Here is a 144179-nt window from a genome sequence, read left to right on the forward strand (position 1 = left end):
TTTTTAACAAATCATAATATTTACTAAGGATTGGGAATTAACTGGACTTATTGGACTTACTGACTTGGCTGTTGAAAAAGTGCAATTTGAAAACTAGAAAATGGCCTCAAAGCAAATAAAAATTGGTGTTTCTAAAAGTGCTGGGGGATCACCAGCTCAACAATTTGAAGGAGATGTACCCCCATCTTGGAGAACAGCCTTTATTTCTTTGATCCCAAAGGAGGACCAAGACCATAGTCAGCCAAAAAACTATAGGCCTATATCGCTACTTAACACAGACTATAAGATTTTTGCTAAAATATTAGCAAATAGGTTAATGTTAGTTATGCAACAAATGATTCACAATGATCAATCTGGATTTATAAATGGGAGACAAATGAAAAGCAATGTAAGGCAAATTGTTAATATATTGGAGTATTTGGAGAAGAATAACCAAGTCCCTGCAGTGCTTATATTTTTGGATGCGGAGAAAGCATTTGATTGATTGAATTGGCATTTTTTACTGAAAATAATACAAAAGATGCAGTTTGGAGAGTATTTAACACAATCTATTAAGGCAATATACCAGAAACAAACAGCACAAATAATAATTAATAGCAGCTTGACAGAAACCTTTAAAATTGAAAAAGGAAGACAGGGGTGTCCCCTGTCCCCATTACTGTTTATTTTGACTTTGGAATTTTTGCTGAATAAAATACGTGAGTCAGATAAAATAAAGGGAATTAAAATCAGGCATTATGATTACAGACTACGAGCATTTGCAGATGACTTGGTTGTAACTTTAACCCAACCAGTGCAATCAGCTATAGGTTTAATGGATATAATTAATCAATATGGACAAGAATCTGGATTCAAAATAAATACATGGAAAACAAAGATAATAACTAAAAATATGACTATAAATCAAAAAGAAGAACTAGAAAGAGTAACAGGATTTGAAATAGTAAAAAAGGTTAAATACTTAGGGGTTTATATTACAACTTCAAATGTGAAATTATATAAGTATAATTATGAACCGTTATGGCAAAAAATACAGAAAGAGATGGACAACTGGAAAAAATTACAATTGTCTTTGTTGGGAAGAATAGCAGTAGTAAAAATGAATGTTTTGCCTAAGTTTTTATTTCTTTTTCAAATGATACCAATACTCAAAAAGGATGCAAATTTGGGGGAATGGCAGAAGGGTATTAATAACTTTGTTTGGGCAGGAAAAAGACCGAGAATAAAACTAAAAATAGTGCAAGATATAGGTGAAAGAGGAGATCTCAAAATGCCCAATTTAAGACTATATTACGAAGCAGCTGCCCTATCATCAATCAGTGATTGGATCAATTTAACAGAAGAAAGAATTTTGAATATTGAGGGATATGACTTGATATATGGTTGGCATGCCTACTTATTATATGACAAGAAGGTGGACAAGACTTTTAAAAGTCATATATTAAGGAATGCTTTATTGCATGTCTGGAAAAAGTATCAATATAAATTAAACGATAAGATACCTATATGGGCAGTACCCAGACATGCGATAGAGAATATAAGTGTAGAACAAAAACAAGATGTGATTACATATAAAGAGCTTCTTAATATGGAAAGAGGCACATTACAGTTAAAGTCTTTGAATGTATTAAAAGAAGAAAGGATAATTCAAACTTGGTTTCAGTACGGACAGCTACAAGCTAGATGGAAAGAGGATCAGAAAATTGGTATCACACAAAATGAGGAAAACTTGGTAAAACAAATCAGAGACCAGAGTCAAATGCATATAAAAAGGTTGTATAATACATTGATAGAAATAGATTCAGAAACGGAGTTAGTTAAAGACTGTATGATAAAATGGGCACAAAATATTGAGGAACCAATAATGATGGAAATGTGGGAAAAAATATGGGTTAGAAATGTAAAATTTACGCAAGCGCAAAATTTGAGAGAAATTTTTTATAAAATGTTTTATAGATGGCATCTAGATCCTAAAAAGTTAGCTGGTATGTAACCAACTTTGCAACCCAAGTGTTGGAGATGTGAGAGTGATGATGCCATGTATTATCATATATGGTGGACATGCAAAAAAATCAAAGCATTTTGGATAAAAATATGGTGGATCATGCAAAATATTCTTAAAAAGAAGATAAAGTTTACTCCACAGCTGTTCTTGCTGGGTATAATTACAGATTGTATGGTTATAGAGACTAATCTGATTTTAAATTTAATAACCGCAGCAAGACTTTTGGTGGCGCAGTATTGGAAAAAGGAAGACTTGCCTACTATTGAAGAATGGACACTAAAAGTAGCAAATTTAGCAGAGATGGCCAAAATTTCAGCATATTTGAAGGACCACTCAAATGAAAGATATATTTTGGAATGGAGAAGATGGATTGACTATATTCAAAGCAAATATCGGATTAAAAAATTCCAAATAGTTTATGAATGAATAAAGAGATTTTAGAAAAATATTTAAATTTAGTCATGTAAAAGAGAAGTTAAAGTACAAGAGGGAGATAGGAGTCTATAGATAGTTAGCATATGTTAGTATATGATTGTTAAATGCTATACCCTGTATTTTGCTTTCGGAAGTGGTGGGGGGAGGGTTGGGGAGGGAGATGGGAGGTGGGATGGGAAAACATTTGTAAAACTTTCTAAAACTTTTTAATAAAAAATAAATAAATAAAAAAGAATCCCTTCATTTAAGGAGGGGACAGTTTTGGATAAGTTGGTAATAGAATGAAAAGAGATAAACAGAAATAAACTGAGATCAGTTAAGAGGAAAATGAATATGCATATATCAAACAAGGTGTTTATTTTATTAAACAAATTTATATAGCCTCCCAACTCACAAAACATGACTCTTGGTGCCATACAATATATAAATACAATAAACATAATAAAACATTGGATAAAAACAGAAAAACAGAACAAAAAGATAAGAACTCAGGATAGCAGGAGAGACAATTATTACTTTATGTCAATTAACCATGTAATGCTGCACTAGTCAAAAGTCTGACTACAATTGCTTGAACAGAAGTCATACATAGAATATGGAGACCCTTCAAAATTCAACAAATATCAGACAAGATATTTCAAATTTAGCAGAGAATCCTTAAGAATGTCTTGATCTGCTCATTTTGTTCTAGTTAAAAAAAAACCCAAATCTTGGAAACCCAGATTATGCTCAGGGATGCCTTGTCTGTTTGACTGGTGCACGTGCTATAACGTAATAGTTCCTGCCACAGTAACCATTTTAAGTTTTTTAATAATACTAAAGTTTAAGTTTTTTTAATATTAAAGATATTAAAATAGAATATTCTGCACTGGCCATTTTTGAAATGTTTGGAAACTCGTCCAGTACAAAAATTCCAAAAACTCTTTCCTGATTTGTGTTTAAGGACAATCACTAAGAATGAACCATATATATTTGTGTGTTCCAAGTTCAAGATATTATTTTTGTTCTATAGGCCTAAATTTAAATCTGATCATTTCTATGACTTGATGGTACATAATCAATCGCCCAGAATGATGGATAATAAGAAAGTGTCATTCCCTAATGACACTGATGGTGAACTCAATTAATATGAAGAACCAGAGTGTCTTCATATGTGATGGCTTTCAATATTTTGGCTTGTTAGTCCTATATTGTTGTGATTTTATTTCTTTTTTTTCCTAGCAGCGTGGATCACTTTAAAAAAATGAAAGGCTCAAGGTTTCAAATATCTTCTCCCAGAAGTCTACTGGTTTTGCAGCAGGGGTGGTTTCTACTTACCTTTACTACTGGTTCGCAACAGGGCTGCGTGCTTGCTTCGTTCGCGCACGCTCTTCTGCACAAGCACAGAAACTTCTGTGCATGCGCAGAAGCGTTTTCATGATGTCAGGGTCAGTGGGTGGAGCCTCCCGCCGGTTTTACTACCGGTTCTATAGAACCAGTGCGAACCAGGGGCAACCCATCACTGTTTTGCAGATCTGGCCTCTAATATAATTGTTGGATAATTCCTGCCACCGAATATCTTTCTGGAGATGCTTGACATGACATCATACAATGGACCCTAGTCTATGAGAAATAGAGCTCTTACAATCAATGCTTCCTTTCTGGAGTATAACTTTTTTAAAAAATCTATAATATAATCTCCAGGTCCTCTAGAATGCAGTACATAGCATGGCATGGCATGGCATGGCATAGCATAGCATTTTAGGTTTATATACCACCCCATAGCACTTTACAGCACTTTCTGGGAGGTTTACAATGTAAAGCATTGCTTGCATATTGAGCCTAATAATTTGGCTCCTCATTTTATCACCCTCGGAAGGATGGAAGGCTGAGTCAACCTTGAGTCAGTTCAGGATCAAACTCCTGGCTGCGGGCAGTTTACCTGCAACACTGCATTTTAACCACTGCGCCACTACGGCTCTACGATACAAGTTTTCAGCCTTTTGTTGTTGTTAGTTGCAAAGTTGTGTCCGACCCAATGTGATCCCATGGACAACGTTCCTCCAGGCCTTCCTGTCCTCTACCATCCTCTGGAGTCCATTTAAGCTCACGCCGACTGCTTCAGTGACTCCAGTCAGCCACCCAGGGGTGGGTTTTACTTACCTTTGCTACTGGTTTGCTCAAGCATGCATGCTTGCTTCGCTCACGCATGCGCCCCATTTGTACATACACAGAAGCTTCTGCGCATGCATAGATCATATTTGATGATGTCCGGGTGAGTGGGCAGACCCTCCTGCCGCCACCAGTTCACCTGAATCGGGGTGAACCGGTAGCAACCCACCACTCAGCTACCTTGTTCTCCGTCATCCCTTTCTTCTTTTGCCCTCAATCTTTCCCAGCATTAGGCTCCAGTGAGTCCTTCCTTCTCATTTGGTGACCAAAGTATTTGAGTTTCATCTTCAGGATCTGGCCTTCTAAAGAGCAGTCAGGGTTGATTTCCTCTAGGATTGACCAGTTTGATCGCCTTGCAGTCCAAGGAACTCGCAGGAGTCTTCTCCAGCACAATAGTTCAAAGACCTCAATTCTTTCAGCCCTACTGTTCCTTTTTGGGGAGATATATCAATGTCACAAGAAATACATAAAATCAATTTTTAATAATAATAATATATATTGTTTGAAATCCAATTTACAAAAATCCAGTGTTCTCAGTAGACTACAGGATGACCCAATGAATACATTAGGGCAGGAAATTTATATACAAAACTAAGAAAGTCAGATATTGTACGTAATACCTTACTTGTGCAGAGAAATAAAAATTGTGTATGTGAGTGTGATAAATAAGAGAGAGCTCAAAATTTGAATGCATTCTAGCTAATGGCTGAAAATTCTCATAATAAAAAAGCCTTTCCTTCTTTTCTCTGAACTTCCCTTGGATCTCCCTTTATATATCTATATCTTTATTAAGTTTTTAAAAATAAAGGGTTAAAAAAAATAACAAGAAAGTAATAGTCAAGAGAGAGAATAGCTAGAATAAAAAAATAACAGACTGAGGTTCAATAAAATAAAAAATATAAAAATAATGACTTTCAATTTCTGTTATACATAAAACTCAAACTTAACTCTTGTTCTGCAATTATAGCACAGTGTTTATTTTTTATAATCTATAAATATTACTTATATACTTTCATATGTGAAACTATGAAATATGTATGTGGTATTTCATTTTTTGGTTCATGCAAAAAGTCTCAAAAGGGGCTTCCAATTGGTATTAAATAAAGCTCCATTAGCTTTAACAACCACTCTTCCATTGTAGGTATCAATATATCTTTCTAGTGTTGAACATATAGAAGTCTTGAAGGTATTATCCTATGAGAACAAAGTACTATGATATTTTCCCAAGCTTTTGTTAATAAACCCTAACAAAAATGTCTCCAGTCTAAACTGTCTATTGACTTTCACATTTTTTTGACTTAACATTATATATTTTAGGCCAATAATTGTTACCTTTTTATAATCCACCAAGTGTGGCAATAAGATCTTTCTGGTGTTTACATTTCTGACTTTATACATTTTTGACAATATTTCTAGTGATAAATACATCATTTTACATTCTCTTTAAGACTGTAACAGCTAGTATATCAAATTCTTTTAATTTTCTCAGTAATAATTCTATCCTTTTTCAACAAGTCTTCTAACACCAACACATCATCTTCAGATGCTCTCAATTTATGAGTTTTTAAATGTTAACCCCCATTATCCACTCATTTTGCCCTAACTTCCAAAACCAATCTAAATACTTGTGGGAATAATGGGCACTCGTCACGTTCCTATTTGAATTTCACAGGATGATGCTAGATCTCCATTTACACTTATTGATTTAATTCCAGCTGTTCACCGGAGCTATTGACACACCCCACTTCCAATTCAGGAAGATTCTTGCTTTGGTGTCCTGTAGTTCTAAAGAACAAAACATTTTTTTATTCCAAAGGCGTAGGCTGTTGGGGATATATATTCTTTCTAGACTAGCAAAATCTTTCCCATTGAAGATGTGTATTGAAACTCAGATACTGGTAGTATGCACACTCGTTAGTCTCAAAATCTATTATTGTGATAGGAAGAAACCAATTTTAATAAATTAGAATGAGCAGGGAGAAAATATTGAGAGTTCACTTTATTAGGCTTTTTTATTGAAAACATGGGTGAAGAGGTTTTTACGAAAAATATTTTCTGTAAAGGAAACTTAACTAGAGAACTAAAGATAGAACTGTCTAAATGAAAAAGAAACAAAAAGGCTAAATCAAATTTATTGATAGGTGACAATAACCTAGAAATAGAATAACAGGGTTGGAAGGAACTTCGGAGGTCTTCTAGTGACTAGAATCTAATCTAACCTCCTGCTCGAGAGGCGACCCTGTTTCACACAAATGATTGTCCAACTTCTTCTTGAAAATCTCCAGTGATGAGCACATACAACTTCTGGAAGCTAAACTAAATTTTAGCTAAACTAAGGAAATAAAGAATGGAATTGCAAGCCAACCTTGATGTGCAAGCTGACAGACAAGGACAAATTTGAAGGGTATGTCGTTCTGAAGATATGATGTGGAAATGGAACATATATATAGTTAGTTAAAAACTAAAATAACTGGCATTACTGTTTTATATAAACTTGAAATTTAATATCCCCAGCAATGCTGTATTGTTGATTGTAGCTTTGGTCTACTATTAGCTTATAGAAAAGCAATAGTCTGCTTTGATCCTTAGAAATAGGACATAGTTCACTTTGCAACATCACTTCAAAGAGGCACTTTAAGAAAGCTTTGATAGAAATAAAGCACCCGTCCAAGAATTCCAATTTTAATGTATGTTGCTACTAATATTTCTAAGCCCTGTGCTGCTGTAGTCATTTGATATTCTATTCAAATGCAAAGAAACTTCCTTTATTATTGGTAGACAACTTGTACTTTAATATGCTAGAGCTGTGATGGTGAACCTATGGCACGTGTTCCAGAAGTGGCATACAGAGCCATCTCTCCAGGCATGTGAGCCATCGCCAGTTGGTTTTCCGGGTTCTAGTGCGCCGGCCAGCTGGTCTTCACGCACGCGAGAGCACCAGAAATTGGAAGAGCAGCCGCCCGGTGTGTATGCACGCACTGGGAAGATGATCTTCTGGTTTCTGGTACGCTCATGCACACTGCCCAGCTGGTCTTCACGCATGCAAGCACACCAGAAACCGGAAGCCCAGGTGGCCAGCGCTCATGCGCACACTGGAAGCCAAATCATCTTCCTGGCGTGCACATGCACAAGGGGGCTGCTCTTCCGGTTTCCTGCACATGTGTGCGCATGCACCCCCGTTTCAGCACTCGGTGCTGAAAAGGTTCGCCAACACTGTGCTAGGGTATTCTCTGATTTGTGAATTTTCTCAATTTCTTATAATGTGTGGAGTCTTTACCATATATGACCCAAAGTTCCTAACATCTGCTGTACCATTTTCACTGTCATATAAACTTTGTGTTGCACAAAATGAAACCATCGGAATTCTAAAAAATAATGCTGCATTTTATGTGTTCTAATTCTCCAATTCTTGATTTAAACTTCTAGTCCTCCCAGAATTTGAAAGGACTAATAATACATATAACTGATCTTCCCATCTGGAAACAGAAGCATTAAGGAGAAAAAGACTCATGCTTCAGAATGTTAGTATAGTATGATATACAGGTAGTCCTCAACTTACAATGGTTCATTTAGTGACCATTCAAAGTTATAATGGCACTGAAAAAAGTGACTTATGACCGTTTTTTGCACTTAAGACCGTTGCAGCATCCCCAGGATCATTGGTTCAAAATTTAGATGCTTGGTAACATTTATGACAGTTGCAGTGTCCCAGGGTCATGTGATCACCATTTACAATCCTCTGACAAGCAGTCAATGGGGAAGCCAGATTTACTTAACAACCGGATTATTAATTTAACAGCTGCAGTAATTTGCTTAATAAATGGGTAAAATGCACTTAATAACTGTCTCATTTAACAACAGAAATGTTAAGTTCAATTGTAGATGTAAGTTGAGGACTACCTGTATAAACTAAAGGAAGAAAACAGTCTGAAATGTAATTGAAATTACACTGCTTTTAAATGTTAAAGTATGCAGGGGTTTCAGCTGTTTCTTTTCTTTGCCTCTTATCTGTAGTTACACATAACAAAGGTAGCCATAACAGGAAGTGTACTTGATGTTCCTGTTCTTTATCTATACATTTGGCAAGAATTCTATTTAATGTTTAAATCTATGGTACAGAACCCAACAGATCCCTTTTTTGGGATCTCCATTTATACAGGTAGTCCTTGATTTATGGCCACAATTGAGCCCAAAAGTTATGTTGCTAAATTGAGAAATTTGTTACATGAATTTTGCCCCATTTCGCAACTTTTCTTGTCACCTTAGTTAACTGAATCACTGCAATTGTTAAGTTACTGACACGGTATTCATACTGAATCTGATTTCCCCATTGACTTTGTCAGGTCGCAAAAGGAGATCATGTGACTCCAGGACACTGCAACCGTCATAAATGTGAGTCAGTTGTCAAGCATCCGAATGTTAATTATCTAACCATGTGGATGCTGCAATAGTCGTAATTAAGAAAAATGGTTGTAAGTCACTTTTTTCTGTGCCGTTGTAACTCAGAACAGTCACTAAATGAACTGTTGTAAGTCAAGGACTATCTGTAGTACCACTGATGATAGATTCCTGTCTCTGGATCTCACACTTTTCTGCGACTTTGAGGCAAGAGATCTCAAATATAATACAAGCCTTGAGATAGGATTAATATGATTTTTTTGAAACAGAAATCCAAACTCCCTTAAATTTGCTATTCAAGTTTTTTTAAACATCTAAATCCAAAAATAGTTTTTGTTGATAATTTATGAACACTTATTCTTAAACTGTGACACGACATTGCATATTGAAGATTTTCCATTTTCCCTCCCGAGGCCCATTCTTCCAATATGCAGAGAAATCAAATGATGGTAATTATTTTATTATACATTTACTTGATAAATTATCTCTCTGGGAATAGGTCATACACAGTAATATTGCCACAATTTATAATTACAGGATTACAATGGATTCTTATAATAAAACTTGGGCTTTCTGGCTTTTATACAAACTATGTTATATTTGCCAGTCTAATTCGAGCCTTTGTTGTCATTATTCAGTTATGACTAAAATAATATTCCACATACAACTGACATCTGATAGTTGGCACATATTTTTGTCTGTGAGATACAGTACAATATTTAAAAACGAAGATTTCATTAAAAGAAATAAGCATTACAGATACATAATTTTCTTTGTCCATCTATGAAAGTCCCAGAAGTTGACAAAGTACAACTCAAATGTATATATTTTAATATATGTGGTGTTTCATATCATATTTGCATCAAAATCATTTTGTAAAAACAAAACTATATGAAAATACATTCAAAGATTTAAAAATATAGGAAAATATTCATAAAGTTCAAAAGATTAACTACAAGACTCTTTAATCTGCTTCAGTTAAGAGGCTGGAAAAATTAATACACCTTGTTATAGCAATATGGTTTAATTATCCACTCATTTCCTTACTGCACAGTAAATTCTTTACAACCAAAGAACAAATACACCTAGGATCAGTTCCGTACATCTGTACAATCCTCTTTGATTTGATAAAGGGCATCCCTTTATAATCTAATCCACAATTTAAATGCAGGTCTAGGGTATCTGCTGTTCTAAAATGCTACTATGGCTAGAAGGCATTTGTTTATTCATTTTAATTCCAGAAAACCAGAACCATAAATCCTTTTGTCTCACTCAAAGCATGACTGCATTTTCCTTGTGGACAGAACACTTAACTATCCTATATGAATAGCAAAGTTCTGGATTGGATTAATTTTTTTAAAAAATCAATGAATATATTATATTTTCCTGTACATTGGTATACTTCCTGTATTAATTTTATCTAACTGTGAAATATGTCTAGCTTGGGTGGGAGGTGGGAACTCAGAAAACTAAACGTATATCTCTTAAAATTGATTTGATTCTGTTTTTAATTGCTTCCTTTGGCAATGAGGGGACAGTGATAAAATAATCTCCCTTTACATGAGGCAAGTTGTTTTAGTTAAGAAAAATCCAGACCATCCCCTCTAGCATAAGCACCAACAAAAGGAAACAAAAAAGGGAGTGTGGATTTATTCCAGGAAACAGATTGGCTAATACTACAAAGATCTGGCCTTCAATCCTCTTATATTAGTTCTAATGTCATATCACCTTTCGTTTTAAATATTTCAATAAAATATAGACCTCAGGAGGTAGGGAGATAAAGCAGACATCAGACATTTGAAAAATGTAATATACACAGGCTCTATGTGCTTAGATATTTTAAAATTAGAATTCAGCATGCTTAATTTTTCTCTGGATTACATAGTTCGAGAGACTATAAAGCAACTTCCACCCAAATGGACACCATTATTCTTCCACAATCCACAATATATATAAAAGTATATGCTTTGTATCCAGAGCACTTTGAGCTCATATTGGCTATATTAAATATGGAAAAGGATCTAGAATTTTTATCACGAAATATACATACAATGAAATTGTTATGCTTACAAAGAACACCTATTTTCTCCAAGCTTTATATGAACCTCAGAAAGAATTTGGTTATGAGTTTTAGGTAATAAGTGTTAACACAAATATATACTTTATAGTCAGCATGGGTACACGAGGCTTATTTTTTCCACAAAAAACTGATGGATGATACCATCTTAAAACATAGGTTGAGAGATACATAACAGCCTTTCCTTCACACAGGAAAAAAAGTTCTACATTTCAGGAAGGAAAGATACATGCCTAATTCTCTCTCCTGTATTTTCTGTGGAGTGTTTTCACACGGAGAAATATTATGACACGTAAAACTGTACTAGGGGACAAGGAGAAAAAGCTGCAAGTACAGCTGAATGTGAGACTTTCCACTCTCAAAATGTTACTCTGTACATAAAATCTTTCTGCAGGTATAATTCTTTTTTCAACTATAAATATGGATATTGCCAATTTTAAATTAAGGCTGTAGCAAAACCATGTCAATGCAATCTAAGGCTTAAAATATGTAGCAATGAGAACATCTATTTTTCATCTGTTCAGTACAAAATAATTTAATTTTTTAAAAATCCTTGTGTTGAATCCAACAAACAAAAAACAGAATTAAAACCCCACACACAAATGCAAAATCTATGTGAATTTTAATAACTAGCCCAACATCTTGTGCTACAGGAATAAGGTTAATTCCTACCTTCTGATTTGCCAACTACAGCTTAGAAATTACTTCTTTTATTTTACTGATTATGTGGACGAAAGCAAAAAGCCATGCATCGTTAAGTAGCAGGCATCCAGGGACAAATTAATTCCAATGCTAAGTTAAAAATTAAATTGCTCAAATAAAACAAATGCCAATTGTTTTAAAAGCCAGAAGCATTTATTGTTTTCAAACTGGGTTGACTGCAGTTTATCTGCTTTAGCAAAACCCCAAGGTGAAATAACCCACCATGTTCCTTTTAAATAAGCCACAGTAGTTTGCTCCTTCATGTACCAAGAATGTCTCAAGGCAAATGTGTCCTCGTAATTTCAGAGTCAGAGAGTCCATCTTCTTGAAGACAAGGCTCATAGTCTCCAGCATTATTTGCCAAATCAATATCTGGCTCATCATTGCTCTCAGCGCTATAGTCCACTTCTTCAAGGAAGCGAGGTTCATCTTCTTCTAGAACATAAGTAGTGGGGCTACAGCAAACATATTAAACGCTCTGGTTAATTAAAATGGAATGTAATTCACAGAAAATGCAACCATTTAATATAGATATCATTTGCTATTTACACATTATTCCTATCGTTAATTTCTTTCTCAGGTAGGAATGTCAAGTTTGGGAAAATAACATTTATATACTTGTATACTCACAACTGTATGTTTTATGCTGAATTGCACCAATTAATTAAAAAAAACCCCAAATACTAGGGATGACTAAGCACAACTGAATTTTAGAAAGCTAATCAAAATATTTTTTCAGTAGCACCAATTTCTTTCACAGTATTAGGCTTTCTTCATGCTACAAGAGACAATTTTCTTCGAAAATAAATTTTTATAGAAGAGGAATAATTGTAAAAGCTTATTTAGTTTATTACAAAGTCAATCCTACCCACCTTACCCCACCTCCCAAAGTTTATTCATTGGGAGAAAATGAAAATAATGCAGGTAGGCAGAGATCGAGTTTGGTGGAGTGGTTAAGGCACCAGGCTAGAGATATGGAGACCTAATATTATAACATGATCTTGGACATGAAGACAGCAGGGTGACCTTGGGCCAGTCACTGTCTCTCAGTCCTAGGAAGAAAGCAATCGCAAATCATTTCTGAAAATCTTGTCAAGAAATCTGGAGGGACTGGTTTAGACAATTACCAGGAGTCAACCCTGAGTTGAAGGCGCACGTGCACGTGCACGCGCGCACACACACACACACACATACACATTTCATATTGCTGTGCCTCCAAAACAAAAAGCATTAAAATATTTCAAATGAATAAATGAACCCACTATTCTCCAAAGCTCATAGTAAGATACTCCAAAATGAGATTCCATTTCAAAGCATTTTTGGCACCATTGACCTAACATTACATTTCACCAAAATTTATCTCAGGATTTCATTGTAATGTAAAGCTTAACCTGTAACCAGTGGTGGGTTCCTCCCGGTTTGGCCGAGCCGGTAGCGGTGACGATATGATGTCACTGAACTGGTTCTCTTTGTTCGGGTGCTGGGCCCTCCCGCCTCCCCTCGCGTTATTCTTACCTTTTATTTGGCCCCACCCCCAATCTATTGCTGCCTCCCGAGTCCCAGCTGATCGGCTAGAAGGAAAAAAACTGTTTAAACTCTTGCCACGAGGCTTCAAAGGGCTGCCCTACAGCTGATCAGTGTTAAAAGGCAGTGTGGTGGTAGACGGGTGCTTCCAAAAACGAATGAGTAGACCGGGGCCTCCAAAAACAAATGAGTAGACCGGTACAGCTCTGCAAGCAGTTAAAAGTCTGGTAGACCAGTACCTCTGCTAAATCCTAAAGAATTGTCACATAATCATCAAGCCACACCCACAGAACCAATAGTAAAAAAATTTTAGAACCCACCCCTGCCTGTAATGTTAGGTATTAAAAGAGATTCAAGATTAGAAAACAATTATATCGTATCTCACGAAGTTTATATTTTAGAATTTAAGTAGTTGACCACACTCATCTATCTAGATCAAAACAGTGTGTGTTTACTGCAGTACAGGCGCTGGCCATTCTTCACGTGCATGCATAAACACAACAATGTAATCCCTTGGCTACAGTTTGCAAGCAATACTTTGATTTCTGGATCCAGATTCCTATTTCATTAATTTGTTTGGAGTTAATTTACAATAAAAGCTACCTGCCACTATAGTCTTTTTTTAAAAAAATCCAAATAAGTCTCTGGTAAAAAATTTATAAATGATTTTTTTCTACCTTGTCACTTTGCAACTAGATTCAATCAATTCATTTTCAATGTCCAAAAGAGTAGATGGCAGATTATATTCCAGTGGTGATGTCAACTTTTTCAAACGCAATAAACCAGTACAGAATTTGGCTCCCATCTCTTCCAGTTCACGTGTCCCGATTTGTAAGCCCTAATGAGAAAACATACAGCATTAAACAGTTCAGTGCAATTTGGTTTCTGCATGTATACAGTTCACTATTTACTCATAACGCGTAACTGAAAGAAAATAAGAGGTAGAAAATGCTGCCAATACTTTTAATATGTTCAACTTCCTGCACAAAATGGGGGGATTCTTTATAAATTTAACTGGATGTGTTTAAAATCCTCTCCAACATAAAAAGATTGTGGGCAGAAATGGAGGAATGGCATATGAATCCCCAATTCTCTGCCATGTACACTTCAAATGAGCAACACTGCATAATACTTTTCAGTTCCTTCCCCATCCCTCCCCTGGCTTCCCATGACTCATGTGCTGCTTGCACTGGTCCTCCCAGGTTTCCTGTGACTCACACATAGTCTGCACCAGCCCTTCCCTAGCCTCCCATGAATCCTGCACCAGCCTTCCCCATCTCTCCCCTAGCCTTCCGTGACTTATGTAGAGCCTGGACCGGCCCTCTTGAGCTCTCGCCCCCTCTGCCCGCTCCTGCAGCAATTCCTGGTGATGCCCCTGTGTTCTTTATCTAGGACCCCCTCTTCCTGCTTAATAATGCATACATTTTGAGATTGCCGCAGCAACCAGGACAGCCCAAAATTGCCATCATTAAGTGATATAGTCACGTAATGTCACACTTTGCCACTGCATCACTTAGATGCAGATGCACTTAGATACCCGTTCTTATTACCATTATAACCTGAGGACTACCTGTACCACAAAGAATGCTTTTTAAGGAAAACAGAAACCATGGTTGAATAACTTTTATGGCCAAATGAACACAAGGGCATCTTCCATATTCTAGACTATATATGAATGATATGTGAATGCACATTCTAGATTATATGTGAATGGTTTTCTTCATTAGAAAAATGCTAACTATTTAGGATTCTGTTCATTAAATTACATGATGTGCAAGAGCTGACATAGTTCCGAGCTCCTTTGAAATGAATTCAAGTACTAGACAGTACCAATTTAATTCTTCAGATGCATTAATATAAAATGCTACTTTACCTTGTATTTCCCTTGATCACATCCACACAATGTGCTTTCCATGGTGTAACTTCTCTGAACACCTATCTCTCTCCACACTACAACTCGTGCTGTAGATTCCTTCGATTTTTCCACGACAAAACTGCAGCTGCTCATACTGAATGCTGGGGCTGCCTGGCTCAGAATCTTAGGGAGAGTCTACCAGAAATAAGCAACAACAAACATTATAGAAAAATTCTGTGTGGTTTATATATCCTTAAAATATAAATTTGGGTGCCACAGATCTGAAGAATACTACAGATATCTCCCTCTGAATGATAAGGGAATATATTGTATGTCAAGAGGAAGTGCAAGTTACAAAGCAGTTCTGCATGGTGAGTGCAGAACCAAAGATGGAATAGCTCTGATATCAGAAAGCGTACCGTCTGTCTAGATACTGGAAAATCTATGGACTTTGTTATGGCATGGTATTTTTTGAAGATTTCTGAAAATGCTTTTTCTTCACACAGTGGTGACCACTAACATGGATTGCTTTAAAAGGAGATTAGAGGACAGGCATATCAAGGATTATTAACCTTGAAGACTTAAAGTTACTTCTGAGTAGGAGAAGGATAGTCATCCAAATGCCATATGTAGAGAAACAAATAAGAATCCGTTTCCAATTTATAAGCATATGACTAACCAAAGTGAGGCCAAAATGCCAGACTAGAATGAGTCTTGGTTGAATATAGCTCTTAAGTTCCTTTCCTTTAAACTCCATGCTAGATGAACTCTATCCAATTAATGACTTACACAATGTTGATTTTTAAAAAAAAAAAAAAAATTTAAAAACATTTTAGACTGATTATTATTCCTCTATACAGCATTCTTCTTTTGCTTCCATGTGAAATTGATGTATACTGAATCAGATATTAGTTCATCTATCCCAGTGATTTCCTGACTATTTAAGCTCTCCCAGCAATTAGATACTGATTTTATCGTGCGATTATAAATTCATTAGCCTTTGGGGTGTCTTTGCTTGGTTATTGTAATCTGATTGTTCATGGTACTGAAGATACTGGCAGTTTTAAATGAAAACTCTGGAATATAAAATAAATACTCTGAGCTGAGTTTTAGTCATGTTCCCAAATTTTTTTGTTTAAATATTAGTCAGAATTTAACCTCTGTTTACAATACTGCTAGCAAACTATTATTCAGTGAAAATAGTACTGATAAAAGAAACACAAACCATAAACCCTAGGCATGTATCTGCCTGCATACACATACAAACATCTACTTACCCTATAACCAAGGTCTTCAATCAGATCACAAGAGGCAGCACTAACATTAGTATGCCATATTGTTTCCTTGATGCTACAGCCATACATAAATACATTTTTCTTGCGAGAATGACCATGATAGTCACAAAAAACCTATAAAAAGTATTTTTTCAAAAATTAAAGGTGCACATAAAACATAAAATGCAATTCAGATATAACAATCCATATCTGATATATAACCATTTATCTAGAAACAAGCAATAAGATCCTTTAGAAAATGAATGCATTCAGTGACACGAACCCTTGAGTAAAATCTTCCAGTGGATGTATTAATTTAAATTATTTGTATTAACATTTTAAAAAGAATTTTTAATAAACAATTTAGATCAAGCTTGTCAGTTATAATTCTTCACAAATTTCTTGAAGAATATAATTTCAGGGGGTTAAATGTGAATTTACAACTCAATATAGTGTTCTACACCATTAATGAAGGCATATTTTGTTTAATTTTAAATAAAATTTAAAAATCAAGTTAGTACATAGTACTGATTGTTCATATATCTACTTCTTTCATATTTTTAAAATGATAAATATATGAATATTTATATTCTTAGATGAATGGTCCTATAATAGGAGCTGAATTATTCCTGCCATATTTCATGGTTACTGTAACTAATTTCATTGTTATTAATTTTTCTCCAGCACAGTTCTAAAACCACCAGTAACATGGGCAAGAAAGCAATTCCTTAAGCAATACTTTTACAAAGAATTAAAGTTGAGGGAGTTTTTAACTGCCATTACCTGCACATCTTTTAAATGTAAAGATCACATTTTAAATGATTTTTCTCTTAACTAAGGAAACACATACTTACCAATGGCAAACGTTTTATAGCTGCCAAATATTGAAGCAAACCTTTGGCATGATAAATTGTGGGGTGCAGATCCGGGTTTGGGTTTTGCCATTGCCTATTCAAATCCTCCCCACTTAAGGAACAACGATGACTATAAAACAAAAATTTAAAAATCTTCTGTTATAACTATTTCATTCTCCAAGAAAATGAATGTTAAAATTTGTATGGATGTTAACAACTTCACTGCAAGTGTATCAAGGTAAAGGAATTCTTCTAAAGCAGGGATGTTCAACATTGGCAACTTTAAGACCTGTGGATTTCAACTCCCAGAATTCCCCAGCCAGCATGACTATAGGTCTTAAAGGTAACAAGGTTGGACCTCTTGATCTAAAGTGTTGTTTCAAGCATTTAATATTTTAAGTTAGATAAACTGAATTAAATTGGTGGAAAGCTAACACCCCTGTATTCCGTATTCTTTTGTCAAATCATCTTGACAAATGGTCCCAACAGCAGACACTGTTTTAAACTGTAAATAGGAGAAAATAGTTTTTCATTGATTTACTTTCTGGTTTCTACCAATTTTATGTTTTTTCCTTTTGTTTTTGTATTATAGCTGAAGTGGCATTTCAGAAAGTGCTCATTTGCAGAAAAAGTTATCCTTTATCTCATCAGCCTTACATTCAGACTTACTGAAGTTTAGAATAGAAACAGTGAAATCGCAGGACCTTTATAATGTTTACTGATCTCACAGCATACACACTAAGCATTACTAAATCTGGATTTACCCAATCATTTATAAAATTACAAACTGCATTGTTTTGCAGGTGTCTGATAGATTTTGAAAGGTCAACTGAAACTCTCAATTATGTAATATTGAAAATAGGAATCAACTCTTTAATTCTCAGAGTGATTCAGATTCTGAATAAATGAATAAAAGCAAGTGAATTGTGTCATTTAGCTTTCCATGAAATTTAAATCAGAGAGATAGATGCTCTTTGATTGTGTGAACTTCAAAGCATGACACTACCGTGTTTCTCCAAAAAGAAGTCTGGGTCTTATTTTCTTTTGACCCCTCCCCCAAAAAATGACTAGGCCTTCTTTTTGGAGGGTTCTAATTATTGACTCACCTCGCGGCGGTGGCACCAATAGCCCCGCCCAGCAGGAGCCTGCTGCTGGCCCACTTCTTCTGCGGCCGCTTGCCGCCACTTGCACGCATCTCCCAGGCCTCCGTTTTGCTTTTAGATGCCTACCAGAAGACATGCAGCCGATAACAGAGCTCTGGATTGATCCAGAGCTCTATTATCGGCTGCAGATGCCTTCCGGCAGGTGAAGATGAAACGGAGGCTGGGGCAATGCATGCGAGTGGCGGCAAGCAGCCGCAGAAGGCAAGGCAGGTGTCGGGGTATGCGAGGCCTGGTAAATAGGGCAGCTCCATGCCCCCATCCTCACCTGAGCTTATTTTTTACCTGTGTGCTCCAACCCCTGCACCCTGGGATGGGCGTGGTCTTAATTAGGGCTAATTTTGTGGGTCGGGCTTAATTTGATTGCATGCGCTCAAAAACATGTTAGGCTTTTCAAGGTGGGTCCTCTTTTTGGAGAAACACGGTAGATACTACAAAAGATATTTATACCATGGAAATGAAAGAAACACAAGCCCTCTGATTCTGTAGAAAACAAACAAGAAGGCGGTTTTCCTCAGCATTATAAATAAAGTTAGGCCATTTCAGGATAAGAGAAACTCTGCTGGACCTTGTCAAAGCTCAGCAGATGAGGCTTCTGCCTTAGAACTGAACAGTTCATTATTACTTTTAAACAAAAGACAGCTGTGTTAAGTGTAGCAGACTTGGCTAAAATCAGTCTAATAACATGAGGGTTAGAATACTTGGCTTCAGTCAGCCCAGGGGAGAAATTATGCAGAGAATAAATCCCACTGAATTGAGCAGAATATACAAAGGATTATACTTAAATCTTAGTTATATTAATACAATAAAGAGCAAGATCCATGAAAGGAAATTCTATAGATTCAAGAGTAAAAATGTGCTTTATATTAATAGCTATTTGCCTAGACGGATATTATCTCCTACTGAAATTCCCAGATTTAGCTGAAATAGTTTTTAATGTTGTAACAAGCCTCACGCAAAAGCAGAAAAATTGACTTTTCTGATTTACCTGTCATTGACAAAGAAAACAGATTGTACTAAGAACTTCCCTGAGGAATTGTTAGTACATTTTGCCCATTGAAGTCAGCCTTTACTGCAAATGTGATTGGAACATTCTATGGGTTCTTGGGATTTAATAGAAAACTCAGTAAAAAAAACATGATTTCAACAATTTTTTAAATTAAAAAAATAGGCTGCATCCTGTTTTGCTTTTCCAGACAAGATTTGTAAGCATATAATAATTTATAACCAGAATGCTCATTCCACTGCTCCCTCCTCCCTTTGTCCATTCAAAGATAAGCAAGGTGGCTTGAGATTTTTCTGCAATGGAACTGAACTTTTGTCTATTCAATTGTGTAGCCCAAACTTCTCTATGCATATTTATGCTTTATATTTAATACTCTTAATGTGTATGATCCCTCTGTAGTTCTAAAAAATACTGCTATTTAGAATTAAAGAAAGGGTTTAAAGATGCTGCCAGCAATTTCTGTCTTGTCAGTTTAACAGCTTATTTTCTGTCATCTTCAATCCTCACCAGAGATCATCTGCAAAAGGTAGACCAAGTCCTATGATGGGTTTTGGTATACTTTTCTGGAACATATCAACATCTGCTTCAGATGTTTTCCACCATCCTGTAAGCAGTGTAACACTACCCTATCCATTATAGGATTACCAGCTGTTTATAAGCATTCTGTCAGAATAACTATGCAAACAAATCAAAAAATAAACTCCGTAGGAAAGCTGAAATGTGTTAATACTGTATTGGCAATACTAATATAATATTATGAGTCTAGCTGTGCTTTATTTTCCCACCTACCCACCTCCATACTCATATGAATTAGGGTGATTCTGTTTGAGCCGTTTGCTCAAACCTTTTACTTGTTTGGAGCTTAAACCACATTTTCCCTCTTATCACTTTGGTAACAGATCTGGCCTATCAATATTGAGATTTTCTTTCTAACTTTTTCGAGACCAGGCCAATTTTCAACAGCCACCACTATCTAGAGCATCTTGGTAACTTTAAGATATGTGGACTTCAACTACCAGAATTCCATGAATGAATGAATGAATGACTCAGCTTACATTTGTCTCTTTAGGATATCACTTTACAGGGTCCTTTGGTAATTTTAAGACTCACTTCTGATGCCAACCTCATAGCACTTATTCCTCTTCTAATCTTAGCATTCCTTATTGGCTAAGTAGTAAAAAGCACTCTTTCATTTTCCTCGGATTGCTACATAAAAAAACAGCAGGAAGCCATCCCTGAATGCAGGTTGTCAGAAGGAGGAACAGTAACAACACTGCGCTTAATAATAGGTGTATCTTCATTTGGGATGAGTTAACATTATATTTGATTTAATTACACCATAAAGTGCCGTACAGTACGATTACCTTTGGTTCAATAATTGAAAATGGGAAACTATTATGGAAAGTAGATTCTGAACATGTACTTAAAATGCTATTTTAAAACAAAATTGGACTTACTAAAAAGTATAAATCCACATATGTGAGTGAAGAAAAGTAACTGTTCAGTTAAAATAACAGCTGTATTAGCCAGTGAAGATTCTAGAAGATAACATTTTGCAGAAAAGTTCTGATCTAGAAAAACTACATTTCAAGTACAGCTACCTCAGGATAACTACAGCAGAATGAACTCTGTTGCTAAATGCAATCAAAAACTTACTTTCCATTGATGACCCCATCAGGATTAAGCATTGGTACAATTTTAAAAATATAGGACTCTCGTAAACTCTGGGCACCAGGAGTATTACTCGTAAGATACTCCAAAGTTCCCTTCATAACCCAACTTGAATTTGTCTCTCCAGGATGTACACGCGCAGATAAGAAAATATAAGGACGATTTCCTAAAAACAGCACAAATAAAATAGCATGATATACCATCACTGAGTTGGAAAGATCTTAAAAATATACTAGAACATCCCTGACAGATTTATCATATTACATCTGCTTGTTATAAATTCATAAAGATAAAATATTTTAGTCTTCCAGTCAGCATAATAGTTTATGAAAGCACAAGGTATAATCAGCATATTATTATATCACAATATTATAATCGGTATAATGTTCCTTGAACCAATTCAGTGGAAGAGGGAAGAATCTGTTTGCACTCACATTAATTTAAAATTCCACTGAATTTTAAATTTTGTGGCAAGGTTACAGCTAATTTTGATACTACTTGCTATAATACTTTTGCTCCAAGTCTATAGCGTTTAGAGTGGACCTCTCTCTCTCTATCGTGAAAGAGGCTTATCCACACAGAGTGAAGTGTGTAATTGGTTTTCGTATTCTTTCACAAATATCACAAAATTGCCACCTAATCCGACTGTTGCTGAAGCATATCTCAAACTTTCATTCCTCAAATTAACAGAACGGTTGTGACCAATGTTTTCTGTTGTGTGCCAATGAATTATTATAACAAAACAGTAGAAAATCAAAGGAAACACAGGTTTTATTTGATTTGAAATTTTCTGAATATAATCAAAAGGAAAAGGCCATACTTACTGAACTGACAAATATGTTCATAGTAATTTGATTCTGGCATGGCTGTAATAGTTACTACAGGACAGTTATTCCCAGAGAGTGTCTCACATAAAAGATGTTGCCGAAAATATATCTGCTGAGGATTGTTTGTGGATTCTAATTTTTGGAGATGCATCTTCATCATGAAAAATAAGTACATAAATTCAGAGCCAATTTTATCTTTTAATAAAACATTTTAAAATCCTAGCTAAAATATTTATCAGAATTTCTAAATTCACCCCTTATAATATTGCATCTAATATTTTAAGTATTGTTTAAGTATTGTCCTAGTGCACAGATGCAATGAAGGAATAAAAATAATTATAGAAGCAAAAACTTACTTAAAATAATGAAGCTTGAATTTATCAAACTGCATTGTTAGTAAGAAAGAGTTTATGAATTGTATAAGATGTAAACCTTATACTTATATTAAGGTATAAGGAATAGGTAACTCATAATATTGGAACTTGTAGTATCATCATTAGCAATAGTGTATAAAAATACTAAACTATTGCAAGTAAATATTTTTTTCACAATGGAAAGCCATCAATGAAATTCTCTATGCATTTAATCTAAGCTAGCATAACTACTATTATTATATATGCAAACTAAAAAAAGTATGATCTGTCACCTGAAGGAACCTTTAAAATAATCTTATTTATTTTCAAAGCTTGCCATTCATTGTTTCCTGTTTCAATACAAACGTCCTTTATCAGCATAAAAAGATCAAATGCTGGTAAATCCTCCCTTTCTGCAATTTAAATTTTCACTCTGCGCTGTAAAAGCCATTTTGTTGGATATTAAGGGGAAGAGTTAAATACAGGTTTTCTATTCTATGAATGGATAGGAACTTCTCATTTAAAGAAAGGGAGTAAGATCAAGTAGATGTTCCCCTATTCCAGAAGATTCCCTAAAAATCAAGTTCTCCTAACTAGTGGAAAATAACAGTCCTCGGTATGCATACCGGTATTTCTTAATAAAAATCAAGTTACACTGGAAATAGCTTACATGATCAGTATTTGGGTATTTCAATACTCATATAGAAGTCTACTTACTACGTTATCAGCAATTTTACATTTATTATTTCTATGCTGATACCACTTGATCATATTTGTCTTTATTATATACTGCACACTGTTTTAACCATACCTGAAGCAAACTAGAACAAAACAAACAAAAAGCAAACAAACTTCTTGCTCTGAAATTCTTAAAATCATTGCAAAATACTAAACTTTTTACCGTATTTGTAAAATATTGTAAAAGACATTGCTTCCATAGGATTATTTAAACTCAACTTTTATTTATTTCATAATACAGAACTTTACTTTTTGAATGTTGTGATAAATATTGAGCAGTATAATTATTTAAAGGTATCATCATCAAATAATGAAATTATAAATTGTTATTATGAATGTATTCATATTAAAATAATTTACCATTAAAGCTGAGTAAGTATAAGGATAATGGTAAGCAAAATAGCAAACATCATCCTTATGATGGAAGGTGACTGTGAAGGTGATTGTATAATATGATTTTCCTTTTTGACCTCCTGCTGCAATTGAACTTCTTGAAAAATGATTCCTAGGAACAAAACATTTATATCATTAGAAAAATATATAAAGTGCATCATTTTATGTAGTAAAAATGTAGTAAAAAAAAAAAAAAAAAAAAAGAGCCAAGGTGGCGCAGTGGTTAAAATGCAGCACTGCATGCTACTTCAGTCAACTGCTAGCTGCAGTTCAAATCTCACTGGCTCAAGGTTGACTCAGCCTTCCATCCTTCCGAGGTCAGTAAAAATGAGGGGCCAGATTGTTGGGGGCAATATGCTAATTCTGTAAACTGCTTAGAGAGGGCTGTAAAAGCACTATGAAGCGGTATATAAGTCTAAATGCTATTGTTAAATTGGTATTTATTATTTTGAGCCAAATAATGTTTAATATCTCAGTCTTCATTTCTTTATTTCAAAGTGTTCCTTAGCAATGCAGTTAATGCATTTAAGTGCTATTCTATTCTATTCCATTCCATTCCATTCTATTCTATTCTATTCATTATTTTATCAGCTTTATCAACTACAGAATGCAAAGAAGATTGCACTTTGGGCCTTCATGAACCACAAGTGATGTGCCCTGTGATATATGATGTCACTATTCCCCACTGGGTATGTAATGGGAAAATTTCTAACTCTTCTTTTTTTTTCTGGAAGAAAGCAAGCAAAAGTTTAAAGTACAAAAAAGCCACAATGAAATCGCATGGTAGTTTATCACATCTATCTTCTGCTTACTGGGGTCAAAATAGGTCACACACTATTGCCATTAAAACTGGGTAGCTGCAAAACGGTTCAGGAGTACATACAGCCAGAGTGCACTAGATTTACTGTTAGCCTTACTTGTAGTAACAGATATCTGTTCCTGTACGAATCCACGAAGGCCGGCCACCCAGGGCTTCTTGAACAGAGTACATAAGGGGCTGCATACCTTCAAGAAAAATGTACTCTATTAGAGAACACAACCACTCATATTCAGCAAACAAATATACCTATCTGTACACATTGTTCTCAGCATCACATGGGAAAATAACTTTTGATAAGATAAGAAAGCAAATTTATTTAGAGTTTGATGATTGTAGAATTCATTGTAAATTCAATATCTGAAGATTCTTATGGCCTGTATATATTAAGAGCTGTTAAAACTAATAGTGACAGTCAGATAACCTGGCTTCTGTCCCTTGTAAACTATGGGGACAATATACAATTACCAATCAGTACAGAAAGCCCTAGCATAATCTAGAGCTTAAAAAAAACTCTTGGAGTAATCTCCTTTGCATTCTCTTCTGAACTGGACTATTAAAACCAGTTAGCAGCTATTATCTGGAGCAGCAGAGTATAATTTAAGCAAGCTGCCATTCAAATTGCAAGTTAAATCTAAGCCACAGTTTGCAATCCTTGTTTAGAGTCTTGATACAAGGACAAGCTGGATTGATCAAATTTCTATTTGATTAATTAAAGCTTGGAGAAAAGAAATGAGAGCATGCATAAACAAAATTAAGGTTTTGTCCTTTAGGGTTTTGGATTGGCATAACTGACATTTCAATGCTGCTTCAGTTTCCATTCTAGGTTCTCTATCTTACTATCTGTTCCTTAGAAATCTTAAATAATTTGTCTTATCTTGACTTGATAACCTTTTTTAAATTAAAAAAAAAACATTTGTTATATCACTTCTCTGTGCTATTACTGATATTCTACAATTATTTTTAGTAGTAAATTAACATACTGGTATTATCTACAATTGTCTAAACTACTTCCCCATGCATCTGTTTGTACTATGTGTGTCCTTTTTTTTTCCAAGAGAAAAGTAAATTAACTCTTACCATAATTAAACTGACTGTTTGTCTTTTCACAGTTGATTATATTAAATCGGTAGGCACTGCCTGTTCGCATTCCACTGACTTCAAAATAAAACCACTGGTGATAATGATTGCTGTTTATATCAGAATTCAGAATGAGATCATACTCATTTCTAAAAATGAGCAGAAATAAATAAGTCACAAAATTCAGGTAACTGATCTATAATGATTAAATAATATAATAACAATATCTTACTTTCTGATCTGAATAACTTTCCGTAAATTTCCTGATTCAAATTTGGAGTTAAACTTCAAGACATCTGCTTCATCAGGCACTAGACAACTGGAAAATAAAATACAATTACAATGATTTAAAAATGATTTATTTTGTTGTACTGAATTTGAATTTGAAGTAGACTGATTGGGGAAGAATACAAATGAACCAGAGCTCCAAGTCTTGTATATTAAATTGGTTTAAATTATACTAAGAGTTCCCCAACATAGTTAATGTGAGCTAATGAAAATATAAACTGCAAGCATGTTTTCTATGTTGCAGAACAGTGGGACTTCTTCACATAAAAAAATTCAGATTTCTAGCTGAAACATCAACATAACTATCAGCAATTATATAGTACAGGCATTTTAAATTTTTTCTGTCACAGAATTTTCTTGTTTTTTCCTAGGTTGAAACCTTGTTCATATTTGCATTAGGAGGATAAAATGTTAAGTACAGTAGAACCTCTGGTCACGAACGCTTCTGACCATGACCAAATTGGGTTCCAACCAAAAAAATTCACAATTATTTTTTCCACAGCCGATTTCCCCATTTTTTTTGTAAGCACCAAATTTCCAAGAGTAGGTTCGGGTGACGACCAAATCGGTTTGCGACCAAAGCTATGGAACGAATTATGGTTGTGACCAGAGGTTCTACTGTATTTTCAATTCAGTGAACTCTCACTATAAAGTTCCTTGATATAAGATACCTGACAGGTAGTAGTACAAGTTTGTATTGGTATTTACATCATTTTCATCAATTTATGCCATCTTTTGTGAACGTTGTGCAAATGACATGATGTGTTTATTGGCTTCATTAGAAAAATGGCATAAATCCACTTGATTAAAAAAATACCTGAATTTCTCTTTTCCTGTTTAAAAGACAGCAGAAATGTTCTTCTCGATAATGTTATAGTGCTTGTGAAGATTAGTACTACTTGTTGATGGACTGGAATAGTTTTTTTTCCCCCAAGACATTTATAATTCATAGGATACAAAACAGTTCCTTAAAACTAAAAAATCCTGAAAGCTGTGTATTAAAATACAGTGAATCCTGTTTTAATTAATAAAGCTATATTTAGTTTTAATTTTCACTGTGTACAAATTATTAAAATTAATTCATCTTAAAGATATAGTATTCTACCTCTAGCAAGTTTTTGACTTTTGCAATTTCATACTATAAATAGCCAAGGTAACTATCATACTCCCATTAATTTATAAGTTTTCCTAAATTATTGAATCTAAAATGGAAAAGTAATCATTATCAAATGGGGGATCAATCATTATGAAATAAAGTTCTTCATATAAAACTTACCTGAGATTATCAAGATCATACACAACTCTATCTATAATATCATTAGGATGAATAAGCCTTTCAATATCTTGGGCAATTTTTGTCCTATTTAGAAAAGGAAGTAAGATGCCATATTTCAAAACTTTTATACTACAGTGCCACATGTAGAATCAGTGCATAAGGAAAGAAAGAGGTGTTTGAAAGTCAAGTTTCTACTTTAATATACAGTATTATTTGTGGAACTTGCCACAATTATTTTCTGAACAGAAAGAAAATGGCTTGTACATAACACATTGAGGCTTTCAGACCCAATGTTTGGTTTCCTTATTACAGGAAACATGCCCATTATGTATTAGCATTTAAAGATTATTTCAATTAGTATTAGTAATTAAAGCTAGTTCAGGTTTGAAAATAGGTTATATTAAAAATTCATGCAATTATAGTTTGAATACATTGCAGTGATTGGGTTAGAGTGCAAGCCTCTCACCTCTGGAAATTTCTAATTAAATATGATGAGCCTCTCAATAGAAAAAAAGAGAGATTCTTTATTCAGCTATGTAACCATGCTATAGGAATTGCTGTACTAAATATCTCAATATAATACATATGAGAGAGAAACAGTTTGCAGGTGAGGGGTATCTATGTGCTTAGGTACATAGATGGACCCCATTTCCTACAAGACATGTTAACCATGTAGAAATTTTCCTGAAAATCACTAACAAGCTGAAATGCCTATGCTGAAAAGTTGAACAGAACACATTTTAGTCCTTTCAAGAGCTACATAGGAAACCATGCATCTCACAAAGCAATAAAAGAGCACCGCACATTGAAATGTTTTTGATAGAAATAGTCTATGTTACTATTGGGAAAACTGCCTCTTATTTCAATGTATAGTGACTAACACATGGCTTCTCTTGTATTGCATGTATTTCTTGCATCTCAATCAAAAAATTAAGCTACATCTGGATGTGTAACAGACTATATTTGAAAGCTCTTAAAGTTGTCTCTTCATAAGACATATTCATAATATCTGAAGTTTTCTCAAGTATAAACTTGGAATGACTGACCATGGATTATCTCAAGGAAAAGCTTGTTAAAATAAATTATTGCTAAATATTTTATTTCATATATTATATTCAAATATTTCATTTAAAAGGTCTGGGAACACTTGCTACCTCCGAAATATATAATGTACAGTATTTTTTTGTTTCTAAGACTTTGACTCCTAAAGATATTTCAAAGATATACAAAATCTTTGTTTTCTAACCTAAGAATATTAATGCTACAATTAATATGAAAAGTCCTTAAGTTTCCATCAATCGCAATTCTTCATTGTTAGAATTACTTATTTTGGAAAATGTTCATGACCATTCATAATTATCAAAAAGCAGACAACTGCACTTCAGCAAAGAAAAATATTTTAATTAATATGTGTCCCAATTATTTTCACATACCATAATTCATTTGAGTTTAGCCATGGGATAAAGAAGATATCCCGAAAATAATGCAGATGTAGAATGGAATGACAAACTGGCAATAAAAACACAATGCTATCCCAATTGTAAAGTGTTGTTGAAAGAGTTAACAGTGACAGCAATCAAGATGAAAAAAATATATATTTGAATCTGTTCACACTAAGGGACTTGTCCATGATAAAAAAAAATTAGAAAGCATTTCACCTTACTTGTCCAAATTCATAGACTTTACAGCAAGTAAGGGTTTAGCATGCCCCACAGGAAAGTTAACTGTTTTAGTAATAAAATCAAGAGATATTTTACTTCTTCAAATGTCCTCATTTAAGCAGATTCATGCAAAAGGCACATTCAGAATTTAAAATACAACCACTGACGTTTTCAGGACTTGATTATGAAAAAACGATTTATTTCTCCTTATTTCAAGACTAACTAAAATGCAACAGTTGTGAAAATGTTTTTTGATGCAGTACTTGTATATTAAATGAATGTTAGAGTCCTCCTTCACCTAAATTATCATTAGTGACACATTTCCATGAATTCTACCTGCCTGTTCACTCAGCAAAACAAAACTATTTCAAATACAAAGCAAGAAGCAGCTTTCCACCTGATTTATTCTACAGCTAATTCTATTTTCTTCTCATTTTTCAGAACCAATACAGGCAGTACTCAATCTACAAGCACAATTGGGACCAGAATTTGTTTTTAACCATAGCAGTTGTTAAGTGAATTGTGCCCAATTTTATGACCTTTTTTTAACCAGTTAAGTGAATCATTACAGTTAAGTGAATCATGTGGTTGTTAAGGAAATCCAGCTTCTCCCATTGACTTTGCCTGTCGGAAGCTGGCTGAGAAGGTTGTGAATAGCGATTATGTGATCCTGGGATGCTGCAAATGTCATAACTACATGCCAATTGTCAAGCATCTGACTTTTGATCATGTGACCTTAGGGACGCTGTGTGCATACCAGCTATATAAGTCACTTTTTTTCAGTGCCACTGTGATTTCAAGTGGTCGTTTAACAAATGGTTGTAAATCAAGGACTACCTATATCATTAAACTTAGATAGGATCTGAAATATGAATCTCAATGCTATTCTCTGTAGCCATGCTGCAATTATATTTCTTTATAATGTATCAATTCAGGCTATGATTTATGCACAAGCGCAACTCTGAAATGACTATTGGCTTTATGTATTACTATAGCACTAACTTTAGCGATAATTTACATATGTTAAATCAATTTTTAGGAGTCATTTTGATTGAGAAAGGAAGAATAATTATGAATCTCTGGATGAATTTCCCTTCCTCCTCCATCAATTTAGAAAGCAAGGTTCAAGGAAAATGCACACACCCATTCACTGCCAACTATTGTCAAAAAAGGAGTTTAAGAGACCCCGATGTTATGGAGAAATATCCAATATTTCTTTCACATACATCAGAGTTCGCATGTGACTGGCAGCCATTCTCTTCTTCCTTGTGGAAGAAAAGGAATAAAACATGAGATTATGCAATATCTGAATTAGAATTCTAAAAGTTCTATATTCTTTGATGCAGATGATAGTATTTTTCAGTATAACAAGCATTTTAGAGTTTTGAAAGTGATTTAGCATTTTATCTCAGTAAACTACACAACATCCATATAAAAAGGTTACAATCTCATACTAATATATATTCTAATATTTAGAATGTTCCATTGCAAATTCTCAAAATGATTAGTTATTTAAATGTTAAGATAGATAAAACGATAGAAAAAAGTTTCATAGATGTATTACTGAAACTCTCTTGTTTGTCTATTGGTAACCTTAAATTAGGCAAAATGGTGCATGACAAGGCAACAATTTTTGAGTCAATGTACTTCAAATGGGCTAACTTAAAGGGAGCATCCAAAATCTGTAAACCATGATTCTTGTGGGGTTGAAATTTGGCAAGGCTGTGGTCACTTCAACACTGCTACTGTCAGCCAGTCATATGATCATCATTTGCAATATTCCTTGCCAGCTTCCCACACGGAAAATCAATGGGGAAGCTGGCAGGAAGTTGGAAGTTGCGGTTGCTCCCTCTAATCTTTTGCCCGCCTGTGATCATTTCGTTTCTGTTTAGGTAAGGAACTATCTCTGAAACAATGACCCAACAGGTCACAGATTATCTAGCAATATACAGAATTCTGCATTCGCAAAATATTCTCATATATTACCTAGTGATACAGTATTTTTCTTTACGGACAGGCAAATCAAAGAAGTCGAATCCGAAATTTCTGAAAGGAATTTCATAATTAAGTGGAACCTTTTACTTTCCCTTCCATTTTTCAGCCTCCCAAAATTTTCTTCAATGATTTGAAGTTCATCTGAAGGGATATGGTGAGAAGGACTGCAGGGCTGAATGGATGAAAACTGCCTCTTTCCTTTATTTACAGCATCAATCTTGGATCCAAATATATTCCATTAATAACTGTTATATTTGAATCTAGTAATATTAATTTTATTGTGAATGATACACAAACATTATATTAAATCATTCTCTAGACATGTTTGAGGAAAAAAAGGTGAACTTACCTCTGTACACCATATGGTCTGTCAAGGATAGGTTCTTTAAATGAAGGTGGAATATGTCCAAAATAATCAGGATAAGCGACTTCTGAATATTCAGGAACAGATCTAGTATTTTTCACTGTTTCAATATAGAGTTCTGGATCATGCAGTTGTATTGTATCAGGCATTTCAATTGTTACTTGCTCTCCTATAGAAACTGAACAAGATACTTCTTCTTCTTCAGGATCAGGTCCAGAACAGCATAGTTTTCCCAGCTGGACAGACCGTCCCTCAAACAAAACACTTCCACATGTTGGAACATGTTGAAAAGGTTTATTACAGGTAATTTCACTAAAGCTAGTTTTACATTCGTTTTTTGTCACAGTCATTTTGGACTGTTCACTTTTGGATGTATTTTGAAGTGAAATTCGGTCAAAGTCTCTTACAATTTCATGATTCAGGCACTGGCATGATGGAAGCAATTTTATTTGATCACCTTGATGCTGCAAACTATTATCCATGATACCATCATTTTTTACCAATCCCAAAAAGCCTGGTCTTTTATTACAGTCTTCACTTTGCAGATTACTCTCCTTCACAGGAAGTTGCATCATGTCATTTGTTAAGGATGGTTCCTCTCCAGCAGTGGGAACAACAATAGGTCCTCCTGGAGCTGAGTTGTTTGAAAAAGACTTTGGTTCCTTTGAAATGAGGTCACATTCCTTAATATTAAAGAAAGAAAAAAATGCCAGATACTTGTTAGAGGATTACAATATTAAATGTTGAAGAAAGAGCAATGAATCAAAAAGAAGGATCTGATCCAGACAAAATGAATAAACCATGGAGAAATGGAGACAAATAGTAGTAACTATTGTCTACTAAAAATAGTAGATAATTTCCTTTTAAAAAAGCTAAATGTGAAGGGAAAAAAAAGAATTACAACGTCAGAGTTTACATGCTAATATTGAAAGTGATATGGCTCACTTTAAATGACTTATTGGATCAAATAAACATTTACCCAATCTGAATCCAAATTATAATTCAGATTAGATACTATGAAGTCAGAAGAGAGCCAATTTGGTGTAGTGGTTAGGCCATCAGGCTACAAATAGGGAGACCATGAGTTCTAGTCTCCCTTGCCAAAAGAGTGACTTCTCCAGGCAGTAGAGTATTTGTAGTTCAGGGTTGAACTGTGGTGTCTTTGGTGCTCTTTGAGCTTGGTTATTTTCTTGCAGATGTTTCATTAGCCAAGTAGGTAACATCAGCAGTGCTAGAAGGGAAGGGAATTGGTCTCCAGGAATTCTCGAATGTTTTTGGACTGGCTTGGTCTAGGATGTTCAGAATTTCCCAGTTGAAACTATGGCTAAGGTCTGTCCATGAATTTCATTTTTTCTGATTTCAAGTTGATGTTCATTGATGCGCTCTGCTTGTCTTCTGCCTATTTGTTTTACACAGTGGCTGTTATAGTTCTTATATTGTAGATGATTCCTGCCTTTTTTTTCTGGGGCTGCTGGGTATTCTGGTATTCCTAGGTGATTTTGGAGAGCTTTAGTCAGTTTGTCTGCTACGGCGATGCCATGTGGTTGTAGTAGTCTGTAATAATCCATTGGTGGTCTCATTTGATGTCACAGCATTCTTTACACCCATAGATACAGAATTAGCAAAAGAATCCATAACAGCAGTACTACACAGCACACCTGACCTGATCAAATACACAAAGATGTTTTTTATGTATGGCAGTGTTATCCTTTTCACAGCTTGTGTTGGTTGTGCTACATTGGGTTCAGGCACTTTTTGATAAAGTTGCATGGATACCCATTTTGTTGGAAGATGATCTTTTTCCTTTTTCTGATGTTCAGGACTGCTGCAGTGTATATGTGCTTATCTAAATAGTGTACATAGCTTCTCTTGTGGGAAATTGTTTCTTTGATAGTGGAGCACTTGGTTGGTTTGGGTAGTTGTATGATAGACTTGTGTTTCTAATTTGCCATCATTGCCTCTGTTGATGAAGAGGTATCCAAGAAGGGTAGCATATTGTTGTTTTCTTCTTCCCTTGTGAATATTATTCCTTTGAAAATGTGATAGTTTTATGCATTTTCTCTAGCTGGTCCTTTTTTATTATGACAAAGATGTCATCTGTATACCAGATCCATATTTTTGGGTTGTATATGTGGCAGTGCTATAGATTCTAAGCATTGATTACGGTGTCTGCTATGAGTCCTAAAAATGGTAATCCCATGGGCATTCCTTTGATTTGTTGATATATTTGTCCATTGAATTGAAAGTATGTGGTTAGGCAAAGGTGGATGAGGTTCATGATTCTGGGTATTTTAATCTTGGTGTATTTGGTCAGGTCAGGTGTGGTATGTAGTATTAGTGCTGTTATGGATGTAATTCTGCATCTATGGATGTAAAGAGTGCTGTGATATCAAATGAGACCATGATTTTATCTATGGTCCTGTCATTGATTCTTTGGAGGCACTCTAGTGGGGAGTTGATGTAATATTTGCTTCCCTCTATTAGGTGTCTAAGTTTTTCTGTCAGTCCTTTAGCAGGTTGAGGTCTCTGTAACAATACAATTGGATGGAAAGATATGTCTGGCTTGTGTGGGAGGACAGGTCCATTTTCATTTGCTCTTGTTCTTTTTAAATAATTTAATCTTTAAGGTCGCTAAGAATTCTCTTGATATATAGCCCAAAGGATGTTGGCAAGATTTATTCCAGTTAATCTCCAGAATGCTTTCCAAAATATTCTATTATCCATGTAAAATTAGGCAGAGAAGTAGCATGTACTTATCTAAAATTACCAAACCATCACTGGCAAATTAAAATGACTAAATTTAAAAATAGCAGCATCCTTACCTGAAAATCCTCTGAGAGTTCTGGGAAAAAATGTTCATACATTCTCAAATCTTCCACTGGTCGTCCCAATTCCTGCTTTGGTTTCAGTTTATTGATATCTGTCTCAATGTCATCGTTCTAAAGAAAAAAGTCCATAAGCATAATTAAAAAGCTTGGGGAAACTATGCTTTTAGGTAAAATGACTAAAATACTGAATACTTCTTAAAAACAAGGTTCTTCTATGCTTACAGAGGAAAAACATCAAAACTTCTGATTGACTGATGGAAACTGGCTACAACACACTGTGGGTTTTCCCTATTTCTGAATCAGCAGAAAAACCTTACCAGCATAAAATTGGCTCTTCCCCACTACTGATCCCTATTCTGACTCATCCCATTTCACTTGATTTTCCACCATGGGTGATAAATTCTTCTGATGTCAGAATATATTGATCTTTGGCTATAATAAAATTTAAGGCAGTGGAATAAGGGGGAAAACATATTGTAATACCAATGTAGTTAAGAATAATTGCAGCTAGCTCACTCAAGTTGGTAAAAGATTAAGGCAGCTTCATAGATAGCCCCCCCTGCCCCCCCAAAAAAGGGTAACGTTCGTTTAATCCATGGTTAGGTAATACATGTAGAAGAGAGAGGCGCGCCTCCTAAAAATGGGCCTTCCCAGATTTCAGGTGTTGCACCAATGTCATGAGCTGATGCAGCATAACCAGATGCGAGACTCTGTTTTATGAGGTTCAGTTGTAGGAATCAGTTGGGACTGCTGCTTGCTTACCTTCCTCTCTGCATGTCTATGGAGATTCTCAGTCATCCAGGTCATGGTTGTTTCAAAGGTGCTTTCTCAAGGGACAACTGGACTTTCTTGTTTTTCTTTGGAGACATTTTGCTTCTCATCAGATGAAGAAGCTTCTTGGATGAGAAGTGAAACGTCTCCAAAGAAAAACAAGAAAGTCCAGTTGCCTCTTGAAAAAGCACATTTGGGATTTCCTCTCTGCAATGTAGCAATATTCCTGCCCAAACTTCTCAACTCTATGGTCAGAATGGTAGTGGAGTACACCAGTATTATATTCTGTGTCCAAAGAATCTGTCTTTTTTGAGCACATAGTCAGATACGGCACAAAAGTTCATAGTAACTATGGATCTGATAAGAGCAATGAAGTGAGCTTACTTCTCTACTCTTACTGCATCAGCAGATAACCAGTTGGCTGACCAGGTCCCATTTGGGTAACAAGGAACCGGGTGAGCCCTTGCAGGGCTGCTTTGAGGAATAGTCTCAGCATGGTTATGGCCACTCAAGAAGTTGAGTCGAAGTGGTGATTATGCCTCATTGTGAGAAGGGATGGTGGCATCTGCCATGAAGGTGGTGGTGGCATAACCCTTTCTCAAGAGGCTGTTCTTGAACCTGATAGTGATGGTTAATTTTTGTTCACTCTTCATTCTTCCCTTTTTAGAGAAAATTGCTGAAAGAGCATTAGACACTCAGCTTAAAGAAGCCTTGGATGAAGTGGGTTTTTTGCCCCCCTTCCAACAGGGTTCAAACCAGATTATTTACTGAGATATCAAAGGTTACACTTGTAAATGACCTCTGGAAGCTTCAGGATGCATCCATACAGATAAAGTTACTATCTATCCTCTAATAAGGGGAGGGAATTTCTAATATGAAGGGACACTGCTAACCAAGCACACTCAGCCTGGCCTTTGGTGAGGCAGTTCCTTCCATGAGAAATCTGCTTCTCAAGGTAGCACACAGCAGTTTCCTTGCAAGACCTTAGGAAGAAGGCCTCACTTGGCCAGCAGCTGTCTTGCGAAAGGCCAGGCTGGGCACACTTCATCAGTATGAGGAAGAAAATGGGGGGTCAGCTGGGGTGGTGGAGTACAGGGTGGCAGGGACTTCAGTTTGCAGTACAGTGAAGATGGCTGCAGCTGGGGTTTTGTGCCTCGCTGCTGGGCTAGGCTGGCTGGGTCTTTTGTGCTGTTAGGCTGGGGCAGCAGCAGCTTTGTGCCACACTGCTGGGTTGGAGTGGCTGTGGCTCTGCACCAATGAGCGGAAGGGGCTGCATGCTGTGACTCTGAGGCTATGTAATCCTCTTGGATCATTTACTTGCTTTCAGAGATGACAGGACAAAAGTCTGGCTTTTCATGTGACTAGTCAGGAGATTCTTTGCTTTTTTAAAATAATTATCAAATTTGATAAAATAGAGGAAGAAATCAACACATGCTGATACAAAAGTGGATTTTGTAGGACTGTATAGTTTTCTGAAACACTGCAATCCCAAATGTACTTATTGTTTTTTTAAAAAAATCAATGTATGTTTCAACACTATTTCCTTCCTTTTTTTTTTTTTACTGGAAGTCTACTAAAAGTACTTTTAATGTATTCATTATTTGCAAAACACACTGTTTTCCGGTGTCCAAATAAGCAACTTCTCTGAAGGGTAAAAATAATTTTTTTAGAATTAAGAATGTATGCTATTTCTTCTACAGTATTACTAACCTTAAAATGTTGATCTATGTCATCTTCATTATCATTTTCAACCTCAGATTCTGTGTCGATGTCATCATTGTCATCACTTTCATCTACTACGTCATCCACTGTGATATAAAATGCTCTATAAGTAGGGCAGATGTACGTTTTCTACAATATGTATATCCCAGAAAAGAAATGATGCATGTGAAACTTCTCACTCATCAACTGGAACCTAATACTACATAAAAACTTAACTTTCCATGACACCATGTGCTGTATATTTAATTATATAGATTCTTTAGATAACAAACAAGTTTATTCAGTATTTTACCCAGGAGATTCATTAGATAAGACTACAGAATGACAGTGTTTACGTATATTAAATTCTTCATTAATAGTTCATTCTCAGAAAACTTATTTTGAGAACTTGGGAGGGTCCTAAAGTGGATAAGATAGAGATAGAACTTGCTGAAAACTGGGACACAACAGCTTTTATGTCCTATTCATTAAAGACACATCAATTCATGTTCAGCAGTTCTATCTCCCTGCAATACTCCCTGCCAGATATACTGCAGGGAGACAGAGGGTCCCATAGTCTCCAAAAATGTTTTATGAGTGACTGACCTTATTTCCCCACCCCAACTCCATATACACTGATGCTTCTCAATCTAAGACAGAATTAACAGACTGTAGCTATTAAAATTCTTTGTTTACTTATTTTTTGCACCTATCAGTATTTTAATACAGACTTTCCATTTAAAAAAAATTCTTGAAAGTGAGCATTTTATACCGAGATCAGCCCTATCACACACAATAATATATGAGCTAAATGCTGGCAGCAAAATCACCAAACTTGGCTATACAATTTCAGTTCATTTTATTGTGGTTTTATGGAAGGAATTGGAGCAATTTCCTTCTGCTCTCTTTTGCCATATTCCCATATTTAACATCCCTCTACCAGGCCAAAAAAACAGGTTATTCAAAGATGAGAAGGGAGGGAGCAGAGGATGTGCAGGTGGGAGATGGGATCTACTACTGGTCCAACAACTACCTTCAATGTGAAGTCTCAAGTCCCCAGCCAAGTTTTGTGAAAAGTAAGGAGAGTTACAGTTGATCTCACTTTGGGAGGACAAGATGTTCCAAAGTTGGGTGCTACGGCAGAGAAAGCTCTTCTCTTGGACCCCAACACCAGTATTTCCTGGCCAATGGGACTCACAGCATGCTTCCTCTGCTAGTGTGGGGGGACGGGCCTAACCCATTGGGGTGGGAGATTTGGTCAAAGTCCTGGATCTTGAAGCTTACAAACCACTGTTTGTAAGACGAACCTCTGTGTCCTGTATTTTGCTCCTGAGTTATCTCAAAATAGTTGTCACGCTATAAACACTCTGACAGCACCCAAAGCCATTTGATCTTGCCAGGGTTCAACTAAAACCTATTGTCCCCCATTCAGGCCCCCACAGCTTCCAGACATCCGATATACCAAGTGCCAAGCTCTTCCAGTGACAACATGATTCCAAAAGCAAGAAAGAGACAGACATGAATGCAGTCTCCACAACATTGCCCCTGAAGCTTTCTGCAATGAGGCTCACTTGAGGCCAACGTTCTTAACATTTCAGAACCAGACAAAGATAGTCCACTTGAACCAGGCATATTAATAGTTTAATTTATTATTTTTAAGCCTCTATCCTGGGCTAATTATTGTGTTTTATGGTCAAGTACCTACAATTATTGTTGTGTAGTATTCTAACCTAGCCACAATACACTTTTATATTTATTTATTGCTGTCTCAATATAATTTTATTCTACAGAAAAAGCATATTTTCTATAAAATGAATAGAAACATAGTTCATCTTTTTAGTTGAGAGCACGCACATTGCTAATCTACAAACCTATCCATTGTTAACTTCAAGCTTCAAGAGTTATAGAATGACTCCCAAAGTATGTAGTTCCTACATTTGAAAAGCAAGACAGCCTTCTCTTTACTGTATACCAGGGGTCCCCAACCTCTCAGCCATGGGCCACTAATGGGCTGTGAACTATTTGCCACCAGGCTGCAGAAACAGAATGAACGTGCACGCACACGCATCCCCACTTGCTCAAGCAGCAGGCAAGCGTTTGCATAGGTGCTCCATTTGTATGAGTGGCAGGCATGCATGCACACTGCTCACACAAATGGAGCTCCGCATGCACATGCTTGCCGCCCACTCACGCAGAACCTTCCCTTCCCCCCACCCTTGTCCGCAAAGCCAGACAGGTTGGGGAACTCTGCTGTAGACAGTTACCTTTCACATATGAGAGCAAAAACGATGGGACAATGCGTTTTTAAAACAACTGCACAGAGTATCAAAAATGATACTTTCCTTTTTAAATTTTAGACTTATAACTGTTTTTATTCTTTACATCAGATAAATATATTCAAATAAGATTTTAAAATTTTGAAGGCAAAGAATACATCTAATGGGTGCATAAGTGAGATATTACTCACTAACAAAACTCTTAACTATTTTTATGTAATTTTGCTTCTCCCACTGACTGCAATGCCATATGGCACAGCTCTTACTATTGTGGAACATCCCCACCCCCCAATATCCAGAAAGATTTGGGGGGAGGGATGACAAGGAGGAAGTTGGTGAACTACTTCACTTGACAAAACCAATACTACAAATAAAACAGGATGATGGAAGATAAAATCATCGAAAATGATTTGAATTTAAGAATTTGATTTTGGTCAGTAGAACAAAATTAAAATTACGGTGCTGTAGATATACATTTTAGTTTTGTAGCAATTATACAGTACAGGAATGCATATTAATTTTTAAAAGTAGTCTATTATTTTACAAGAGAGAATTTTTATTGTGATATTAGGATTTCAGGAACAGGCATCAAATACCCAAATTAGGGCAATTTAAACAAGACCACAATGTTGCCTTCAGAGGTTGTGGGTGCTTCATCATTGGAGGTTTTTAAGAAGAGACTGGACAGTCACTTGTTTGAAATGATATAGCATCTCCTGCTTGAGCAGGGGCTGGATTAGAAGACTTCCAAGGTCCCTTCCAGCTCTATTCTGATTCTAAATTACATAGTTTTAAAATTGCTCATACCTTCAGGAGGCAAACTATACAGCTGATACACTGGTCCATTAACAGGCATAACAGGTAGTTGGAAATGGAAAGCACTTTTAATGGTCGGTAACGGAAGACGATTTTTAGGATAGCATTTCCTCATTATCAGACTAGAAATGTTGACAAGTGGATCCAGAGTTCTTACTGCAAGGCATTCCTATTATAGAAGTAAACTCATGTATTAAATTACAGAAGATAAAATATTTTATGAACTATAACAATTGACGTTACAAAGAGAGTATGTTTTAACTCATTTAGAATGGAATTCTTGCCTCATTTATGTCCTTACATATTGTATATGCATGCACACAAATACAATTCTAATAAGTCGCTGCAACATTAAATGGGCATTGGTCTTACCTTAAATGCCAGATTTCTTGAGGGGGGTGACATTGTCCAGATGAGGGTTGTATCAGTCGGATCTGATGCTGGCTGAGTCATAATTTTTGACCACTCCCCTTGCTCCGCCCCTTTCATGCTCAGTTTTGACGAAGGAATGCCACCAGAAGTATCTCCAACAGGAACCACCGTTATCAGGAGGAAGTAAATCGGTCCAACGGGACAACTGGAAAAAAACTACTGAACAAGAACAATAAACTGTACAGGCACTGAGACAGAGGGAGGGGCTGGACAATGTCACCCCCCTCAAGAAATCTGGCATTTAAGGTAAGACCAATGCCCAATTTCCTTGATGAGGGTGTGACATTGTCCAGATGAGGGACATACCAAAGATTTGGCTGTCTCAAGGGCGGGATGTCGAAGGGCCTGGAGAGACCCTCGCACGATGCACCTGCTGCAAAACCCTCCTGCCAAATGACGCTTCAGCAGAAGCAAAGGTATCTATCTTGTAATGACGAATAAATGGCGAGGGGGTAGACCAGGTGGCTGCCCTACATACCTCCTCAAGGGAGGCCTGAGTCGCCCAAGCTGCTGAGGTAGCAGCACTCCTAGTGGAGTGGGCAGTAATGCTATTGGGAACAGGAATCGCCTGGGCCTGATATGCCGAGGCGATGCAAGCCCTGATCCATCTACCAATTGTGGCAGAAGAGACTTTGAGCCCTAGGGAGCCTGGCAAAAAGGAAACAAACAAAGCCTCTGACTTCCTGAAGGGAGCAGTCCTTTTGATATAAATCTTTAGGGCCCTCCGTACATCTAAGGTATGCCACCTTCGTTCCAAGGCATGAGAGGGCCGGGGACAGAAATTGGGCAAAATAACCTCTTGGGCCCTGTGAAAGGGGGAATTAACCTTGGGAATAAAGGAAGGGTCCAATCTCAAAATAACTGTGTCCGGCCGGAAAACACAGAGATCCTCCCTAACTGAGAGGGCTGCCAGCTCCGAAATGCGACGGGCTGAAGTTATGGCTATAAGGAAAACCACCTTAAGGCTGAGAAAGCGAAGGTGAACCGTGCGGAGGGGTTCAAAGGGAGTCTCAGTTAAAGCGTTAAGGACCTTGGGCAAATCCCAAGTAGGGTATCTATGAATCGAGGAGGGCCGCAAGAGCCTGGCTCCTCGCAGGAACTTTTTTATCACAGGGTGCTGAGTGAGTGGTCGGCCGGATGGACTGGACAAGGCCGTAGACAGAGCCGCCACATGTCTCCGAAGGGTACTATGGGCCAGACCACGGTCAAACCCATCTCTGAGGAACTCCAAGATCTGGGCAGGTGAGGCTGAAACAGGATCTATCTGCCGGGAGCGGCACCACCTATAGAAGGCGAGCCAGGAGATATTGTAGAGTCTGACTGTGGATTTACGTCTGCAGGCTTGAACAATGTGAATCACCCTATCTGAATAATTGTCCTGCCTTAGACGGGCCCCTTCAAGCGCCATGCAGTCAGTTGGAGCCACTGAGGGTCCGGATGAAGAAGGTTCCCCTGACGCAGGACAATCTCGTCTGGTGGAATTCTCCAAGGGTGAAATGTGGAGAGACTGACCAGGTCTGCGAACCACGGACGGCGTGGCCAGTGGGGAGCCACGAGGATAATTTCTGCTCTGTCGGCGATGACCTTCCGAATCAGGGCCGGAATCAGAGGCAGCGGTGGAAAGGCATAGTGAAGACCCGGCGGCCAGGTGAGACGGAGAGCGTTGACCCCTTCCGCCCCTGGCGTCGGGAACCTCGAGAAGAAGCGAGGAAGCTGATTGTTCAGGTGTGTGGCGAAGAGATCTATGGCTGGGATGCCGAACCTGTTGCAAATCTGATGAAATATGTCGGGATGAATCTGCCACTCGCTGTTGTCCACCTCTGTCCTGCTCAGGAAATCCGCCTGTGTGTTTTCCGACCCCGCAATGTGGTCCGCTCTGATGGAGAGGAGGTGTTGTTCTGCCCACTTGCCCAGGCGAAATGATTCCTCCATGAGGCGCTTTGAGTGGGTGCCCCCTTGACGGTTGACATGTGCCTTCGCCGCTATATTGTCTGTCAACACCAGAACATGACGGTGTTGCACGAACCGGTGAAAGTGCGTGAGAGCGAGACGAATGGCCTTCAGCTCCAGCCAGTTGATAGAGTTGGCGAGGTCTGATGCAGACCAACGGCCCTGAGCCACGTGTGATGCAAGATGAGCCCCCCATCCGTGAAGGCTGGCGTCTGTAGTGAGTACAAGTCGGTCGTGATTCATGAAGAGACACCCCTTGTCGAGAGAAGGCGATGTCCACCAACCTAGCGATCGCCTGACTGAGAGTGGAACTTTGACTGTTGACATGGTGTGAGCTTGGCGTTTCTTTTGAAAAGGAAGCAGGAACCACTGCAAGTGGCGAGCGTGAAGGTGTGCCCATGGGACGATCTGGACGCAGGAGACCATCTTGCCTAAGAGCTTGGATAGAGTGGCCAATGGAACTGATGGAGTTCTGCGAATGAGAGCTACTAGGTCCCTGATGTCTGACCGTCGTTCCAAGGTTAGGTAGACGGTCCCCTGGGCTGCGTCTATGATGGCGCCAAGATGTGTGATCCTGGTGACTGGCACTAACTGACTTTTTTTGTAGTTGACCAAGAACCCATGGTCGTTCAGGGTTTGAATCGTGAGGTGTAGGTCGTGTAAGGCTTGCTCTTGAGAGTGAGCCTGAATCAGAATATCGTCCAGGTAAGCCTGGATTCTTACCGGTTGTTGTCTCAGGTGAGCCGCCACCACCGCCAGGACCTTTGTGAAGACCCTTGGTGCAGATGCCAGTCCGAAGGGAAGAGCCCGGTATTGAAAATGCTTTCCTGCATAGCTGAATCGGAGATACTGTCGATGCTTTGGCAGGATGGGAATGTGAAGATAAGCCTCCATGAGGTCTATGGAAACTAGAAAATCGTTGGGACGAATCCCTTGAAGAATAGAGGTTAGTGAACACATTTTGAATCTGCGATACACTATGTATGAGTTGAGATTTTTTAAGTCCAGAATGGCTCTCCACCCCCCTGACCGCTTTGGAACTACGAACAGGATGGAATAATACCCCTGTTTCCATTGATCGTGGGGGACCTCCTCTATGGCGTGAATCTGTAGTAGGTGCTGAACTGCTTGGTTCATTAATTGACGTCTGGATTCGCTTTTGGAAGTTGGACATTGAAGAAAGCGGGTTGGAGGCCTGGAGAGAAATTCCAGGGGGAGGCCGAATTTCACAACTGAAAGAACCCAAAGGTCTGAAGATGACCTTTCCCACCTGTCCGCAAAGAGGGACAGGCGACCCCCTACTGGAGGATTTGGTAGTGAGTCACTTACGACTGCGGGACTGGCGGAAACCAGAACCCCGAAAGGACCGTTTGGGCTGGAATTGTCTGCTCCTGTCCCGAAAATATTGACGGTCCGAGGATCGATAGGATCCCTGAAGATATTCCTGCCTGGAGGGGCCTCCCTGGGGGTAGGAACGAAAGGAAGGCCTTCTGTAATATGGAGAGGGTCTTCCTTCAGCCCGTTTGTATGTTGAGGGCAAAATTTTTCGCTTGTCCCGTGTCTCTACAAGGAGAGGGTCAAGTGATTCCCCAAATAGTTTGTTTGCAGAATATGGAGCTGCAGCCAAGCGCCATTTGGCCTTAAGGTCAGCAGGCCATTGGCGAAGCCAGAGCATCCTGCGGGCTGAAACTGTAGAGGCTAAGGCTCTGGATGCAAATTTGGCTGAATTCAAGGTTGCATCAGCCGAAAATTGAGTGGCAGCAATGATTTTATTAATATCCTGATGAAGGCGAACCTCACTGGGGGGTACCCTTGCCTGTAACTGTTGAAGCCAAAGGATGGTAGTTCTATTAAAAAATGAGGCTGATGAAGCTGATTGAATTGCCCATGCCGAGGCCTGATGGTTCTTTTTAAACAGAAATTCTAACTTTTTGTCTTCTGGCCTTAGACCTTCAGAAGTATCCCCAGTTACGTATGAAGAAGAAGAGGAAAGGGCCGCTACAGGACTGTCTACAGGTGGAACTTGCAAGAGTTGAGCAAACTTTGGAGCAACAGCATAATATTTCTTATCTGAACCATGTGCAGATGCCATGGTTGCAGGCCCAGCCCACTGTTTCTTTACCACATCTATGAACAGTTGTGGAGTTGGTACATAACAAAGTTCAGGGGGGGGCTCAGAAAAAGGTCCCTGTAGTCCACCCTTTTGAGCCTCCTGCATCTCTTGAAAGTATTCATCTTCCTTTAAGGCGGCTGTTAAGCGAGCCTTATGCAATAAAGACTTGAATTTATTGGGGGGAAATAATCCTGTAAAGGCAGGTTGATCTTGGATTATCCCCTCATCATCTGATAGGTCAGAATGTCTCTCTTCCTCAAACACAAAGGCTTCACTAACTCTGGAGGCTGCAGGAGAATGAGAGCCAGTAAGACTGACTGCAGGAGAAATTCTAATACGGGCAGATCGCTCTGAAATAGCAGAGCCAGAGTGGTGACCATGAATATTGGCTGCCATTCTAGAAGCAATGGCCTGTTCAATCAGAATTCTCAATCCTTCTGGCACATTTTTTAAAGGATCTTCAGGGGTTAGCACAGGCATAGAGGATTCACCTGTTGAAGCAGCTGCAGCTGCATGGCCACCAAATACAGGAGTTGCAGGGGTCATTAATTGACTTGCAAAGGGGTTTTGCAAATTGCTTTGGTCTTGTTGAAGAACATTACCCTCTCCCTCCGAAGACCAGGCCTGGCTAACAGTTGAAATGGGAGGAGGGGGGGTAGATGGGGGGGGGGGTCCCCTTACCAGGCTCAGTTGCAGGCACCTCACTAACTTGCTTTTCTAGAGATTTATGCCTCTTTGTTAAATCCTTCTCCTCAGGTTTAGAAAGGTGCTTACGTTTGGAAGTTGATTTCTTCCCAGTGTACATAGTATTTTCCTCCCCATGGGAAGAGCGATCTGCCATCTTTAGTATACTCACTGCGACCACGATGTCGACTGGAGAAATAGCTTTTGGTTTCAGTTTCGCCACGTGGTTGAAATTTGAGATGGCAACGACTCTGGCGTTAAGCACGATGGCTGCCAGGTCACACGTGAGCAGGAGGAAACTCTGCTCCGGAGGTATCTGTCTAGGCAAGCCTAGAAACGGACCTCCTCAGCGCCCCCACAGCCACGATGAGAAAATACTGGCTGGAAATGCCACAGGGGGAGGCAAGAAGAAGCTTGCTGCCCCCCCCCAAACTTGCAGACTCGTTGGTGGCAAAGCGGCAAAAATTTTCCTTTTAAAATTGCCGCGGCGCTTCAATTAACCGCTCTACAGCTGATCAGCGGTTTTGGGATCGCTGTAGCGTGGGCGGCGGCCCGATTTGGCGATTTCCCTTAAAATTAGGGAATCGCTATTATTGTTGGTGGTATTGTGGTCTAGGGCCCCTTAAACAATCGTTGGTGGGATAGTTCAAAAAAATCCCCCCCAAAAAAGACAGGAAAAAGAAAAAGGAAAAAAGTTCCCTTTTAAAATGGGGCTTTCAAAATGGCCGCCGCCAGGAGCGAAGCAAAGCCTGCAGCTTAGGACGCTCTAGCAAGGCAAAACCGGCAGGCTACAATAGAAGGGGGGAAAAAAATTTAAAGGGGAAGTAACAATTTTAAACAAGAGAAAATAAAAGGTGGTCAAAAAGACTTACAATTCTGTGATATTGAACAGACCTGGGCTGTATAGCCAGATCTGTAGGAGATGTTTCTCTCAGGCCGACTGAGTCTAAACTGGGCATGAAAGGGGCGGAGCAAGGGGAGTGGTCAAAAATTATGACTCAGCCAGCATCAGATCCGACTGATACAACCCTCATCTGGACAATGTCACACCCTCATCAAGGAAATCAAGAAATGGCAATACAAATGTTGCAATTATTTCAAAGTGTAGCAATTCTTAGGCATAGTTTCTGTTCTAGAAAATCTAAAATGTTGAATGATAATATGAATCTTGTCTATGTTGAACTCCTCCTATAGTAACAGCCTGATTATGTGTTATGCTCCGATGCCATTTCATTGTTCAGAAGCCCTAAGAATAGGTAAACCACAAACAAAACAATTGAAAATTTCCATGCAATTAGTTGAAAATAGGTGGTATTTATTTCAGAATAAATAAAGAGAATAATATTTGAATGGCACAGATGCAGCAAACACGAAAGCCAACTTCAAATAGTTTATGTTCTTTTGCACTTTATATGCACTTTCTTTTCTTTCATTCATCGAGTAGCTCTTATTAACTCTCAAGGGCTTCTAGAGAGAAGTTATACCGGCAGAGAAACTGATATCCTCACACTGGAACCATAGGATATAGGATATGAGCAAGACTCGCCCCAGTCTTCATTGGCTGACTCTTTTCCTACCCTTTTTGTTCTTTCAAGACAGTATCTGTTTATCACCAGGACATTGCAGCTGGTGAAAAATACAATATCCAATTTGCTAATAGGCCTCCCTCGGTTGAGTGCACATTACAGTACACTGAAAGACTTTTGGGCGCAATTTTAAAGTGCCGGTTTCGATCGCTGACCTAGGATCACCTTCTTTAACTATAATTAACCTGATGAGTTAGTTGTTCTGGAAAAGGCTACTGGATTATTTCATTTCCATGAAAAGGAGGGTGGGGTGGGGTGCAAGGGCAACAAGGGTCTCCCTGTCAGCAGTTGTAGCTGTCTTTTGAAACAGACTATAATGTAATTTGACTGTAATCAGACTTAGTTCCACATTGAGAAAATGTTTTTTTTAAGTTTACTTTATTGATTAGCCCTCGGGCCATATCAAAGTGCAGTACATACAGTACCATTGAGCTTGCATGCATTTAGAGGATGAAGATTTTGTTTGGACTATTTGTTATATAATTGTATTTGTTTATACATTTTTTAGTCTGTTTTGCATTGCTGTATCATGGATGTTCTATGAATGTATACATTTTGATTAGGGATTTTATATTGTTTATTATGGATAATTTATATAAGCAGTATTGTTAACTGCTGGGGATCCTATAACATAGCGGCACCCAGCCTTTTGGGCACCAGGGACAGATTCCTTGGAGAGAGGTTTTTCCATGGACCAGAAGGGGCGTGGTTTCACATGGTGCCTGCATCCCGAGGATGGGGCTTCACTCGTTTGCACGGCCCAGTTTCTGGCATGCCCAAGACTGGTGCCAGTCCACGGACCAGGGATTAGAGACCCCTGCTATACCACATGTCAGTATAGAAGTTCAGTAAATAAACTATTCAGGGTGCCTTCTTAGAAATAAAAACTTCTTTGGTTAGAAAGAGCTATGACTAATAAAATATGCTACCGATTAGCAATATAGGTAGTTCTTATTTAGCAACTGCAATTAGTTCCAATGACTTGGTCATTAAGCAAAACAGTTGGAGGAGGGAGAGGGAGGGAGGGGGGGAGAGAGAGAGATTGCAAAGATCACTGGTAACTGTCATCACATTCAGAAAAAGTTTCTTTATATAAAGCACCTGTGACTGACCATGTTTTTCCCCTTTTTGGTCTCCTCACAGAGCGGAGAGAGTGCTTAAATAAGCTATTCTTCCTGAGCTGCTTTTCTCTACAGTGCCACATTTCCCTAAGAAGAGTAACTGCAAGTTAACAAGTTCAGCTTTGTGACCTTAATTAGTTGATTACAACCCATGGTTGGATACAGCAGCTGCCTGAAAGTGACCAGACATTAATCAATTTCACACTGAAGATTTGTTGATCAGAAAATCAATTTTTATTACCATTTATTATCAACATATTTCTGAATGGACAGTATCTGAGGCAGTTGCTAAATGAGGACTGCTTGTAAAACTTGTAAGTATCAAATATACTAGTGCACACCGAATATATTTTCTTGTGAATCATAATTTTTCAGCTGAAGAATTAATATATATAGAGATTCTATATGTTTATCTACAAAACGTTTATACTACCATTTAAATTGTATATATACCCCTTATAATAGCAATAAAATCTTTAAAATTTACCTGTGAAGTATTGTACAGAGTTTTCATCCCATCAACATCTAGAAATGCTTTTCTTCCCAGCTTGATATTGGTAATACTTTTAATAGATTGCAAGATTCCCTTACGGATTAACATATGTCTATGCCGACTATCATGACGGTGCCAATCTACATAAATTGTTAACAGCATTTGGACATAGCCTCTATCCACAGCTCTCCGTGCATTTGTTTCTTAAAGAAAAAAATATTTAGAGCTGTATTAGAATAAATAAACAACTTGATATTTCTTCTGGCAACTATGAGAGCAAATGAATAATTGAGTAATATAGAATTAGAATGAATATAGAATTTATTCCTTCCCTTGCTACTACATTTATGATAAAATATTAAGAGAGAAACATCTGAAATAGGTTTTAGGATCAGCTGACACACAAGTACAAAATAACAGCTATGAATAACAATGGTTGTATATACAAGTCAACATAGGGCAGAAATCAAGGACTGACTGGAAAGTTATATGCCTCAAGTCCCATTCAAAATTATATATATATATATAGGGTATATCTGTGAGCAACTCATACACTACTTCATCTTAATATGCTCACAAATTTGTTGCGGAATAACTTAGAAACCTCACTGAGATTTCAAGAAAAGAATTTGTGGGGGTATATTCAATTAAAAGATACTAGAAGCAATCCCAAGAAAAAAGGCAAAAAGTCAGTTACTATTTCAAAATGTAGATAACATTTATCTACTACCAATTCTTCTGTATTTCAAATCAGTTCTTGTTTCATGATTTCAGTATACAAGAGTGATAATTTGTATTTTATGGATTAATTTTCACTTGCTTCATCTGCAAAATCAAATATTAATCTGGTCACATTCCATATGCTCTCTAACTGCATCATACACTTACTTGATTTTAGAAGTGCAGTGAGGGTATCTAGAGCAACCCTATAAACAGAACAAACAAGAATGTAACTGAAAAGTTTAGAGGTTGTTATAGAATTTTTTTTCCCCTTGTACCTCATATTTTGCCCCCTCTCTTTTTCCTTCCCCTAATTTCCTGTTTTTATTTTCCTTTGTATATCAAAGAGGTATTAAAATAATCTCAGCTTTCCCATTTTAACTACTAGATACGATTATATTTTAAAGATTATCTTTAACATTGCAAATGTCCAGATGTTCTACTTACTTCATAACGCCAGTATTTTTCTTACTGTAAGGACCAATTATCTTAAATATCAATTCCACAACTCCATTCTTACCCAAGGAAACAGCATTTACAGCTAAAAATAAAAACAACAATCTACATCACTATATAAATATGTGCTGCTGCCACTATTCACAAAAACCACAAAATATTTTCTTTTTCAATTATTTTATTTAAATAGTATGATTTCAGATATCAAGTATAATTACTTGATATATTATTGTTCAGGTTAATGGAAGATATATATGCATATATATTTGGTAAATTATCTTAAGTGAAGAGTTTTGGAGGGAAATCTACATTACTGCATTGTTCACTAGGCAGTGGTGAAATCTAAAATTTGTTACTACTGGTTCTGTAGTTTTTTTTCTTTTAAATGCCTCTGACGATCCAAGCTGAGTTGCCTGATCAGCAGAGCCTTTTTTTCTTTTAAAAGCCTTTGACGATCCCAGCTGAGCCGCACGATCATCAGAGGCTTTTTTTTTTAACTTTTAAAAGCATTTTTTCAGCTGAAGAGGTTGTAGAAAAAATGCTTTTAAAAGTAAAAAAAAAAAGCCTCTGATGATCGCGCGGCTCAGCTGGGCATGGGGGGGCAGGGATTTTTGCTACCGGTTCTCCGAACCACCTGCCTCCATCGCTACCGGATCAGGGGATCCGGTCCGAACCGGGAGCATTTCACCCCTGTCACTAGGTAACCTCAGTATTTCTCATACATTCATATAATATATTTGATTTTTAGAATTGATAAGCTAATCAATTGCCAAATAAAAGTTTTATTATACAATCAATATTTAATAATATTTATTGTGCAAAGGTGATTCTAACATTCCCATGATCAAATTTAAGAGTCTTCATTTCAAGCCCATCACTGGTGAATGAATCCTAACTAATAAGCATTTTACTAACAGTATGTTATTAATGATCAATGCTGGAGATTTTGGTAACCATCTTCTGTGGATTTAAGTTGGTAGCGCAATACTTAGGAAAACTTTTCCCTCTATCTATTCACAACACCCATTCATTTATGGCTTAATGGAAAGTTGCATGCAAACACAATTGTAATTATATGATAAAACTTCTAAAGCATGCTTTTGTGGAATGAAGCATTTTTGACTGATGGAACAGAAATTATATTGTTTGATCTCAAGAAATATTCAGACAAAAAAGAAAAAATATTGAAGCATTTAAAGAAAAGAATACCATGTCAACCATCAACTATGGGGGTGGAACTGTTATGCTTTGGAAATTATGAGGCCCAGATATAATACGCAGGTGGAAAAAACAACGTATTGAACTAAATATCAACATATCATAGAAGTTAATGTTCCTCCAACAGTGCAGAAACTGAAGATGAAAAGTGGTTGGCTATTTCAGTAAGACAACAGTCTGAAAGATAACCTATATTAATGGATATACATTGTTAAAAAATTGCAACAATACTCACAATTAGTTGAGTACACTCTTAACACTTGAAGACAAGGCAGAATTAGCCTTTGATGCTGCAAGTTTTGTTTCACTATGTTCAGAGTTATATTTAAAGCACCACTAATTCGGGCTTTTACTCCAAATTTTCTATCTGAAAACCCAAAAGGGACAGAAATATGAGCATCTCTCCAATTCAAATTTACTGACATACTGTAACATAGTAAGTACATTTAATTATATGAAGTCCTTGACTTATGGCTGGTGGTTTAAGCATTTCCATCCATTGTAGATAAAAAACCTGTGCCAGGGCCCCACCAGTCACATTACTCCATTTTGGCTGCTTAGCAACCTGTTCATATTTACAATCAAGATTCTGGGCCCACTACGTTTTAATGACTGTTTTAATGAAATAGAAGTCATTAGATTGGGATCTTAATTAACTGTTGCAATTCACCACTGACTATACTTATCATAAACACAATTATTTCACAGCTACAAATCGCTCTAAATTTTCATGTGTTTTAAATGCCAATTCACCCTCAGGCTATGTTTAGTATTTACTGAAAAATAAATGTACCCTTCCTGCTTGCTTCAATAGTATGAATTGTAAGAAGCAATTCTTCCCTGGGTGACATTCATAAAGGTTTTTTTTTTTTAATTATTCCATTGAGGAAATCTCTTTTAGTTTTCTTAAGATTTATCCTAAGTTTGTAATAGCTTCCACTGCTTCTCAAAATGTCAATTTTGTTGTTGTTGGATACAAGCAGTTAGAGCTACATAAAACCCAAAACAAAAGAGAAAAAGTGTGTCCAGGTTAATTTTAATGCTTCAGGAAATTTATATACATTATTCTGCTCATCCATTTCACTCTTCTCAAAGCATCCTGTGTAGAATAGAAAGTTTGTAAACAATGGAAGAATAAAATGTTCAGCAGGACAACATAAAAGAGTCAACGCTGAATAAAATATCAATGGAATTAAATGAGAAAAATGAAGATTTGCCTAGGAGATCAACAGAAAGGGAAAAACTCATAGTGGCAGGCAAAACTTTCTAAGAATCCTAAAGCTTTAGTATTGCAACCAAATTAAATTATCTCCCATTTTCATATACATCCCCTTTAATAGGACAAAGAGCAGAACATTTGAGCTTGGTTTACTGGTTTGGGGGAAAACAATTTTTAGGTATCCTGTCTAACCCACCTCACAGGACTATTGTGGGTAAAACAGGAGGAAAAAGTATGTATGCTTGCTCTGTTGAGTTACTTATAAACAAATCAGTGTGGGATAAAAAATCTAAAAAAGAAATAAATAATTCAATATAAGCATTTTAAGGAAAAAAACCAAATATAATGTTATGTAAGCAACAGTGGGGTGTGTAACTGCATACAGGAAGTCCTCGACTTACAACCAGTCACTTAACAAGTATTCTAGATTACAACAGATTTTCAAAAAGCTACTTATAATAAAGGATTGCACTTGTGCAAAATCAGCATTTTATTCCAGCAATACTCATCACACTACAAACAAAAACTTGGGAGTTCACTTGGGTTCGATTTACCTTTGGGGCCAATTTTAGCAAGAAGAGAATGTAGTAGCACCATTAATTCTTCATTTGGTGGGGGTTCTTTGCTTGCGTTCACAAGTAATTGCAACAAAATCTGTGTCCCTCCTCGAGAAACGAGAAAACTTGTTCTTCGACTGCTGCCTAGAAATAAAATATGAGCCATTGGCTGCAATCTTAAAATAAACTGATTTTATAAGGGCATAATTTCTTTACATGACCACTGCAAATTTATGTGGGAAATTATTTACTCTCTTGACATTAAAATACTAATCTTTGTATGTTACATTGTAGGAAAGTAACAATTCATATATATTAGACAAAAATTTCTAAAATATATAACCTACAATCAATCATTTTAAATAGATACTTGCCTGCTGCCACCAATTCAATTAAGATATTTAAGATGTTTAATATAGTCTGAAAATCTCTTGTGTTCTGAAATGAACAAACAGAAAGAAAGTCAAGAGTATTGGTCATAATATATATGAACACAAAAATGATCACTCTACAATCTTAATTAACTGTAGCCTTAATTAACTTTTGCATTAGCCTGCAAAAGTTTCCTCTCATTGTTATACTGAATCTTAATGCATGCAAGTTGTGTGATTACATAAATCAACTAAATAAATGTTTTATGTGCAATATTTGTCATATCTGTTGACTACTAATTTCAATATGGTGATATAAAAATTTAATTTTTAGGCTTTGGCAATCTACAAATGTGCTGTGGAGTATGTGGGGCTCATCACGTTGTATCTACCTACAAGTCTTTAAAGCACCAGGGTTTTTTTCCAGCATGATAAACCTTCTTTAAACAATTATAGACAGGTGATATAAGTGTTTCCATCACACTCCAAAGTATTTTTTTTGCACTTGAATCTAAAGTGTGGCACACTTCTATTAATTCCAGCTGTACCATGCCCTTGGCTTTCCCATGTTAAACAAATAGCACAGTCCAAACAACAAAAGATGCCAATTGTTTTAACTGCACCTAATACACAATTACACAATTAATGTTTACATAACTATATCAAAACTCCAATCTTTCACACTATAGTAGCCCTAAAAAAATAAATAAAACAAATTACTACACAAATGAGCAAGAAAACATGATGTTTATGCTGTTACCTCTAAAGTTGAGAGAATAACTTCTATCCCTGTTGAACCTTTGGCAGTCATATCTTTTCTGATTTTTTCTGAAATCAAAGTTGTATATTCTTCTATTAACTGAATAAACTGATATCTAATTGTTAAATGTATATGACTTTTAAAAGGTGTAGAAAAGATAAGTATACAAAAGCAAAAATTAATTTTAGAGATTGTGGATCATCTAGATTTTTTTAAAGTCTGAGTCTTAAATATAAAATATTATATTAGCCATTCTTTATAGCAAGGCATTCTCTAAGTGCCAATCTTTTTATAACCAGGAAATTCTACCTACCACAAGAAAAATCAATCAAAGAGAAAAACAGTCCAAAGTCAATGTTAATGCTTAAAGACCATTCAGGCTGACCATTCGAAAGAAGGGGGGGAAATGAAAAGGGGAAAAGGAAGAATCAGGAATAAAATAGAGCAGGGCTGACAAACTCGCGGGCCACGGGCTGGATGCATCACGCACTGGCCACGCCCACACCTGGTTTAGCGAAGGGGGGAAAAGTCATATGTCATGTGAACCGCCATGACGAGTTTGAGACCCCTGAAATAGAGAATGGAATAAGTGGGAAAAGGCAGTAGCAAGAACATTTTCAAATCATAACAGTTTGTTACAGATTCTAGCTTATATCCCGTAAGAAAAATATTCAGTTTGCTCAAGATTAATAGTATACACAAAAGAAGAAACAAAAAAGAATTTATTCCAGGCTATACGTAAACATCCCTACTTGATTCATGTCAAGTGGCTTATGTTCAAAGAGAACAAAACCTGAAGTGTTTTGAGTATTTCACCATAGAGAGGAGTGGGGACTTGCTCCATTATTTTTCATCCTAAGGCAACAGAAAAGATTGTGGTGATTGCTAGGTACCAGGATACAAATGTCCAAGGGGATGGGTTTTTTTAAAAAAAAGTTTAAACATGTAAAAAGTGGTAGTAACAATTAAGCATTAACTTCTGCAACTAATGATTGATCCCAAGGTTTCGCAAAGGTTTCGCTTAAAGCATGATTAACTTAACAAAAAGAAAAATATATTTCTCTGATTATTGACTTAAGGTTTCTTCTTAATGCATGGATACAATACAGAATTAGTAATCTGTTCCAAAAGTATCACCAGAATAGTTATTCATATTGAAAATGTATTTTTAAAGGATTTCTATTCAACTTTTTGATAAGATGCATGATCTTACAATGCATAAAACTGTGTAATTTAAACCTGATTTTTCCCAATAGATCTTTACAGGGTGATGAAATCAAGGATAAAGAATGGACTTTTTATTAGTTAATAAAATCATTAATAATTACAAGCTAATTAAAAGCCAGGGATTGAAAATCACGAAGAATAAATTTCAGGAGATAACTCAGGCGGATCAGGATAAAGATCATCTGTCACTTTTGCTCAGAATAAAATACTGGTGCAATATATGGACGGGAATAGAACTTAAAAACATTGAAAACTGAAAATTGAACACCTACGGTCCATTTTTTATGTTGATTTAAGAACGGGTTGTTGTATTTTAAATGACCCTTTAATCCTTTTACCAAGGTGGAGTCAGAATGACTGAATGGAGCTGAGCATTTCTTGGCCAGATGCCCAGCCTGAAGCCTACACGGAGTTCGCAGCAGATATTTTCTCTTTGCACCTGATAGAGAAACATCTGCTGCTGCCTAGGATTGAACTCTCAATCTTCAAGTGCAAGGCGAGCATCTTCACCTCTAGACCACCGCATTGTTCTTACAGAGGTAAAATAATAATTGAAGAAATGTACTAGCCAGCTCAGATAGGATAGGAGAACAAATAGAAGAAAAGCAAAGTAAATACCAAACAAGGCAGGTTAGCTCTCAACTGCTTAAAATTGTTTGTGTGACTTAAGAATTTGTTTGTAATGGTGTTCCTTGTTTGAGGCTTAGTTAGCCATACTGCAAAACTGCCAGATGCTTGTCCTAACCCATGAAAATAGGTTCTCATCTATCTATATCAACTTTCAAATATACTGTATAATTGTTTAAACATTATATAGAATGTATGTGAGAACTAATAATACAGATGCATGCATACACCTCAATTAATGAGTACCTGTAATATTTACCTTGACTTTGAGCCAGGTGAAGGATTTTTGATGTAACATATCTGGCAGTGTCCACTTCTACCAAACATTCTGCATTGATCTTCTCCAGTTGTGCCAACAGACTTAAAATCCGAGAGTTGTTAGTTACACTGGGGAAAACAAATGCATTTAGGCTGTGATATGATGGGAATTTTTCAGAGTAGGGAATGAAATGTCAAGCAATTTAAAATAAGGAAAATGACCCCAAATATTACACAGAGAAAAATAATATGGAGTTGACAGTTCTTTGCTTTTCCATATTAACGAGAAAGGGAACAGAAAAAAAAGCACTAAATTGAATATATAAAATCTTGGCAGTTTCTCAGCAAACAGACTTCATTTATTACTGCAAGATGAACACATACAGGAAACTAGAGAGGAGGACTGGTGAATCTAAATGGCCTTTTTTCCCAGGCCCTTTCTTTGCTTTCAAAATTTTCTATGCCTGTGCAAAATACAGATGTGCTTATTTTCACTTTACTTTTCAAAATTAAAAAATAACTAAAAGCATAGACAACTGATGGGTAAGAAAATATCAATTTCTACATAAACATGCACGCTAACTCTGTAGGAACTTTACAGATTAAGATCATGTTTCTCAAACTGGAGGCTGTGCATCAGTGGTGGGGGATGGCACATGACAGATACTAGACTGCAAAACAGTACCTTTCTGTAAAGTTCACTAGGTAAGTTTGATAAAGAAGTAAGTTGAATGCAAATACCGAAGCACTATATGAAGTCCAGTGTTTTTATTATTTCATTTGCTTTGGAAGGCATAGAGTTCTGGCAGAAAACTCACCTAACCCTCTACAGAACGATTGGGATGAAGCTCTTGAGGCTGCGGTAAGAATGGAATTCCAAGAGTGGTGGATGGATTTACAAGCATCAAGCAGGAACTGAAAGAGAGTCTGGTCCTACTTGCTGTCTTGGGAATTTATTACAGCCTGTTTTAGTTTGCAGACTTCAGAGATTAACAGGCTGTCACTTTTATGTCAACAGGGTTAATAGCTGGCTATTTTCTGCAAAGATCTATTTTCGTTTCGTTTGAGGGGACTGACTTTTTAACAGTTTAATTGCTATTCTTTAGTTCTGTTTTATGATCATTAACTGTGTAGAGCAGGGATAGGCAATTAATTTTTCCAAGGAGTCACATGAGAAATTGGGATGTTGGGGAGGGCCGAACCAATGTAACCTTACTTGATGTCCTCAAACGCCATCAACTCTACTCCTTAGGCTGCTCCAGGCGAGGGCGATGCTGCTACACAGGCACAGAAAAGTGCTCTTTCCTCGCCGTCCAGTGGCCACCAGCTGACTGAAGGAACTCACGGCAACCGCGCAGAGCTGGACCTAACTCACCTTCTTCTCCTGCCTCCTACGGTGTGCTTACATACATTTGAGTTCTAATTTCCGACTGACCTCACATGAGCCAGACCCAGATAGCCAAAGAGCTGGATGTGGCCTGGGGGCTGTAAAATGCCCAAGTCTGGTGTAGTGTCTTATGGAATAGGCAGTAAAGATACAATTAATTAATTAATTAATTAATTATGATATATTTGAAAATGAGCCTGTGAAATCTAGTTTCAACTACAGATAGTCCTATAATTGGGAACAGGATTTCCACCATTAAGAGATGCAATCGTAAAATGCAATGTCACATGACCATGACACTTATCAAAGAAATTCCAACACTTCCATTGCTGCTGTTAAGCGGAGATATCATGTGGTTTCCATTTGTGACCTCCTGCCAGCTTCTCCATTGTCTTTGCTTATAGGAAGCCAGCAAAGCCAGCCAGAACTCTGAGGACTAGCTGTGGTATACTTGTCCAGCACCACTGTTAAGTTCGAATGGTTGCTGAATTTTTATTTATACCGCCCTTCTCCTTTCGGACTCAGGGCGGTGAACAGCCAAAATAAAAAAACATTTATACATAAAGTACAATTAAAAATAGATTTAAAATAATTAGATAAATTTGGCCCATAGTTTAAAAATTTATTAATTTAAAATCCGTATCAAATTTTAAAACCAACCATAAAATCAAGACAGACTGGCTAACTGAAAAAAATAAGTTTTTAGGGCCCGACAAAAAGTCCGGAGGTCGGAGATCACTCGTATCTCTGGGGGTAGATTGTTCCAAAGGGTAGGTGCCACAACAGAGAAGGCTCTCCTCCTGGGGATCGCCAGCCGACATTGTCTGGCCGACAGCACCCCGAGGAGGCCCTCTCTGTGGGAGCGAACTGGCCGGTGGGAGGCTATTGGTGGCAGAAGGCGGTCCCGTAAGTACCCTGGCCCTAAGCCATGGAGCACTTTAAAGGTGATCACCAACACCTTGAAGCGCACCCAGAAGTCCACCGGAAGCCAATGCAGCTCGCGCAGGAGAGGAGTCACATGGGAGCGCCCTGTCGCTCCCATAATCCCCCACGCGGCCGCATTCTGCACCAGTTGGAGCCTCCGGGTGTACCCCAAGGGGAGCCCCATGTAGAGAGCATTACAATACAAGAGAGGTGACGAGTGCTTGAGTGACTGTGCGTAGGGAGTCCCGATCCAGAAAGGGGCGCAACTGGCGTATCAGGCGAACCTGATAAAAAGCCCCCCTAGCCACGGCAGTCATATGCCCTTCTAAAGACAGCCATGCGTCCAGGAGGACGCCCAAGTTGCGGGCCCTTTCTGTGGGGGCCAGTGATTCGCCCCCAATAACCAGCGATGGCGTCAGCTGGCTATACCAGGACGCCGGCAGCCACAGCCACTCGGTCTTGGAAGGGTTGAGTCGAAGCCTGTTTCTCCCCATCCAGACTCGCACAGCCTCCAGGCACTGGGACATCACTTCCAAGGCATCGTTGGGATGGTCTGGGGTGGAGATGTACAGCTGAGTATCATCAGCGTACTGATGGAACTCCACCCCAAAACCACGGATGATCTCACCCAGCGGCTTCACATAAATGTTGAACAGGAGGGGCGAGAGGACCGACCCTTGTGGCACCCCACAAACAAGGCGCCTTGGGGTCGACCGCTGCCCCCGTCAACACGGATTGCGACCGGTCGGAGAGATAGGAGGAGAACCACCGCAAAACGGTGCCCCCCACTCCCAGTCCCTCCAGCCGGTGCAACATGATACCATGGTCGATGGTATCAAAAGCCGCTGAGAGGTCTAACAGGACCAGGATAGAGGAGTAACCCCTATCCCGAGCCCTCCAGAGATCATCCACCAACGCGACCAATGCCGTTTCCGTGCTGTACCCAGGTCTGAAGCCGGACTGGAGCGGATCCAAATAGACAGCTTCATCCAGGTACTGGGGAAGCTGTCGCGCTACCACACTCTCAACAATCTTCGCAATAAAGCGAAGGTTGGAGACTGGATGATAGTTAGCCAAAACAGCCGGATCCAGGGATGGCTTCTTGAGGAGAGGCCTCACCACCGCCTCTTTCAAAGCGGCCGGCAGGACACCCTCACTCAAAGAAGCGTTGATAATTCCCTGGAGCCAGCCTCGTGTAACCTCCCGGGAAGCCAGCACCAACCAGGAGGGATACGGGTCCAATAAACATGTGGTCGCGTTCAGCCGTCCCAAGATCCTGTCCACGTCCTCGGGAGCCACAGGATCGAACTCCTCCCAGGTAACACTCTCAAGGCATGCCTCAGTCATCTCGTCTGAACTAACCCAGTCAGCGGCCAAGTCTTCCCGAATCTGAGTTATTTTATCATCCAAATACTGTACAAAATCCTCAGCTCGGCCCTGCAAGGGGTCCTCCCGCGCTCCCAGATGGAGAAGGGAGCGGGTCACCCTGAATGAACTGTCATTAAGTGAGGACCACCTACCTGTACTTTATGTCCATTCAAAATGGAAGTAAAAATAACTAGGACATTTGATTATGCTAACTAAACAGCCTCTGGAATCATGACAGCAGAATTAATACAATAAATATATTTTTAATTAAAGAGATATGAGACTTCTATATTAACTTTTCAAAATTAATTCAAATTGTTCTTTATACTTCATAAAAAATCAACTAGTTATCATTAATGTTTACACAAAACCCAACATGTGTCAAAATAACTGTGGCATTAAATATTTTTACTGTTAGCAGGTACCTTAGTTTAAATTTAAATTTTGTAACAAATTTCAGAATATATGACTAATAAAAGGCCACCCATTATTTTTGTAGATAACTATCACAGCTGTATCTAAAATGATGCAATCAGTATAGAATACACATCTTCAGGATGTCAACCAGTCCTGGTCCAATTCAGAACATTTTACTATAATTCTTTCTACCCATTAGGTCTCTTTTCACAGAATTTTCAATAAATATTTTACGCCAGAGATCTCCAACCCTGAGTCACGAACTGGTACCAGCCTGTAACCTGTTAGGAACTGGGCTGCACAAGCAAGAGAAGCTTCATCTGTGCATACGTGGGATCTAGGTAGCACACAAAACCATTCTATCATCCCCTTTCCCTGTTGCCACCGTCGGTCCATGGAAAAAAAAATTTCCTGGAAAAATTCCTGGTTAAAAAAAATAAAAGGTTGGGGGCCATTGATTTATGCCTAGTAAATATATTTATATCTCATCTACCCATTTTTAGCCATCTAAGCTTTTTCTTAGTACTTTTTAGCCATCTAAGCTTTTTCTTAGTACTTTTTTTTACTTGTACAGATATAGATTTCCCCAAAGCTGATGATACCCCATTCCTTTATATTACTTTGTAAGCAACAGTCTAGAGAACCAGAGAGAAAAATCACATCTAAATAAAATTAGGGAGTGAGTTACACAATGTGTAGATGTTCAGAGTAACAGCTACTGCATTATAAGAACTGGCAGTGCAAGACATTCCACTTACCATCTTGTAAGGATAAACATGATGATTTATTGTACACATATACTAAAATATGGCCAGCCTGAATAAACTGTTTAATAATACTATCAGTGTTCGTTTATTAAACCTATAACAGATTGCCATTCTTTGGCCCACTATTACAAACCAATTCTACTGCACATTAGAAAATGGTCTAAATTTTTAATTTGTTACACAATCATGTTTCAATTTAGGAGCACCGTGGGTTAAAATGAACATATTAAAACCTAACTATATTTAAAATAATTTATTTTACAGTTATTATATCATATACACCTTTCTTGTTTAACACATTATTAATTCTTTGGCTAATCTGTGTAAATCACTCTTATACATTTATAGAAAGAGACATAAATATTCATTAATATCACAGAATCTCACATTAAAATAAAATATACAGTATAAAAAGAATATAGGTGAATGCAATGTAGACTCTAATGCCCACAGTTTCTGAGCAGTCTTTATTTTCCCATTTTGGAGAAGATTGTTGAAAAAGTGATTGGGCTACATTTTCAGAGAGTCCTGGAGAAAACAAAACGAACATTGTCTTACCTGAATGTTCCTTTTCAGAGTACTGCGACTGCAGTCCATAGCTGGGATCTCTTCCTCTTGCTTCACTTTGACTGGGTGATATTTTAATTAGAGTCTCTCTCCGTGCTGTGGCCACGCCTCCCATTCCCATAATGCACCAGTCTTTGAACGAAGGCGCGACCAAAAAAGGGGTAACAATCAGAAAAGATGTAAAAAAATGATATAAAAAAACAACAACTGGAACGGCCCCCCAACGAAAAAACATAGGGCGGGGATGGACTGCAGTCGCAGTACTCTGAAAAGGAACATTCAGGTAAGACAATGTTCGTTTTCCAGAGTACTGCTCCTGCAGTCCATAGCTGGGATATACCCAAGCTCAAAATACAAGGGCGGGACATCAACAGTCTCCAGAGTCCTGTGCCACAATGACACTCTGCAGGACTCGACGGCCAAAGGAAGCCTCAGCGGAGGCAAAAGAGTCCACCTTGTAATGCCTTATGAAAGGTGTCACCGAGGACCAAGTGGCGGCCCGGCATATATCTGACACTGACGCCTGAGTGGCCCAGGCAGCAGAAGTAGCCGCGCTACGAGTGGAATGAGGCAAAATCCCAGATGGAACCGGCTTAGATTGATGAGAATAAGCCGTGGAGATGCACGCCTTGATCCATCTACCCACGGTAGACGAAGACACCTTTTGACCCAAAGACCTGGGATGGAATGAGACCAAAAGCGCTTCCGTTTTCCGAAAGGACTCCGTCCTACGAATGTAGCGACGGAGAGCCCTCCGGACATCGAGAGTGTGCCACTCCAGTTCACGTTGGTGCCTGGGCGACGGGCAGAAGTCCGGGAGAACTAGTTCCTGGGCACGATGAAAATAAGAATTAACTTTTGGTAAAAAAGTGGGGTCCAAACGAAGGACAACAGTGTTGGCATGGAAAATACACAAGTCTTTTCTAATTGACAAGGCCGAAAGTTCGGAAATCCTCCTGGCGGAAGTAATCGCCAAGAGGAAAGCCAGTTTGAGCGACAAGTACTTGAGGGATACAGAACCCAGCGGTTCAAAAGGGGAAACCATAAGAGCCTGAAGAACGAGGGAAAGGTCCCAAGTCGGGTAACGATGAACCGGTGGGGGGCGCAAATTCAGAGCCCCATGCAGAAAATCTTTGAGCAATGGATGCTGAGACAACGAAGAATAAGGTGGACATTTAATAACTGTAGACAAAGCGGCGGTCTGCCGGCGAAGAGTGGAGGGAGACAGACCTTTGTCCAAACCAGATTGCAGAAAACAGAGAATGTCAACCATCTGTGCCGACGTAGGATCCACCAGGTTGTCAGCACACCAGGAACAAAAGGTTCGCCAAGATGACTCATATATACGTGACGTAGAAGGTCTCCGAGAGGCCTGTATGGTATCTATGACGGAATCGGGGAGGCGGTCCTTCCGCAAGATGACCCGCTCAAACGCCATACGACCAATTGGAGCCATCCTGGATCTGGGTGGCAAACAGCCCCTTGGCGCAGAGACAGACGGTCCGGTGGAATCACCCATGGGGGACGGACGGACAGAGACACGAGGTCTGCGTACCAAGGCCGACGAGGCCAGTTGGGAGCCACCAGCAGGAGCTCCGCTTGTTCCTCCAACAACTTCCGAATCACCTGAGGGATCAGGGGAACCGGAGGGAACGCGTACAGAAGGCCGGGCGGCCAGCTGCATCTGAGCGCGTTGTGGGCCTCTGCCCTCGGGCACGGGTAACGTGTCACAAACCTCGGGAGTTGGTTGTTCGTCGGGCTGGAGAACAAATCGACAGTGGGCAGACCGAAGATGGCGGTAGCCTCTTGGAAGATGTCTGGATCCAGTTGCCACTCTGACTGGTCTATCAGCTGTCTGCTGAGCCAATCGGCCCGGACGTTGTCTACGCCCGATATGTGATCGGCCCTCAGAGATAGAACGTGACTCTCGGCCCAATTCAGGAGCTTCTCGGCCTCCAGCATCAGTTCTCTTGATCTCGTGCCCCCCTCCCTGTTTATATGGGCCTTGGCCGTAATATTGTCCGTGAGGACAAGGACATGACGGCCCAGCAACTGGGATTGAAAATGGCAGAGAGCCAGTCGAATCGCCCTCAATTCCAGAAGGTTGATACTTCGGTTTTGTTCCGAAGCTGACCAGCGGCCCTGCACCATCTGATCGCGAAGATGGGCCCCCCAGCCTGAGAGGCTGGCATCTGATGTCAGGGTCACTCGATCCGGGAGTAGAAAGTGTGACCCTAGAAGAATCTTGGGGCCTATCCACCAGTTGAGGGACAGAACAATTTGAGGTGGCAGAAAAACCTTGTGGAGAGAGTCGCTGCGGCCCGAGCGTTGAAAGGGGAGCAGGAACCATTGCAACGGTCTCGTGTGCCGGCGAGCCCACGGCACGATGGAAAAACAGGAGACCATTTTCCCCAACAGTTGGGACAGTTGAAGGAGAGGAACCGAACGTTTGGACCGAATGAGATGAATCAGGTCGCGAATACTCCGAACTCTGTCTTGGGAAAGAAAAACCTGACCTCGAACCGAGTCGATCAGCGCTCCCAGATGCTGGAGAGAAGTGGATGGAGAGAGATGACTTTTCGGGAAGTTGATTGAAAAGCCGTGATCCTGAAAGGCTTTGATGACCAGGTCCAGATCCCGAGACGCTTGACTTCTGGAAGATGACAGCACCAGAATGTCGTCCAGGTAGCACAACACTCGTACAGGTACCTTCCGGAGGACAGCCGCCACGACCGCTACCAGCTTCGTGAATGTCCTTGGGGCAGAAGACAAGCCGAAGGGCATCGCACAGTACTGATAGTGGTCCTCCCCAATTTGGAACCGAAGAAACTGACGGTGGGCCGGAAGGACCGGGACGTGCAAGTAAGCTTCCCTGAGATCTACTGATTGAAGGAAGTCGCCCCGACGAATCCCCATAAGAATAGACCCCAGGGAGTGCATCTTGAATCTGCGGTAGAGGACCGACAGATTCAACTGCTTTAAGTTTAGGATGGCCCTCCATCCCCCCGAATGTTTTGGAACCAAAAAGAGCGTGGAGTAGAACCCCTTGCCACGTTGATTCAACGGCACCGGCTCTATTGCATGAATGAGGAGAAGATGAAGAACCTCTTTCCGCAGCAACTGGTCCATGTCGGGGGACAGAAGAGTTGGACATCGGACGTAACGAGATGGAGGGCGACCCACGAACTCTATGGAAAGACCGGAAGAAACTGTCCGTAGAATCCATGGCTCCTTGGTTGACTGTTCCCATCGGTGGCTGAAGAGTTGTAGACGACCGCCAATGGGATCCTGCAATTCGTAGTCATTTTCCGCGACGGGCTTGTCTGTAGCCGGAACCTCTGAAGGGACGTTTGGCATTGTTGGATCTAGGCCTGTCCCGAAAGCGCTGTCTATCCGAGGGACGATCGTTTCCAGAGAAGAAGGCACGTTGGGAATAGGGGCCCCCGGGCCCCGACGAAGATCGAAAGGGCTGGCGCTGGGAATAAGGTGCGTAGCGCCTTTCTGGTCTGCGGTAGGAGGATGCTGGCATAACCTTCCTTTTATCCTTGTCCTCGACTAGGACAGGATCGAGCGCAGAGCCAAATAGGTTTGGAGCAGCATAAGGCGCTGCTGCCAACTTCCACTTCGTTTTCGCGTCCGCCCTCCAGTTCCTGAGCCAAAACAACCTGCGAGATGTTATAGAAGCAGCTAAGGCCCGAGAAACAAACTTCACAGAATTTAACGAGGCGTCCGCCGAATATTCCGTGGCGGCCACTATCTTATTAATATCTTGGTGAAGGCGAGTGTCCTCAGGCGGAAGTTTCTCCTGGAGTTGCCTTAACCAGAGTAATGACGCTCTATTAAAAAAGGAGGTAGCAGTCGCGGTCTTAACAGCCCAGGAAAGGGACTGATGCTCCTTGCGAAACGAGAGTTCAGATTTCCTATCCTCTGATTTAAGGGCATCCAATGAATCTGAAGACAAAAGCGAAGTGGAGGAGAGATTCGCGATCGGGGAATCGACCACAGGCAGTGCCAGCAAGGAGTCCAGCTCTGGAGCTCCACAATACAGCTTCTTATCCAGAGTAGTTGGCCCCATCAAAGAGCCTGGCTGCGACCAGGGGGACTTCAGAACGTCAGAGAAAAGTTGAGGACAAGGAATATAGTCCTTCTCCGGTTTTGACGATGAAAACAACGCGTCTTGAGGAGCCGACACAGAAGATGGATCAGCGGTTGGAACCCCCATATTGGTCGTCTGGCGAGCCTTGTGGAGCAGTGATCTAAAGAGCGAAGGTCTGAACAGACCAGAGAAGGCGGGAGCATCCGGAGGGAGGTCTTCATCCTCCGAAAATTCCATGTCTTCCAACCTCTCCTCCTCCCGGTCAGACTCGTCCGACGAAACTAGGGCCCGCCGAGATGGGGACTTGGAACGCGCCGGGGCCGCCGGACGGGTGGCTGACATAGGCGCCAACTGAGACTGCTGCAAAGAAGTCTGTTGTATCCCGGCAGCCAGCAGGGATGACAGCGCATTGGATAGGATGGCCTGGAAGTCCGGTGGAGCAGACAAGAGTTGACCATCTGGACCCCGAAGGCCGGCGGCAGTTGGGGTAAATGTCGCCTCCGCCCGACGTGGAGGTGGAGGAGGACTTTCGCTGAGGCCCACCGCAGAGACATCAGGTAAGGATAAAGAGGTCCTTTTGGAGAGGGCGCGATGGACACCCGAAGACTCCTTGGGAGCGGAACAAGGGTCATCCAAGGCAGGATCTATATGGGAAGCTGCAGCCCCATGAACTGCGGAAGCCTGCTCACGTGGGGCCAAAGGTTGGTCGGTTTGAAAGACAGAAGCCAACCTGGCCTGCCTGGCTCTGTCATACTGCCGCTCAAGCGCCCTGTGGCGACGCTGGGCGTCCCTATCTGCTGCCAGGGAAGGCCTGTGGCGAGACTCAGTTGATGTAGCAGCAGAACGGCCACGGGAGGTTGACCGATGTTTGGTCTGTGCTCTGGGAGGACTAGGCTCCAGTTCCGGGTCGGAGGACAAGTACGAATCCGCCATTGCAAGATGCAAAAAAAGGCTCCCTTAGGCCTCAAGTCAATTAACCCTTTGTCTTCCTCCCTTTTTTTTTATTTATTTATTTATTTTTTTTATTATTATTATTATTATTATTATTTTTATTTTTATTTTTATTTTTATTTTTTTTAAAGGGAAACTAAGAAGACAACTATGTACAAAAAAAAAACCAGCAATGGCACCGGTTGAGGGTGATGAGCAAACCCTGGTTAAGCAATGGCCAACAGTGAATGTCCAGAGGCACGAGTCCAGAACGTGTCACAAAGATACCAGGCAAGCCCTCAGACCCAGCTTCGCAGGGCAGCAAGGGGCAGAACGAGGCAAGGGTTCCAAAGGGAGGCTCCAAGGAGAAACGCCACAGAGCAAAAAAACGCCTCAGCCACGACCAGATAGAAAGGGCGCAGAAAATGGCCGCCCACACGTTGACAAAATGGCGGCCGCAACACAAACTGATCGCCCTAGCAACAGCGGCAGCAGCGAAAGGCGGGAAAACAGGCCAGGGATAAAGATCAGGGAAAAACGCCGCTCGTAGCGCTGGCGTCGAGACTGCTCACCACCTGCAGCGCGCAGCAACGTCTCCGGCGATCCCGCTGACGAAACGAAGGCCAGGCGAGAGGCAGCCGATCCCAGGGGAGACAGTCAGCTGTCCGATCCTCAGAGCCTGCAGGGCGAACCGTGCAACAGCTCCGGAGCCGCCCCTGAGAGAGCCAATGATAGATTCAAGGCGTGGGGGGGCAAAACGGCAAACCGCTAGCCTCGCGCCCACGCCGGCGGCTGAAGGTAATTAAGGGAACCGCCCCGAAGGGTCGGAATCCCTAGCTGCTGTCTGACAGCCGTCAGACGCTTCGGGGGAAGGCGGGCTGGCGCCCCAGAGCCGCCACTCACCCCAGGCAGCTTTCGCAAAGGCTCTCACTAACCGAAAAAATTTCAATCAAAAGAAATAAAGAAAAGCCTAAAACGGAAAATTCCCTAAGAAGAAATCCAAGGCAAGGCACGGAGAGAAAAGGAAACACAGTGACTGAGTGAAAAGACTGGTGCATTATGGGAATGGGAGGCGTGGCCACAGCACGGAGAGAGACTCTAATTAAAATATCACCCAGTCAAAGTGAAGCAAGAGGAAGAGATCCCAGCTATGGACTGCAGGAGCAGTACTCTGGAAAATATCCTTTTCTTTCAGTCAGGTTTCAGACTAGACATAGCACAGAGAAGTCTTGGTCACTTTTCAATGAACTCTGGCAGTCAGGATGCTATGCAACCATTCTAGTTCTTCTTGATCTCTAAGCAGCCTTTGATATATCAACCATGGTATCCTTCTATAATATGTCTGATTAGATTTGGGGAACATGGTGTTTCTGTGATTTTCTGTGATACCCTTTTCTCCAAGGTAAATTCTAGTCAATATTGATAATGAGGAAGAAGTTGGCCAAGTTCTTGTATTATGCAGGGTGCTACAAGGCTTGACACTTTCATTCCTGTTGTTTAACATCTATATGAAGTTGCTAAGTGAGGTACTGTATTTTAAAGCTGTCAACAACACAGGGCCTAGCTACTTTAAGTACTTTCTATCTCTCATAGTGACTGTCTGTTTGTTTGGACACTGTTGGCAAGCTCTGGACCCCATCAATTAAACAATGTCACCTGATCAGGCAAGACAGGAAGTAGGCCTTCTTTGCTACTGTTTTTGCTCTCAGGAACAGCATTCCCCCTGAGATTTATATGGCAACCACCCTGGCCTTATTTTCAATAACATCCTTAAATTTTCAATAACATCCTTAAAACCTATATTTTTCCTCCTAGGCCCTGAACCAATTTGAAAAATGGGGTCCTAAGGATGCTTCTCTACACTGCTTCATTCAATTCTGTATCCATTATGAGTTGGGCACCATTAAAAAATCTAACTAATCTAATTTAAAAGTTTTGACAGTATATTTCAGAAACGGTTTTCATTTTTCCTGTGAAACTACATTGCGAGACTGGCCATGTAACAAACAGAAATATTTCATTTAGAAAAATTGGTTTAATTGTTTAAAATATATGCATGTTTCTCTTCCGTAGTTTAAAAAACAGTATTAAGGAAATTCTGGCCATGATATGAATTAATTGAGCATCTGATAGTTTGCTCAAGTATTTAAGTAATATTTCTTTGATTCAATACTCTTACCCTTTCCCAGGCTTTCCAACTTACCGAGAAATATTTCCCTCTTGCCAAGACTGAGCGGAATTGTCCAGAGTGACCCACTTTCCAAGTGGTTTAAACATCCTGACTGTAACATGGAATCGATGGCTACGTCTCATTTCTGCATTCTTTCTGCTAAAAATGCCTTTATCCAAACTGAAAACTAAGGGTTACCTATAGCTTAATCATTCCTTAAACAGTGATCTAATTCTAGAGCCAGATAAAGACACAACTGCTATATGGTATGTTACCAGGGCAACCACTTCATGTCATAAGGCCACAGTTCCTCTTCAAGACTAAACTCAGAAATCTTGAGACTGTTTTACAGAATTCAGAAGACTGATTCTGGAACAAATATAATAGTAATACATTTTACTGTGGAAGTAAGTTTCCTTCAAAACAATAAAAGAGTCATTTCACAAATATGGCATTCCTTCATGCGAGCATACCTATTTTACATAACTAGAAAGCCATGATTAGACAAAATTTCCAGCCTATATTATTATCTTTACATACAGTAAATGTGATTACTTTGTATGCAAGTTACAGAGTCAACTATAATTATTTCCACCCAATATTTCCTGGTACTTATACCTTTTGTAGTACACAAAACAGCTGGGAAAAGGAACCAATAAAAACAACAATTTTCTAACTATTGTATTTCTATTTTTTTTAATTTAATTCGCAAAGTTAAAATACAACTGTTCTATTTCAAACAATTTGAACAATGTAGTTCATTTTAATTCAAGTGTTTTATTTTAAAATATTTCTTAAATGTACAGATATTGTATTAAGGGTTTGTGACAAAATATGCACAAATACATAGTATTCTTATTGATATTCTGCTACCTATTATGTCCCAGAGAGTACCCTCACAAGATGATGAAATTGCAAAAAAAAAAAAAAAAAGTTTGGTGTAAAGGGTTTGTAGAAGCTTACACAAAAATTGAAATCTGGCAAACATGCAGACATAACTAATTTATATGAAGTGTGAAAATAAAGGAAGGAAACTATTCTGAACAGAATATCTTACAAATGAAATGCAAGGAAAAAATGGTACAATCTCATCTGGAGCATAATATTCGATTCCTAGAATCAGATAATCAGGAACATTGTCATTTTGAGTACACTTCACACATAAACTTCAAAGATTAAAATCAGGATATGAAAAAAAAAAAATGAAAAGACGACGAGAAGAAAAAAAAAACACAATCCAATTCTTATAAACCAGAATAAAAAAAATCAATGAAATCATTTTTTTACTGATTACCTTTTTTCTGATGCCATTTTCAATTTATGCATTCTGGAGAGATTTTTGAGATTTTATCACAAAAAGATGCTCATATCAACATATTATCTGAAAAAGAAGGAAGCGTATACAAGTTATGTCCACAGACTATTTGGCAGATGAAGTTGATGTAAAAAGTATACTTAATAAGTAATGTGAAAATGGGGCTAAGAAAAAACACATAATTTGCAGACAAATCTCTAAAAATTGTCAATTGCATTAAAATGGCTCTAGAAATACAGATTAGGGCTGTAATTTTAGTTACATTTAATTAGTGAGTTGACTGCAATTATTGCAGCTGGTTAGAAAAAAAAGAGAAGGGATACAAAAATTCCCAAATTGGGAACTGCATATGAGCATTTATTTCTTCATATAACATGCACATCTACATCCATTCCTTATTGGCAGGAAACCATCAATCTGACTTCACTAGTTGGCTAATTAGACTCCTTTCTATTTTGTGGTTTGTATCCTTTATGAGTGGTCCTTGACTTAAAACCACAATGGAGCCCAAAATTTCTGTTGTCAAGTGAGACATTTGTTACGTGACTTTTGCCTCATTTTACAACCTTTACTGCCACAATTGTTAAGTGAATCGCTGCAGTTGATAAATTAGTAATCCAGTTGTTAAATGAATCTGATTTCCCCATTGACTTTGCTTGTCAGAAGGTCACAGAAGGTAATCACTGATCCTTGAGTCAAAGCAACAGTAAATATAAACTAGTTGCCAAGCATCTGAATTTTGATCACATGATCATGGGGATGCTGCAATGAGAAAAACGGTCATAAGTCACTTTTTTCAGTGCTGTTGTAACTTTGAACAGTCACTAAATGAACTGCTGTAAATCGAGGAATACCTATATAGCCAAGCGCTGCAGAAATAGTCACAAAGCATAAGGTAAGATAAATGAAAAATGAACAAAAGAAGATTACTGGTACACTTGCAAATATAAGAGTTTGAGCAGCCTGTAAATGCATACAAAATCCCTAAGAAAAAAACTGGTTTGGCTTCAAGATTTCACAACATTTATTTTTAAGTAGAAGTTCACAACTGACAAAAAGTTTTCTTTAGGAGAATCTCACATGAAACTAACCAGCCTTAAGGATGCTAATTTAACCCAATCAAAATAAATTTTCTTTTTCTTCTGGTTTATAGCCTAATGTCTTATCCTTATATTTTGTATACAGAATAGTGTATATTCTTTATATAGAGTTAAAATTCTAGAACTGCCAAATTCTGTCTTCTAACATTTCTAAAGGAGACGAAATCTTTGTAAGCAGGAATAATTACTTCTACGTGCTAATAGCACCGATATAACCTTAGATTAGAATTTTATTTTTATAAGGTGTTATGCTTTCTTTTCACAATCACTACTGTATTTTTACTCAACAAAATATTTGCTTATATCTCTGATTTGAAAACATTTTAAAAATTATTTCAAATCAGAGTTTGAACTGTACTTTGTGGTATACATGCCATTTCTGAAATTTCACTAGTTTCTATAACAAACTAGAACAACAAAGGAACTGTCTTCCTTGGGTAACATGTAATCTTCTGACTGGAAAAATGGCTGATTGAAAATGACTCCTTGGCACAGAATAATTGAAATGATTTTTTTCAATTTATTGAATTTTATTGTAATTCCTTTGTAATCGGCCACTGAAGGAGAGTTGGGCAGTGTACAAGTTTAATATTATTTAATAATATTATTTACTATTACTACCTCTATTACTCTTTTTTGCTATTCTAGGCAGCTTCCTTTTGTCAATAAAATTAGTGTAGAAACTAAGAGTAAAATATCAATGAAGATTCTCGGTCATCCAAGTAGACTTATCTGAAAGTGGAACCATGGTAACTGGACTTTTTTCGTTTTTGGTTTGAAACATTTTGCTGCTTATCCAAGTAGCTTCTTCAGTCTGACTTCAGTTCTTCAGACTGAAGAAACTACTTGGATAAGCAGCAAAATGTTTCAAACCAAAAAAAGAAAAGTCTAGTTGCCATGATTCAGCTTCCAGATAAAAGTAAAATGGTTCTATATAATTAAACTACTAAACATATTTATCTGCTGAAGAGGGTATTGAGATATTAGCATCTCTACTTAAAGTAAATTAACTTGGAGGAATCAAATAAACTTTCAAGTTTATTGCCAGGAATATATAACACTATTCTAGTATGGATGATCTGAGTGGTCCAGATCAGGCTTTTCTACTGATAAGACATTCAGGAGCAGTAAAAGCATACAGGCAGCAATCTTTTTAAATATTTTATTTCATTAAAATAAAATTGCTCTAATGTGGGCATTATTTTCAATAAACTAGAATTTCTCCAGGCACATAAGTTTACTGTTTCCAGGTAATCCTTACTTACCGATTACAATGGAGACCGGCATCTCTATCACTAAATGGTGGCCTTATTAAGCTTGACATCATGTGACTTGTGACTTTCCGTTGGCTTTCCCATTGACTTTGCTTCTCAAGAGCCTGCTGTGAACATTGCAGTGGGTGATCATCTGATCACAGGAAGCTGCAATAGTCTGAACTTTGAGGACCAGTCCTAAGTCTCACTTTTCAGTGTGTCTAACTTTGAACGGCCGCTGAACAAGTGATCAGTAGCAACGACTTACCTGAACAGTCTTCATGAATACAGAATCAAATGTAAACCCCCCCCCCATGCCGTGGCCGTCATTGTAACTGCAGCATGAGAAAACTCATTAAATTAATACCTTTAAATCCAGGTAGTCCCCAATTTATGACTGGTGATTTAATGACTGTTCAAAGTTATGATGACCTCAAAAAGTGTGTTTTACAGTCTATAAAGCTCTTCTGGTTGTCATAAACATTGTGCTTTCTCTCCCATCCCATGGACACATGACTGCATTTTGGACACTTGGAAAATGGCTAACTTACTGTAGTTGCAGTGTCCCATGGTCACGTGACTACAATTTGTGACTCTTTTGATGGTTTCTGGCCCAAAACACCCATCAGGAGAGTTCCACTTCCACCACATGATTCATTTAACAATCAGCATAAAAACAGTTATAAAATCATCTTGTCACATAGGTGCTTCAACTTACAATAGTCATGACTTACAACTGAAATTCCAGTCCCAATTTTAGTCATAAGTTGAGAACTACCTGTACATGACTAGGGATCAAATTTAACATTACAACTGAATTAAGCCATAGAAAATAAATCTCCATATAGAAAAAAGATTTTATATTTTATATTTCTAATAAGGGGGAAAAATGAAGGCTATAACTATTTCCTAATATACACTGTTAATATCAAGTGTCATTATCTCAGCCAAACATTACTATATTAGGATAAAGAAAGCAAGCAAGCAGTCAGTGGTATGATCAAATTCACACAGCACAATTGTATGTCTCTTTATATGTGTGTCTTCAAAGGTGATTCACACTAAGGAGTGTGAAATCCATCTGGCTACTGCATTACAGCCTCACATATTGCATTTTCTCTATTCTTTTAAAGAATCTGAAACTATTTGAAGAATAAGGTATAAGATATTTTTCAACAATTACTCCAGACAAGCTTCACTGTTGAAATAGTTTAAATTTATTGCATAAGATTATCCCTTTGTCCAAAAGAGGGAAGTGAGACTCTTTAACTTGTAAGAGGCATTTGTTTGTTATCATGGATTTATTTTTTTCAAGTGATAAAATAGGATGTGGAAAGAATTCTAAATATTGCAACACATATATTAATCTCAAAAGCCATTTTAGTATAGTAATTAAAGAAACCAGGCTACAACTAGGAGACTGAGTTCTAGTCTCACCTTAAGCACAAAGTGTCTTTGGTCAGGTGTCTTTGGTCAGTCACTTCTCTCAGCTGTAAGAAGATGGCGCTGGCTAATCACTTCTAAAACTACTGCTAAGAAAGTTGCAGGGACTTGTGCAGGCAATCACCCAATGTCAATACTGATTCAAACACAGAGACCCAAATCTCTACTTCCAACACCTTACATTGATTATCTCATCTTTTCAGTGTTTACAAATGTACATTTTGTAATGTAATTTTATTTTAAAAAAATATTATGCAAAGAATTGCAGGAGCCCATGAGATCCAAAAGATGGACTTCACCAATTACTGGTTATATCAATTTGGCCTCTCACTCATGGAAAGCTCCCTGATCCAACTAAAAATTCCATAAATGGAAGGAACAGAAATGATTTTAGTTGATTACTACTTCCCTGAGCAGTTCGCCAGAGTTTCTCCTCTCCCAAGTTAACCAAGAACACTGATGACTACTGAGTTTTACCATATAAATTTACATATACGTTTACATTCATGAAAAAAAAACTATTCGAAATAAAATATCTTCTACTTATGTTGAAGTCAGCATATGATTTATTACAAGGAATATTTGCCTTCCATAGTCACAGCATGCTTTGCCTTCCAAAGCATGCAGTTGCTTAAAGACTCTATGCAAACTAGTGGTTCACCAAAGCTTCTCTCTGACCTCTACTTATTGTGATTATCAAGCAATATGAATTTTAAATAAAATGCGGTATTTGTAAATAAAGGCTTCTGTGTTTGGCAGATGAGATTCAAAAACCTCCCTCAGAAATGCTTTCTGTCATAAATATGCAAAGATTTTGAAGCCATGCTGCAGTTTCTATTTCAACTGGACCAACGTCTGCTTAACATAATTTTTTATAGCAACATGCAATGTAGAAGGCTAAGGCTTCATTCACTCTATGTAAACTAACTGTAGGAATACAACAATTCTGGATGCAAATTAAGACCATCTTGTGTTGTGCACCTTCAAATAATAACAAGAAACAAATGTTTGGCTTTTCCTCATGCTTCTTTTTACCTAGAAATGTCTTATATGGCTCATTCCAGCCATGTTCAGTTAAAGGAACACATCAAATGAAACCATGATTTATTTGAATCATGGTTTCTTGAACAAGCTATATAATATGGAGACATAAACTAGACTTTATACATTATAATGGCTGAGCGTACATCTGCTGAGTCAAAGCCAAGCACATCAACAGCGGGATTCTAAGCAATTGCAGCTAGACATTAGGAGAAACTTAAAAACTGTGCATTCTTTACACACTTTTCTCCAGATCCCCCTCCCACAAATACACAAGTGTGTCATGCTTCATAATACTTACAGCAGGCATTAGGCAGAAAAGAACAATTGGGTATGCACAGGAAAAACCTGCACAAACATCCATGGGAGCAAACTGGGTTTTACCCAGCTGTATTGGAATCCTAACCATATACAATTGCATGCTGCTTATCATCCATACACACTGAACGCTGCTGTGTGTCAATGATAAGATTTGTTTTTAAAATATCTTTGGCTTCCATTTGGACTGCTTTAACCATTTTAATTGTATTGCTGTTTCTATTTAAATCACCATATATATATATATATATATATATATATATATATATATTGTGGCAAGGAATAGATAGTAAACAAACTAACAAACAAACGGGCTATTTTTAGAACACCCCCACCCCAACTGAGTGTGAAAAACTAACAAGTCATGCCTGTTTAATAAACAGAAATGCCACCCGACATTATTTCACTGCGAATCCTAATCAGGCGCAATGCTGTAAGGTTACACTAGTCTAGTGTATCCCAGAAAATAAACCGGTACAAAAAAAAAAGACCTTGTGACACAGTGATCTAATGAAGAGGAACTCCTCTAAATAAACGTTGATAAATATCATACTCCTTGGAGAGAAAATTTTTGTGTGTGTGGTGTGTGTGTGTGTGTGTGTGTGTGTAAGGGGGGGCAGCCATTCCAGAATTACAGCTTCTATTCTAGCGAGATCACGATGACGAACCTGCTCTTCAGTGTCCATTTCCAGAGAGCACCAATTCCCTCGACTAAACTGCCCCCTTTCCATATTTATCCCGTTTGTTTCTGTTGCCGCCGCCGCCGCCGCCGCCAGAGGTCAGAAACCATCGAAAAGCTCCGCCGACAGGCAAAGCTTGTCAAAGGGACAAGTCAAACCGAGCGTCCTTCCACCACCCCGGGCTATGTCAGTCACCTTTTTCAGGTAGAGGGCGGCGATCTTCCTTAAGGTCCAGACGCGGGTACCTCAGCACTGCATCACCTTCGGTGAGAAGATGGAGGGACAGCGGGCAGGCCGGGCTCCGGAGGGAGGCAGGTGAGAGGAAACGGCGCCAGACCTAGCGCCAAAGGCGCCGATCGCCACTCCCGCCGAGAGGCAACGACAGCGGCCGCCGCGGCTCCGGTGTCGCCGAGCCCGGACTCTCCGCACACGCCCGACGGGAGAACGAGGACGCGGCAGAAACCTGCCCGCATCCTGGCGACGTCACCGCGCTCTCCCGGCCTCCTCCCCCACCGCGCGCGTGCCCAGCCGCAGCGCGCGCATGCTCCCCGCCCAAGGCGGCCCGAGCTGCCCAACGCCCTTCCCCTTGAACTGCAGTCTTTAGTCACTCCCGCCAAAGGATGGCGGGGAGGGGGGAGGGTTGAGCCGTTTTCTCGCAGCACGTGCTGCTGCCCGCCCGTTTTCTTCTTATTTTTTTAAATGTACATAATCCAGTAAAACGCTGGATAATCCAGTAAAGTTGTCCTTCAGATGAATCAGGGATATATAGAGATCCCGGTTCCTAGTTTAGTTAAAATGGGTGTCTTAAACTGACCTAACTGTAATCTAAATTTAATTTTCAGAATACATTCTGTGGGGAAAATCTTTTGAGTTTTCCGAATTAAGTGCTTTCCAGGTTAGACGCCTGTGAGTGCTCATTTCATGTTGCCTCAAACAAGAATCCTAAAGTCATGGGACATCTCATGTGCCAGTGTGAAAAAAAAACACCAAATTAAATAACTGCACCACTATTAGTTACAATAACTGAAACCAAATGCTGTCCATTTAGTCACTACTTTATATCAGTGTCTTATGTCTTTATTGTTGATTTTTATTTCTGCTTAATTTTATTAACTAATAGTCATTTTAATAGTCATTATAATTGACTCTTAAATTTGAAACCATAATCTCCCTATGTATGTTCTCCCTTACACATGACATCGCTAAATCTCTACAGCAATAATATTAATTACGATTTTCCACTGCTTTCAGTATTATAAGCCAGCCTGCATACTTTCATCATGGTCCTCATCAAGCAATTAGCACACTACCATAGCCACAATATCACTGGTTCAGCACATTCACAAATCCCTCTGATATGGGAAAGTAGAGTAAGCATCATCTGATGACACCTTTTTCCAGATCCCTAGATTCCCAACAGTTTACAAACCTATTTAAAAGGTATGAGATGGAACTGTACAGAATCCCTTAATACAAGGTGTTGGAAGAAATATCCATCTGGTTCAATTCCAAGTTGGGAGAAAGACACTGGAAACATGGAGGCTGATTGGAAAGATGGTTTAATGATCAACAGAACCACCAAGCACATATGATTCTGGGTAGCTGACCACATGGAGTTGAGAGTGAGGGGGTTTTATACCTTTTCATGGGCTTTGAATTTGAGCTTCCTGTTCCTGTGCAAGAACACGTATTCTATTGGCTATTGTAGGGATCATAGCTGGCTCTGTAGGTTGTCTGAGCTAAGTTTGGTTGAAGCCTGGAGAATGATGCAATGTCTCCAGAAGATTGGTGCTAGATGGTTAATCCTATTTATTTATTTATTTATTGGTTCGGTTTATATGCCACCCTTCTCCGGAGACTCAGGGCGGCTTACAATGCGTTAAGCAATAGCCTTCATACTTTTGTATATACCTGCTTAGTGGGGCTTTCAGGCCCCCCTAAGCGGTGTTCTTTTTTATACAAAGTCAGTTTATTGCCCCCACAATCCAGGTCCTCATTTTACCTACCTCGAAAGGATGGAAGGCTAAGTCAACCTTGTGCCTGGTGAGATTTGAACTTGCAGTAATTGCAGGGAACTGGTGCTACTTAACAGCACTTTAGTCTGCTGCACGATTATGTCCTGAGGGGGTCATGTATTAATCCTATCATCCTGGAGCTGGAGGTCTTGTGTTTTGTAGATAGGCTGGCCCAATCTTTCTCAATGGGCACAAAATATCTGCTGGGGGCTTTTAAGAAAGACTTAGGGGCTGCTTTCTGTCTCCAAGAGCATGTTTCTCTATTTCTCCTTTAGGGAAATATAATATTCTGCCTTTTTAATATTTCCTAACATATTTAATTCTTCTAGCAGAGGGGTGGGTGCTAACTTTCTTCAAAGGGTATGATAGAGTATAGTAGATCTTCCCTACTCCCATTTGCTTCATTATATAGGAGGCATGTACATATACAATGGTTCTGTCTTGATCTACCAGAATACCAGTGAAAACAAAGTAACAAATGGCATTATTCCCTGGTGAGGTCAACACTTTAAAATGTGTTGCTACATTTTAGATCACCAACTACCTAACTAATAACTGGTGTTCATTTTGTGCTTTGAATCATGCTTACTTATAATAGGCTTTAACTGCATTATTGTTACCTTCATTCTTATTTGGTATATATTTTATTTTTTGGAAAACTTTTTTGCTTAGAAGTTTCCAATGTTGTTTTTGGTTGAACTGTAGCCACCTTAGAACCTTTCAAATGTTAGAAAAACAGAACATATCTTTCTGAAATTTCAAAAGAATTGCAAAGAGTATCTCAAGGAAAAGTATGCCTTACTTGGTTTCTGAATGTTTCCTATTCCAGAATAGGAAAAATGGTAAAGAATAGTCCAGCCTTTGGGGATAAAATGATTGTGCTAATAATAGATTGTAGTAGGTTGTCTTCTTTCCCATGATTGTACATTTTTCTTGGATCTTTTATACATTCCTGATGTTCTAAGCAACATGTTTTATTTTTCTACAGCTATTCTTTAATGTTGCATTAATCTTACTATATGATTCAGCTTTATTTTTTCTTTTTTGGATAAAATTCCACAAGGCAATCAGTTTAATGTCTGGTTGCAGTAGTAATATTAGTAAGAATGAAGCTCTATCAAATGCAATATTTTGCTTACATGACTGCATTGTACAACTCATCAATACATTTGTTTTTACTGAATTAGCTTACATGCTGAATTTTGAAAAATAAAGTCTGTTTCTGTAACTCAGAATCATGTTTTAGGACTTCCTGGCACACAGGAAAATTGCATGATTAAGTCTATTTATACATCATTGAGCAATTAATATCAGCATAAGTTTCTGAAATGTTAAAAATTTACGACATATTTAAAAAAAGATGTCGCTTTAAAAATTATAACAGTGCTTTGGCACCCTCCAAATCACTTCCTCTCCCAACCAAAACAAAACTCATGATTTAATTATGGTTAGAGTTGGGCATGAAATATAATATTCACTTTTGGTAATCATAATTTAAGAAAAAAAAAGACTTTACAAATTCATAATATAAAAACTTTTCACTAGAAATAAATTTAAAACCATTTTACTTGGGAAGTAGCTTAATATTATATAATTCCTGTAATCTTTTGTCAGGAATGTTCAGACTTATTTTATTCATTTATTTTGAACTGCTCTTTATAGCAGCAAGTGTAAAAACTTCTGACTTTGCTATTTGATTTTTTTAGGCTCAGCAGGAACAAATAGTGATAGCAATCCATATTTGTGTGAGCTGCAGTTCTATTAAAGCTCGGATGAGATGAACAATTTATGAATGTGGAAGGTGTTTTTTTAATATATATTAACTTTTTGGTTTGCCTGCACTCTTTTATCCTTAAAATTATTGCACAGCAGCTCTATGAGCTCTTGACTTTGAAAAGGTTGTACATTTGGGGCATATGCTCAGAAGTGAATGCCAAGCTAATTTTATTTTCTAAGCTTCTAGCTCTTTCAAAATCTCTCTTTTAATATTAGTCCTTTCATCTATTTAAACTTTGTCATTTGCATTTTACTGTGGTATTACACTGAATATGTTTACATTTAATTGTAGGTTATATAACAGCTTCTTGTTGCAAGTAACATGTTATAAATCTTCCAAACATAACACATTATTTATAGCTAGAGATATCATATCCAATTGGGTTCACAGTTGGTTATGTTTGTATTATATAATAGGGCACAAATCAGCCAATTGCATTTAAGTTAAGTATGTGGATGTATGGTTAGAAGCAAAGAAAAATCAGAACCAGCCTGTATCTTAAGCTATCTTTTTCAGTTTCATCCTCTATGATTTAATGACTATACTAGATTTAATTACTGGGTTGCCATATTATTTTCTCTGCTACTAACACCCCCACACCTGCAAAATAAATATAACAGTTCTGGATTACATTAGAAGCTCGACTGCTTCACTTTCATCCCCATTCATAGTTGAGAGGAAAACGCTGATGAGCACTGATGTTACTAATCAGATAATGAAACATCTGCAGACAAACAACCAAGCTTAGAAAACACCAAAACTCTTTACACAGAGTTTACTGTTTTCCAAATGTGGATAATATATAAGGCCATTAACTAAACCCGGGCTGAGTTTTTACAACACAAGAATAAATGTAGACAGCTGGGTAAAACCAGCCAAAGTACCTTTTTTTAATACAAGGAATTGTGAGAACCGAGGTAAGTAAATCAGGGATCAATTAGCCATAGGGTCGCACACATCATGCAAAAAAAAAAAAAAAAGCAAAATTCCCACAGGCTGCAACTTACAATATGGGAAAAAAACCTGTTTAATTATGAGCAGGGCTCTCATAATTAAATTAGATAATGCAGTGATGCATAGACTGCAGATTTGAAATATGACTTTTGCGCAGGCATAAAGATTCAGTTGGGGGAAAACCCGAGAATTTCTCTATTTTCTGAGTTGGTTTGTTGAAAAGAACGGCGAAACTTGGTATTTCGAAACTATTACACTAAAAGCCCAATTTTCCTCTAAGCAATTCAAAAAGTTGCTGGCGTGATTTTCTAAAAAATGATTTAAGATTCTACACGCATTTTTAAAAAGCAAACAAAATCCGCAAAAGATCAGTTTTAAACTTCATTATTTTACCTACTTAATACATAGAATACAATGCATAGAAAAATGTACAGTACATTACATTTTAAAATGAAAAAAATCTAGACACTCGGACAAGTATAGACAAAAAGAAAAAAAAAAGAAAAGAAATAGAGATCTGAGTTTGAAAACTCAGCACTGCCGACCGCGGTTACCATTCAGAGGAGCGAGAGTTCCAACAAAGAACCGCGACAGGAAATCCGGTCTGTATTCTGCGGCTCCTTCTCTTCTTTTTATCTCTATGGAAAAACACGGTTCTACAGACCCCGGACTAGAGTCCTTTCATCCGGGGTTCCTCAAGAAAATAGAATTTCTGCGCAAGCGCGGTAGCGGGGGGATTCTGCCTGCGCTGCAGCTGTATGGTTTACGCTGGGGAAGGGAAAGGGAAGTAGTTGTGTGTATGTGTGTGTGTTTTCTGCAGCCGGCTGCGCGAGACCGGAGGGCAGAGGCTCGTAGGAGACCGAGTAAGCGACGCCCACCTTTCTTCTCCTCCCCACCCCGCGTCACGCGCTGCCGGCTAGAGAAATAGCAGTTGCGGGGTTGAGAAGCAGCATTCCAGGGTGGCCACCATCTCCAGTGGACAGGCAGGTGAGAGGCCGAGTCCCTAGACTCGGTTTGCTGAGGAATTCTTCCTTGCTCTCTCTGGGATCGAGGGATATCGTGCTTGCCCCTGTTTGGGGTTTTGATCGGGCACCTCGCCGATTTGGGTATTGGTGGGGCACAAAGAGGTTTGCCCCAACTAGCCTCGCCCGCTCCCAGCACAGCGATAGGCTTTAAAAACTTACTAGATCGGAGTGTTTTAAAGTCTCTGGCTCTGCTTTCTGGATACTCTGAATCAGAAGCGAGGTGTGGTGACCCAGCTGGTGGGGGTCAGTCCAATGTACTGGTAGTCTTCGACTTATAACAGTTCATTTAGTGACCGTTCAAAGTTGCAATGGCAGTGAAAAAAGAGACTTATGACCGTTTTTTTCACAGTTACGACCTTTGCAGCATTCCCCTGCTCATGTGATCAAAATTCAGATGATTGGCAACTGGTTCATACCACCATTGCAGCGTCCCGGGGTCATGTGATCCCCTTTTGCGACCTTCTGACCAGGAAGCCGGATTCACTTAATAACCGAGTTACTAACTTATCAACTGCAGTGATTCACTTAACAAGAAAGGTTGTAAAATGGAGCAAAACTCACTTAAACAAATGTCCCGCTTAACAAATTTTGGGCTCAATTGTGATCGTAAGTCGAGGACTACCTGAATAAATGCAGAAAATTGAATTAAGAACGCGTCCACTGTCCTTTGGCTAGACTGCTAGAGTTTCCAGGATTAATTTTTTAAATGTCCTAACATCTGTGCAGGTTTAAGGCCATGGTTATGAAAGCTGCTGTAGATGATGATGATTCAGGATGGGAGATGAATATAGCTGAGAAGATGGAAAAGGGTAACACAAGCTGGATAGACATCACCCAGGATTTTGAAGATTGCTGTAAAGGTAAGTCATGCTGAATACGGGGTTTAGATGATGCTTCTAAACATAAACAGGAATTGTGAGAGAGTATTATGAGAAAATTTGCAATATATAACCAAAGATTTTTCTGGAAAGAATTGAGCGGTATTATTTATTTATTTATTAGTTCAATTTATATGCCACCCTTCTCCAGAGACTCAGGGCGGCTTACAATGCATTAAGCAATAGCCTTCATACTTTTGTATATACCTGCTTAGTAGGGCTTTTGCCCCCCCCAAGCGGTGTTCTTTTTTATACAAAGTCAGCTTATTGCCCCCACAATCCAGGTCCTCATTTTACCTACCTCGAAAGGATGGAAGGCTGAGTCAACCTTGAGCCTGGTGAGATTTGAACTTGCAGTAATTGCAGGCAGCTGGCAACTAAGTGCTACTTTAACAGCACTTAGTCCACTGCGCCACCAGGCTCCTTTCTTGAAATACTGTGGTGGTGTGGTGGTTCTTGATACTTGAAAGCATCAAATAGTTTGGATTGCCCTGAATTGTCAAAATTCAGTTCACTAACGGCATCAGATGGCACAACCCTTTTGTGTCTTGTATCTCCTTCTCCACAGCTAGTATCATGAAAATGAAATATTGAACATTTTCCCACTTTTGAAAACTTCCCAGTTTTTTTTTTTTTCTTTCTGGGAATTTTTCATAGTGACTGAACATTTCTGGAGTGCATCTTTTCAGAGCCTTCACTCTGTTCCTAAGGCCCATCCCAGCATTCTAAGCAGGTGTTCAAGTGATAGAGATTTGGAGGCGGAAGGAGGCTTCCCAGGTCTCATAAAATCTGCTGTCTAAGCAAGTTTTTTGTTTTATTTTGTATCTTCAAGTTAGAATTGACTCCTGGCAACTGCCTGGACAAGTCCTTGCAGTATTCTTGGCAACATTTTTCAGAAGTGGCTTGTCATTGTCTTCTTCCAAGGACTGAGTGAGAGTGACTGGGCCAAGATCAGCCAACCAACTTCATGCCTAGGGCAGAGCTAGAACTCACTGTCACCTGTTTTTTACTCTAATGCCTTAACATTACACCAAACTGACTCTCCTAAAGCAGTTGGGCTTCCTGATATTTCAATAATGCAAAAGTAGACTCCTGATAGGCCTATGATGAAGTTTTGGTACAGGTAGTCCATGAATTACAACCATAATAAAGCCTGATAATTATAGTCATTAGTTCTGACAATTATAAAGGGGGAGTCACATGACTGATCTGATTTTACATCCTTTTTTGGCGGCAATCGTAAAACAAAGGCTATGGTCATAAAGCAAACCTATTCGCAATGGGACCATTTTTGCTGGAAGTAAACTGCAGTTTCCAGCAAACCTGTTGTAAATCGATGTCTTGTGACTGCAGGGCACTGCAAATGGCCATAAATGCAGGCCGATTGCCAAGTGCCCCAAATTTGGTCATCAGACCACAGGTGGGGAAGCAGTTGTTGAAACTTTGAAACCAGGTCATAAGTAGCTTTTGAAGGTTGGTTGTAACTTCACATGGTTGTTAAGCAACTGGTTATAAATCAAGGATTACCTGTATAAATATATACTTTCACTGTGTGAATTTATTTTTGATTATATGATGTATATGGAAAAAAAACCATTTGGAATGTTTTCTAATTAACTCATTTGTAATTCTTTTTTAGAATTGAAGTTAGGAGAATTGCTTCATGACAAACTGTGAGTTTATCATAAGAACGGAAGTTTATATTTGTTATTTATTGATATATATATGTATATTCAGATGTGAAACAAATGCTTGATAGATCCTTCCCTCATTTCAGTGGTACATTCTGACATGTTGGGTATAAAAGTATATATCAGTATATGAATAGTACAGACAATTAAAATCTGTATTACTGTAAAAATATACAGGTGAAACTCGAAAAATTAGAATATTGTGCAAAAGTTCATTTATTTCAGTAATGCAACTTAAAAGGTGAAACTAATTAATGAGATAGACTCATTACATGTAAAGCGAGATAGTTCAAGCCTTGATTTGTCATATTTTTGATGATTATGACTTACAGCTCATGAAAACCCCAAATTGACAATCTCAGAAAATTAGAATATTACATGAAATCAATAAAACAAGGATTGTACATATCGGACCTCTGAAAAATATAAGCATGCATATGTACTTAGTACTTGGTTTGGGCCCCTTTTGCATCAATTACTGCCTCAATGCGGCATGGCATGGATGCTATCAGCCTGTGGCACTGCTGAGGTGTTACGGAAGACCAGGATGCTTCAATAGCGGCCTTCAGCTCTTCTGCATTGTTCGGTCTCATGTCTCTCATCTTTCTCTTGGCAATGCCCCATAGATTATGGGGTTCAGGTCAGGCGAGTTTGCTGGCCAATCAAGCACAGTAATCCCATGGTCATTGAACCAGGTTTGGTACTTTTGGCAGTGTGGGCAGGCACCAAGTCCTGCTAGAAAATGAAGTCAGCATTCCCATAAAGCTCGTCTGGGGAAGGAAGCATGAAGTGCTCCAAAATCTCCTGGTAAACGGCTGCGTTGACCCTGGACTTAATGAAGCACAGTGGACCAACACCAGCAGATGACATGGCTCCCCAAATCAACACAGACAGTGGAAACTTCACACTGGACTTCAAGCATCTTGCAGTGTGTGCCTCTCCATTCTTCCTCCAGACTCTGGGTCCTTGGTTTCCAAATGAGATGCAAAAGTTGGTCTCATCAGAAAAGAAGACTTTGGACCACTGAGCAACAGACCACTTCTTTTTGTCTTTAGCCCAGGTAAGACGCTTCTGACGTTGTTTGTTGTTCAGGAGCGGCTTGACGAGGAATATGACATTTGAAGCCCATGTCCAGGATCCGTCTGTGTGGTGGCTCTTGATGCACTGACTCCAGCCTCAGTCCACTCCTTGTGAAAGTCCCCAACACTTTTGAATGGCCTTTTCCTGACAATCCTCTCCAGGCTGCGGTCATCCTTGCTGCTTGTGCACCTTTTTCTTCCACACTTTTCCCTTCCACATAACTTTCTATTAATGTGCTTTGATACAGCACTTTGGGAACATCCAACTTCTTTTGCAATTACCTTTTGAGGCTTTCCATCCTTATGGAGGGTGTCAATGATGGTTTTCTACCCAACTGTCAGGTCAGCAGTCTTTCCCATGATTGTGATTCCTACTGAACCAGACTGAGAGACCATTTAAAGGCTCAGGAACCCTTTGCAGGTGTTATGGCTTAATTAGCTGATTAGAGTGGGACACTTTGAGCCTAGAATATTGAACCTTTTCACAATTTTCTAATTTTCTGAGATTGTGAATTTGGGGTTTTCATGAGCTGTAAGCCATAATCATCAAAATTATGACAAATCAAGGCTTGAACTATCTCGCTTTGCATGTAAATGAGTCTATCTCTATTAGTTTCACCTTTTAAGTTGCATTACTGAAATAAATGAACTTTTGCACGATCTTCTAATTTTTCGAGTTTCACCTGTACATCTTAAATCAAACTTAAATTCTATATAAAATGTTTGAAATTAGGCAATATTCTCTATTTGTTTTGATAATGTTTGGGGAAAAAATCTGTTAAAGCTTGAAATATATTTTTAGATAAAATCAATTTTTTTCATCTGTTATAAAAAATAGACTCAGTGATTTTTGAAAGCGTATTATAGAAACTCAATTCTATTACATCATTTTATTTTTTATTTTAATACATTAGTCATTTAAACATTGGACTTTGTAGTTAATTTCATTGAACTAGTTGGTATTAGATTTTCATATGAATCCTTGCTGAGGCAAAACTGGCATTTTTATTAATGTTAATGGCTTGGGGTTGTTGGGATTATTTTTTGAAATGTGCTTCTTGATTTAGGATATCTGTATTAGAAGTTACAAAAAAAGTTATGAACGTACTGTGTTAAATCCGGTTATGACTAACTTATCCCATTAACTTCAATGAATCTTATGAATTTGAACCCAAACCAGTATAAATAGGATGATAATACTACTAAAAGTTATTTTTTTTAATGGAAGTGGGTAGCTTTGCTTAATATTAAGTTTAGAGAGAGATTATTTGCCCTAAGTACAATAATCAGTAAACTTTTCTCTATGTATTCCTGTTTTCACAATTAAGGGTATGATCAGTAACAAATAGAAGGGAGGCACATTTCAAAATGCTACAGGATCATCTAACAGACTGTATAATGTATGTATGGGATGCTGACCATTTATGTTAGCATAAATATATTTGAGTCTGATTATCTGCTTTCTTACTATAAAAATGGTAAAAGTAGATGAAGATAAAAATTATGGAAAAGAAAAGTTATATTCAAGCTCTATATTTAATACCTAGATTTTTTTTTTTTTACCAAAAATAGCTAATATTCATTAGTAATTTTTCACATTCTCCATTTCTATTTGCTTAAGAGTATATTCTGGATGTACTTTTTAAGATGGATATTTAAGTTTGCATGATACATTAAATTGCATAAGCATTAATTTTTGTTTAAGTTGCTAATGCCAACTTAATTATTTCTCTTTTCTAAACATCCATAGTTTTGGTCTGTTTGAAGCCATGTCTGCTATTGAAATGATGGATCCTAAGATGGATGCTGGTATGATTGGAAACCAAGTTAATCGTAAAGTTCTTAACTTCGAACAAGCTATCAAGGTTAGTTTTAGTGTCAACTGTTTAATGAATCATAAAATAACTCATTGTTATATGAATACAGATCTATATATATAAAAGCAAAAACCACTCACGTCGTAATCACGAAATCTCCAGAACCATAAAGCCTACAAACTTGAAATTTGCCATGTATGTTCCTCTTGATTTCTAGGTGCTCACTAAGAAAGGATTTTTCGAAATGACCATCAGAGCATTAGTATTTCTTATATTATTATTAACACGCTCTAATGCTAATTAGTTAGATGTTCTACTCCCCCTCCCAACTTGAAAATAACTGGAGAGAAGGGGATAACATAGGTTTCTATGAGAGGTTTCTGTGGGGCAAGCCTGAGGGAGAGAAGGGTCTAGAAAGCCTGAGGGAGAGAAGGGGATAGGATAGGAAACGTTTCTGTGGGGCAAGGCTGAGGGAGAGAAGGGGATAGGATAGGGGAGGTTTCTGTGAGGCAAGGCTGAGGGAGAGAAGGGGAGGAGAGTCTGATCATACCTACTCATTAATTTTCAAGCTGTAAGCGTTGATTTATCAAACCCGATCACATAGTTTCGTAACATGGGTATTCAGCTAGTACTGTAATAAGTGTGAATCTCATGCATTACGAAAGAGATGAAGGACTTTAAGTTCCTCTTCTTTTTCTTCCTTATACTACACTGAAGATCCCTCAACTGATTAGTAGGAAAAAAACAACCAATAATATTTAAAAACACATGATTTCTGAGAACATATTCAATTTAAGAACATTATAGCAGTTAATGCTGAACAATTATGAATTGATTTTCTGGTTTAGAGCAAATCATGCACATTGAAACTTGATCCTAATTAAAGAATGTCTCTCGTATCATAAACATCTTTAAAAAAAAAGCACCCAATGAAATAATTCTGTTGAGGGTAGATGATATTTATATTTATTTTATAAATTGTACTCTGCAAAAGTTTAAAGTATTCTCAAAAGAACAACAATAAAAGTTTTTATTAAAATTTGAGTTATAAGAAAGAGCGTTATGAGTTAAAAATGAAGTAAAAACTAGAAAAGCCTTCTAAAATATTAGATTTCAAAAGCTAGGCAAAGAAGTATGACCTTTGTCATCTTCCTAAATACGTGGGTGAGAGAACCATCTAATCCTTGGGTGACAAATAAGTCCAAAATTGTAGGACAGCCAGAGGAAAGCTCTGTTTCTTTCCTCCCACTCTTCTAATCTCTCAAACATTGGGACTTTGAAACTCCCTAAATCGAGTGCATAAAACAGGCAGATTCTGCTTGAATGTGATCCTGAAGATACCCTGCAGTAGTTGTAGTCTCTGAATCTTTGAAGATAGGCTCATGTAAAATGTTTTGTGGTAACCAAAACTGGAGGAATTAAGGCATGAATTATTGTGACCAGAGTCTTTGTCTCCTAAACTGGGGACAAAGCTGAGGAAAGTCTCCCCTATAGATGCTATCAGCTATTTAAGCAGAACCTTGAATCCACGAGTTCCCTCAGACTGTAGACTCACTGCATAAAGGGAATATAACTCTATCTAGGGCCACTTGAGTCAGCAATGATTTTTACCCCTACTGTTCTGATTTTCAGTTTGAGCAGGGTTTGTCCCATTGAGTCCTTCAGTATCCCAGGCTTTGAAGAAAGATAATTTACAGCATCTCTGATACCAGAGCTGTTCAGCCTATAAATTTAAATTAAAAAGTGAGTGTAGAAAATGGACTAAATTCTGTAGCAATCCGCTAGGAGGAGCCAGTACTATTTTTTCTTGATTGCACTATCTAGATCCACCCACTCAGAACTATAATAATGATGAACGATACTGAGTGCTGCTGAGAGGTTTAGCAGGATGTGTGATTGCCCTGCACTCATTCAGGTGCTGATAGTCATCCAGTGGAGCAACAGCAGTGCTGTTTCCATTCCAAAGGCATTGGGATAATCCATTTAATCTAGGATTCTCTTATATTATTTTATATTTATTATTTTATATTATTTTGTATTATTATCCTTGTGTGTCCAATCACACTTGGCCAATAAAGAATTCTATTTCTTATTACTCACTATTTAGGAATGTAAAACATCTTGAGATTCTCAGAATGATTTACAGAGTAATCAGGAGTTAGTCTGTCCTAATCAAAGTCGTACAACACAGGAAAATAAAGCGAGCAAAATAAAAACAGTGTAACTCAAATACCTATTGTAAATAATGTCAGTATTCATATTCTGCAGGAATAGGCAACTTCCTGCAGGAGGGGATTGTAGTTATGTTTGTTGGGGGGAGTAAAGATTGTTCTGACTCAGCCTTAGCAGAACCAAGAAACAACTCCTTGTCCCAAAAAACTCCTCTTTTATTTAGCTACTGTGAATTCATGGCATTCACACACTGAAAAGTCCAGGCAATAATCCTTCCAAGGGTTAATTGCAGTAACAGACCTTATCATTCCTTGGATAATTGCCAGGCCGAGAGCTTCCAGTCCCAAAGCTGTAAATTAATTCCTGGCAAGCAGTCTCTGAGGCACGAACCACCATAAGCAAATCTTCTGAAAGAAATACAGACTGTTGTCTCCTGCAACCACCACTCCCCTTTTGCTTCTATTTATTCCCCAGCCAGGGAGGGGCCATTCAGCATCCACACGTGCCTTTCTTCCCGAGTCAACTCTTGTTCCTCAGTTGTTCTCTCCTGACAGCTCTGCCGATAAACACATCTGGAACAGGCCCCAGCTGTTCTTCTTCCCCACTTATCTCCGACTCGGAAGGCAGCTGGGAATGTCGTACGTCCCTGGCTCTATCTCTGCTTCCGAGGCAGAGCATCCATCAGAGCCTTCCCCAGACTCCAGGACTGGCCCAAATTCCTCCCCAACCTCCTCATCGTTCGAGTCTGCCACCAGCTCCGCTGGCAGCTGGCGGGCCACAACAATAATGGATCATATGATTCAAAGGATGAATGACCGGATCACACTAGGGGAATGTGGGCAGAGGCAGGGTTTTCTGGGCTTAGGAAGTGGGTTTCTGTTTGGTTTTACCTATTACACCCATTTTAGGGCTTCGGATTTTGTACATTTCCCTCCCTAAAACAATAGGAAATAGAAACATCAAGTTTTCAGAGAGATCGTTGGAGAGAAGTCCAGGGATCACAAAAAATATGTTAGAGGCTTTAGATAACAATAGTTACTCTGATGAGAAAAACTGCTAAGAGTAGTAGATTGTCCTTTTTATTCTCCTTCATAGGTCAGTTAGTTTTGCCTGTCAGGAGAGAACCAAATCCCTTGTCTCAGCTAGTAATTGCAACAGTGAATGGAAATATTTCTTCACAATTTTACTTTCACTTATTACTAATGGAAACCTCATGTTTTCCCCCTTGTTCTTTTAAAGGATGGGACCATTAAAGTTAAAGACTTATCCTTGCCTGAATTGATAGGAATAATGGACACTTGCTTTTGCTGCTTGGTAAGAATGTAATGTTTTTAATGTTGCATGAGTGGAAATAATTTCTTTCTTTAAGCCTATAAAGTAGGTTTTGGATTAATAAAAGTAGAACTGAAGTAGTTTGTGCTGTTGATTCTAACCAGAATATTTTAATTTTGAATAAGTCCAAATTATTAACTCATTTTCAAGGTTGTAGCTCTAAAAACCTGATTTAGAGAGTAGTTCTTATTAAAGATAAGATTACTTGTGATAAAATAGTCTTCATTGTGCATGAAAATTAAGTTGGTGCATTTTCTGAAACAAATAATTTCTAAAGCCATTGTGTTTGGACACAACTTTAATAAAGTGGAATTCCTGTTTTGAACTTACAAAAACTTTTCCTCTCCATTCATGATAATAGCATAGGGTGGGTGCAACCAGTTTCTTTTATAATAGGGAGCCAAGAAGCATAGCCATATGTCAGTGCAGCCCATGAATAGAATTGAAATATCAAGGCACAATAGACTACAATATTTTGGACAGAAATAGGAAGAGATTTATCTGGCTTTTTTTTCTCCCTCTCAGATAATGGCACATATTACAAAAGCCCTGACTAGAGCAGGATTCTCAGGGCTGTACTAGAACATGGCACCGTAACATCATCAACCGCTTGGCCCTAATGAAAGTAAATGGAATCTGGTCAAAAGCTGTGGGGACTACTCTGTGATACGAGTATAATGATGATATGCCCTTTAATATAAGGGATAGCAAGCTGTCCTTTAGATTTATTTCATTTCATTTCATTTTCTTGGTTTCACTCTTCTGTTTTCCTTTGTAAAGCAAAGTTATAAACATGCATAATTAATTTTTGTTATTCTTATGAACCTTTTTCAGATTTTTCAGGTTTATCTTTTGTAATTTCCAAGAAAATAGGGTCACCATAGGTATAACCGTTATCATAGTATTAAATAGGGTATTTAAGTAGATACTCAATTAGAGGGGTTTGTGTCTGTGCATGTTATTATATCCATGCATTATTTATACCAGGAGTGTGAAAAATATTCCAGGCTCAGAGTAACATTTTCAAAAGTTCTGCGTGGATAGCAAAGCAAGACATTTTTCTATAATACACACACACACACACACACATTCTGATGCCCCACAAATGGCTTCACATTCCTTATTACTCAATATTTCCAGATAACGTGGCTAGAAGGCCATTCCTTGGCACAGACAGTATTCACCTGCCTTTACATTCATAATCCTGACTTTATTGAGGATCCTGCTATGAAGGCATTTGCACTGGGTATCCTGAAAATTTGCGATATTGCTAGAGAAAAAGTAAACAAAGCAGCAGTATTTGAAGAGGTGAGTTTCTTCTTGGTTTAATGTTTCCCTCTTTCAATAAAATTGCATTCCTTCAAGATGTAGTTGGCTATTCTTACAGTTTTTATCCATTATATCCTATTTCTTATCCCATAGTATCTTTGTCTTTTTAATTATAGTGGGCTCTTTCTCAAGGTATTAATTTTGCTTTTACATTTTTTTTGCTATAGTTTATAAGCTTTTTTCTTCTTTAACTTTCAGTTAAAGATACACTTTCTGGAACATCTCCTTCCATAGTTGTAGGGTAGCTTACATGTATAGATGCAAAACTCTTTTCCTTTGTGCTTGATGTATCCCTCATTCTTGTACTGAATGCTGTTATAACAGGTTTGCCTTTCCTCAGTTGGAAGTATTTCAAATAACTGAAAACACCAAGAAAATCTGGGTGTGAGTTAGGCGGCCATATAAATTTTCTTTAAAAATATATGCCATTTTATTTATTTATTATGAACAAATCAAAGTAAGAAAGGCTTGTGTCTAAAACAACTAAATTTCTCCTTCAGTTGAAAACAAGATTTCTTGTAATTTTTGAATTAGGAAAATACAGTTCATTTAAACTATAGTTTCATAAATTAAGCCTGAAGTCACTAGTAAAGCTTCCCTTTTCATCAATGTTTACGGTATTGTTTAGGAAACTATATACATAAAATGTGTGCTGCGGAGCAAGGCCTACAGAAGTGGGAATAGTATTAATTCCTAAAATTTTAAATGTTAAAATGTTGTCTTCCAAGTGTCTTGTAAATGTTTTCTGAAAATAGTGGTACCAATGCAGGCTAACATGCTTCTTGCAGAAATTCTGTAAAGCAAATTGCTACTTGTGGCAAATATGCTTTGACTGCAAAACTCTCTTCACTCCTCCCACCCCGCTTTTGTGTTTAGGAAGATTTTCAGTCTATGACATACGGATTTAAAATGGCAAACAGCGTGACAGATCTTCGAGTTACAGGTAAAATTCAAATTCATTGTCTCTTTTCTGGAAGAATATAGACATTCGTTAGTTTGAGTGAATAAAGTCTACCGTGAAATAAGACCCTGTCTTATATTTTTTTGAACCCCGAAATAAGTGCTTGGCCTTATTTTCAAGGATGTCTTATTACCTTGGGGTGCGTGGAGCAAGATGGGCTCCTCTTGCCGTCTTACCTGATTTCCAGCTCTGTCTCCCTAACCAGAGGAAATGGAAGGGACCGGCTGCGCATGCATTTAAATATTTTCAGGGAGGGCTTATTTGGGGGGGAGGCTTATTTTAGCGCATGTGCTCAAAAGCCCAACTGGGCTTATTATCAGGGGATGTTTTATTTTAGGGGAAACAGGGAAAGTTGTATGTACTATTATGGGTTTTTTTATTTTATTTTGTTTTATTTTTTTCTATATTGTGTTTCTTTGTTGGCTGGAGTCACTGAAAAAGTGCACGGCTATATAAATTTTCTGAATCAAACAATTAAGTTTCAAAGTAGTATTACAAATTGTAAGATTCTAAAGAAAAAATGTTTTTATGCATGCACTATGAAATAGGGATAAAAACTGAAAATCCAAGTTCTTAATTAGTATAAAGAATTAAAGACAAGGTGGCCTAGGACCACACTGAAAACCAAAGTCAGTAATTTGGTGCAAATTCCTGGCCAGATGTAGTAGGGTTTTTTTTCTGAAGCTAATTATTTTTATCTGTATCATTGCCTGTCTTCAGTACTGTTCTTAGTAGAAGTACAATATATTGATTAAATTCTTCATCTTTGATCGGCGGCTAAAAGTAATCTTGCCTCTTGTCCTTTCCGAAAAGTTTTCTAGATTGCTTTGGCCCCAGAGATGTGTTAGAAAAAATAGGGGTATAGTTTAAAACAGCTAGGAATGAAGCAGCTGATGCTTTACCAAAACATATGGTGTCTTTTGTTTTTTTTTTAAAGTACAAAATCAGCTTTCCAAGAGTCTTGGAAAACACCAGGATCTGTTTGTCCTGTTCTCAAACTTTTGTATCTAAGTGATTTTTTTCCCAGTAGCATTCATATTGCTGAACTGAGTAATATTTTTCCATGCTAAAGGTATGCTAAAGGATGTTGAAGATGACCTGCAACGGCGAGTTAAGGTATTTCTGTTGGCTATTTCAGAAGTTAGGTATATAAGGCTATTTCTAGTATAATGAAATATGGACAAATCGTTCAAAAATATTGAACGATTTGACTGTATAACATACAGAATCAATAAAACTGTTAGAGTATACTTAAAAATGTTAAAAGTCATTCCCTGCTGTATGATATATTTGGCACAGAGATAGTATGAATGGCAGGAATTGGTATATTGGTAGGCCTTTGGCTTGTTACATTTTTAATTTCTGTGATCTTGTCCCAAAATGTAAGGCATTCATTTAACTGAAATTTATTTTTGAATTACTTTCATCAGATAGGAATGAATATAAGATGATTCTGATAAGATATCAAGATAATAAGAGATGGTGCAGTTATTTTTATTCACTCTTCTGTACGGGGTGGAGGTAGTCTTAATCTTCTAGAAAGGAGCTTTGACCACCATCACTTCAACTGCAGTTCATTGTAGAGACTTGGTCTACAAATACAGCATTCCAATGAAAGTGTAAATCAAGCCAGAATATTAGAACTATGAAAGGATGTCTAGATGTTATGCTAGGCATGTGAATGGGATGGATACACATTTCATAAGTACTTCGATTCTGATTCCATAGGTGAATTAGAAGTTTAACCAAGTCTTTGTAATATAGAACTTATTTTTGCACAAAGATGACATATATGTGACATTGGATTATGAAGTTATATAATGCTTCATTAAATTGTTGTAATGCCTTTTATTTTAGAGCACTCGAAGCCGACAAGGAGAAGAGAGAGATCCAGAAGTAGAACTTGAAGTAAGGATGATCGTATTCTATACACACAAAGAGAGAGAGAACGATAAACGATTAATTGGTTAGAATCATAAGATTCCTGGGTGGGGAGATTGTTTGGGTCTTGATTTTGGCAGGACTTGAATTGGGCATTGCTTTTATTGGTAATCATGCACTTTGATCATATTTAAGGTACAATTTTAAAAACTCTATTCTTATACTAATATTCTTTTTAACTAATCCAGAAGGGAATTTATTTTTAAAAAATTGTTTCAGTGTTTATAGTAACAACACAACTTTTATATGCATAGATAACAGACATAGTTTAAGCTAGAAACTTCTCTTATATAACATTTTAAAATTATTAATTTTGAATTTGATTTTACAATAGCATCAGCAGTGCTTTGCCGTTTTCAGCAGAGTGAAGTTTACCCGGATATTACTGACTGTATTAATAGCCTTTACCAAGAAAGAGGTATGATTCATTGAATATTCTTAAACATATTTTAGTTGCCTCTAATTGTTTCTTTGTATGTTCATTCAGGTTATATGTAGAGTTTCAACATTTAGAAACTACCATATATGCTCACAGATAAGCTGAGAATATTAGGTGCCAAAAAACACTCCAAAAAATTCAAAATTTCAGGCACCCAGGGCACACTCTTATATGTTAATGTGAATGCTCTTGTCATGGCTGAAATGTCATGGGATATTAAGCTGACATTGCTTGACATTTCAGTTTTTGCATAATGTTCATTGTAGCATTTCAACCTTTTGAGGTAGGTAGGTAGAGTTCTTAGAGGAATGAGGGGCCATGTTATAATAATAATAATAACTTTATTGTCATTGTACATGTATACACAGTATACCCGTACAACGAAATTCACTTAATACCCAAAGACCAGGTCCAACACACATAACAATCCCCAAACACACTCCCACCCACCACAATTCCCCCCCAAACCACCCAAATATGTATCAAGTAATGCTGTCCAACAGCTTACTGATGATGGCCCTTTAGTTCATTGTTGAGTGCAATTATAGCTCTGAGATAAAAACTATTCAGAAAACGTGTGGTCCGAGTTTTAATTATTCTGTATCTGCTGCCAGAAGGCAACAGTCCAAAAGATTGTAAGCAGGATGGGAAGAATCTCTGAGAATGTTATGCAACTTTCTCAAACAGCAAGATTCAAAGATGTCATCCAGGGCTGGTAGCTGGAGTCTGATGATATTCTGGGCAGTTTTAATGATTTTCTGTAGAGCTTTTTTGTCCGCTACAGAGCTGCTCCTATACCATGCAAGAATACCGTATGTCAGGACACTCTCAGTGGTGCTGCAATAGTAGGACAGATGTAGATGCTGAGATAGATTTATCTTCCTGAGCATTCTCAGGAAGTACAGCCTCTTCTGTGCCTTCTTTACAAGCATGTTAACATTTATAGTCCATGAGAGGTCCTTCGAGATATAAATGCCCAGAAATTTAAAACTACCAAGTTGCCACTACCCATTTTTAAAAGCTGTCATTTTACTTTACAATAATCAAGACTGTAAGATGGATTTTGAATTTTTAGAACTGAGATGCATCTTTAGATCTAACATGCATAAGCAAGGATATGATATAATATAGTATTCTACACCAATACATTATGCTTCCTCTTTTTTGTACAAATTCTTAACACAGGAGTTGTTTTATTATACATAAGCTTTTAAAATTTGTTCCTGAACAGACTAGTGCAGTTGCAGAAGCTCAGAAGTTGCTGACTCAGGCTGCTGATTTGCTGTCTGCAATTCACAACTTAATACATCATGGTATTCAGGCTCAGAATGATACCACCAAAGGAGGTAAGCATTTATTTTTAGGAATGTTCTCTAGCTTTTGCTGGGAAAGACGGTTATTTTAAACTTTTCCGTCTCAGTTAGGCATTCTTCTTGAGACACCGACGTATTGAAAACTTTCTATTAGTGCAAGGAGGTACTTCAGATTTGAGGTTCTAGAAATAGAAATATTTAGTAGCCTGTTGGAAGAAGATTGTCATTTTTGTGTATCAATGAGATCAGCCATAGAATTCTTAAAATGGTTTAGCAAAATCCAGACTGTCTATGAGCCATTCTTTCATCCTTTCTCACTGGGGATCTTCACTGAGAGTATCTTCAATATAATCTCTTATCTCCTTGACAGGATAAGTTCAGATTTCTAGCTTTCTGTCATTGTATATTCAGACTTTACAAATCATTAGTATTTCTGTGTGATTTTCAGAACTTACTTTTCTTAAGACTGATCCTTATGCACAAAATTTCATTTTGCCTCCTTATTACCTATGTTGTACTTGAATGTTTTGCTATTCAATAAATTTTGATAAGGTTAATCTTAAATTGCTTAGCTGACAAAATTAATACTTTGAAAGTTGTTCCTTAATTGATAAACTGTTCATTGATTAGCTAACTATTATATAACAGAGAATTTAAATGGAGAATCATAACTGAATTCTTTATTGCTTTTTTTAGATCACCCTATAATGATGGGCTTTGAGCCACTAGTTAATCAGAGATTGCTCCCTCCAACTTTTCCTCGATATGCAAAAATTATTAAAAGAGAAGAAATGGTTAACTATTTTTCAAAACTTATAGAACGAATCAAAACTGTATGCGAAGTCATCAATTTAACCAATTTGCATTGCATACTAGTAAGTATGAATACTTTTAACATATATATTAATTGCGAAACAAAGGCATCCTCTTTGAATAATTCCAATGACTTTTTCATGAATGCTTTTTACACTTAAAATGAAATCTCATTTCATGTTTCATATGTCAATTTAAAAAACAGAAAACTGAGTGAAGAAAAATTTTCATAGAAGATTGCAATAGAATTCTGCAGTTACCGTATTTTTTGGACTATAAAATGCACTTCCCCCCCCAAAAAAAAGTGGGTGGAAATGTCGGTGCGTCTTATAGAACGAATACGGCCCTGTTTTTGGCCTCCTGAAACACACACACACACACACACACACATCCAAAAATGGGATGCGCAGAGGGTTTGGGAGGCCAAAAATGGGCCCGTTTTTCATGAAAACAGGACACGTAGAGGGTTTGGGAGACCTGCAGAGTACTCCTGAGGGCCGGGGAGGGCAAAAACTGGACGCACAGAGGCCAAAAACTATTTTTTTTTCTTGTTTTCCTCTTCGAAATCTAGATGTGTCTTATACTCCAGTGCGTTTTATAGTCTGAAAAATACGGTACTTTTTATAATTGCTCCCAAAGACAGGTCTTAAATGTCCTGTTGAGAAACGGGTGGGGAATTCTCTTCTGCTGATGGAAGATATTTTATATCCAAAGATATTCTATATCTAAAGAAGAGAGTTTGACTTTATCTTTGTACAAAATATTAACCATGGTTTTTTTACTTTGTTTATAAATTAGGATTTTTTCTGTGAGTTTAGTGAACAATCACCCTGTGTTCTTTCAAGATCACTGTTACAGGCAAGTTGAAAATAGTACAATCAAAGATTAAAAATTATTTTCATAGCCATGTAAAGTAACAAAGATGCACTTTGTTTCAGACCACTTTCCTTGTGGACAATAAAAAAGTGTTTGGTACTCACCTTATGCAAGACATGGTAAAAGACGCCCTAAGATCTTTTGTCAGTCCGCCAGTACTTTCACCAAAGTGAGTAGCAAAATCTATTTGGGTATGAATTTACATATTTATAGTTTCTTTCAAAATATCTTAAATACTTTAAGAAATATACTACACTGCTCAAAAAAATAAAGGGAACACAAGCAGAAGACATTCGAGATCTGAATGAATGAAATAGCCTTATTAAATACTTTGTTTGTTACATACAGTAGTTTTGTGTTCCCTTTAATTGTTTGAGCAGTATATAAACTACTGTATGTAAAGAACAAAGTATTTAATAAGGCTATTTCATTCATTCAGATTTCGGATGTCTTCTGCTTGTGTTCCCTTTATTTTTTTGAGCAGTATATATAAAGTATATCTTTATACTAAAGATACCTTGGTATCTTTAAGGAACAGGTGTTGGTAAAATCACTTCTACTTAGAAGTAGACTTCTCTGGTAATTAAAAAATATCTAAGTATTGCTAAGGGAGAAAAAGTATCTGGGAGTTCTATGGCATAACCATTGTTAGGAATACAAGTCATGTCTTTCACCTAAGGATAGAAGGAAGCAGTTGATTTGTTCATTAGTTATATTTTTAAAAAAGCCTCCAAAGACCAGATTGTAATAATGTGATAACATCAAACAGATACCCAAAGTTTTAGGGGAAGGTTGGACATATATATTTGGAGTGGGGTTCACTGAGGATGCGAAGGTGTGAATAATCACTTAAAGTTCGTACTCTTATGGATATGCTCTGGGGGGGGCATAAAAATAATTGGGGGTTCTGGGTGCCCACCTCAACTTTAGGGCAATGTACACCTTTAATTTTTATTCAAAATAATTTCACTCGTCTCTTAGGTGTTGTCTTTATAACAATCACCAGGCTAAGGACTATATTGACTCCTTTGTCACGCACTGTGTTCGAGTGAGTATTGATAGCATTTTGAAATATTAGTGCATTTATTTTAATGCTTACATGCAATAAAGATAAAACATAAATTTTCTCTATGTGACCTGTTCAAAGTTGGATTGTTACATGCTTTTAGCAAAAAGTCAATCAGCTATTTGAATTGAAGAAATATTATATTAATTTGAAGAAAGTATTTTTTTTTAAAGTGCCTTGTAAAATAGCAAAGGAAGTAGTATAGAGGGTCCTATTAGGATTATGGACAAAATGTTTTGTATTGAAACTTGTTTGGTATGAAATTTCACAAAGTTCCCCATTCCAAGTACACAACAAATGCATCTCAGTAAATTTTGTGCTTGAAACATTTCAAAATGAAACAATTTCCAGATGCCTGGTCCTGTGATTCCTTTTATCTTTCTAAATTTCTCAGTTGTAATGCTGTAAGATACTTTCACAGACCAATAGGAAATGATGAGAAATTATTGAAGGAATATTCTGCATTTCAAAAGAAGGAATGTATTGTTTGTATAGTGATAGGAAAACATTGGAGTAAGATGCATATTACAATCACCTTTTAGAGTTAGACTCACCTAAACAGATGTGCCAGAAGTGAGCTAAGAACTGATTGATTTTGTATTTATAAATCACTTCAAAGTACACTGTTGCCACCACAGTGTTCTTAAGATTTGGTGTGTAAAGTCTCAAATATAACAGACTGGTTCTTTCTTTTTCAGCCATTTTGCAGTTTGATTCAAATTCATGGGCATAATAGAGCTCGGCAGAGAGATAAACTTGGCCATATTCTTGAAGAATTTGCTACTTTGCAAGATGAGGTAATATAAGCAGGTATCAAACACTTTATCAAATCTGTCATGAAGATGGCTTGCATTTTCTCTCTAGTTGATTTGGCTATATAAGAATTATTTAAAAGTACATTTAGTATCTACTGAAGTGAGAACTTTAGGAATAGTTTGTAGTGCTCAAGCAGCATACTTTTGTTCTCTATGCTTCCTAGAGCTACATGCAATACATGTTTTTCTGTTTTCATTGCCCTTTCAAAAAAAGGGTTAAGATCTAGGAATATAGGATTTAAGGAAAATCTTAAATTTGGGGAAAACTAACTTTTTCTTTGTAACGAATGATGCTATATTTATTAATAACTTTAGATAACATATTATCGATTTTTTTAAGGTACCCTGTTTCCCCCAAAATAAGACATCCCCTGATAATAAGCCCAATCGGGCTTTTTTAGGGTTCAAAAAAATATAAGACAGAGTCTTATTTTCGTGGAAACATGGTATATGATACCATACACTAAAGAATTAAATATTACAATATCCAATTAGGTTTCAAAGGTGAAAAGAATTCTAATTCTTGTGTCATTATATGACACAAAATTCTAAGGTGTGATATTGTATGGAACACAAAGTGCTCAATTTATTAGCATCATTCATACATATATTATACCTAAATTAAATAAAACTGTTTTGATCCTTACATGTTATTGCATATATTTGGGTTATTTGTTTTGATGTGAAAGAACAGCAGTTTTGGGATCTTATGTGTAAATGCAGATACAAGCATCAGGATTTTTTTTTTTTTAGATTTTTTAAAAATATATTTTTTAATCTCACCTTTATTATTTTTATAAATAACTCAAGGTGGTGAACATACATAAAGATCCTTCTTCCTCCTGTTTTCCCCACAACCACCACCCTGTGAGGTGAGTTGGACCGAGATTGGGTGACTGGCCAAAGTCACCCAGCCGGCTTTCATGTCTAAGGTGGGACTAGTACCCACAGTTTCTAGCCTGAGGCCTTAACCACTAGGCCAAACTGGCTCTTTTTGTTAGAATTGTTTTTATTTGTCATAATTTTGTTAGTATAATCTCAGCACTCGTAGTTGCATTAAGCTGAATATTTGTTTTTCATTAGGCAGAGAAAGTGGATGCAGCTCTTCACAGTATGCTCTTGAAACAAGAACCTCAAAGGCAGCATTTGGCATGCTTGGGAACGTGGGTCCTATACCATAATCTTCGCATTATGATACAGTATCTTCTCAGTGGGTTTGAACTGGAGCTATACAGTATGCATGAATATTATTACATATATTGGTAAGAGAAGTTAATTACTTGCAGATTAGGAGTGTGCGCTATCCAGACCCAACTCTAAATATAGTGAAGCATATATGTGTCTAACAGATTCCTTAGGTACAATTGCATCAGTGTTCCCCCATTGAACATGATTTGGCAGAGATTCCATAAATGCCTATTACTCATATTTAAATATATATTCAGTGCTTTTGATACTTCACTGAATTTGTTAATTTTTTCTAAGCATCATGCAAAATTAATGAGTTTTGCATTGCTTAGCTTTTTTTTCCTATGGAGATACTTGCATTAAATACCTAAAATACTACTGATCTTGTTTTGTAATGCCTGTATTTGCCTGAAGTTTTCTTTTAAGAGCAATTAGTCTTAAAGCTTCGATAACTGGAACTGGAATATAGTCTTCTTTGGGTGTGGATGTTAGAGAGTCATATGAAATAATAAGTACATGCCATATATATTTTCCCTTTTTTAACATATGCAGACATACCAATGTTTTATCTTCATTCAAACAGTATAAGATGATAAATATAATGTAATTGAACAGAAAAACCCAATGGAAAACTGACTTTGAAAATATTTATTCAATAAAGGTTTAACAGAAATAGCATTTTCTTCTGTAGAAAAAGTAAGCAAAACCTAAGATTTCCCCTTTTGACCGAAACAAACTTTAAGTAGAACCCTTCATTTCCTCTTTTTCAGTCAGTTTGATAGATTTACTAGAATGTTTATGGTTGATGCCACTTTCTTTAAAGCTTCCATCTTCTGTCTGGTGATTTCCCATTATCTTCAAGCACCTTGGATACAAAAGTAGATTCTGTGATGGTGAACTGCTCAGGACCTGATATAACAAAGTAGCCCCAAACCATAACATTTCCATCACTATGCTTTATACTTGGTATCAGGTTCTTCTGGTAAATGCTGTATTTTCACCAAATGTGTCTCTTGGTACTTATCTGTATCATTATCTTTGCCTCTTCTGTCCAGAACACATTGTTTCAGAAATCCTGTTTTTTACTTACCTTATTTTTCGGACTATAAGACGCATCGGAGTATAAGACGCGCAAGGATTTCAAAGAGGTAAACAAGAAAAAAAAGTGTTTGCCTTCCCTGGCCCCCAGAAGCACTTGGCAGGCCTCCCAAACCCTCTGTGCATCATGTTTTTGAGAAAATGGGATGCACAGAGGGCTTGGGAGGCCTACAGAATGCTCCTGGGGGTTTGGGAGGGCAAAAACGCTCCTGTTTTTGTGAAAAAAACCCATGTGTCACATTTTTGCCCTCCCCGCCCCCAGGAGCACTCTGCAGGCCTCTCAAACCTTCTCCACATCCCATTTTTACGAAAACCAGGCCTGTTTTTGGCAAAAACAGGATGTGTGGGGTGGAGCTTCAGGAAGCCAAAAATGGCTGTATTCAGTGTATAACATTTCTACCCTCTTTTTAGGGGGGGGAAAGTGCATCTTATACTCCAAAAAGTATGGTAGATATTCACAGGCAAACTAGTCTTGCCCCAATGTCCTTTCTGGACAGCAGAGGTTTCCTCTTGATATGCCTCCAATGTAAATCTAATTTGAGCAGCTTCTTTCTAATGGTAGATCTATGCAATTTGACTTCAGTAGTGGTGAGAGCTGGCTCGAGGTCACGTGATGAAATTCTGGGATTCTTAGAGGCTTTGTTCAGCATCTTGTGTTCTGCTCTAGGGCTGAGCTTGCTGGAATAGCTAGACCTGGGCGAGTTGGCAGTTGTTTGGAATCTTCTCTTGTAAATGATATTCCAGGTAGTAGAATGGTTGATGACTAGTTGTTTGGCAATTTTTAAAATGCCTTCCCAGATTCACAGGCATGAATTATTTTTTCTGAAAGCTTCAGAGAGCTCTTTTGACCTAGGCATTCACTATCACAATGAATCAAACTAAACGTCTGAGGTTTCATTAAGGTTTTGCCTAGATTTGCCTATATCTGGTGCATATGATTCTAATTTTTTAAAATTCTAATTTTAGGTATATGAGGTAGTGATAAATGCACAGATATATTTATTTTTTTCCACAGGTGAAATTTGTGTTTATGTTCATTTAAATTACACAATGAACTACAAGATGTGTTTGTCACATCCCTTTTGTCAATATTGTTGAAATGAAGATCAAATACCTGTATGTCCAAATATGTTGAAAAATTCAAACATTTCAGTTACTTTTTCATATGACTGTAGCTGAAAGACTTCTAGTTCCCCATAATTTGTTCATTGCTTCTTGCAATGGGAGCCCTTATACTGATTAGTGCTTGCAAAGTTCTGATAGTACACCTACGGCTGTCCCTCTGTTAATATTTTTTCTTAGATTGTTAATATATTGGTTATAAACGTCGATATTCCTAATTATTTTTTAATATTTTGAAAATTAGTATGGATAATTTCAATTAATAACCTATTCAGGGTTAATGTAACACAGACTTGTGACTCTGGTGATACGTTTGTTTGAGGATCTTCATGGCAAGAAAGTATTCTCTCCCATTAGCATCTACTGCTATGAGGGTGATCTGACATGAGGGGGAAAATTAGGCTATTTTCATAATAAACTAAAGTTGTCAGAGAGAATCTTACTGTGTGGCTATATTAATTTTAGTAAGATACTGCTTGAGTCTGGGCTGATCAGTTTTCTTCTATACTTCGAGGGGAAAAAAGGACAGTTTTAGTGAAGAAAACAGAAATTCATTTAATGATAGCTGATTCAATATGATTCAATAAAAGGATCTATACATTTAAATTATAAAGTCTAGAAATACTAAGTATGATTTTTATTTTAGTTATCAACTTATTTGAAAATAAACATTTTTCTCAAATGGTTACATTTTTTCCTACTTAAAGTCTTATCTCAATTAAAATTGGTTATAAAATTAAAACAAATGAACTGATTTAAGGTGTTTCTTTTAACCTTTAAAGCCCTCTGTGGTATAAAGCTGAGTTATCTGAGAGACTGCCTTTCCCCAATTATACTACCTCAGCCCATTAGGTACGACACAGGGCATGTTGTGGATATCATCTACCAGGAATCCACATTTGGCGGGTCCCGGATAGCAGGCCTTGTCTGCTTTGGTGCCCACCTTATGAACATTCTCCCCACTCCACCCCTCAACATTAGGTTAGCTCTATCCTTTTTGATGTTCTAGAAGTCCCTCAAGACCTTGTTATATCACCAGGGCTGGGGGTCCCAGGGAACTGCAGAGTTGTTTAAATGGCTCCACTATTGAGGTAAATATATTTTCTCTCTTTCCCTATTTGGGGTTTGTATATATTTTTAGTTTTAATTATCTCCATTTCTAATGCTGATCTTTTCTATTTTTAAATATCTATTTTAATGTGTGTGTTGTTTTTTTAATTGACAATTGCGCATCGCCAAGAGACACTTCTCTTGGGATGGGCATCTATAGAAATTTGATTAATAAGTGAACAAATAAATAATCAAAAATTAGTAAATCTCCTACATTAAGTACTCTTTCTACATTAGGTACCTTTCTGAATTTCTGTATGCATGGCTAATGTCAACACTCAGTCGTGCTGATAGTTCTCAGATGGCTGAAGAAAGAATAATGGAAGAACAACAGAAAGGCCGGAGTAATAAAAAAACAAAGAAAAAGAAAAAAGGTATATTTTTGAGATAGGACTCGAAACACTTCATTGTTTTGCTTGAGGCTTATTTTCTGACTTCTGAATTTACGGTTGCCTTTTGAATGTTCAGCTACATGGAGCCATTGAAATCTAAATTATGTACATTCTTTCAAGTAAGCAGTTTCATTATCTCCAACCTCATTGTCCAATAAAAATCTTTATTTGACTATTTGGAGTTGGAGCACTAGAAAAAACAACAATAAAAAAAACAACCATGTATATGAGCTAAATTTAGTTTGCAGTATTAGATTTTTTCTTGCGATAACCACATTCTGTCAGCAGTTAAAAATAGTCTTATAGTAATCAACAATACATTAAAAGTATGACATAATACCCATAGCATATACATTGTAAAATAAATTATTAAGCATCAGTAATAATGGAATATGATCTTAATTTCTTATTGTGTTCTTGAATAAGTTTAGAAGTTTGAACTTCTCTTTTCACTAATTGCATTTTCCCATTGAATAATTTTTCCAGTTTTCTTTTTTTTTTTTTATTGAAAAAGTTTTCAAATACAAATTTTTCCCCTTTTTTCCTTCCCCCCCTCCTCCCTAACCCCCCCTCGCCACCCATCCCCCCGTGACTTCTTCACACCAAAAACCTAATTCATAACAGATTACATAATATTTTACCATCGCCTTACTCTCTCCTCTATATACTGACCCTTACTTACTAAAAATATTATTAATATTATTACTTTCCCCTTTTACCATACATTTAAAAAAAAAAAAAAAAAAAAAAGCAGTCTGCTATAACATTGTATGATAACTTCTAGTTTAGCATAATATTATTATAACCCCCAATTTAGCAATAATCTACCCTTTTTGTCCTCCCCAAAACTTATATCTATGTATTGTTACAACATTTCAAAACAACCTTCCACTTTAAGACTGTATAATAAATCCTACTTTAACATTTATTCTTTGTGTATATTAATATAACATTTCAAAGCAGCCTTCCACATAAGTCCTAATTTAACATTTATTCAGCTCTGTCCATTTCCTCCACTACCCTAAATATATCACTTAAACATCCCTTTTCTTAAGCTAATCCATCAGTAGACTAACATATTTCCACCCACTTTCCTACAAAATTACCATACACAACAATTCAATTCTTAATATCTGCCCACTCTACTAATATATATATATATATATATACATATATTCCGTTATTTAAAAAAAAAAAGACAATAACTTTAAATTTATAATCCATATAATATCTTCTTTGATGTCTTTCCACTAGATTATTGAGTCCCCCATCCATAATTGGGTAACATAGCATCCTGGTGCAACAGTTTGTTCAAAGTCTTCAGTCTTCATCTGCCCCCATCAGTAATAAATATCCTCATATATATATAAAAATAAAAACAACCACCCGAGTGACATTATAATTGTATTCCATAGAATTGTAATTGTGGCTTTCATCAGGATTATTAATTCCCATCATCGTAATGGGTAACAACCAGATCTTCTGCATGCCCCAACGTAACTCTCTTGCCTTATAGCTCAGAATAATTATAATATATTTATCAGTACAAGAAAAGAAATCCAAAATAGATAATTCAAATCCAACAGATTAAGGCTCTTTTCACATCCCAAAATTACGGCATTGCAGAGGTCTGTCACTGTCCTCAGGATGATATTAACCAATACTTCGCCTCCACTATCTTTTCACATATTCATTCATTTTTTTTAAAATCACTGGCTTCACCGTTGCTTAGTTTAGAAATTTCTGTTTTTATGAGACCTATTTCTTTTTTTCTTTTCTTTTTGTGGGTTTGATTTCCATCCTGTTTTCCTTTCTACAAGTTGTATATCAACTGATCGGTTTTCATTCTGCTTTATAAACTGATCTTGTTGGATCATCACGTTGAAATCAGATGCCGCTTCTCTCATATTTGTAGATAATCCAGCTGGAGTATCAAGAGAATCCAAAGACAGTTTGTCTACCACAACCTCTGTAATTCGATGTTTTCCCTTTATTTCCAACTCCTTCTGCTTATCCTGTATTGTGCCTATAGATGTTAAGTTCATTTTCAAAATTTTTTGATAAAATTCTTCCGCTTTTTCAACAGTATCTAATTGGTATCTTTCTCCTTGATATCTCAATATTATGCCAACTGGGGCATTCCACCTAAATGGAATATTTCTGTATTTTAACTCAGTCACCAGAAAACCAAATTTCTTCCTTTCCATTAACATCTTGGGGGGAAGCTCTTTGTAGATCCATATCTTCCTTCCATACAATTGCAAAGTAGAATTGAAGGAATTTTGCACAATTTTATTCCTAATTTCCTTGTCTGTAAAATAAATCACCACATCTCTAGGCAATTGCCTTTGCTTTGCAATCCAGGAGTTTATTCTGTACACTCTATCAATCCTACAAAACACTTCCCCAGGTTGAACCTTTAAAATCCCAGCCAGAATTTCAGAAGATATTTTCCTTAAATCATCTCTGTTATTTTCCTGTAAACCTCTGAGTCTGATCGCATATTCTGTAAAATTATAATGCATCATTAAGACCTCTCTTTCAATCCGTTGTTGTAAATTTTCTACATTACAAGACTTTTGTTCAACCTCCATTTTAGATTTTTCTTCTGAGCTATTGTCTTGAGTATTTGTCAAATCATTTTCAATTTTTTGTATTTTATTATCCAAATTGTCCTCAATTTCTTCCACTTTAGACTCTAATAAGTTAGTATTTTCATCCAACTTAGTCATAAATCCTACAAGATCATTAGCCATTTTAATAATCTTTCGATTCAAAATATCAAACTTTAATTGCACTAATTCTTTAATTTCCTGCTTAAATTTTTCAAAGTTCTGATTCGCAATCTCATCCCTTCTTACAATCTCCTCCAAAAGAAATTCGATTATATTAAAATCGGTTTTCTGAGACTGGAGCTTTAAAACTTGGTCACGTAGTTTGTTAATGGGGGAATCCCCCCCCTTTGCTTGTTTGTCCAACTTTAATGCCATGTTTCAACACAGACAAACTATTTTTCTTAAAAAGAAAAGAGAGGCAGCAGAGAAAAAAAAAAAACCTCTTTCCAACCAAGATGAATATCAAATCTCCAGGAAAAGAAAAAACACAAAAGTAGAGCTTTATTTTAAAGTGTAGCCAAAAATATTTATTCAGCTACTTTGTATCTCAATAAGAAACGGAAGGACTCTCCCTTTCAGCCCCTTCTCAAGCCTCGGCAGTCGCCCTTTTTAAAGATTCTTTTTTCCTTTTCCTTTTCCTTCTTCAATAATTGTTATAAAATAAGTGAAATACTTGCAATTCGAGGTCACAGATCCAGCTCAAATCCCTTCAAATGTAACCAGGAGCATTTATTCTGCTATTTTGTAACTTAATAAGAAACGGAAGGACTTTCTCTTTTCAGCTTCCCTGCTCCAGTTTCGGCAATCGCCATTTTAAAAGGTCTTTTTTACTTTGTTGAATATCCTTTGTAAAATAAGTATTAATACTTGCAATTTAGGGTCACAGATCCAAATCCAAATCTCATCATCTTTAGTTAATCTGTTAAATATCTTAAAAGGCTTGTCTTCGTAGCCTTGTTCTGCAAAAAGGCAGAAGTCTCCCAACGCCCGGAGCGGGCGGCGAGTGCTATAGGGAGCATTCCTCCGCCCGCCCCCAAGAGTAAAAAAAAAAAACCCCTGGGGGCTACGGAGAGCTCTACCTGCACTCACCTGCTCTATCCCACATTTCCTCCTGGAAATGGGGTTTTTCGAGCCGCCTTTGCGCTGTACAGGCGGCTCTTTACAGGCGAAGGGGCTGGCGGTCCCAAGAGACCGTCTGGTGGCTACGAAGAGCAAACCGGAAGTCCTAATTTTTCCAGTTTTCATAATTCATTTGTCAAGCAATGTAGCTTGCTTTTATCATTAGAAGAAAAAAGTAGGACTCCCCCCTCCATTGTATAGTTTTAATTGTTTACAACATAAATGGCTTATAAACCTGAGCAGAATAAACAAAAATATTTTTCCATTATTACTATTTTTGTCACTCAGCAGTATATTAGAAAGTGTCCTTTTTGAGAGAATATTTAGCATGGGTGTATCACAGTATAGGTCAGTGATGGCTAACCTTTTTGCCATCGCATGCCAGGAAGGGGGGGGCAGGAGAGGTTCGCGCGCATGCATGCCCACACCCATAATTCTATGTGCCCTGCCCTGCGCATGCACGTGCAACCCCCTCTCCCGCTCCTGGCCTCTCTAGGAGTCTCTGGAGGCTGGGGACAACAAAAAAGTCACTTCTTGTCCCACTGGGAGTTGCGAAATGGGCCGTTTCAGGCCTCTGGGGGGACTCCGAGGGAGTGGGGAAGGCTGTTTTCACCCTCCCCAGATGCATTTAGAGGATCTGGAGCCAGGTGAGAAAGAAAAACGGGCCTTCCTCAGTCCCCGTCCCCCGTCCCCCCCAGAAGCAGGAAACAGCCTGTTTCCCTACTTCTGGTAGGCCTGGGCCCAGAAGGCCCGAAAATTAGCTGGCCGGCGCGTGCATGCACACCAGAGCTGAGCTGGTGTGCCCCCGATATGGTGGCATGCGTGCCATAGGTTCGCCCTCACGGGTATAGGTTCTGTAGTAGGACCATTGCAAATTCTATAGAATAATAAATATACTTCTGAGATCTGCCTCATTTTTCAGATTATATAGGTTTTTAAAAATGTTTCAGAAGTTAGCACAATTTTATCATCATGTTTTTCTATGCATAAAATTTACAGCTCGTCCTCTGAGCAGAGAGATTACAATGAGCCAAGCCTATCAAAATATGTGTGCTGGAATGTACAAGGTAATGTATACACATTATGTAATTCAATAAGTTTAAAAAAAAACACATATCCATAAAGGGCACATTTGTATACCCAAATTGGCTGGGGAATTCTAGGATTTGAAGCCCACAAGTCTTAAAGTTGCCAACGTTGGACACCTCTGATCTAGGGCTTTAGCATAAGCAGTTTGAGTTCGACCTGACAATTTTTGGTAACTAATCCAACAAGCAATGCATTGGTGTTAAATTGCTAAACCTCCTTGTACCCAATAGGAGTTGGGCTACTACATTTTGGACCATCTACAGTTTATTCGTACATTTCACTAGTATAGTCATCTGTTAGTATGAATTGCTATTGAAAGAGCTAGTTCCATTCAATTCCAGTGATAAAGTTATGAATCATATTTCATGAGATAATTACTAGGGTGGAATGTCAAGATTCATATGCAATTGTAATCAGAAATACAATTTTTCCAATTATTTCTAACTAGTATGTACATATATTAACATTTCCATTGCTGCTGTTGTAACAAGCTTTTACTTTGCATTTTCCTGAAGACTATGATTGCTTTTGACATGGATGGTAAAGTGAGGAAGCCAAAATTTGAACTTGATAGTGAACAAGTTCGATACGAACATCGGTTTGCCCCATTCAACAGTGTCATCACACCACCACCTGTGCACTATTTGCAATTCAAGGTGAATCATATTAAACCCATGTTAATTATATGCTTTACTTTAATTTTTTTTTAAAAAAAACTAATTTGTCACAAATCTTGTTAATATTTTCGTCCTCACAAGCAATTGTTCCTGGTGGTATATATTTCTTTTCCTTGGAATGAAGGCAAGAAACAGTAGTTTACATCAAGTCACATCCCAAGCCTGCCTTTAAAATATGAAAAAGCATTTCACATGCCGTGTTACTGGTGTTGAAAAATATAATTTGTTAGTTTTTACAGTACCAGAAGTGAAGAAACCATTACCTACTTAGTTCTAAAATTATATATGAACTAATAATTAAAAGAGTTCTGTATGCTGTTTCTTTTCATCAAACCACAACTTATATTTTTTAAATGTATAAGGATATTTTATTGCTTCAATTTTAAATGACGTTTATTATTTAATGTTTAGGAAATGTCTGATCTAAACAAATACACTCCTCCGCCTCAGTCTTCTGATCTTTACATGGCTGCTAGCAAACACTTCCAGCAAGCTAAAATGATACTGGAGAATATCTCTAACCCAGATCATGAGGTAAACATGTGACTATAGAACAGAGAGAATAAATTGAAACTTGCTTATGATATTCAAACTCCATTGAAGGGAGGTAAATGCAGATTGTCTACATATCTCTGCAAGTATAAACTCTTTGTGTCAAATGTGCTATTGTCTTTAAATATCTGAAGTTTTTGGAGACTTAATTGCTTGATATTTTATGATGGAACCTCTTAAGTCACAAATAAAGGTCTTAGAAGAATTAAGTTTATAAACACTATTTAACTCTAGCAGTTTATAGAATTATGTTGCTGATGTTACAGTTCAGATATTCCATAATGGCTGTTTCTGTACAATCTTCAATATTTTTTAAAAAATTATTATAAACTAATTAACAAGAAAAATCAATTCAACTGTATTAACAATGTAATATAATTTCAGATCAATCATAATAATGGCTGGGGGAATCATTATAAATAGAACTGCTCCCCGGATTTGAAATTCTAGTTATTACGGTGTTTATTGCTTTACGTACTAGTTTTTTTCTCTTAATTAGTCAGAAATCTGCTCTGTATCCTCTTTTTTTGTAACTTTGTTACTGGTTTACTTAAAAAGAACCAGAGAATTTGATCATTTCTGAATATGGAAAAAAATCCATCTTTTAAAAGATGTTGACAACAGCTTAGCATTTTGCATGCTTCCCCAGAATGCTGCAATAAACCCTGGAATATTGTCAATATTTGGAAAGTATGTCACTGTGCTTATTACTTATACAGTAGAACAATATGTTTGTAAAGTGCATTTGTTAGTATACAACTGGGTTAATAAATAAGCCATCATGGAGAAATAAATATAAAAACGGCAAGGATTATTAAGTCTTCACTGCAACTGGTCTTTTAACTATGCATACATAATATGAAACTTGACTTGTCTCTGTCTAGGTCAATCGAATTCTTAAAGTTGCCAAACCCAATATTGTTGTTATGAAGCTGCTGGCAGGAGGTCACAAAAAAGATTCTAAAGTAAGCAAATTGCAGTTAAGTTAAAGCAGTTGCCATGGGAAACAAACTGAAGTCTGTCAAATGGGGTCAGTCATATTGAACTGTATCCAGCAGAAATCTGAAACATCTGTAATGGAGATTCTCAGTCATCCAGGTCATGGTTGTCCCAAAGGTGCTTTTTCAAGAAGTAACTGCACCTTCTGGTTTTTCTTTGAAGATGTTTCGCTTCTCATTGAGAGCTAAAGAAGCTTCTTGGATGAGAAGCAAAATGTCTTCAAAGAAAAAACCAGAAAGTCCAGTTGCCTATTGAAAAAACACTTTTGGGACATCTGTAATGGAGGTTTGAGGCCTGGCCAGGAAAAAAATTGGGGAATGTAGTGTGGATCACGGATATCAAACTCACTCATTGTCATCACATGATGTTTCACGACATTTTTCCCATTCGTGGAACTGGGATGGGCATGGCCTACGCGTGATGCATCTGTCCGTGGGCTGCCAGTTTGGCACCCCTGGTGTGGATGAAAAGGGGATGCCCTCTTGCATGACTTGTACTATGTAATGCTAAAGTACCCATTGCAAAGGTACCAGTGCTGCAAGTTCATATCTGATTGAGGTACTCAGTTACATGTAATTGTACATATTTCTACAATTACAAAGAATAAGTGAAGAGTATGTTCCAAAATCCCTTTGGAATTTTTCTGGTATGCTTGATATTTTAAAAATCTACTTGGAATGACAAAATTCTTGAAAAGCTGTTTTAAATTTGATAATAAATAAATAAAATAAAATAAATAAATAAATTGACACTAATATGTATATATATTTATTTTTCCAGGTTCCTCCAGAATTTGATTTTTCTCCTCATAGATATTTCCCAGTAGTGAAACTTGTTTAGGAGAACAGGTAAATTATAATTTGCTCCAAGAATCTCCTTTATGCTGTGCTGAAAAAGGACAGAAAACTCTTGGTCAAAAGTACTCATATCAGGAACAATTTCATTCAGTCCTACTAAACAGCTGGAATAACTGTTTTAAAATAGTTTCTGTAATGTTCTGCTGGAGCTGATTTGATAAGTATATTGTTGAAACAGTTTTTGTTTTTTATTTTATTGTAGATTTATGTATAAGCCGTTTTTATGAATGGTGTTGGAACATTTCATAACATGCTTGACCACTCTGAAAATACAATGCAATAAAAGAAACTGTTTTGTTTTGATATGCATAAGAATTCATTTGTAAAGAAAACAAATTCATTGGTCCTTCTGCCTGTTTGCCTCTGATCAAATATTAAAGTTCCACTCAGAGCTTGGCTCTACATTACTGCTGTTACTTCTAATCATCATACTATTGGACAAAAAAAACTTCAAAAGGAAGTATCTGTTTTTGTTTCATGTTCTGGTCCTGGGTATATTATATATCGAGAAACACTAGATGGATTCTACACCTCTTTACTTATTGTATTTTGATTGCTCGTCACTCTTGCTACCGTAGTAGTTAGCATCTACATTTAGATCAGTTTTCATTGTTTTCTAACATTTCTGCAAAGGGGCCTTTTTGCTACCCTCCATTAAAAAGAAAGGTAGAGTGAATTTAAAAAGTCTATACACATCTGTTAACATGCCAGGTTTTGAGATGTAAAAAAATCAGAGCAAGAAAAATCAATCAGATTCCCCCCCCCTTTTAATAAAAAATATAAATTGTACAATTTAATTGAAAAACAAACTGAAATCTTTTAAGGGGGAAATATATACAATAACATGGTTGCAAGTGCACACATCTTTTATAAATATAGATGTGGCTGTGTTCAGAATTAACTAAGAGCCTTGATAGTACAGTGGTTTAAGCACCCTGTTATTAACACAGCTGCCTGCAATTTACTGCTGGTTCAAATCTCTCCAAGGCTCAAGGTTGACTCAGCCTTCCATCCTTTCTAAGGTAGGTGAAATGAGGACCCAGTTTGTGGGGGCAATAAGCTGACTTTGTATAAATATACAAAAGTATGAAGGCTATTGCTTAACGCATTGTAAGCCGCTCTGAGTCTCCGGAGAAGGGCGGCATATAAATCAATTAAAAAAAAAAACTGCATTCAAACTGATGTTAAATAATAGTACATACCTGCCATTAATTAAGGTGACTCTGCTCAAGGCCATATAAAGTTTAGCTGTTCTAGTATGATTTTTCTGACATTTACAGCAAAAGCTATGATCTGCAAAGAGCTTATAAAGCACCAAAGTGAATTCATTGTTGGAAGGTATCAGTCAACAGAAGGGTAGAAAATATGGCACAACAGTGATGTTACCAAGAATTGGATGTCCCTCCAAAATCAATGAAAAAACAAGATAACTGAGCCGAGAACCTGCCAAGAGGCAACATTAAAGGGCTGTAGGAAGTTCTCACAAGTACTGGTTATGTACAACATGCGACAACAATCTCCTTCATATGTCTGGGAAGAGTGGGAAGATGAAAGCCTTTTTCTAAAAAAAAAAAAAAATACCATACACATCCAAGCCCAGCTACATTTTGCAAAAAACTACATCAGGTCTCACCAAAGCATGTGTTATGGTCTGATGAGACCAAGGTTGAACTTTTGGGCTTTAATTCCAAAAAGTATGTCGCTGAAGCATTGCATCATTAAAAGTACACCATATTCAAAGTGAAGCATGGTGGCCGTGTTATGTTTTCGGGTTGCTTGAACTAGGGTTAGAGACAAGATGGAGAGAATTATGAACAGTTCCAAATATGAGTCAATTTTGGCACAAAACCTTCAGACTACTAAAATACTGAAAATGAAGAGGAATTTCATCTTTCAATAGGACACAACAAGCATACCACCAAATCAACAAAAGAATGGCTTCACCAGAAGATGATCTAAGTTTTGGAATGTCCCAGCCAAAGCCCGAACTTAAATCCAGTTAAAAATCTGTAGGATGACCTGAACAGGGCTATGCACAGGATATGGCCTCACAATTTGACAGATTTAGAGTGCTTTTGTAAGGAAGAGTGGGCAAAGATTTTCAAGGTAAGATGTGTCGTGCTGTTAGGCTCCTACTCCAAAAGACTATTGTCATAAAATCAAAAGGTGCTTCATTCCCACTTTGGGATTCCTTTCTAACGAGTCAACTAATTGCAGTATCTAACTTGAAGCAAATGCATTTTTAGAGGGGAGGATTTGTTCACACTTTTGAGCTGCAGGTAATCCTTAGGTTACAACAGCAATTGCGACTGGAACTTCCATCACTAAGCAATGAGGTTATACAGCGCAACATCACATGACCATATCACTTAGCAAGCCCAGCAATTCAGTTGCCATTGTAATTCCAGGACCATGCAGGTCATTAAACAAGTACCTCACATGAACATGACATGGGCAGGCTGGTGGGCATGACCTATGGGTGGATGGATGCCAAGAGCAGGTGCCACAAATTGGTGCTATGGAATGCTGGTAGGTGAAAAAGCAGCGGGAGCAATTTATGACCTGCTAGCTTTCCCATTGATTTTACCTGTTGGAAGTTGTTAGAGAAAGTCACAACTGATAATCATGTGACCATGGTGCGCTGCAGCCATCATAATTGTGAACCAGTTGCCAAAGGCCCAAATTGCAATCATATTGCCTTGGAGATGCTATGACCACCACACTTTTGAGAACCAGCAGCCATGAAAACTTTGGTCGTTGAATGAATGGTCATAACCCAAGGATTACCTAGCACTGATGATGTTACTTAGTTTGGGTAACTGAGTTAGTTTGGATAATGAAACATCTGCAAAAAATAACCAAGCTCAAAGAGCACCAAGGACCTCAAGGATTTCAACCTTGAGCTACAAATATTCTCCTTTATTGATATCAAGGATTGCTTTTAGTGAGAGCATCTTAACCTATGCAAGTAGATCTATAAAAAAGTAACATTAAGTTTATGCCAGTGAAAATTAACATTTTTGACAGATTAACAAGTGTAATTAAAGACTAAGAAACAAAACACACATTACAGGACACTGTTCCCAATGAGTGGAGTATTTTATTGATAGTAACCTCACAACCAAATTATAAGATTCTTGAGAACCCACTTATTTTATAATCAAGAACTTAATCAAAATAAATCAAATATTTGCATTTAACAAAATACTATAGTAATATGTAAATCTTCTCTTTGTCGTACAAAATAATCGTATTGCACTTACTCTATTCTAGTTCTCTTCAACAGGGCTAAAGTGCTATAATCAGTGTTGACAGCAAATCGACATCATGCCCTAAATGATATTGCAGTTCTTTTATTTACACCAAAATAAGAGATGGTATGAAGCAGCAAAACATTTGGGGTTCATTTTTTTCATGTACAAATTAAGGTACATAGCTGGCTATTCTAGTATATTAGAATTCCGGAATGTGTAAGGCCTGTTTTACATAAATGCAGGAAATCCCCTGCATTTGGTTAATACTTAAATCATTCCTACAATTCAAAAAAGAAAAGTGTCTGAATAAAAAAGATGAAGATATGTAACTCACTTTTATGCACATTTACTTGATATCATATCCCACTGTACTAGACAGGTCCTTCAAAGCAAAGCACTTAAAAGAGTTTAATAAGTTCCTTAGGATATTTTCTTTCTGAAGGAAGCTTCTGTAGAAAAAAAGTATAAAAACTGACTTTCTAAGTTTGGTTTATAAACTGAGAATAATGATATTGGAAGAGATCTGAACAGAAGCAGGATAAACAGTATCTCTCAAGCTGCAGTCTGCAATATTCTCAATTTTTAGAGCAAGACAATTTGTATCTAAGGTGGTAGATACTGTTATGATTCAAAAAGGAAACTACCTGGTAGCTGAGTAACAGGTTGATTTCATATATTTTCAGGGACTTATTTCCGCTCTGCAACACTGGAATAGTCTAGTAGTTCATAGATGTAAAACCAGCTTATTAAGTCTGCAGATAATCTTCCTGATGGGAGAGGAATCAGATCTGGTTTACATCCCCTGATTTTTGTAAAAGTTTTGAGTGGACTTGCCTAAATAGTTTTGCAAGTGTCGAAGACTAGAATTGCTGTTCACAATTTCTGCTGTTGAGCTCCCTTGAGCTTAAATAAGCAATTTTCCATTTTGGGATCTTCCAAGATTTCGAACTAAAAAAGAAGGAAAAATAAGTAAATTGGAGTAATTAAGTCATTATCTTTATTTTACTCATATTACTCTTATTTGGGGACCATCATTCACATTCCCCATTGTGGAAAACGTTCATTTGTAAAGCCTTTCTTCCAGACAAGATTTGCAATTAAAAGTGAAACAAATTATAATACAAACTTTGTGTGCCAGAACATGGAAATTACAAAAAATTACCATTGAAGCTATTTTGCTGGCCAATGAGAGCAGCCTGCTTATCTGTTTCGGATTCTGCCTCATTTGTATCTAAGTTGTAATCGGTCCCTTTATTATCCTGGCCCACTCTTTTGATTTCAAGTTCACCTGTGAAAACAAGTCAAACAATAACTTCATGCAAATTGAAAAGATGTCTTCTGATTATATTGCAAAGACATGTTTTACTGCACAATACATACTAAGGGAAAGAAATGCACTAATAATGTAATTAATCATATTCATCATGAAATCATAAATCATGTTTAGATTTCCATATTGTGCTTAACTATGGCTTGCCAAATGCGATTTACATCACACTTAAGCCAGAATCAAATATACAACAGTTTGATCAAGCAGAATGAAACCATGCACTCTGGTTTCTCTTCGGATCATGTAACAAATCAAATTACACAATTTACATTGAGTGCCATCTATAACAACATAATTCTATAAACTTTAAGTCAATTATTCCACTTCCTCAAATACTGCAACCCTGATACAGAAAGAGCAATCTTATACTAACCATTTTTATTAGTTTCCTGGTCGTCCTGCTGCAAGTCATCATTTAAGAGATCCTCTCGTTCAATTTCTTCAACTTCGTTTGCTGCTTTGACATTTTGGTGGCCTATGAGTTCTGAGAATTTGTTAGTCTGAATTTCTACTGAAGCTTCTCCAAGGACATTTCTAATTTGCTCGTGGTGACTCAGCTCTGGTTCCGGTTCAGGAGAAAGTGCTTTATGATCTCTACTAGAAATAGAAGGTATTTGTAGGTGGCCTTGATTGAGAAAAACCTCCTCTTTCCTGGACTCTTCATTAGGAACGTCACTGGTTCCTTACATAAACAGAAGAAACGTTTTTAGAGCTGATTTAAATAATTCAAATTTTAATATGAATGTTTTTTCCTATCCCATTACAGAATGGGATATTCAGAGCAAGAAAATCTAAAATTCTTCCAGTTCTTGGGAGTTAATTTGGAAGCTTTAAACTTAAAAAAAAAAAAAAAAAAAAAACTAATGAGGCAAATTGTTCAATACGCAGCTCCAAGATTGGAGATCACTACAGGTTTCTACATAAGGTTTTAATATAAAAGATACATATATGTAGCTCAGGGCTGAACTGGGGAGTCCTTGATGTCTGCTGAGATTGCATGCTTGCTTGCAGACATTTCATTGCCTGACTAGATAACGCTATCAGTGCTAGTGACTGTGGGGTTTGCTCCTTGTTTATATACAGGTAGTCCTCAGGTTACTGATCTGTCCCCGTCCCCACACACACAACAGTTACAACCATAATGGAGCCTGCCCATTAGAGTCAGCATTTGGGAGGGCCACTAAGTGAACTGCACTCATTGAATGACTACTTCATCCCAGTTCTCCGCAATGCATTTGTTCACTAAACACATAAGTCATTAAGTGGGGTAGCCTTGGGTGGGGGAGACTCTGGGGGACCGGCATTAGCTTGGTGGCTCTAAAGCTAATTTTAGTGAGAAAAAATCACAAGGATTTTTTTTCTCCATATCACTACCCATACCTCTGCCAGCGTTAGCCTTGCAGACTGAAGACTAGTAAGGAGAGGAAAACTGAGAATTTGCCAGCAATATTTTTTGTTCAGAAAAGAGGCCATTGTGGGATTGTGCCATGCGGCCTAGCAACAGAACAGTCTATCCTTCACTTCCGGATCTCCTGAGCTATGGAGATTTTTGAAAGATGAGCAATTGGTGAAGGGATGGGGGAGGAGCAGTGGTGGGATTCAGCCAGTTCGCACCAATTCAGCCGAACTTCTTGTTAATTTTTTACATAGTTCAGCGAACCAGTTGTTCCCACCACTGGGTAGAAGTGAGGATTTTGCATTATCATTGCTTTGGGATGGGGTGAAAGTGAGTAAGTGGTCGACTGACCTGGCAGACCAGGAAGGGGGGGAAATAGGCAAAGGAGCACACTGCAGTGTCTCTGACTTGATCATAACAGCAAACAACCACATGATGCTACAGTGGACATAACTTCAGGACTGGGTCATAAGTAACTTTTGGGAAGTCCTTTGTAACTTCAAATAGTCAATGAGGGATCAGTTGAAAGTCAAGGACTACCTTCCACCCTGCCAGCGTTGGTGAGGGTGAAGTTTTCTTCTTCATAATTCCTTGAACAGGATATTGTTTTCTACTTGGTTGATTATTTCAAGATTGACCTTGAAAATTCTCCCTCTCCCAAATCATGTGGAAATTAAGATATAGAACTCTATTGGGGAATCTTATCTGGAAGAAGTTTTATATTTGAAAGTTGCCAGAAGAAATATGTCGTTTATCCAGAAGTTGATGAAGGGTTTTTCCTGAACTACTTAGACTGTGAATTGAAAGGGAAGCAATCCTCTTGCATTCACCCTTCTTTGAAATATGACCTCTAGTAGTGCATATACACATATGAGCAGTATGCAAAATTCAGCAACCGAGTGGAACAAGAGACCTCTATATTCTCCAGCTCATATTCTTCTGGGAGCAATTTGGCATGTTCCAGAAATAAATTCTACAGACTGAAAATGTTTCAAAGTGTCCTGGAGATGGCATTCATATTCACATTCATATTAAATATTTAAATGACTTATTTAACTGCCTGTATGGAAAACAGACCATGGCAGTAAAACAAAATTTATGAACTATTCAGTTTTAAGCAGTTATGATTTGATAATGATTCACCATTATTGAAGCAAAATAGATTATAGGACTTAATACAAGCCTCCTGACTCATACTTCAATTCCACATTCCACATGAAATCTTAATGACAAAAACAAAATGATACCATTGTGAATTGCTGTATTTTTACCATTTACTCTATGCTGATTCAATTCTTCTTTGTTTAGTACAGATATTGGCCTTGAAACTAATTTCACAAACTCATTAGGCGTATTTTTTTTTTGAAGTTCACTTTCCTGGTTTGTCAGATCATGATGATCAATCTCTGTCTCTCCAAAATTCTGCATCTGTATATTGGCCTTTTAAAAAAAGAAAATAAAATATTTTTTCTGTTTGTTTTGTTTTATACTGAAAAGCATTGCAGAGTAGTCTGTCCCCACAATTTTATCCCACAGAATTTCTGAACTATATATTTTTTTCTGATTAGCCTTCCTGGGAGGTATAGTTTAATACACCCGAAGGACATAAGGTTGGGAAAGTGGATGTAGAATTCTTTAGCAGAATATAGTGCTGGGTTAATACCTAGTTCAGCTTACCTAAACAATTGTGTGAATATATATTTAGAATATATTTAAGAGCATACCTCATCACAAAACTACAAATCCAAACTGTAGATATGCAGAATTCTTGGGTAACCATAATCATAAGAAAAGGGAAATCAATATGTTAAAAATTAAGGAAATTTCAAATGTTAGAAAAGTACGTAAATGCTGGAAGTGTGCATGTAGAAACCCCTAATGTTTTCAATAATTTTTTCCCTAAGGACAATTATATCGATATTTTAGAACAGCATATCTAGAACACAGCAGGTACACCTCAAGTTACAAGCTGTACTGGTTTCTGGGTGCAATTCCAGGTGCTGGTTGTTATCTATCTATCTAATAGAGCCTGGATATACAGGTGAAACTCGAAAAATTAGAATATCGCACAAAAGTTCATTTATTTCAGTAATGCAACTTAAAAGGTGAAACTAATATATGAGATAGACTCATTATATGCAAAGCGAGATAGTTCAAGCCTTGATTTTTCATAATTTTGATGATTATGGCTTACAGCTCATGAAAACCCCAAATTCACAACCTCAGAAAATTAGAATATTACATGAAATCAATAAAACAAGGATTGTACATAGAACAATATCGGACCTCTGAAAAGTATAAGCATGCATATGTACTCAGTACGATATTCTAATTTTTCGAGTTTCACCTGTATGGGAATATCTATCTCCAATTGTCCAATAATATCTGACACATACCTTGGCATACCTTCACTCTTATGGTGCCTGCTTTCTGGAATAACATTCCCCTTAGTTGTGTATAATCTCAATCTATCATCCTTAAAAAAGCATTCAAAATTTGTCTCTTTCCTAATATCCTGATCCAGGCCCATTTCTGCAGCTAAGTCAATCTTTTTTGTGAATTTCCCCTTCTTCCCAGAATGGCTGCTTCTATGTAATTTTAAATTTATACTTGATTGTTTTATTTTAACTGAAGGGTATGATTCATTGTCATTGGTCTTTTAGTCTTCCTGTCCAGTGTTTTTAGTTTTGCTTGAGTCCAGTTCACTATTCCAGTTGTTTTTCTAATGACAGGAATTGCCCAGATATTAATTGCCTTGATAGTACTTCTGCCACTGAATTTAAGATCTTCTTCATTCTCGTGGTGTATTCTTTTCTAATCTTCTTGACTTCAGTGTGCTTAGTGTTGTCAGCTTAAAGGATACCCAGTTATTCATAGTTTTCTTACTCCAGACTCTCCCTGGTTCACCTCTGCTGTCTGAGCTACTTCTTGCAAGATTTCAATTTCTTCACCCTGGATTGACTTTTGTAGTTCTTTTACTTTTACTTTTGTACATATTTTATTTTGCATTATAAATCAACATTGATTTGCTAGCTTGTGTTCTTTCTGATTTTGGATATTGTTCTTTCTACAATTGGTGCTCTCTTTTCAAGATATCCTTTTCTCATTACATCTGGTTTGTAATTCAAATCATTCTTTGCTTTCAGTTTTTTTAAAGTTGTGATGGGTAAGCAACTTTTCTTCCAATAGTCCTGCAATTGCTGATTCTTGTCGCCCAGCCAAAAATCTCGAGTCCTATAACCACTTGTTACCAGATGTCCAGGAACTCCAATATCTAGCACCTCACCTTTTTGACCTGGACAATGATTGATCCAGTACAGGTTTCTATAAGTTACAACTCACCATACTGTTTATGGGAAAGATACTTTGTTTGGCTACTTACTCTGATGGGACCTTACCCTACACTTTGGTTGAATCTGACATAGTTCTTTGTCAAAGCATGCAAACTCTACAACCACTTCATTGGGGGATATGTATTACAATCTGTTCACAACAATGTGAAGTCACAACTGCCAGTTCTTTGCCTAATGTTGGCCTTCATATACATCTTCCCCAAAACCCAGGATGGTGATGTATATAGGCAGATCTAAGCAGTGTGGCCTTTTATTTATTTATTTACCATGTTTCCCCGAAAATAAGACCCTGTCTTATATTTTTTTGAACCCTGAAATAAGCGCTTGGCCTTATTGCCATGCGCTCAAAAGCCCGATTGAGCTTATTATCAGGGGATGTCTTATTTTGGGGGAAACAGGATAGAAAGTTTACATGATTACCCAACCGACTCACAGTGACTCTGAACAGTTTACAGAAATAAAACCCCAATAGAAAACCCAATAAGCGCCCCCCCCAGCAATCAAACCGATGGGGGTCCCCAGGTTCCTGGCAAAACCATGTTTTCAGGATCTTTCCAAAGCGTATCAAAGCAGGGGTCAATCTTATTTCAGCAGAGACGGTGGTTCTCAAGAAGGGATCCACTACAGAGAAGCCCTTCTTCTTGGTCCCACAAGATAGGCCTCCTTAAGAGAAGCAATCCATAACACACCTTGCCCTGAAAGGCCATAACTGACCTACAATCTACAATTGTACAAAGTCCCTCCTGGCCACAACTGCCACCTTTTCCTTGAACAGGAGTCATGAGTCTAGGAGCATCCCAAGATTACACACCAGGTATGTATGGGCAGTATGACTCCATCCAAGAACAAAGATGGCAATTATCCATGGACCAAATAACCCAGAGCCACACCGTCTTGCCAGGGAGGTTCAGATTTATTGGGTTTGATCCTATTATATTGTTCTGAATAATGAAATCATTGTATAAAACTATAAATCATCCACAAAAAGCATTACAATCTTACTTGGTTTTTCTCTGATATATTTGTAGTAGGTTCTTTTTTCTTTTCTTGCTGTATCTTGCTATCTTCTGGTGATGCTTTTAGCTTTTCTTCACATTGTTCCTTCAGTTCCTCCATCTTATTTAGACACTTAGACCTTGAAGCAAAGAACAGAATATAAAGCAAACAATATTCATAATCTATAATCCACTAACCAACATGTTGTTATGGTTACTGTTTGATAAGAAATGGAGAGACTCAAATTACTACCCAGCCAAGAAGCTTATTGAGTGACTTTTGGCCAGTCAATATCCTCTGAGATTCAGTGCTATCTACGTTAGTGTTGTTGTGACAATAAAATTGTCAGTGGGAGAGTGGGAGGGAACAGTGCATACAATACTGCCTTGAATTCATCAAAGGAAGCTAAATATCATAAAGAAATAATCTGAACATAGTCTGCCAATCATTTATTGTAGTTTAAAGGCTTCTTGTCAATGTTGGGACAGTTGACCCAGCCAGGCAGAGAAGAGGCCTCAAATGTGGAATTAACCTCAAATCCTGGCACAGCCGCAAAAGATCCAGGACTGACAACTCTCCCCACCCCAAGCTCCGTAGAGCCTTATTTATCTGTTTCCAGGCAAAAGCTGACAGTATGGAGAGATTCCTGTATAATAGGCAGAACATAATAAAGTAGACACCTTGAACTCTACATGTGTTGATCTGTTGCTTGTCCTGACAACAACTTTCCTATTATTGCAGCCTTGGAAAGATCAGAAACGAAAGATTTACTGAGGCCCCTTTCGGCTAATTTAGATAGCTGAGGAACTACATGAAGCCTAGTTTCCATGAGAAGAGGAATTTTTTTCCCAGTTCGTCTTTGACTTTTCTCTTCCTTCTTTTGTACTCACCTAATGGTATGAATATAATTAAGATCAACCAAATATAACTTTTATTTTAACTGCAAATCACATATATTTCTTGCCTGTTTGATACATAGCTACATAAAGTGTTTTACTTCAAATACCAGAATTCATGAATCAGTTAAGTAACACATTTAGATGTAGTGATCCATAGTGCAAGTATTGCTTACTTCTGAAACTCCATTGACTTCAATAGAACTTGCTTCCAGACAGGGGTGAAATGCTACTGGTTCGGACCATTTCAGCTGAACCGGTAACGATAGCGACTGGTGGTTTGGAGAACGGGTAGCGACAGCAGCGCAAGGCTCCATCCACCTGCCCGGTTGTCGTTACTTCCTGGTTTTAACCAGGAAGTAACCTGTTTTTTACCCTCTGTGCATGCGCAGAAGGGTTTGGGCATGTGCAGAGGGTCTGCGCGCACACATAATGCACGCACAGTGCATGCACTTCCAAACCGGTAGGGAAGGTAAGTAGATTTCACCCCTGCTTCCAGATATGTATAGGATTTAAAAATCTAATCTATCAATTTCAGTATAGAAATATTATTCATATTCAGGCTTAATCAAATTTTGATTTGTACTCATTTTGCATATAAAAACAACGAATGCAAACTTACATGTCAAATGAAAATTTTCTCTGGAGGTTAGTCTGATTGTTCTGAAATCTGTTGACATCCAATTGAAGCTTTTCACATTCCCTCTGCAATTTTTTCAAATTTTCTGCAGCAACGTTGTTTTTTATTTTCAATAAAAAGAAAAAAAAAAGACAAGGTATGAAAGAGCAAAGATTTTTTTCCCATTAATAAGAGAATGGTCCATAATAATTAGACTAAGTAAAGCCTATTTTGTTCAGTCTCCCAGACCTATGCTGAATAATCCTATTTATCTAAAAGAAAAGTCCACTTTTTTCCATATGTTTCAGACTGCAGTCTTAAAAGTACAATTGCATGATTATCTTCCAACTTTCTCCTCAATTAGTTTTTATCTCCCTCCTTCCTTCCTTTTTATTTTTACATAAGAAAAATGGATTTTGGAATAGTATCCTTCATATGCATTTAAAAAAAATATGAACAATAATCCCCAGCATTACTTCTGGAGAGGCCTTTAAATAAATAATATTATCTGCTTCTATTCTGAAAACCAGTAAAGACTCAATATTTCCAATTACTTCCAGTTTTTGTTCATGATTTAAGCTTCTAATATTGTAATAATTTATGACTCAAGTCCTTGTATCAGTATGGTTTAGTAGCTTGATATTTTATTTTTCTGGACATAACTGTTTACCTGTACATTGTTCCACATGCTTTTCACAGGGAGCCATGGTGACAAGACACATGTAAATGACATGAATTATACAATTTGCATGAAATCAGTAAATACAGAATAAAAATTGCAATGATGATACTTTACTGAGATTTACCTTGAAGATTCTGGATCAGTTGACCATTTAGTGTGATGTTATTTAATAATATTTCCTATGATAAAGAAAAAGGGGAAGTTTCATGGTTGAAAAATAATCAATTGGATCCAGCCTTAAATCATATTTAGAGTACATGAGTCAGTGTGACAAGTCACATGGTTAATTTAATAGAACTATTTTAAAATAGTTTCCTCTGCCTGTAACTAAGTCTAGATTTCATCTCAAGTCTTCAACATTTACTTTCTACATTCTCCTATTATAATATAAATGTTAACTAATCCTTGGAAAGTGGCATTTGTTTCTTTTTGCAACTGAAATTGATTAACAAGAGCAGAGATTATAGTCTGGGTATGTACTTCAGAAGTCTGTATTGGAATATTACCAAAACCTTGCTTTCATTTTGAAGAAAATCAAAACTATTTGCTCATCATTTGATTCTCAATGCACCTCAAATAACAACTAATTACAATTAATTCCACCAATATTTTTTCTTCCACACTGTAAAATATCCTGAATCAATTTTATTTCTAATTACATTATTCAACTACACATTCTCCACATTATTCATTTACAATTGCCAGCTCTGAAGATTATATCACAAATAAGATGTGACACAAACTCAACATTATTAGACCTTGAAGGGACATAATAATAATAGAACAGTGAGAATTAGTGGGACATAATAGTAGAGTCAGTAGAATTGGTTTGACTTGCTGTTTTGCTTCTGTAAGAATTGCTTTGCTAAGAATTAGAACTGCCTCTGCCATTTGTTTCTCCATTTGAGATCATTTGCCAGTGATCTCACTTCTATGTTATGTTTTTCTGTATCACTCCGTACCTGGTGAATATCTCAAGAAGCGGGGTTGCTAAGCACCCACCTACCCTCCTTCCTTGCTGCACTGCCAAAGGAAGGGATGGGCCAGGGGGCCAGAATTGGGTACTAAACTGATGTCTCTGAGGGTATAAAAACAGTGGTGGGATTCAGCCAGTTCGCGTCACTTCGGGAGAACCGGTTGTTAACTTTCTGAGCAGTTTGGTGAACTGGTTGTTGGAAGAAATCATTAGGGCAGAGAACTGGTTGTTAAATTATTTGAACCCCACCACTGTATAAAAAGGACACCATATCTTCCCCAAGGTGTGGCTATCTCCTCACATGCATTGTATCTGTATGTTCTGGATATAGTCCCACCAGTATTTTGTTTTTGGCCATAAATAAAATCTGCTTCTTTTTACAAGCCTGGTCTTGAGTCTCTTTTTGGCATTCTGGTGACTCAAGTACATTTTGGGATCTTACACTCACATGCATTGAATCTGTATGTTCTGGACATAGTCCCATCCAGTATTTTGTTTTTGGCCATAAATAAAATCTGCTTCTTTTTACAAGCCTGGTCTTGAGTCTCTCTCTCTTTGGCATTCTGGTGACTTAAGTACATTTTGGGACCTTACAACCTGAATAAATTTAACTCAGGCAAGGTGAAAAATAATAAAATTCAAAATATGTATTCCATGGTCTGCTTTTTATTATGGCCTAAGTTTTTAATAAATCTTTATTTGTGTAAAAAAGAAAAACTTTACTGTTATTACAACTAGTGTTTAGTTATCTTATAAAGCAAATCTGTCAATAGCTTTCTGCAACTCTTGGCCTAGCTGGTAAGCAGATGGTACAGGACTTCTTCCTGGAAATGTTCTGGGTAAAATCTGTGTAAAATTGTCTACACAACTAATTTAGGAATGGATAAACTTTCTTCAAGTAACACACATGTGTTTGTAAGGGCCTTATGTCACAGTAAGCATTAATTAATTGTGAGCTGTATTGGATTTCTATGCAAATTCAGAAGAGGGCTTCAAATAGAAAAACAGCATGTTGGTAATTTTATATTTTTATTTTAAAAAGCAGATTCTAGCTTAACCTATAGGAGAGAGACTTGTGAAAAATTCATAAGCCCTATCTGAAAACTGAAAATTACATAAGCATTCCAGCCTGTGTTAAAGATAAGGCAGATTTGCCAGTAGCCATAATTCAAAGCCACCTGGTTTTTGAAAGAATATGTTTATTTGATATATTCTGTATTTAAAGTTAGTTTGATTGAAATTATGGTAGAAGCAGCAGCAATGTTTTGTTGATTTCAAGGAAATGAGAAGAATGCTCTGTGGGTCAAGATCGTGGCTAGGGAGACTCTGCACAACCTTGGCTGGGCCATCAGTTGTAGACCTTCCTCAAGCAAAAGCTCTAGGTGACCAAAATGCATGTTCTATCCTGATCTTGAGTGACTACTAGAATTTTCCATACCGCATTTTGCAAAAGTTGCCCTTGAAGGCTATCTGGAAGCTGCAACTGATGCAAAATACAGCAATTCCTAACCATTCAATAACAGTTTTGTCGCACAGCACTGGTTGCTGATAGGCTTCCATGTACAATTCAAAGTGCTGATTATTACCTATAAAACCCCTCATAGCTTAATGCCAAGATTAATTCAGGATCATTTCCTTCTGATAGAATCAACTTCCCAGGAAGTGCATCCAGAGTTTGATGATGCTATGCATTTCTCTATGTGAATTAATGCTCTTTGGTAGTGGCTATATCCCAGTGATGGCAAATCTTTTTGGCACCGAGTGCCCAAACCAGAACGTGTGTGTGCACAAGCGTGTGCGCGCCGAAGAGTCGGCAACCCAAAGACCAAATGACTGGCGCACCTGGTCTTTGGTTTCCAGCACTCCAGCGCAGGCAAAGACCAGTTGGCCGGCGTACATGCGCACACCAAAAACCAAAAGAGCAACTAGCGATGGCGCACGTGCCCACAGAGAGGGCTCTGTGTGCCACCTCTGGCACGTTTGCCATAGATTCACCATCACAGCTCTATCCCTTTGCAATTCCTTTCATTAAGTATTTGGTTTTATTGTTTTGATATAAATTCTATGAACTGTTGGGAGTTTTAATGGAGTGGAAATGATTATAAGAATGGTGAATTACTGTTTTTTAAAGTATTCTAGTTTTCCTTTGTTTGCAATGGAGTAGACCTTATAAATGTAAATAACAAGGAGGAAGAGGGCAAATAGTTAAATAAGTTATTTTTGAAGTTATTAATCTAATTGGTTGATAAATTCAACATGGATAACAGATTCACATTCTCTGCAACATGAAAAACAGATTTCATGTTAGAATTCTGAATTCCCACACTATTTTCATAACTTCTGCAGTAGTTATCCCTAGAAACTGTAGGTTAATTTTTATCAACAAAGCCTTTTCCTTTATGAAAGAACAGACAATATTAATAGAACATTTATATAAAGTCCCAAAAATGAGAAGCAAAAAACTTCTACCTTTTCACCTCTGTGTATTTTGTTGATATTTTCTATTTGGAAATCATTCATAGACTGGATTTTGTCAATCTGTTCCCTCTGTTTCTTCAGTTCTCCTTGGAATTCGTTCTTTTTCATTTCTACAGCACCTCTTTCTGCAGCTGCTCTGCGCATTCTACCTTCTAGTTCCATTAAACGATTCTAGGAGGAAAGGAGTTGGGGGAAAAAACCTCCATATATACATATACAGTATATATCTTTATCACAGTCACTGACCAGATTACCGGTAAGTCTCTCCAGTATATACGCAAAATTAGAATTTGTTTTTCCTCACTGTATCTTCAAAACAAATCCAAAATTGGATTTATTTCTCTATATGCACACATAGATTACTATGAAATGCTTATGAATTCTTTAATTCACTGGCTGAATGGGAATCACAGAATTTGAAAATGTGGACAGAGGAAGGATGGTGAGAAAAATATTCTTTGTAGTTTTGGATCCTCAGGATAGTAATTGAGAGGAAATACATTACTTGGCTCAGAGGACAGAACTTAACTGCTACTAGCAGAAACTGATGGAGAGAAGGTAAAGGGCCAATCTGGAGAAGTCTCTTTTTTTTGTTGTTGTTGTTGCATTAATAGACTCGCTGCATTTTCTATAGAGTTATCTAATCTAGCAAAGGAGTGTCTTAAAAGCTGCAAAACCAGCTCTGCAATATTTTCCCAACTTTCATCTTTGATTTGGGGCAAGGTGAAGCTATTTGTAGGGGAAAAAATTCAGTTGGCCTCTATTTCCTCTTATTTCAAAAGAGTGATTAATAAGCTTTTCCGTGGAAACAGGACTTTCTATGTACATATACACACGTCTTACAGCTAAGAATAATTGCACAATTGTATTGTAATACAGTTATACATTTACCATACTGTTTAAAATGAACCACGTACATGGGTCATATACTCCAGCCACAATGCAATGACTTTTTTTCTGCAGTTCATATGCTATTTATATCTGTCTGAATGTTTATAGTTAGCATTGGGAATACAGAATGGGAGACGCTCTCCATTACTATGAAATGTGATCTACTGCAACATCTGTGAAAAAGATATTGATATAATGATGCTTCAGGAGGATAAAGAGCTCCAAAGAGATACTGCCACTGTACACAGGTGGATCTGTGCACTCTAAGAGGCAAAATGGGATAAGGATTGGGGTAGCCAAAACCATATTAGATAGTAGAACCAAGAAGCTTACAATTAATTCCACGTACTGAGTTAAAATAAGAAAGCTGCTGACCTGTTTGCATATATGGATCACATGTAATATGGAGACAGAATAGATTGAAAATGGTCTTTTCAATCATATAAAATTAGCCTAAAGTCATGGCCAATTGTTTTTTTTTTCAGGCAGCAGCCAGCATTGTGCAATGTTATAGGTGCCCAAGATATTTGAAAAATGAACTGTAAATGGTGAAACTCTCATGAAACATTGTTAACACAGAGATATTTTTAGATTTGATTGTCTCATAAGATTTGGAAAAAATGGTGGAACTCAGTGAATGCTATCTAGTGACATTTTTTATACCACAATGCTCAAGAGCATCACACTGCTAACACCCTGGTACAAAATTACATTATTTCCTAGTTGAACAGGATGCAATTTTTGACGAGGTACTTTTCTTCTTCCTTATTTGCTTATTTGCCATATGCTTCCTTATTTGCTTATTTGCCAAATGTTCCAAATGTTTGTCAGATATAATTACTCTAAAGTTCATTGTAATCTTGAGATAAAAACCAACATTATAAAATAAAGTATACATTGATTCACTCATTGTGAAAAACCAACAAAAGAGCAATACCTGCAAATCAACACTACGGGAACTTGCTATCCAGTAATTAAATCCCAGAACAATTATACAAGCCACAAGTGCTGCTACTAGAAGAGGTGGTGATTTGATCCCACGACGACTGTTTCCTAGCCCGACCATCTTAAAGTTACAGATTTCTGTTGGTTTAAAAAGAGAAATATTTATATTTACATTTGCTGATTAATCAAAATTTCCAAGCAATGAAAAAACTTGCCAGTAACAGTATCTGCTCAGAAGTAGTTTAAGGCTTGATGAGTTTAAAAAATGCATGGATGTACATATATATCTATATATCTCCATAGGAAAGAACACAGAAACATATGAAAGTATAATTATCAGGATTCAATGTTTTATGATTCATTTTAACTGCAGCAACATAGAATTTAATCATAATATTGTAATCCAAATATCAGAGTCAGAAAGTGGAGCTTTCTGTAATAAATATCTGTTTATCCAGAATACTGTCACAGAAAAGATGAAATAAAAGGATTCCATTGTATAAATTGCAATGCAGCAGTACAGGGAGAAGGTTTTCAATTTCTCCAAATCACAAATTCATTTGGATTAGACGATTTTGGATTATCTGCCCAGAAGAAAAGCTGGTAATTATGCACTGTGTTGTGGGCAAACCAAGTCCTTCTGAGGGATTCTGTGTACTCTCTGAGCTTGCCTGTTTTCTTGCAGACGTTTCACTACTCAAACTAGGTAACATCATCAGTGCTAGTAAGGAGTGTTGTTTGTTCTCAATTTATATTCTAGGCGCTTGCCCTATCAGTGTTGGTGGGGCTGGTCTTAGTGATTCTTTGGTTGGGCTTACTGTTGGCTTCTTTGGCAGTTTTTCTCAACCCCAAGGATTTTTCTCAAGTCCTTTCTCAACCTAGGGGATGTGGGAAATGAAAAATATTTGGTTGGCTCTCAAAGTTCCCTTAAAATCCTGATTTTGCAGTTATATGGTATCCTATTATCCTCCCGCTGGTATTCCATATCCTTTGAGTGAGTACATGCCTGGCCTTATAATAACCCAGGCTAAGAAGGAACCAACCAAAAGGTCCCAGTTTGAGTACTATAGCATTCTTTCAACTCGGAGAATGCTCCTCTGATAATACAAGGCAAATAGGCTGATGGGGAAGAACTGAACATGTAGCCAATAACTGATCACAGGCATTCCCACCACAATTCACAGAACAGTGTTGGCTACACATCTTGGGGCAGCAAGAATATTTTTCAAAAATTTCATTTCTACCAATTTGATAGTATTCTTCATGGCATCAATTCCCCCGTGTGCTCTGTGTATGATTTGGTATTATGAGATTTACTCTTGCCAATAACAAAACTGGGAGCCATCCTTCAAACTTCATTAGTTGCACTGTAAGGCTATGTAGCATATACTCTGGATCTGCATATAATACAGTTCTATAACGTTCTCCTACCCCAACATAGGGATTTATTTGACCTAGTCTTAGGGTACATTACAACTGTTAAATGTAAAAAAAAATGAGACTTGGCAATTACTGACACATTGAATTAACATCTGCCATGTTTTTATGCGATTTTGACGTTCTTCCACTATAAGATTCATATGATTGTTTGACATTAAGCAAGGCTACTTGGTGTGCTATTATAATCTGCTATTTTATAATCTAAGCAGCCCCTTGAATAGTAATAGCAATAAGATTTATATACCACTTCACAGTGAATTAAAGCCCTCTCTAAGCGATTGTAAGCCTATTGCCCCCAACAATCTGGGTCCTCATTTTACTGATCTCGAAGGGATGGAAAGCTGAGTCAACCTTGAGCCGGTGAGGATTGAACCCCTGGGAGTCATCAGAATTAGCCTGCAATATTGCATTCTAACCACTGCACCACCATAGCTCCTTGCCTTTTTGTTTTCAGGCATTCATGTTCAAACAACATAATCAACATAGGGCTTATATGAACTTATTTATGTTTTTTTCTATGCACTCAGATCAGATTTCATCAGTGTCATCAGCTGTTCCAATATCCTAAGTGGGACTCAGGTGTGTGATTCAGTCTTATCATTCCTCCAGTACAATAGTTCTTTATTTGGGGATATTTCAATTCAACTGGCCTGGCTAATGTTTTACTGAATGATGAATGGGAAATGGTTGTGGTGAGTCATATTACTAGAAGTCGGTTAATAGTCAACAGTGAGCTTTCTACCATTCCTCCAAAGGTACATTCAAGCCAGAAAGTTCCTGGCAAGCAAGTTATTTAATATGCACAAGTCCAAAGCAGAGCAAATTATTTGATGCAGAGACCAGCCAAGTTACATCAGATTCTTTGCAGTGCTTGGTAATAAAGGGGTCTCTAATATTTCTTCCTCAGAGCTACGCTAAGCTTCTCAAAAAGAGCCTCGTTCCTAGCTCCATCCTAGCATTTAGACTCTTCTGAAACTAATACAGCTCAGAGTCCTGGATGGGCTTCTGTGAAGAAGGCTATGTTAACTGATTAATTTGCCGAGGGCTCTGATCTGAACCTGCATTCTAAGCCAAGAGCAGAAATATTAATATTAAACATAATTTCCATCTCTTTGAAGCATGGCAAGAAAGTTACTTCCAAATGTTCCAAGAGTGGAAAGAATAATAATTTTGTTCCAACCCTGTAATGGTCAGAAGTGCTATTCTATCTTTAAGGTTCCCACATGCCTTGCTTTGAAATGCTTTGCATCGGTTGATGCGATAAATATCCAAGTCCATATTAGTCCATATTAGAGTCCATTTCTTGCAAATGTCATGTAAGAAAGGAATACCATAGTTGGAGAGATGCTTGAAAAACTGTTGATCTTTAAAATAGAAAAGCCATCCTGCTGTATGAAATGGATGAGATTCTGCATGATTTATTTAAAAATTAACAGAATAACAGACTTGGAAAAGACTTTGGAGGACTCCTAGTCCAATCCCCTGCTTAAGCAAGAAACTCTATACCATTTCAGACAAATTGTTGTCCAATCTCTTCTTAAAAATTTCCAATGTTGGATCATTCACAATTCTGGAGGCAGGTTGTTCTACTGATTAATCGTTCTAACTGTCAGGAAATTTCTCCTTTATTCTAGGTTGCTTCTCTCCTTGATTAGTTTCCAGCCATTGCTTCTTGTCTTCTAATTAGTTAGCACTTTCTTCAATGGGATTAGACTATTCCTTTGAAGTTGATTAAGATCTTTCTTGTGAGAAAGGAATGTATGTTTTGTATCCTTTTTGTCAAGGAGGCAAGATGCTTAGTTACACTGTGATTTGCAGGAGTTTGTGCTCAGGATGGATATCAGGAGTTTATTATTCCAAGATGAGATACAATGCTTGAAATGTAATTATCTCCCACTCATGAATCTCCATTCTTTCTCTTCCAAAGAAAAGAAATTTTGTCAAGACTGACAATATCATTTTGTAAATTGGGAATTAACCAAACTGTCTTGCTATTTCCTGATAATACAGTAGCTCTATAAAGATGTTTATGTGAAAGATGCCTCTTTATCCTTATCAATACAGTGCCTGAAATCTATATTAGCATTCCCATGCATACAACCCAAAGTATGGATCCTGTACATAGATGACATCTTTGTCATAATAAAAAAGAACTAAGTAGAGAACTCACACGAAACCATCAACATCTTCAAAGGAAAAAAATTCACAAGGTAAGAAGAAAGAATAACACATTATCCTTCCTGGATATCCTCATCAGCAGAAGCAGTGATGGCAAATTAGAAACACAGGTCTTCATAAAACTACCCACACCAATCAACTGCTCCACTACCAAAGTAACAACCAACCTCTCACAAGAGAAGCTGTGTAAGAACACTATTTAGATGAGCACAAACACACTGCAGAAACCCTGGACATCAGCAAAAAGGAAATAGATCTTCTATACAAGATCTTCCAACAAAATGGATACCCACACAACTTTATCAAAAAGTGCCTGGCCACTCAAGTCAATATAACATAATGAACACGAACTGTGAAAAGGATAATATTGCTATACAGTACATCAAAAACCACCAACTGACTACTACAGTGACATGACATCACCATAGCACACACAGTGACTAAAGCCCTCCAAAACATCCTAAGTAAACCAAAAGACCCAGCAGCCCCAGAAGAAAAACTGGAATCATCTATAACAAGGGTGTCAAACTTGCATTGTCACAGTGGCATCATATATCATGACGTTTTTTCCCTTTGCTAAACTGGGTGTGGGCCTGGCCACCATGTGATACATCTGGTCCGCGAGCCACACGTTTAACAGCCCTGATGTATAATAAGCAATGTAAAAACTAAAACAGTCATTATGTAAGATAAACAGGAAGAAGACCAACAGAGTTCATCCATGAACAATAGCAGTCAAAAGACATGATGAAAACTCCTTTCACAACACATGGACAGACTTAACCATAGTGTCAATTGAGAAACTGTGAGCATCCTAGACCAAACCAAGTCCAAAAACCCAAGAGAATTTCTAGAAGCCTGGCACTTGGACTAATCAATAGATATATAGAGAGATGCAGCATCTATATACCATTAAAAAGAGACAATAAAAAAGCTAAAAAAGAAACAAAAAAGACCAAAATACCTCCCCACCAGCAATCAACACCCAGTCGAACAGACATTAACACCATGATTAACACTAGACCAAGAATCAAGAAGCAAACAATATCCCAATCAAAAAACCAACTCAGACCAACAAGCTAACCGTAAACAACAACCTCAATCAAGCAACCACCAAAACCTCTCCCACCAACACTGATAGGGCAAACCACTAGTATATAAAATGAGAGCAAACCCCACTCCCTATAGCACTGATGATGTTACCTAGTTTAATAATAAAACCTCTTCAAGAAAACAATCAACCTCATAGAGCATCAAGTTCAACTCTGAGCTACGAATATTATCTTCTATTGGTATAATTATAACTACATAACAGCCAATGCATTTGTAAATGAAATATTCTATATATACAATCCATTTTTGTCTTCTTTTCGCTAATGTATCAATAAAGATAATATTATTTATAGTATTAATATTATTATTAAGACAAGCATAAAAATTAAGAGTAAGAGTTAAAAAGTCTAAAAACATTAACACTTTTGTTAACATTAGAGTATTTCACAAAAGATAGATACATACAGCTATGATAACTATGATAAGACAATGCAAAGTCAATGATTTATATATTTGAATCAGAAAGTAAGTACAGGTAAGGATCTGCATTGTGACATTATCACAAACATGTCAGCACATTTTTTCATCACAGGAACACTTATGTATATGCTACTAAAACTCTTGTGTCTGTAACCTTCAACTGAGTGAAATGATGCATCACATATTCACATCTCCAAATATCTCCCTGGACTCTTAAGAACTTTTCCAGTACATTAGAAGCTCTGCCACTGTTGAAGGCATTGATGAATTTGGTAAGGAAATATCTCTGAAACAATGACCCAAGTGGTCATGGATTATATAGATGTTCTTAAAACCTTCATACTGGGGATATAACCATGAACATATGCATCTTAATCTATATATTTCAAGAGCTTCATTTACAATTCAGTTTATTCAATCTCAAATGCAGTAACAGCAGGAAAAGGCGAAACATATGATTTTACAGTCCAATTTCTTAGTTGGATCTACAACAGCCCAGCATTTGTCACCAACTTTTATAAACAATTCTCCAAAGTAAACTGTAGGAAATCACATATTGCTTGTTTCATCCAGAGCTTCAGGCATTTTTCTCCTATTGAGAGGCCTACATGGCCTAACACTTCAAAGGCTTCCGGAGGCTTTCATGATTTCAGGAAAGAAGGCCTGGTGTGACAGGAAGCTGCATCAGATAAGTCATATGGGTCTCTCAAAAGCAGGAGAAAATGCCAGAAGGGGAGCAGCACCTGACAGCAGATCCTCGGAAGCACTGAGTGAAGGAAGCAATTGTGCAGCTCGCCAGGCTCATGTGCATTGAAGAATGGTGCAACATGTCATTTCTGAGTAGCAGCAGCGGTGCTAAGGCTGGCGTCGAAGCCTGGGGTGGTGGAAATGGCTGAGACTGCTGAAGGCCCAAGGCCTCTATTTTAGGCCAAGGCCCAGCATTGCGGCCAAGGCCTGTTTTCCCTGCTGATACCAGGGAAAGATAGGCAGTGAGAATTGCAGCGACCCCCGGCAGTTATAAGTGTGGCCACCCAAGTTTTTATCATGTGACTGCGGGGTCGCTAAAAAGTTTGTAACTTCCCTTCATTCAGCAGCATAACTTCAAATAATTGCTAAATGAATGGTTATTAAATAAGGACAACCTACATTGTCACAGGATGTAAGCTGTTCCAAGCAAAGCTGCCTTTTGCTGATCATGATTTTGTCAATGGCAGTGGTGCTCCAGATGTTATGCTCAAGATACCTATTAAGAGCTGAGGTGGCGCAGTGGTTAGAATGCAGTACTGCAGGCTACTTCTGCTGCCTGCCAGCTGCCTGTAATTTGGCAGTTCGAATCTCACCAGGCTCAAGGTTGACTCAGCTTTCCATCCTTCCGAGGTTGATAAAATGAGGACCCAGATTGTTGGGGCAATATGCTGATTCTGTAAACCACTTAGAGAGTACTCTAAACCACTGTGAAGAGGTATATAAGTCTAACTACTATTGCTATTGCTAATATTGGCACTACCTTTGCTTTCTTTTGCCACAATCATTTTAATTCTATTTGCAGATCTTTATGTTTTGTAATTTTCTCTGATTCTTTCTCTTCTCTTCTGCTGTCTACAAGTATTGCAGTGTCCACTATAAAGATACCTTTTCCCCTTTCTTATCCACAGTTTTAAGTCTGGGGTGTTATGTGGCAGATGCTCTCTGTTAGAATTCTAAAGTCCCAGAGCATTTTAGCTTCTTTATTTTCTATTACTTTGTCTATTTTATGGTTCCGCTAGTTCTTGTTTGCAGGAAAAATGGTATTTCTTGAAGATGTGCCAATACACCATTCTTGCTACTGTGTCCTGATGTTGTTTGAAATCAGTCTGTGCAATCTTCTTGCATCAGCTACAGTAAGTAGGTGGTCCACTGTTTCTACAACTTCTTTGCAGAGATAGCATTTGCTGTCTGTTACTGTCTTCTCAATTCTGGCTTTATATGCATTTGTTCTGAACACTTGGCCTTCTGCTGCCAGAATTAGCCTCTCTGTCTCTTTCTTCAGCTTTCCTACTCTTAGCCATTGCCAGATCTTGATGTTACCTCTTTGCCTGCTAGAACTGCACAGGTATAGATGCCTTGATACTATTTTGTCCATTGAATTTGAAGACCTTTTTCACTCTCATGATGCAGTTCTGTGCAGTTCTAGCAGGCAAAGAGGTAACATCAAGAACTGCTAGATGTTTTCATCTTGAGGGATGGTCAGGTATTCTTCATCCAGGCTCCTGAGTTATTTTCAAATGGCATCTTCATTCCTTCAATTTTCATAATTTTACCTCTGTTGATGGTAAATGTGATCCTTTTGTCCAACCCAAATGCCACTGCAATATCTTGGATGTAAACATACAGACAACTTTGAGCAACGACTCTATTTCAGATGGTATTTTTCCATATACTTTCAGATCATCTACGTAAAGATGGTAGGACAGCGTGCATATTGATGATTCCAGCTGTTCATCAAAAGCTTTTGGAGGTGATATTAAAAATCCAACCTTTTTTCGGTCTTTTTTTTCATAGATTCCCCCCCCCCCCCGTTTTTTTTAAAGGGACCAAACATTTTCTCTCTCCAACAAAAGGAGTTGAGCTCATCAGACTCTTTATGTCACCAGTGCCATGCCTCACTGACAGTTGTGGATTTTGTCCAAGAGGAACAAATTATATACTAGCTATATTATGTGTTCAAGAAGAATGAATGTATACTGGAAATGTTATCTATTCTGCTGACAGAGAAACTAGCTTTAAATATCTATATTTAAGATCAAGTGAACATCAACCATACTATATAAGATTCTTATAGTAAGTCCACCCAATCTTTTGAAAGTCTGGGAGAGTGATTTCCAAATAGAACTTGATGAATCATATTAGAATGCTTTGTGTTATCAGTTCCTTTTAGATTTCAGTGCTCATCAAGAATTAATCATGAAAATAATCCATAAACTGCATTACACTTCACTACAATGATTTATATACATTGTAATTCTTCTAAATAATGTTTGGGTCTGCATACAAATTGGTACATTTTACCAACTTTTATGGTAGTGCTTAAACCCAAATAGAAATATTGAAATAGATATTTAAAATATTTGTACTCCAATTACATATGTAGTGTCAATTTTTTTTCTCATGTTTTTCTCCCAGGGTTATTCTTAAGTTTTTGCCTTCAGATTTTTAGTTTGTTCAGTATAAACACAGATTCTAATTAATTATATTAGTTCATGTGCCAAATTGTTAAAAATTTGCAAGTTTTTTTTTAAATAAAGCAAATTAATACAGTTGAATTTTCCTATTGGTAAAGTATTACATGATTCAGTTGGTAAAAGTTCAACTTTTGTGTAGAACAGATACCCCCAAATTGAATATTGGCTCACAGTGGAAATGTGATTCCAGGGAATGTAAATCAAATGTATCACAAATCTATTTGATGAAGCACTCATTTTTAACAACTAGCAATCTACAATATTTTTAATATCTTCATTAACCCAAAGACATATAATAAATTTCATGACACTCAAAAACAAGACAAAATCAATGCAGATCATCAAACAAAGCAAATCTTTGAATTAAGATAACATCTTTCTCTTTTCTTTTTGTCAAATTGCTTTCACCAGTCTATTCAAACTCGAATTACCATACTTTGGATTAATGGGCAGCAAATATTTCAAGCCTAAACAAGTGCTCACCAACATTAAGACAGTTTCCACATTACTTCCAGAGCATTATCATCAGCATTGATCTCCTTCTGTATTAACCACAGCAGAGCACAAGCACATTTAATTTCCCAGCCATCACAAGTTACCCTACATTTCTTCCAACCAGTCAAAACCCACCCTCAAGTTAAGTTTCTGCTTACTTATTCAATATCTGAGCCTAATTATCTTAAGCCCTCTCATGTTGCTCAGTATCGACTTCAACCTCCCTGCTTTGGATGGATTTCAAAGCAGAGTATTTGGGAGAAAAACCTGCAAAAGGTACTTTTCCTGTCACTCATTATTGCAAAAAAAAAAAAAAATACTTCTGTCTTGGTCAAAGCTGGAAGGAAAAGCTGCAGATAGGTTAAAGCAAAAAAGGCTGAAATGGGGAGACCCTAAATAACAGTCTTACTTCTGGGGATGCTTAATTCTGACCCAGGGAAGAACTGCAACCAGAGAGATTTTTCCTCCCCCCCCTTTCAGTAGCACTTTGTCCTCCAAGGACTCGCCCAACCTCGATTCCTTCATCCAAAGGAAAATTAACAGCATTCCCTGGAGAGCAAGTGGCCAGAAGGGCTGACTGCCAAGCGCTCGAAAGGGCGCAGAGAGAGAGAGAGAGAGAGAGAGAGAGAGAGAGAGAGGGAGGAGGAAAGGGGATGAATGGGCGGCGAGTCTTCAGAGGGCAAATCCGAGAAACTGGGAGGGGGGACGGACGGGGGGAGCCCAGAAAGACAGACAAGGGGTGGCGGGTATACAATGAGGGGCGCTTACCTTCCTTGCCCCCCGCCGCTCCGAGGCCCTCCTTGCTCCTTAGGTAGGCTGTCAGGGGTCACCCCTCCCGCTCCGTGGGAGCGAAGGCGAGGAGGAAGTAGTCTTGGCTTTCGCCTCCTGGCGGGGCGCCTTTCAAACCCTCCCCGCCCTCCTTTCACAGTAGGAGCGGCGGCGGGGAGTGACTGGCTGAGGAGGAGGAGAAGCGACCGGGGCTGCGGCGGCGGCGACTGTGTGGGAGCCAAGCTCACAGGCACCAGAAAGAGGAGCTAGAGGCGCTGGCGCCTCAACTCCCGCTGGTGCTGCAGGAGGCACTGCGGGCAGAGCAGGAAGTGCAGGCGAGGGAGCTGCCGCTGCTGCCACCCAGGTAGCTCAGACAGGAGCTCCCTTCTCTCGCCGCGCCGAGGAGGAAAGCGCAGAAGCTCCTGGGCGGGAAGGCTCGGCCCTATCTGCTCGCAGCCGCGGCGCTCGTGTGTGTGTGTGAGAATAGCGAAGGAGAAACGAAACCCCTCAACACCTGCTTGCTCATGCTTTGTGTTCCTTGGAGATTAAGGGGTGGGGAGAAGGAAAAGATACCTCCCCAAGACAAACTTTAACAGTAACAGAGTTGAAAGGGATCTTGGAGGTCATGTAGTCCAACCCCCTGCTCATGCAGGAGACCTGTATTAGGGATTCGAACCGCCGAACTCCCTTTGCAAGGGAGATGCTGCCTGCTTCCACCGGGCCTCAATAGCCTCTTACTTCCAATATGAATTTCTACTGCCCAGAGCAGTGTTTGTCAACCGCCTGAACTTTTCAGGTGCCTGGATTTCAATTTCCAGAGGTCCCTAACCCTTTTTGAAGTTCATGAGGTTGAGAAACAGGGCCCTAGAAGAAAAATAGCCCTTCCTTCAAATAACAGCGAGTTAAGGAAATGAGAACAACCTGGGGGGGAAAAATATGATCACTGTCACTTCCGCAATGTAATGGTGAACCAATGCTTCCCCCCCCCCCACTCCTTTCTTTTAAGCTCCTTCAAACACAATGGGATTTTTGAAATATATAGTGTAATTGCCCGCCGAGGTATATTTTCTGGAGAGCAAGCTTTGTAGAACAGTAAAATTTATTTTTAAGGCAACGGGTGCAAATATAGTACAATACAAATGGCACATGTCATTTGCTATTGGGTGTTATTTGCTCCAAAGTTGCTTTAGAGAACAGTGCATATACTGTAATAATGGTGATTCTGTTATCACCATTGCTTTAATAATAAGTTATCACTACCAGTATTAATGGCGGAAATCTACTATTCACCTACCATACATGGAGCAGGAAAACAGTTCCGCCTAGCTATTTGCTTTCAATTAAGATAAGGGCTTCAAATCAGTCACCAAGAGGTCGCATTGCCTCTTGTCCCCAGATGATAGGGAGGAAAGTTGGTATGAAAGCTTTGCTCCACCTTTGGAGAACTCTTTGTTCTAACTAAGAGGTTTCCCTTTTTCAAGCTGCTTAGCAGAGAATTAGGAAATCAATAAGATTCTGCCTAGTCAGAACTTGGGTGGTGGGAGAGAGACAGGTTCCACTCCTGTTATGTAACATTTAAAGACACAGGAGACTGTTTTCAACAAGGTGTTAATCTCCTCCGTTTACAATTCATTCCCTAATACTGTTCAGTAACAACACAGTTGTTCATGTCTGCTGATGTCAGGGAAGTTGGGAGCTGTAGTTCAGCAATACCTGGGCAAAGGCTTCTTGTCTATGTCTTAGTTATTGGGTAGGAAGCTAGGAGTTTTATTTTTTTAAAAAAATCCTCTTTTCCAAAACAAAAGGACTTGCTTTTTTCTGATTCTGTAGTGTAGTAGATGGTTCTCCATTGATGAGCTGAAGTGTTCTCCATCTCTCTCCTGGGTAGCAGAAAATTATGTTATATATATATATATATATATATAAAGTTGCCAAGGCTGAAAAGCATTGCCTTAGGGACATCACAATTGTAGTGATTAGAAGCCACAGCAGAAGAGGGATTGCAATGGGGTTTTTTTTTGGTAAATTTTCTCATCAACATAATTTTCTGCTACCCAGGGGAGAGATGGAGAACACTTCAGCTCACCAAAGCTCCAATAAAAATAAAGAAACTATATATGTGTGTGTGTGTGTGTGTGTGTGTGTGTGTGTTTTCTGAGGTTTTCGCGGGTGTTTGTATGTAGGTCTTTGGTTATTCGGGTTTTCTCGCGCGTAAAATTGGAGGTTTCTTGGCAACGTTTCGACAAAGTCTCATTCGTCATCTTCAGGCTGGTGTTCTCAGCTTCGTGTTTCTAGGAGCAATGTATGTGATCGCAGCTGTTTCTTCCTTTTAACTGCCAGTGGGGGTGTGAACTGATTAGGTGGGAGCTTGGCTGTGTTCTGATTGGGCGGAGGTGTGTTCTGATTGGGTGGGGGTTTGGCTGTGCTCTGATTGGAAGGGGGTTGGCTGTGCTCTGATTGGCTGGGTGTGTGTTCTGTTTTGGTGGGGGCTTGGTTGTGCTCGGGTTAGTCTGAGTAGCAGGGGGATTGAGCTGGTGAGCTGTGTTGCTGTTGTTTGGCTTCGTGTTCGTGGACGTGCTACCTCTTCATGGTGGGTGTTAGTCTGCTTCATGTATGAATTGGAGGGGTTTAAGGTGGCTAATGATGCAGCTGTGGTCTGGCTTCTGGTCCAGGGTCGTGCCTCATCATGATGGCAGTTAAAAGGAAGAAACAGCTGCGATCACACACATTGCTCTTAGAAGCACGAAGCCGAGAACACCAGCCTGAAGATGACGAATGAGACTTTATATTTATTATAATATATATAATATAATATATTATATATATTATATATATATATTATATATATTATATATATATATTATATATATTATATATATATTATATATATTATATATATATATTATATATATTATATATATATATATTATATATTATATATATATATTATATATATATATTATATATATATTATATATATATAATATATAATATATATATATATATATTATATATATTATATTTGTTTATGTAAGTTTTCACGGGTATGTATGTGTGTATAGTTAATATTTCGGGTTTCTTCCCGTGTAATTGTGGATATACTTTGTAAGTTCCTGGTTAATATGTGATGGCAGAAAATCAGGAGCTGCAGAAGTTTCTAGGCAGTCTTTTGAATCTTGGCATAAATAGCTCACTTTATGGAGAGGATATTGGTCTACCTGTGTAATAAAAGTGCCATAAGGACGTTATTAACAGAACAGCTTGAACAATTAAAATTAAATACATGATTGTAAAATACGGATACTAATTTACATTTATAAAATGCAGGGATCACATAATTCCTGGACCACCTACTGGTTGCCTTCTGGACACAATACAAGATACTAATATTGATTTTTAAAGCTTTTAACAGTTTGAACCCCAAATCTAACTTTCAGAGAATTTACCTCTTCTAATCTGAACCTTTCTACTGAAAGCAGCAGTTCTCAAAGTGTGCTTTGGGGGGTCCTTGAGACATTTTCGCAGGGTCTGCAGAGTCAATTAAATACGTATTTTATTTTAAATTTTCTTAGTTTTAATTTCTAGTGCAGTAAATATATTAGATATAGCCCACGTAAACCAAAGCTCTTTGGGGTCCTCAATTACTTTGAGAATGTAAAGAAGTCTTGAGACCAAATATTTGAAAATTACTGATTTAGATCATCAAGATTGAGCATTTTGAGGCTCCTTCACCCAACGGAAGCTTTTTTTAATTTTTTTTTTTATTTTAAAACAAAAACAAAACATAAAACCATCATCATTCCAAACAATTACAGACAGTGTGTTGATCGGTTAACATTCTTTTGTGCTTAATCCCATCTTCAAAGTACCAATTTGTAACAAAAGCTTATTTCTCATGAAAAAGAACTTCTCATATTTTATCTTTACAAAAACTTCATGTTTCATATTTCATCTCCATGTTTTATTATCTATCCATTGATAAAACAAATCCCATATCAAATAATATTGTTTATCTTCCTGTTCTCTAATTTCAAATGTCAATTTATTCATTTCAGGACATTCCATAATTTTCTTAATAACATCATCAGTAGGTAGCTTCTCTCCTTTCCAATTTTTAGCAAATACAATTCACCACCCACCAGAAGCTTAACTTTACCTGTATAGTTTCTAGGCTGTGAAATGCACTCCCTAGGGGAGATGCATTTGGCTCAACGCTCTTAATATTTAGGATGATGTTCATAAAAACATATATATTCCTCCATGTGTTTGTATTGTAATTTTTAACTTTAATTCTTATTTTAATGGTTGCTGTAGTTACATTTTTTATCACTGCCGGCCTCCTTGACTGTTGAAGAAACAAAATAGTGCAGTAGAAATTAAGAAAATAAACAAATTAAGAATTTGTCATTAGTTCCCTTTGGAATGACTGCCAGTGTTTGCAGAATCAAACTGCTGAGTTCAGTAATCAAATGAAATTCTGCACTTCTAATGATTTCTACAGTATCTTGCCTCTTTCATCAGAAGGAGAAAGTAGTGTAGCTCTGAAAGCTCTCTCACTTCAGTGTGTTCAACGTTGCAATGCATGTTAAAAAAAAAAGCATGGATTGCATTATGACTCCGCAACAGTGATGAAAGCAGCATCGCATTTGTCAATCTATCCTCCTCCCCCCTCCGCCAGCCCATGGACTGCTTGCTCCTAGGACAGAAATTCATTGCAAAATTATAAATTATATATGTTGGATACAAACCACAC

At 37.7% G+C, this 144179-nt stretch overlaps 4 protein-coding genes across 11 annotated transcripts; 1 reads left to right on the forward strand and 3 right to left on the reverse strand.

Moving 5' to 3' along the window:
- Positions 1–9433: 9433 nt before the first annotated feature.
- On the reverse strand, positions 9434–75360 carry AGTPBP1 (ATP/GTP binding carboxypeptidase 1). 7 transcript variants are annotated; one of them, XM_070938669.1, is made up of 28 exons: positions 75060–75360; positions 69009–69095; positions 55090–55217; positions 52977–53044; positions 52216–52283; positions 51843–51985; positions 50305–50436; positions 48843–48936; positions 48564–48601; positions 47670–47878; positions 39288–39465; positions 36214–36311; positions 33727–33843; positions 30890–31587; positions 30532–30591; positions 29772–29810; positions 26885–26968; positions 25553–25639; positions 25321–25469; positions 24341–24428; positions 23391–23535; positions 21937–22090; positions 21098–21278; positions 17276–17405; positions 16425–16556; positions 15166–15342; positions 13970–14130; positions 9434–12223 (listed from the first exon to the last, which is right to left on the reverse strand). In XM_070938669.1, the coding sequence occupies exons 2-28, from the start codon at positions 69038–69040 to the stop codon at positions 12046–12048; spliced, it is 3768 nt and encodes a 1255-aa protein (XP_070794770.1). In that variant the 5' UTR covers positions 69041–69095; positions 75060–75360; the 3' UTR covers positions 9434–12045. The 7 variants fall into 7 exon arrangements, with proteins under 7 accessions (XP_070794770.1, XP_070794772.1, XP_070794777.1 ...); XM_070938671.1 differs by lacking the exon at positions 75060–75360 and adding an exon at positions 74168–74254; XM_070938676.1 differs by lacking the exon at positions 52977–53044.
- On the reverse strand, positions 39674–44337 carry LOC139313478 (uncharacterized). Its single transcript, XM_070939081.1, has 3 exons — positions 43651–44337; positions 42402–43241; positions 39674–42150 (listed from the first exon to the last, which is right to left on the reverse strand). The coding sequence occupies exons 1-3, from the start codon at positions 44335–44337 to the stop codon at positions 40051–40053; spliced, it is 3627 nt and encodes a 1208-aa protein (XP_070795182.1). The 3' UTR covers positions 39674–40050.
- Positions 75361–80352: 4992 nt separating the features above from the next.
- NAA35 (N-alpha-acetyltransferase 35, NatC auxiliary subunit) lies at positions 80353–112278 on the forward strand. 2 transcript variants are annotated; one of them, XM_070935632.1, is made up of 23 exons: positions 80353–80597; positions 81362–81495; positions 83153–83186; positions 86034–86148; positions 89512–89586; positions 90745–90912; positions 91810–91876; positions 92967–93010; positions 93752–93802; positions 94170–94253; positions 95506–95620; positions 96284–96462; positions 97199–97258; positions 97339–97445; positions 98258–98324; positions 99041–99139; positions 100241–100419; positions 103913–104049; positions 108801–108868; positions 109406–109546; positions 109979–110101; positions 111004–111084; positions 111899–112278. In XM_070935632.1, exons 2-23 carry the CDS (start codon positions 81372–81374, stop codon positions 111956–111958), a joined length of 2178 nt encoding a protein of 725 aa, XP_070791733.1. In that variant the 5' UTR covers positions 80353–80597; positions 81362–81371; the 3' UTR covers positions 111959–112278. The 2 variants fall into 2 exon arrangements, with proteins under 2 accessions (XP_070791733.1, XP_070791734.1); XM_070935633.1 differs by having other exon boundaries at positions 80353–80473.
- Positions 112279–115055: 2777 nt separating this feature from the next.
- Positions 115056–139558, reverse strand: GOLM1 (golgi membrane protein 1). Its single transcript, XM_070935634.1, has 10 exons — positions 139427–139558; positions 129784–129929; positions 127947–128126; positions 124626–124680; positions 123823–123925; positions 122311–122443; positions 119227–119395; positions 116933–117241; positions 116392–116517; positions 115056–116177 (listed from the first exon to the last, which is right to left on the reverse strand). The coding sequence occupies exons 2-10, from the start codon at positions 129910–129912 to the stop codon at positions 116134–116136; spliced, it is 1248 nt and encodes a 415-aa protein (XP_070791735.1). The 5' UTR covers positions 129913–129929; positions 139427–139558; the 3' UTR covers positions 115056–116133.
- Positions 139559–144179: the final 4621 nt, after the last annotated feature.

The sequence above is a fragment of the Pituophis catenifer genome, unplaced genomic scaffold (assembly GCF_029215685.1).
Source record: "Pituophis catenifer annectens isolate HBS135680 unplaced genomic scaffold, rPitCat1.0.hap2 SCAF_2, whole genome shotgun sequence".
Lineage (NCBI taxonomy): Eukaryota > Metazoa > Chordata > Lepidosauria > Squamata > Colubridae > Pituophis > Pituophis catenifer.

What these genes read in the sequence shown, in the direction of transcription:
- GOLM1 (XM_070935634.1), bottom strand. Translation starts at nt 129,912, where the DNA reads ATGGTCGGGCTAGGAAACAGTCGTCGTGGGATCAAATCACCACCTCTT. An exon ending in ACTGATCCAGAATCTTCAAG is followed by an intron (nt 123,926 to 124,625) that starts GTAAATCTCAGT and finishes ACGTTGCTGCAG; the next exon opens with AAAATTTGAAAAAATTGCAG. An exon ending in GAATCAGCATAGAGTAAATG is followed by an intron (nt 117,242 to 119,226) that starts GTAAAAATACAG and finishes TGTTTATGTAAG; the next exon opens with GAACCAGTGACGTTCCTAAT.
- AGTPBP1 (XM_070938669.1), bottom strand. Translation starts at nt 69,040, where the DNA reads ATGCATAAATTGAAAATGGCATCAGAAAAAAG. An exon ending in TCACCTGGCTCAAAGTCAAG is followed by an intron (nt 53,045 to 55,089) that starts GTAAATATTACA and finishes CTTTGATTTCAG; the next exon opens with AAAAAATCAGAAAAGATATG. An exon ending in ACAGATATCTGTTACTACAA is followed by an intron (nt 23,536 to 24,340) that starts GTAAGGCTAACA and finishes TTTTGTTCCTAG; the next exon opens with GAATCATTTTTCAAGAAGTT.
- LOC139313478 (XM_070939081.1), bottom strand. Translation starts at nt 44,337, where the DNA reads ATGACCCCTGCAACTCCTGTATTTGGTGGCCATGCAGCTGCAGCTGCT. An exon ending in TTTCCTCTTCTTCTTCATAC is followed by an intron (nt 43,242 to 43,650) that starts GTAACTGGGGAT and finishes CTCTCCTTGTAG; the next exon opens with AGACACGGGACAAGCGAAAA. An exon ending in CTCACCTGAGACAACAACCG is followed by an intron (nt 42,151 to 42,401) that starts GTAAGAATCCAG and finishes TCTCATTCGCAG; the next exon opens with AACTCCATCAGTTCCATTGG.
- NAA35 (XM_070935632.1), top strand. Translation starts at nt 81,372, where the DNA reads ATGGTTATGAAAGCTGCTGTAGATGATGATGATTCAGGATGGGAGATG. An exon ending in ACCTGCAACGGCGAGTTAAG is followed by an intron (nt 93,011 to 93,751) that starts GTATTTCTGTTG and finishes CTTTTATTTTAG; the next exon opens with AGCACTCGAAGCCGACAAGG. An exon ending in CCAATTTGCATTGCATACTA is followed by an intron (nt 96,463 to 97,198) that starts GTAAGTATGAAT and finishes TTTATAAATTAG; the next exon opens with GATTTTTTCTGTGAGTTTAG.